The following is a 116,761-nucleotide window of genomic DNA, read 5'->3' on the forward strand; positions in this document are numbered from 1 at the left end:
GAAACTTGAGAGAGTCGAAGATACACTTGAGAGGCATAAGGGGGTAGTGGAAGGAAAAATAGATGGAGTGGTGAAAGAAGTAGAGGGTGTTGAGGGGTGAAGTGGTGAAAGAAGTTGGGGTGTTAAGGGGTGATATTAAGATGGTGACGGGTGAAAATTGAGGAGTGGTAAGGAGGTTGTGGAATTGAGGAGTGAACTTACGGGGGTGAAGGGGGTGGTTGATAAATACTTGGATGAAGGAGATCAATTGAAGGGTGAAATAAAAGAGATGAAGAGCTATGTAGAAAATACGATGAACTGAAAAAATATGAAGAAGAAAAGAGGGAGGAGGAAGAAGAAGAGATTAAAGAAATGAGGAGGAATGAAGTCATGTCATTTATACACCGGAGTGTTATAGCAGCAGATTTGGATTCGGAATGTCCTGCAGAAGAAGAAGAAGAAGATAAGTTGAATAAAAGAAAACTTAATTTGATTTTTATTATGTTGTTGTGACAAAAATGTATGCAAAATTGTAGGTTGAAAAAGTGGATATTCCAAGCGGAATTGATGACATTGAAGCTGCAATTTGTGATTATTTATGGAATAGTGAGTTAGAATTGGAGTAAGTGAATATATTGCTTTGTGAGTTATTAAATATTTCATGACAACATATTAATCCTAATGATTCATACAGATATTCTGTAATCTCAATGGGAAATCAATTCGCTAGTGTATGCGACGTTACAACGTTGAAGCCTACGGAATGGGTTGGCGATGTGGTAAGTAGAAAGTAGAAAATGTTAAAACTTATTGAATATGTTCTGATTGTGTAATTAATTTTGTTAGGTTATTGATTTGCTCACCTAGACAGTATGCTACGATTCTCAGAAGTCACTCCGGAGGATTGGCTACCTTCCATACCACTTAGCGGTGAGTTAAATTAATAAATGGAGATAAGTAGTGTTATAGACGGTAAATTAATAATGTTTGTTGCGTTATTGCAGCAGCGTTGGATGCCAACAGAAAAGAAAGTGTTGAGAGTATTGCTACCTTCTGGGTCCCATACTGATAACTATGTGAAATTCACCGACTGTGAGAAGGTAAGACACCATACCAATTGCAAATGATGTTTTGGATATAGAATGTTGAATTTTGTCAATTTGGGTGTGAAATTTGTTGCAGATCATGATCACAATAAACTACCATAATTCACATTGGTATCTGTTGGTGTTGGATATGGTAGATCGTTGCAAATATGATAGTATGTTTACAACTGAAGCAGCTAAACAGAGAGTGAAGGATGCTAAGAGATTGGTATGTATGTATGTATAAAAGGACATTATATAAATTATAATGCATAATTTTTTTGGATCATAACTTCTTCTATTTTAATGCAGATTAAAATATTAGATTTTATAATAAGAAACGCATTTGGGTTGAATCCTGTGGATCTAGGAAAGTATCCCTTGAAAAATTTCAAATTTGTGGAGCATAAGAAGAATAAGCAATGAATGGGTATGAGATGTTATCACAAATAGAAAGCTTAATTTATGCAGTATTCATCATAATTGACATGTGTGGTTTTCAAATTTTGTACAGACATTGCGGCATGTATGTGAGATGTGGATGGAATCGATCACTTCTACAGGGGCAACTGGTGATTTTGTAAGTGGAAAGAAAAATTCGTTGTGGTAAAATTGTTAAAAGTCGTAGATTGAATGTTGTAGTTTACAATACTTAACGTTCTGACAATTTGAAATATAGTTGTTGGAGAGTGGGATCGATCTCGAATATTAAACGATCTCGTAAGCCACAATCAAAATCAATGAGACAGGAGATAACAAAAGCTGCCATGATATATAAGAATAACAAAAGGATGCAATGATGTAAATGTAGGTTAATTTTGTATAAGATTTATAATTTTGTATACGATTATAATTTTGTATGTGAATATAATTATGAATGAGATGAGAAAAGTTAGCAGTATGTTGTTATACATGTTACTTATACACATTAAGGGTCATGTTGATACTTTAAAGTAAAAGGTAAATTTACAATATGGCAAACAGGGTCGACACTTTTGTAGTTTGTGTCGATATTTTTGGTCCAGAATGAATGGCAAACAGGGTGCAACCATAAAGTGTCGATCCATATATAAAAAGTGTCGATCCCATAAACATCGAAACCCAAAAGTATAATGTAATATGTAATTTTTCAATCTAATTGGTACAAGTATACCGGTTTTATGAGAGAATATGTCTAAATAATGTATCGACACTTTTGTAGTTTGTGTCGATATTTTTGGTCCAGAATGAATGGCAAACAGGGTGCAACCATAAAGTGTCGATCCATATATAAAAAGTGTCGATCCATAAACATCGAAACCCAAAAGTATAATGTAATATGTAATTTCAATCTAACCGTACAAGTATACCGGTTTTATGAGAGAATAGGTCTAAATAATGTGTCGACACTTTTGTAGTTTGTGTCGATATTTTTGGTACAGAATGAATGGAAAACAGGGTGCAACAATAAAGTGTCGATCCATATATAAAAAGTGTCAATCCCATAAACATCGAAACCCATAAGTATAATGTAATAGGTAATTTTTCAATCTAACCGGTACAAGTATACCGTTTTTATGAGAGAATATGTCTAAATAATGTGTCGACACTTTTTTTAGTTTGTGTCGATATTTTTATTCTAGAATGAATGGCAAACAGGGTGCAACAATAAAGTGTCGATCCATATATAAAAGTGTCGATCCCATAACATCGAAACCATAAGTATAATGTAATAGGTAATTTTCAATCTAACCGGTACAAGTATACCGGTTTTGAGAAAATTGGTATATATGTATCGACACTGTTTAATGTTTTGTCGATACTAATTTAAATATCAAGTGTTTTTCCACTGTTCACTATATATAGTATTCTAAATCGAAAAACCCTAAACATAAAGGCAAGCAGGGAGAATATAACTCTTCCTCTCCGAAGAATATTAGCATTATCATAACAGTGACGATCAGATATTCAGGTAAATTTATCGATATTTTATGGGTTTGATTGATTCTATATGGAGTTTTTTCCTGAATGTGTTTGTGTTCCATTGTAATAGCATCCAACCAAAATGGCTCCAAAACGTCAGCGTCAGAAGCGCGGTCTTTCTCAAAGCTCTTCTCAACCCAGTTCTTCTCAACCACAACCTCCTTCTGAAACAAACGATTCTTCTGAGGAAATCAGGTCCTTCGAAACTCTGAACTTTAGATCCGATATGGAGAAACAAATATGGCAGACGAGTTTTAAGTAAGGAAGATTCGTCCCGAACGTGTCATTGACTGGGTTTCTTGTTTGATGATAATATGCATTTAGTTTTAAATCCACATTTACATCTTGGGGTTGGCTTGAATTCCTTGGTGTAGAACCAAGATATTATCCCAACCTAGTTAGAGTCTTCTACAACAATGATTCCTTACAGCACGAGCCTAATAAGACTAATAATAGGAATTAATACACATGTCATGGGGAAGGATATATAATATCTCCGGAAACTATTGCGGAGGGTTTAGGTGTAGCAAATAAAGGGGATTCAGATGAAAATGGTGTAGATTGGTCTACAATTAAACGGGTTGCTAGAAATAGCCCAATTCACCTCGATGTAGAGTCGAGAGTGTTTCACAAAATGCTCACATGGTATATCCGGCCTAGTGGGGGAAAACATTCAACGCTTCGAGACAGCGATTATTGGTGGATAGCAAAGTATAAATCCAAATCCAAAACGGCTCCAAACATTGCAAACTCAATATTTAATACAATTGTATATATGGTCACAAAGGGAGCAACAATTTCAACTACACTACCATATGGATGTGTCATCACCCATTTGTTGAAGAAGAAGGAAGTTGATTTTTCGCATGACGCCCCTGTTCGATTAACTCTCAAGATTGACATGGTATTTATTAAAAAAGTGGGATATGATTTTGTTGAAAAACTCGGTTGGAAGCGTGTCAAGGAGGTCGGATTAGATCAAGAGAGGGAGGAAATGGACCCCATTGGCCATGAAGAAGAGCAACCAAGTGGAGACGTAATGATGGAAGAAGCTCCAGTTGCAGAGGATGTCACAATTAAGACCGTGATGGAATACATGGTCAATTTTTGGGAGCATATTGATTCCCATGTGAGTGGAATGCGATCTGATATTTCATCATTGCAACATAAAGTCTTCATGTTGCGTGACGAATTACGTCAACGACATCAAACGACTTAGGTAATCATTATTATGTTTCAAACATTTACACGTTCTGAACTGTATTTTATTTTCTTTTAACAGATGTGGACAACCAAGCGGTCAATGAAGATGAAGCTGACGATGAAGATGACGATGATGATGATGATGATGATGATGATCCAAACAAGTATATCGTGTCTGCAACGCCGCCTTCAAGAAAACTTTTAATTTTTGATCTCAATGGTGTCCTTGCCTACATCCTAAGACTGCCTGCAGGTTTTAATTCTATTCTTTTGTATCCATTATTTTAACATATAAGCATAGAACTTTAATCTCATTTTCTTCATGTTGTAGATGTTGTCCTCAGAACAGGATTATTTGAATTTATGCAATTTTCTGTGGACAATTTTGTTGTTGCCCTTTGGTCTTCAAAGATGAGGTTAGAACATGTTTGGAGCAATTGAATTACTGTAGTCAAAATCGTTAATATACATTTGAATGTTAACATTCAAACTTGATTACAATCTCAAGCATAACGTCGACCGTATACTTGAGAAACTACCTTTATTTTCTGAGCATTTCTATTCGTGTGGGTAAGATGAATGTCATTACAGTTGATGACTTTTCGTTGTCTATGATTCCTACATATTTATGTTCGATGTTTGTGAACAGGATCAAGAAAAATGCAAAACATACGATATTGTACCTACTGTAAAGATCTCAATGATGTTTGGACGCGTGTCCAGATTTTAAAGAGCTAAATACACTTTTGGTCGATGATCAGCGAAAAAATGATTATAATCCGGTAAGTTGCATTTATGCAATATGTTTTTCTGTTGAACAGGTGTTCAGACATTGATTATTTTAACAACTTATGTGTTATAGAAATACAATTACATATGTCCACATACCTTGACGCTGCTTCCCATTCGAACGACAATGCTCTAGGTATGACACAAATTTATTCATGCTTATGCGAATTTAGTTTATATTAGTAAAATTGCACCTCATTAGTTTGATAATTGAAATTATTATGTTCCTCAGAAAAAGGCGGAAACATACGAGAGTATTGGAAAATTTGTTGAATGCCTCTAATGTTCGGACTTCGTTAGAAATAACCATTTTTCATCGGATTATTCGTTTGTCGGTACATTATTTGAACATTCTTGTGTATGTATATTTTGGTGTGATTATATTGTGTGTATATTTCATTATTCCATATTTGCTTCTCTGTATACATATACATTGAGGATTGTTGAAATATCAATACTAGTATTAATGTATTTTACATCTGCTTGCAAATGTATCGAAACACATTACTATATCATTGTTTTCCATGATATCCACAACAAAGTTTTCACACTTTTAATATTGTGTCGGTACTTTATGTCCAGAATGGAAGAAAAATGTGTCGATACATTTTCAAAAAATGTCGATTGAAAAAACATCGGAACCTAGAATTATAATGTAATAGATAATTTTGTAATATAACCGGTATAAATATACCGGTTTTATGAGTAAATAGGTATACAACCTATATCAACACTTTTTAATATTGTGTCGGTACTTTATGTCCAGATTGAAAGAAAAATGTGTCGATACCTTGTCAAAAAGTATCGACATTTACACATCGGAACCCATAATTATAATGTAATAGATAATTTTATAATATAACCGGTATAAATATACCGGTTTTATGAGCGAATAGGTCTACAACTATATCGACACTTTTTAATATTGTGTCGGTACTTTATGTCCAGATTGGAAGAAAAATGTGTCGATACCTTGTCAAAAAGTGTCATTTACACATCGGAACCAGAATTATAAGTAATATATAATTTTGTAATATAACCGGTATAAATATACCGGTTTTATGAGCAAATAGGTTTACAACCTATATCGACACTTTTTAATATTGTGTCGGTATTTTATGTCCAGATTGGAAGAAAAATGTGTCGATACCTTGTCAAAAAGTGTCGACATTTACACATCGGAACCCTGAATTATAATGTAATAGATAATTTTGTAATATAACCGGTATAAATATACCGGTTTTAGCGAATAGGTCTACAACCTATATCGACACTTTTTAATATTGTGTCGGTAATTTTAAGTAACGCGGTTTTTCTTCCTTCATTCAAAATATTTATATGTACATACAATAGGAGTCATGTTGATACTTATGATATATGGAGATCGTTGTCATTCCATTCCTCTTCGAAAAAATCAGTTGATGTAGGCTGTGTGCTTGTACTCAAACTGAGCTTGACTTGAGGACATGTTAGTTTGTTATGTCCCTCACCGTTGCAGTACCCACATCGCCTAATTTTCTTCTCGACCTTGTTCTTCGACACTTCTTTTCGCTTGCGTTGTTTTCATTGAGGGTCACGAACATTGTTTACTACAATGCTCTGGTTGACCGAATCATTCAAACCAAACGAGTTTTCTAATTCTTCTATTAGTTTTTCATCTCATCTCTTGCGGTTTTGAAAGACTCGTCTGTCTTTGATGCAATGTAGCATAACCTACTTGACGTTGAACGTAGAGCAGCAATCCTTGCCATTTGCATCACTTCTGGAGACACATTCAAATCAACATAACTGGGTGCAGAACCCTTCGCATCATTAGTCCACCTACTTTGAATCAAAGTCCCGGGCAAATATGTGTAGTCCAAGTGCTTCAAAATGTGAAGTTGATGGCGACACGGAAGTCCAACGGTCTCGAATTTTTTGCAGGAGCAAATTAGAGTTTTCGTACGAGAATCAAAACTAATTTCAAATTTCCTATTTTTTTCTGCGTACTTTGACAAATATAATGTTGACATTCATCTGATAAGGACTTAATCTCTGCCTCAATCCGGTAATGTCTCCCGTATAAGTTATCTTGGAACACGAAAAGATTCGCGGGTAAAAATCGCAGCGGCATGGCTTTCAAGGTCGACCAGTTTTGTGATCTGGAAGAGCTTCGTATGGGAACTTAAGTAATCCGCTTTCAACTCGTTCATACGCATTCTACTAATTCCATCTTCAATTGCACGAACAACATCTAAATATCTTCTTGTGTTTCAGTGCAATAGCTAGTGAAGCATTCATAGACTAGCACCTTTGTGTTGAGCGAATATTGGCAAAGAAATGACGGTTAGATGCTTGTGCCCATAAGTGTCGTGTATTCCCTTTCTCAATCACCCATGATGCTTTTGGACGTTGAATTCTGAAACAACCGAACGCCATTGAATATCAAATTCCTTGGTTGTCCACCAGGAAGCCATGCATTTTGAGAATGCTGCTGTAAACTTTGGGTCACCAATGTTAGCTTGTGCATTGCGAGAAAGATGCCAAGAACATAATTTGTGCTTAGCATAAGGGATAACAGATTTGATAGCCCTTGCATTGCCCCATCCCCTCGGTGACAACTGAATAGGTTTATTCATCATGGCTTCTAAAATATTCTGTAGCACCCACTCGAAAGATTGAGACGTCTCGTCAGCGATTATGGCAGTGGCAAACACAATTGTGTTATGGTGATGATTGACACCAACAATAGGCATAATTGGTCGACCATACAAATTATCTTTGTACGTTGTGTCGAACGCAATTACATCACCGAAGCATGTGTAATCCGATCTCGATGTAGAATCCGACCAAATAAGATTATACAATGCCCCCGATTCATCTACCGAGTATGTCATAAAAAACCCGGGATCATCATGTTTCTTATAATCAAAGTAGGCAATAAGCGCATTCACATCCCCATCGACGATTTCCTTTGCTTTACCTCTTTGAAGTGCATTGTAGAGGTCTTTATGTGTAAATCCAACATTATGATAGCCCCCTGCCTGCTGCGTTAAATAGTTCATTACTTGTGACGTGCCAACACCGACCTCTTTCAATATTGTTGCCTCATCGATATCAGCCTTACTTACAGCTCTATTAGAACGCATAAATGGTGTCATAGCAGGTGTGCACAATGCATGATTATGTTTCTGATCAGACTTACTTATAACCCACTGATCGTTTGTATTTGTTGTTGTAACTACGACTCTAGCCTTACATCTTGTTCTTGTGACTAGCGTATGAGCACTTGACGATCAACATATTGACTTTTGATACTCGAAACCCTTATTGGAACAACAAAAATTCTTGTGTCTTCACATTCCCTTCCACGTCAAGTCGTGTTGTTCCCTTACGTGCACTAAACCCATGTTCCCGTGCGAATCCCTTGTAAAAGTACCAAGCTTGATCACGTGAACAGAAGAGCTGACCAACTAATCTGTCAACATTATGTACTTCATGGCATTCCTCGGTTGGCTTAACATTGTCTACATTAGTATTATCCATGGCAAAAATTTTGTTATGCAAGTTCAGTGGTCCAGGAGTTGATGGAGATGTAAGCAAAGGTTCATTTTGAACATGTTTCAGTCGTGCTACTTTCAATAGGATGTGGTATTGGTAGTGGTAGTTAAAGGGTGGGTACAACATTAAATTCGCAGTACATATTTAGGTATGTACAATAACTACAAGTATATATTATCATTAAATTTAGGTATGTACAATAACTATATATTTAGGTATGTACAATAACTACATATTTAGGTATGTACATCTTTTGAGTGAGTTTTAAGATATTAATTTAGTAATTATAGGCGTCTAATGATTTATTTTTACGTTACGGTATTTATATTAAATTAAAAACAATAACATATATATTACATATTTATTATTATCTTTGGTTAATATTGTTTAATTTAAATACTAAATAATATTTTATAAAATATCAAAACAATCAAATAATTTTTTGTGCAAATGAAATTATTAAATTAATATTGTAGGTGGAAAACATGAAATACTATTAAAAAAAATTGAAACATAATTACATAACTTTAAAAAAGTATCGATCCTTTTTATAAAAGTATGAACACTTTCATATAATAGGTAAAAAATGATGGAAACATAATTACATAACTTTAAAAAAGTATCGATCCTTTTTATAAAAGTATGAACACTTTCAATATAATAGGTAAAATATGATGTAATAGGTAGCACTTATATAATGTAATAGGTAGCGTTATAATGTAATAGGTAGTGCTTTATGTAAAGTATCTATCATTTTACAAAAGTGTCTATACTTATTTCACTGTGGAAAACATTAATTTAAGGTTATCTTTTGAGTGAGTTTTAAGATATCAATTTAGTAATTATATGTATCTAATGATTTATTTTCTATGTTACGGTATATATTATCATTAAATTAAAAACAATAAACATATATATTACATATTTATTATTATCTTTGGTTAATATTGCTAAATTTAAATTTTAAATATTATTTTATAAAATATCAAAACAATCAAATAATTTTTTGTGCAAATGAAATTATTAAATTAATTTTGTAGGTGGAAAACATGAAACACTATTAAAAAAAATTGAAACATAAATTACATAACTTTAAAAAAGTATCGATCCTTTTTAAAAAGTATGGACACTTTCAATATAATATGTAAAATGTGATGTAATAGGTAGCGCTTATAATGTAATAGGTAGCGTTTATATAATGTAATAGGTAGTGCTTATATTGTAAAGTATCTATCCTTTTTATAAAAGTATCCATACTTTTTTCACTGTAGAAAACATTAATTTAAGGTTATCTTTTGAGTGAGTTTTAAGATATTAATTTAGTAATTATAGGAGTATAATGATTTATTTTTTACGTTACGATATATAGATTATTAAACTAAAACAATAAACATATATTACATATTTATTATTATCTTTGGTTAATATTGTTAAATTTAAATTCTAAAATATTATAAAATATCAAAACAATCAAATAATTTTTGTGCAATGAAATTATTAAATTAATATTGTAGGTGGAAACATGAAACACTATTAAAAAAAACATAAATTACATAACTTTAAAAAAAATATCGATTTTATATAAAAAGTATAGACACTTTCAATATATTATAATGTAATAGGTAAATTTGCAATGCTATCGGTAAATATACCGGTTTACTTATAAAATAGGTCAATATAAGCGCTAATATTCATTTATAAAGCGCTACTAGTATGTTATTATACTTTATAATATTTCCGATTAAATAATATAACATAACCGGTCTAAATTTTAACCAATCACTTATTTAACCGGTCACGCCGTATATTAACGTTTTTTAAGCGCGCCACCGCATAACTACCCATATGTATCTTTTGAAATAAAAATTTAAAATGGATTTGTTTTGTGTCGTGTCTGCTTGTGGGCAGGAGGTAGTGATAAGTGAAGTTGATGTTGTGGTTGTGGGTGTGGAAAATGAGTCTTCTTTTTTATTATTAAAATTAAAATTATCCTTGAATATGTATTGCCTTTGTAGTAATACTTCATTCTTAATCTCAAGCCTCTACTAAATGGCAGTGGCATCAATCTGAAGCATGTTTTGAAGGATGATCCTCCGTCCCATAAAATTCAAAAGAATCGTTACTCGTATCAATCCAAACAATTGGGTAGCTCCGCAAATGCTGGTTTTGGAGGACAGGGACAGGCCTCCTCTTTAACCTTTGCTTTGCCAGTAGCACAGCTTCACTAAGACAAATCATATTGTATTAGGAAACGGTTTTTTAAAATTTTATAAAAGACAAATATAAAAAATAATATTATTAATAAAAAGTATATATATATATATATAATATTGTTATTAATTCATATTATAAAAAAACCCTTAGAGAAAACTATCTAAATGTGGAGTGTAGTAATTTTCTAAAAAAAGAAAGTAATAAAAGTAAACAAAGTTCCTAAAAGAAAGGGTCCAGAATTTCATCATTCTTCTCTTCTGAATCCAAACTGTTGAATTCGTCAAACAAACCCCACTATTTATCTAAACACAAGTTTTCAGAAATTTCAAGCCCAAATTATCAATAAAACACCATAACTTTGGTGCCAAAAACACCTTATACAATTTAAAAATAAAACCCTAAACTTTCTTTTCCTTTCCTTTTTTTATTCTTAAAATAAAAAACAAAACAAAAAAGGGGAAAAACAAAACCAAGAAAAAATTACTACTAAAAGCAAAGATTATATTACCAACAAAAGAAATTACTTCATTAAAGATTTGCATTTTGCTGTTTCAAGCCGGAATCAGGTTCCTTTTCCGTTTCTGACAACACCAGTTCCCTTGTTTTTTTTTTTTCTGTTTTAATATTATGAAACTGAAGATCTTGTCATAGACTTGATTTCGTGTCATCACGTTGTTGTGTTCTGATAATTAATGCAGGTCACCGGTTAAGGTGATGCTTATAAAAAGAACAATGGTACATGCTACATTATTTTATCTATAATTTTTCATCGTATGAGAATTGAAGGATTGGTATTTAGATTATTTTGAGTTATTAGACATAAACCAATTTATATTTAAGCAACACATTGACCCGAATCTGGTGGTTTTTTAATTTGTGTAACCCCTTTGTTTTAAATCAGCCGCTAATATGGCAGAGGAGGCAAGAGGAACGTTTACAGTGGACGATGCTCTTATGACCTTGGGGTTTGGGAAATACCAATTTTGTGTGCTTGGTTATGCGGCACTGGCATGGGTCTCAGAAGCCATGGAAATGATGCTTCTGTCGTTCATAGGCCCAGTAGTCCAAAGATTATGGCATCTTTCTGCCAAACAACAAAGCTTAATAACCAGTGTGGTTTTCATCGGTATGCTAATAGGAGCGTATTCCTGGGGTGTAGTCGCAGATAAATATGGAAGAAGGTGGGGTTCTATCCCTCTCTTCTCTTGTCATTGTGTTTTCCTTATTTACACCGCTGCACCAGTGTTTGAAAAATATTGTATCCCCCCCTCAGGAAGGGTTTCCTTATGACTGCACTAGTTACTACTTTGGCTGGCTTTGCAAGTGCCTTTTCACCAAATTATGCGTCTTTGCTGGTTTTCCGTTGCGTGGTTGGTATCGGGTTAGGGGGTGGGCCGGTCCTTTGCTCTTGGTTGCTCGAGTTCATCCCCCCGCCGAATCGAGGCACATGGATGGTTGTTTTCCAAGCATTTTGGACCGTCGGCGCGGTGTTTGAAGCCTCCATCGCTTGGATTGTGATGCCAAGATTGGGTTGGAGATGGCTGCTCGGTTTCTCTTCGATCCCTTCGTTCGGTCTCCTTGCGTTCTATTTTATTACACCCGAGTCGCCAAGGTACCTCTGCTTGAACGGTAGGACAAAGGAGGCGATGATTATTTTGGAAAGAATAGCGGAAGTCAATGGCACAAAAGTGCCTCTTGGAACACTTGTTTCTGAAGACTATCAAGCTGGCTTGGATGAAGATGAAACTCCTGCAAAGCCTGAACAAGGACCCTTCTCAACAATTTTAAAGCTTCTTTCACGAGAACTAATTAGGCCAACCCTGCTGTTGTGGGCAGTGTTCTTCGGAAATTCGTTTAATTATTACGGACTGGTACTACTCACTACCGAGTTAAACACAGGCCGCTCTAGGTGTGCCGGACACAAAACCGAATCCAAAATATCTGAAGATGTTAACTACAAAGATGTCTTCATCACTACTTTTGCAGGTTCATTGATTTTCACTGATACATAGTTTCATCTGCTTGTAATAATAAAAAAAAATACGCTCGTAAAGCTTTGATTCGGTTGCTGTAGAATTTCCGGGGCTCATCATAGTAGCGCTTACAATAGACCGAGTCGGTCGAAGGCTTTCAATGGCGATTTTGTTCTTCATCTGTTGCATTTTAATATTCCCCTTGGTATTCCATCAGACTCAAAAGGTAACAACAGGCCTTTTATTTGGATCACGAGTATGCATCACCGCAACCTTCACCACCCTGTTCATATATGCTCCGGAGGTAAACGAATCGTCAAATCCTCATCTCATTGTTGGCGATGTTTGTAAGATTTCATTTGTTTTTTATTCTCGCTTTAACTTGCAGGTGTATCCGACCGCCGTAAGAACGACGGGTTTCGGATCAGCAAGCTCGATGGGAAGAATCGGTGGTATGATTTGTCCCTATGTTGCGGTAGCTTTGGTGCAGGGATGTCATCAAACAGCTGCCATTGGGATGTTTGAGGCTATAATACTTTTATCAGGGGTATGCATATTGCTCATACCCATAGAGACCAAGGGTCGAGAATTGACCGATGATGTTAAGCAAAAGCTCACTGCACCTGTTTAGTTAACTTAACTATCAAGGCTCCATCCGTTTTGTAAATGTTCATCAATATCCTTTTATTATCAAATAAAATAAATTCAGTTTATAGGCTCTTACTTCCACCCCAATTTACTTGTGACTATGACTGCTATTTGGGTATATATTTTTAAGAGAAAATAATCTCAGTGACTAAAAATGCCTTATAATATACGATTTTAACCAACTTTTTTTGGATTTGCCAAAATGACCAACTAAATCGCAATGCGATCGATAATTCGCAACGCGATCTCCGGTATCGCAAATCAGTTTCCAGATTCACAACGCAATTCTAACTACCGCATTGCGATTTCCCAAATTCGCGTTGCGATTTTCCTAATTCGCAATGCGAATACGTAAATCGCAACGCGAATTTGGAAAATCGCAACGCGAATTTGGAAAATCGCAATGCGAATACGTAAATCGCAATGCGATTTACATAGCGCTATTCGTATTAACGCGTATTTTTTTTTCAAATTCCAAACACGAATATATTAATATATCGGAACTCTGAACCGTCCTGTATATCCGTAATCGCAACTCATAACCTAAAACCCTAAACACAACTCTCGTCTCATCTCCATCTCTCACTCTCTAAGGCGACATTCGTCCATCTCTGACGAAATCAGTCCCCACGACGATAACAATCTCCATCTCCGCAAAAATCATTCACGGTCAGAAATGGAAAATCAACCAAATCAACCACGAGGTTAGTTTTTTTAATTATTTTTATTTTGAAATTTTTGCATTATTATTAGGTTTTCATATGAAATTGATGATAAGTTTACTGGTGTTTTCAATAATAGATTAACCATTTCACTTAGATTGCTTATTATATTCATTCGATTGCTTCCAATACTGCTAAACTGTTTAGTCTTTAACCCTGTGAAGTTAGTATTTGTCTTTGTTTTGTCTTTTGGTTGAAGTAATGCAATCCATTCAAGTTTCTTTCAATTTAGTATTTGAAACCAGAATGACTATCGCAACGAGTGAATCGCAACGCGAAAATGACTATCGCAATGCGAATTGACTATCGCAACGAGAGAATCGCAATGCGATTTTCATTTCGCATTGCGATTCTTGCGTTGCGGTAGTCATTTTCGTGTTGCGATTTCATTTCGTGTTGCGATTTAAAGTTTCAGAACTATTCTTCTTCTGCAAATTGAAACTTGAATGAATTGCATTACTTCAACCAAAAACAATACTAAATTCACAGTGTTGCAAATTTAAGTTTGAAGAATAAACTACTACTCTTTATGTTTATTGTTCATATCTTCATAGTGTAGTTTTTGGTATATCTAAATTGGTATGTTTATTGTTTTTGCAGAACTTTTATTCGGCTCAATTGACCTTAAGAAATAAAGTAAGCCTGGCCAAACAATTGCGTCGAAGTTTTCACCTGCACAAAGAAAATATTTGAGGATACTTGCTTCGGGCCATGGCTGAAAGTACAACATCTGGGTGGAGATGCTATGTTGACCCACTGTTTCTTCAAACCATGACTAGCGATCTACCAGAGACTATACAACGTCGTGATGAAGATATATGGTTTGATTTTCCACCGGCGTATACGTGTTTTGGGCGGGAAGAGTTTTGCTTAATCACCGGTCTACGCTTCGGACACGATGATGTAGATCGATACACTAGACATATTACCCACCTATCATGGTTTTCCCGGGTTTTTCCTGAGCAGTCAAAGAAGAATTCAAATTTACACGTGGAAGACTTGACGAGATTATTGAATAAGAAAATGGTTTTACTCGGATGGATGACGTCGGTTGTCCGAGTATGCCTTCTAATACTTTACAAGCCGGCTTTTTTAGGCAGAGAGGCCCGACAACCTATTCCTAATGATCTAATTAAATTGGTAGAGGACCTAAAGCTGGAACCTGTTTCCGTGGGGTTCGTATCTATGAGAGCTACATGGAATAAGTTGTCGCCTGCCTTTAATGATCAGAAAAGTTTGCGTGGCGATGGTTCCAAATACACTTTGTCAGCTTTATTTGGGCCTTTAAGGTAATAATTTTTATATAATGTTTCCAAAATTATAATTAATTCTTTAACAATTACTAATGTTTGTTATTATATTGTTTGTAGATTTGGATATTTGAGGCCTTTCCCGCCATGCAGACATATGTATTAAAAACTTCTAATGATATTCCTAGGGCTATTTCTTGGAAGAGGAAACGGTCCTTGCAGCAATGGGAAGATTTACTACCGTATACTACAATATAATGTAAGTTAACACAAATACTACCATATGTTTATAAACAAGTATTACTAGTACACTTTTAACTTTGTTTGAGCTTTTATTGTTAGGAGGCCAACACTCCATTACAGAGGCTGACACCCACGGAAACTGAGCTTGCCACTGATTGGTGGCAAGCTAGTAAGCTTTTTTTTGACGGCACAGATGATGAGCAGCCACCACTTCGAAAGGTATCACCTCACCCAGAGCCATCACCTGATCGACCCGAATATACACCTCCACAACGAGAGTCATCACCTATTCTGTCATATCATCGAGCCTCTTCTCCATCATCACCTCATGATAGGCGACCGGCAAAGATGCCACGACGTTTATCTCCCTGTTCTCCACCTCCACAGGATGAGTTACGGGAGTTACGTAATGAGGTCAATGCCTTGCGTGAGGAGGTCGGTACTTTACGCGATGACAATGGTGCATGGTGTGTTGAGGTGTCTACTTTACATGGTGAGGTAGCAGCTATACGTGAGATTGTAGCATCGTTGCAGAACAAGGTTCATACTCTACGCAATGAGGTAAGTTTAATATTTTTCATATTTAACTTGATGATAAATTTACTCGTAATTTCACTTAGATTGCTTAGTAAATTCATTCGGTTGCTGCCAATACTGTTTAACTATTTATTCTTTAACCCTGTGAAGTTAGTATTTGTTTTTGGTTGTCTTTTGGTTGAAGTAATGCAATCCATTCAAGTTTCAATTTGCAGAAGAAGAATAGTTTACTATCGCAATGCGAAAATGACTATCGCAACGCGAAAATGACTATCGCAACGAGAGAATCGCAATGCGAAAATGACTATCGCAATGCGAAAATGACTATCGCAATGCGAAAATGACTATCGCAATGCGAATTTGCCTATCGCAACGAAAGAATCGCAATGCGAAATGAAAATTGCATTGCGATAGTCAAATTCGCATTGCGATAGTCATTTTCGCGTTGCGATTTTGTTGTTGCGATTTTCATTTCGCATTGCGATTCTCTCGTTGCGATAGTCATTTGCAGATTCTATTCTTCTTCTGCAAATTGAAACTTGAATGAATTGCATTACTTCAACCAAAAGACAAATACTAACTTCACAGTGCTGAAAATTTAAGTTTCAAGAATAAACTACTACTCTTTATGTTGTCATTGAACCTGCACTAAACCTATATGTTGTCTTTTTAAATGTTTATATAAGTGTTTACTTCTGGAATGTTATATGATGCATTTTGTGAACAATGATATAATAATGACTTGGGTGAATACCGTGCAAGTTTGAAATATATTTGTCTTTGTTCTCACTATTTAATATCATGTCTGTTTATTTACTGATTTATGTATTAATTTATTTTTTAGCGGCCCGCTAAGGTGGATGCTCTACGCCGGGTTTTTCTTGCAAGACGGAGTTCACGCATCAGACGGCGTACACGTGCCATTACGTCTCCATTCACCCCAATAGTGCGAAGAATCCGTAAGAAAAAGGCCGACTCACCTGTCATCGTTCAAAAGGCCTCCCTTATCGTTCAAGAGGCCCCTATCATCCCTCAAGAGTCCCCTCCCACCGTTCAAGAGGCCACTGTCATTGTTGAAGAGGTCCCTCCCAACATTCTAGAGCCCGATTCACATGGCGTAATATATCAAATTATTGAGAAGCCCCCTTACGTGCCGGACATGATGGATGACTGTTGGCTTTCGTATAAGTTACCGGCCAGTACCATTCCGGCAGATGAAGTGGAGAGGAAACAACTACCAGAAACAATTCTGGATAATACCCTTTGGGCTAAGACCGCAGTTGATTTTTATCTAAATGAGCGGAGCCAAGGGTGTTACGCTGACATATACAAACTCAACGATGATATGCATTTGTTGATTGAACGGTCTTGGTGGGGTGTATTATTAGGGGTTGAAGACAACGACTATTTCGATGGGGGTAAGTCTTATATTTCTTATATTTCAGTTTGATTAATTTTTTTTAAAATTTATGTAATTCACTAATATATGTATTTTTTTGTAAAACAACATATTGATGCATGGATGACACGTCTTCTAATTGTAAGGAAATTAAAGAAAAATATTAAACAAACGCGATATACAATTATGTCGACGTCTTTTCACGTAGTTCACTTGAAGAATCAACGACAGGAATCATATGTGTTGGCTAATGGACAAGCTAAACTTTATCCTGCATAGTGGGAGGTCGATAAGGTTAGTATATTTGTTTAAATATTTTAAAGGTGTTCATAAATAAGTGCGTAATTTGAATTATTACATTTCGATGCAGGTGTTTATCCCTGTTTTGGACCGTACTCATTGGCTTCTCGTCGAACTTCAGCTCCCATCCCTAAAGACAATAGTATATGACAACATTATAAATTACATATCATTATCTGATTTGAGAGATATGATTAAGGGATGGAGCTCTCATTTGGCTAAATTCTTAGATGCAATTGATTATTGGACTAAGTCTGGAAACAAGAAGCCAAAGAAGTTCAATGTTACAGTTATCAGAGACGAGACCGCGCCACAACAAACGAAGGAAGCCAGAGGGGATTGTGGTCCTCTCGTAGCATGTGCTTGGAGCGTTTGATGACATGAAGTACATATTTTCTACCTCCCACCGATAGAGATAGAGGTGTAGTAGGCTTGTGGTTTTGGCATTTTATGGCTAGAGCGATATATGCGAGACGCTGCCTACCTGCATCCGCGTTATGGAAGTGTCCATAAACAATTTGTAAGTCAAATACAAGTGTTGTTAAACATATTTACTCTTTTTGGTTTGAAAATGTTTGGTTAAGTAGCTAGAATTCAATAATTTGCTGTTTGTAGGTTTTAGATGTGTAGAAAGTGTTGTTGATTCAATGTTTAGTTTCTGCAGGTTAATCCTGAAGTGAGCTGCGTGAAATGGATGTATCGGTGCAAAAGTTGATTTCATTATTATTTTTTGATTGTTTAATTTATTTGTAAAAGATGATTTGTAAATGTTGATTTGTTTAATTGATGTGTACATAATATTTGTGCTTGTTTAATTGATTGAAATGTAATAGTTGATTTGTTGATTTCAATCTGCATTATGTTGAATGCAAAACAGACTATCGCAACGCGGAAATGACTATCGCAACTTTCGCGTTGCGATTTTCATTTTCGCATTGCGATTCACTCGTTGCGATTTTCATTTCGCATTGTGATTCTCTCGTTGCGATAGTCATTTCCGCGTTGCGATAGTCAATTCCGCATTGTGATAGTCATTTCTGTGTTGCGATAGTCATATTCGCGTTGTGATTTCCGCGTTGCGATAGTCAAATGAATGTCTAATAAGTGATAACAACTGAACATATCATAGCAATGTTCAAACTCAAGTTACTAATATATGCCTAACTGAAAATGTTAAAAGTTCACACATAATATACACATAATACAACGTTTGCATTTAAAAATCACCTAAGTTAACAGTCCCAAAAGGTGAAGCCGGTTGTGATTGGGATTTTGATGAGGATCCATATTTTGGTAGAGGAAAAGATGATTGTGATGGCACTGGGGATCCACATGTCAACCTGTATGACCACTTTCCTTGCACCGACTACATGTCGATCTCTTCTTCTCTTCACCCTTAGACGGTATACGATCGTGACTTTTTGGTTGGCCAGGTAGCCTTCTGTCCATGGCTGGTGGCAAAACTATTTGTAAGTCATCTGGTATGTCCCACTCAGAAGGATGTGGAATATGGTAGACAATCTCGCCATAAGTCTGTCGATATACTTCTGTAGTGTAGCAATCCGTAGCGTATGCGCTTGAATCATCTTGGTTTAGATGAAGATAAACTTTTATAACATGGCCACACGGATAACCAATGTTTGCCATTTATACACTATACGTCTTTGCATTTGATCGACAAGCCCATTTAAGTTATTATCCAATACTTCAACAAGTGTTTGAACATGGTTCAACTCTCCATGACGTTGACTTCACAACACGTTTCGTTATCTTTTTTCTGTCCATGGTGTAACACGATGTTCCAATTCCTGTAAATTTAATAAATATACTTAATAAAATATATGATAAGTTACGAATTTAAAGAAATAATACCTGTATGGTTTCTTTTATTTTAGTACACTGTTGAATAGAGGCTCGAAAAAACTCCATTAACATAGTAATGGGTAATTTCCGGGAATGACGACTTAGAGCGTTGATTGATTCTGCACTATTAGACGTCATGAAACCATATCTTGCTCCAGTTGATGTACTCTTGACCATCTTTCAAACCCGACATCTTCTAGTGTTTGAGAACACTGAGGCAAAACACGTCTTAAACAGTTTATAGCTTATAAAACCACTTCCCGATAAGCTTTTACAACCTTCCAGTATGTCCATTTGTGATTTTTTATACCACAGACCTTGATTTTAGATTTCTATACAAATGAACACAAAGTCCATGAAAAGCATCTGGGAAACACCTTCTAACAGCGTTGTCAATTGCGTTTGCCCTATCGGATATGATTGTCAGATTGCTAATAGGACCTATGCAATCCTTAGATGCCCCATAAACCATGTCCATGATCAGAGGTTTCAGATTTGCCAAACCCGCTATTGGCGTATCCCATTGTTAGCATCCATGGCTACTGCTAATAAGTTTACTCCAAGGTATCGACCTTTTAAATGTGCTCCATCAACTATAATAACTGGGTGCATGCAATTAATAAACGAACGAAACTACAAAATCATATACACAAGAAAATAATCATTTAAATGTGAAATGCATGTAACTAACAAAAATTAGTCAACAAAATTATTATTGATTTACTAACCGCAGCACCAATGGCGATAAACAGCAACTCAAAGCGTCCATCTCTATCTTTGATATGAGTTACCGACCAGGATTTTTCAGCTTTAAATTGTGACAATAAGCCGGCAGTTGGGCAAACGATGCTTCTGGCGACCCCCTCAATAATTCCAGGCATAACATTTGGCTCTCCAAGCTTGAGAATATGAGATACTAATCTTGAACCGAGCATTCATGTCAGTCATAATTTCATGTTCCCGATATACCCTACCATTCAAAACATTAACTCAGCCAGAAAACCACCCAACCTTTTTGTTTGCCTATCTATGGTGAGGAAAACTTGGGTTCTTGAACATGTATGTTTATCAATAAATTTCGTATACAAAGCTATCTTCAAGTCTTCCTTTGTATCAAACAATCATCTTTCTTGATACGAATAATTTTTGTGTAACAATCAACTGCTATCTTTACCAACTCTTCTTCCGGTATCTGAAGTAATTCTGGCATATTCTAGTTATACTCCCGTGGCATTTTCTTCGAGACTTTTCTTTGGGGATTTCTCTTCTTCTTTTTTTTATTCTTCAGTGTATATGAATTACATAATGGATGTTCAACATGTTCATTTACGTCGTAACTTCCTCCTCATTATCATCAACAACATCTCCCTCGCAACGGCTGTTTCATCATCAAAATTCGGGTATTGACCAATATCAAAATCATTACACGCAGGGTTTCTTCTTCTTCTGAAAATCATCAAAATTCGAGTATTGACCAAGATCAAATCCGGGTATTGACCAAGATCAAATTTGAATACTGACTGTACTCACAATTTTTTCTGTGGCTCATCATCGTCTAACTGTCAATACGAAAACCGAAATTTGGTGCTGAAAGTTGATTGGGATTTGGATTAGAGAAGGTTGTGGGTTTTGAGATTGTGTTTGGTATTGGAAATGTGGTGAAACAATATTTGCTTGGTGATGAAATTTGTAGAACCATTAAATTTTGAGCACCATAAACTGGGGTTGAAAAACTTAGTTTCTACCCGCTACTGACCCAACTTCACTACTTCTAGGTCAACAACATACATGTAACATCATCACTTGAACACTAATGTAAGCAATGAATCGTTCACATCTTCATTGTCGTTAACAAATAACTTACCATTTCTTTGATAAGATAGCCTAAATCCACTTAGGGGCTCTAAATTCAATTTATTTGCAACACGTAACATTAGAGTTTCATAAGTTACTTTTTTACATGTTTTAGTTGAAGATTCATGGGTGGGTAAGGCATATATTGTAAAACACCATTAACATTCTCCCATGACCCTCCAAAACACAAATCTATCCAAACATGATCAACATTAGATGATTTCATTATTGTAAATTAATTTACTAAACAAACGAGCTGCGAAACTAAAACCTGTTGCTGGATGGGGAAGGATGTCGTTGGATATAGGAACGGATGTCGCCGGAGAGAGTGATGTTGCTGGATGGGGAAGGATGTCGTTGGATATAGGAACGGATGTCGCCGGAGAGAGTGATAGATGGAGATGGAATGAGTTGCGATTTAGGGATTTAGGTTATGAGTTATTGCTGCTGCGTAGTTATATACCCAAAACATTTGTGTTGCGAAATTAAAACCTATTGCGAATTCAGAAATCGAGTTGCGAATTTGAAATTCAGTATTGCGATAGTCAGAATCTCGTTGCGATTTACAGATTCGCATTGCGATTTACGTATTCGTATTGCGATTTACGTAATCGCATTACGATTTACGTATTCGCATTGCGATTTACGTAATCGCATTACGATTTACGTATTCGCATTGCGATTTACGTAATCGCATTACGATTTACGTATTCGCATTGCGATTTACGTAATCGCATTGCGATTTACGTAATCGTATTGCGATTTTCCAAATTCGCGTTGCGATTTACGTATTCGCATTGCGAATTAGGAAAATCGCAACGCGAATTTGGGAAATCGCAATGCGATAGTCAGAATCACATTGCGAATCTGGAAACTGATTTGTGAAACCGGAGATCGCGTTGCAAATTATCGATCGCATTGCGATTTAGTTGGTCATTTTGGCAAATCCAAAAAAAGTTGGTTAAAATCGTATATTATAAGGCATTTTTGGTCACTGAGGTTATTTTCTCTATTTTTAATTAAGTCAAAACATATTATATTCTTAAGATAAATATAAGAATTCGAATTCATATCAAATGAGATAATATGAGCATTTTCGATAACTCAACTAATTATTGGATCTAGGTATTTGAGCATAGATTAATTTAATATTAAAATGTTGGATAAAGTACATAAATGGTCCCCGACTAAAATATGTTACTTTGTTGAGTCTCTTAACTATTAAAAATTACAAAATGGTCCCTTATTATAGCTCACTGCTTGAATCCCCTGCTATTAAAAGTTGCAAAATGGTCACTTGACTATTAACATATTCCAAACTCGTCTTTTTTGTCAAAAAAATTGTAGGATGTTAACCTACTGATTGAGATATAATACAATCTTATTACAAAATCTCAACTGTCTATACAACTCAAATGGTTCCATGATCAAAATTTATCATATTCTAGTTAACAAGTTAATATCCAGCTTAGACGATCGTTAAATTTTAAATAAAAGGACAAATTTATAACATATTCAAATGATCATTTTATAATTTTTAATAGTCATAATATTCCTAAAAACCGTCTAATAATTTAAAAAAATCATTTGTAACATTTAATAATTAAGAAATTATTTATTATTTATAATCTGTAGAAATGTGTAACATCCCAAACTACGGGTTAATGATCAAATTGTAAAATTTCAGAATTTGGTGATTAAAGTGGAAAAGTTAAAAAGTTCAATGATTTATTTGAAAGTATTTCCTGAAGGGTTGTTAGTAATTAGTGAAAGAGTCAAAGGCCAAATAGGTCATTGAACAAGAATAATAATTAAATAAATTTTAGTGGGTATTATAATACCCATGTGATGCATGTGTGAAGAGATAAGTTTCCAAACTTATCTTCTTCATCTTCTTCTCTTCTCCAACGTGCCCAAGCTAGAGCAAATGTGAGTTTTATATTTTGTTGATTATTTATTAATTTTAAGAGTGGGTTTTGATCAGTAGATGATAACTAAGCTTAAGGAAAGCTTAAGTTATCTTAAAATCAAAAGATGAAAAAATTACGAAAGATTAAAGAAAATGGGGTTTTAAGTGAAATTTGGAATAGGAAGGTTTAAATGAATTTGGAGGATAAATTGAACTTGTCATCTATGAGAATAAGAAGTTATAAGTGTTAGAATTAAGTTTGTATAACATGGAAAATTTGGTATGATTATTGATTTCTATATGGAGAATAGAATTTTGAGGTTTAAGATGAAATAAATAGATATAAATGAGTTTAAACATGTATATTTGGGTTAAGAATATGAAAGGGAATGAAACTTGAAGAATTGAAATTGAAAGAGTGAATTTTCGTGCAATGAACAGTGATTTCTAGGTAGGTGCATCGATGCATTAAGGGGTGCATCGATGCATTAAGGGGTGCATCGATGCATGGATATTTCAAAGCTATTTTGTGTACCGATGCACCCATAGTGCATCGATACACTCCTAAAGGAAAAGTTGAAATTTGGTTTATTAAATTAGCTTGAGTTATTAACATCAAGTTATAATGTTTAGGCTTTTGATATCTCAGAAATTATATTTATGTAGATATCGAGCCTAAACGAGTTACAGAATAATCGAAGAGTTAGGATTGAATCAAAGCAAGCAAGGCTAAGGTGAGTGCAATTTAAATTGTACTTATGTGATTGATCAAACATTAACTTGCGATGATCCAATGATATAGTTACTATGGTAAGAAGTAACTTATAAAATGTTATGTGATTACTATGTGTGTATTAGTACATAGAAATGGATGTATGTTATTATATGTTACATGATTTACATGCTTACGTGAAAATACAACATATGATATACGTTACTTGATATGACATGCAAGGTTACATGAACAAATGAGAAATGATATATGTGAATACATGCATTTGTGATACGTGTTATATGGTATTAGATATATGTTTACACATACATGTGGTATGTGACAAAAGAGAAGGAACATGTGATTATGAGATCAATGATTACACGTACATGTGATACGTGACTGAAAAGAAAATATATGTGTTTATAAGAGAAATGATATGAATAAGTAATGTGAACTGTTATAAATGATAATGCCTATGTTATGTGATATGAGAGCTAGGGGTATAGTTGGCATGCCAAGGGTCGAGGGTTTACCTATGTTCTTCGGGATATATGGACTGTTTACCTATGTTCTTCGGGACATATGGACTGTTTACCTATGTTCTTCGGAATATATGGACTGATTACCTAGGTTTTTTGGAACCTATGGACTGGTCCTTCGGGATAATTATATGAGCTGTGGTGACAGCATAATAGTATACAACCTTAATGTACTCACATACCTTAAGTTCTCACTGGTGTACATGGACTAATAAAGAGATTAAATAAATATACTGAAGGTGATATGCATATGTGATTTATTATATGGAATAAATTACAGGATTCATGTATTGGTTATATGAAAGCATATATGTTTTAGTTATATGAACTGTATTACATGAAGTATATGGTGTTAAGTGTATTTCTTTATGAAATGTTTTATGATTTTTATTATATGTTTTATATGCCTCACTAAGTCGTAGACTTAGCGTGTGATTGTTTCACGCGTAGGTTCTGAGAAGAGGAAGATTGATAAGAGTTATCTTTTCTAAAGATCAGATCAGAAAAGAAATATATAGTATGTATTTTGTAATAAGAAAAGTGGTTGACATGTAAATAAATGATTAAATCCAATATGTTCTAATCGGTTTTGAAAAGTCATACGATTGAGTTTTCTAATGTTTTAAATGTGTTTATGTAAATGACAATTGTATAGTAATGAACGGTTAAATTTTTACGAGTTTTATGAACGTTTTACGAAAGTCACTGTAGCAGTACATCGATGCACAATTTTGCTTCGAAATTTTGGTGCATCGATGCACTGTAGCAATGCATCGATGCACTGTAGCACTGTTCACGGTATTGTTCATTACTGTTCACGGTATTGTTCATTACTGTTCACAGCACTGTTAATACCGTATTTTACTGTTCATAAATATGTTTTTATCTCAAAATTTTATACCAAACACAATTGAACAATATATGATCGTATTTTCTTAATATAAGTTCAAATGTTTAGTTATTTTACAAGAATAAAAGTTTTAAAATGTCAATGTGACATCTCGGACTCGTATCGGGGTCGGGTACGGGTTGAGGTGTTACAAAATGTTTTATTACAAATCTCTACTTGATAATTTTTCATAGAAATGCATGTAAATACTATTAGATAAACGTGGAATGTCTAATATTATAGTTCAATTAAGTAATAAATTAGTTTAAAAATAAGGCAAAATGGTACCAAAGGTCCTTGTATTTTTCAGAAAAAACCAATTTGGCCCTCCACTTTTTTTCATCCAATGTGGCCCTACAAGTCAAAAAAAAAAAACTCAATGTGGTCCTTTGACCAATGTTTTTTATCGTTGACCAACGACTCCATTACTTTTTGCTACATGACACGTTAACCAGGCCAAAATCCTATTTTCCTCTCTCAATCTGGCCTTCCAACTCAAGTGAATCCATATTGAACTTGTAAAAAAATTGAAAAAAAATGGGGATGAGCTACTTCATCGGGTAATATAAAAAAATCTTTGGTTGAAAAGGAAGAACAATGAAATGAGATGATAAAGGAGGAGAGTGAAGATTTAGAAATATATAAAGCAGAGGGAATACTTTATAATTTAATTATAATTTTGGAAATATTTTTTGTTTTCAAAATAATTTTAAAATTTTAATTTAATTAATTTCATTTTAATTATATATTAATAAAATAAGAATAATAAATGCCACATCATAAATAAATATTAACAAAATAAATCATGATGATAAAAACATGAGTAATTCAAAAGTTGAATGATTAAATTGAAAACGTTTAAAGTTTAGTGATCAAAATAGAAGAGAAAAATATGAGAGCCAGATTGAGTTATTTTCTTAAGTTGGAGGGCTAGATTGAGAGAAAAAAATAGGATTTTGACTTGGTTAACGTGTCACATTATAACAAAGTAACAAAGTCGTTGGTCAACGACAGAACATTAGTCAAAAGATCATATTTAGTTTTTTTCTAACCTAGATGGCCACATTGGGTGCAAAAAAAAGTGGAGAAACGCATTGATTTTTTTTAAAGTACGAGGACCTTTGATACCATTTTGCCAAAAATTATATACACTTTTTTTTAAATAATAATAATAATTTTATCAATTAATAATGTTTTAAACATATTCCAGCATAAACTAATCGATAATTCTCCATAAAATAGAAAAATTAATAAAATTTCTTTACTACTTCATCCATTAAAAACTGTTATTTCAACATCATAGATCATTACATTAACATTATAAAAGTCAACATCCAATTCTATTGATTAAAGGACTAGTAATTTTTTTTCTTAACCATATTGAATATATAATATGTTGAGGGGCATGTAAGTTTTTTAGGAAAAGTTTAAGGATTAATATATCATTGAGTTTAGATATTTATTTACTTTAAAAAGGCAACGACGGTTGTAGAGTTTAAATATATGAATAAAGAATATGATAATATTATATGGAAACGTATATAAAATATACCGAGTTTCTGGCTCTGGAAAGCAATCCTTCTTTTCGTTGTTTCCTGTCTGTTTTAGAGAAGATTCATGGCAGCAACCCCAGATCGTATCCCTGGTACGCCAACTACCCCATAATCCTTTTCTTTCTGTTTGATGTTTGTTTTTTCTTCTCTCGGGCTTTTGATTTAATGGGTGTTTCGCTCTCTTTTTTTTATTACAATTCAATTGTAATTTGATGGCTCAATCTGATTCTTTTATTAATTTCTTTTACTGTGGTTTAATATTTGGGCGTTTGATTGATCGGCCGTGTTTGTTCAATTTTAGTTGTTTACATGTGGGGTTTGATCCTTTAGTCAAGATCTGGGATCTGGGTCGTCTTAATTGATAGAAATTATTGCAAAATTCTGTTATTTTGTTCCTTAATTTACTTGTTGTGTATGTATAATTTTTTTTAATACTTTGCTGCTAAGACCGAGAATCCTACAATTAATCCAATCGTGGCCTTTGATTGATATGTTGTGTTGGTTCAGTCTTTTATTTGTTTGTAAGTAAATGTATGGGGTTTGATCCTTTTGTTAAGATCTGGGATTTGGGTCTAATTGAAATAAATTATTGCAAAATTCTGTTCCTTTATTCCTTAATTTACCTTAATAGTACTGTATAAAAGGCTGAAGTTAATATAAATTTTGTAGTACTTTGCTATAAAGACTGAGAATCCTACAACTAATTCTATCCTTTTAAAAAAATGAGAAATGAAATAATGAAGAAGGCCAATTGGGGTTGAAAAGAAAACAAATTGTAGTCTGGTATCACAGGGAACTCCGTCAAACCATAATTATTAGCAAAATGACAAACAATTTGCAGAATATTTGGCTGGTTTACCAGAAATTTGATTTACAATTTGTGGTTTATTTCAATTGTCCTTGGTATTTATCTCCAAGTTTATAGTATGTTCGACCTTGTGGTATTTCCTAGAATAAAAATATTGTTTTTCTCTTGTTTCCTGTGTCAGACTGTGAGAAAGAGATATGAAATGTGACAACAGTTTCCATAAAAGAAGCTTCATATATATCTTGTGTGTGTACTGTTTAATGAGTGACTGACTAGTTTGATATTATTGCATATGGGGGTTTTGGGTGTGCCATGTCATTATGATGTTGTCATCATACAAATAAATGCCAACTCTAAGCCTTTTGATATGTAAAGAACTAAGTTTCTTTTTAAAATTTATTCATGTTCTTTATTTATAATGTGAATAGGTGCACGCGTGGATTATTTCCTAGAATAAAAATATTGTTTTTCTCTTGTTTCCTGTGTCAGACTGTGAGAAAGAGATATGAAATGTGACAACAGTTTCCATAAAAGAAGCTTCATCTAATATATCTTGTGTGTGGTACTGTTTAATAATGAGTGACTGACTAGTTTGATATTATTGCATATGGGGGTTTTGGGTGTGCCATGTCATTATGATGTTGTCATCATACAAATAAATGCCAACTCTAAGCCTTTTGATATGTAAAGAACTAAGTTTCTTTTTAAAATTTATTCATGTTCTTTATTTATAATGTGAATAGGTGTGCACGCGTGGATTTGCGCGCACATATTCATAGCTTCAAGTTTACCTATCCTCAAATTTTGCTTTGGTTGGTCAATAATTTGTACTGTCTGTGTTTCTAAGACTACTTAGTCACTGAGCACACTGATCATGGATGCAGAAGAGCAACAAGCTGATCCAGAAAAAGTTAAGGAGCAGGTAGTTGTGAGTTACTATCATGCTCTCTTCCTTTGTTTTCTTCGTCTGTTTCTGCCGGACAGTGTAAAGGAAATATTCTTATTATTAACCTTCATTTATTATTCTCTCAACAGCCTCTTTCAACAAAAAATAAGACGGTTTCTCCTAATTCCACCCAGGATGCGGCCCCAATAGGCCATCCCAGGGATGGTGCTAGTCAATCTGGATCATTTATTTCAGCTGAAGACCATAATGTCTACTCACCTACAATCTATGCCCCTCAGCCTCAGGCTTTCTATTACAGAGGTCAATCTTCTGTCTTCTTGGGTCTATTTTAATGCTGAGCCAGTCTGGTTGAACCTTATATATGGCTGACACTGCAGTTCTTTTCTTTTTTGATGCTCAGTTTCTGTTACTGTTGTAGTTCTTGGATATCACTCTGACACTCTCTTATCCATGTAAATGCTAATTTGAGAGAGAAGATTGTATGAAAAAGTTTATAGTGTGCAAGTAGTGTGATAAAAGAAGAAAGCAGTGAGTTGTCAATGCACCAAAATCTGAAGTCTTTTGTGTTTGTCTTATTTATTTTTTTGATAGAACGGAACTAAATTTTGTCTCTTAAGTTGGTCTTCTATGTAAAAGAGGAACCCAGATTTTGGTCCTTTCTCATCCTTTGGTTTTAATGTTAGTAAGGTATAGGTTTCTGAATTTGAATGGCACTACTTATAAAAGTTGAAGACATGAAGATGCTTAGTTTGATTTATTTTGATTATGTAGATACTATTTATGTGAATCCTTATTGAATGGTCTAGAGAAATGCTATATTTAGTTCTCTCTGAAATTTTCAAGAAAAATTCTCTGCTCATCAAAGGCAGCCTCGTTAAAGTCAAAGCAAGAATTCTCAGAGGAAGGTGCATGGAGAGGGAGTTTTTTCTGATCTTGATGGCTCTATAGTTGGAGTTTTGGATGGTCTATGTCGACATGTCGAGCTAGAAGAGGCAGTTAGGCAGAAGAGGCAGTAATGCGGTAGAAGAGTCTTGGACTCGTTGAGTGGAAGTTCAGGGCTTTTTGTTTTTGATTTTGGATTTTATGGTTTGAGTCAGCTGTGATATTCGGCTTATGCTGAAATTGTTTTGTTTTTGTGCTGGTTTTCGGGTAGTTAAGGTGTTAATTCTGGTCAGTCATTTTTGTGACTGTCGGTTTAGCTTAGTTGGAAATCGCTGTGTTAGTGTTGCTGTTTAGGGTTCTTCTGGCTGTTTTGGGTTGTTTGTTTATGTTGGGGGAGGCTTTTCTGGTTGTATCTTATGTTTCCTATGGTTAATGAAATCTTAAGGCACTCTTTTCCTCCTTCCGCTGATTAAGGAGCTTTTCTACAAGCTCTCTTAATCAAGAAGGAGGTTTTTAACGAGGCCTTCAATTCCTATAAAAAAAAAAATGGTCTAGAGTTCTTGTTACTTCTGAGTAATTTCTATATTTGGACAGCCATGCAAGGAAAAAACCATTTGTTTGTGTAGAAACCTTTTGATATCACTAATGCATTGCATTTCCTGGTATGAGATCAGTAGAGTGAAATAGAAATTAACATTGGGGATGTTTCTTAATTTGAAAGCAGGTTATGACAATACTGCTGGTGAATGGGATGAATATCCGCGGTATGTCAATGCTGATGGACTAGAATTTGGATCTCTGGTGAGAATCTCTCCTTTTAACTGTGTAGATTTTCTTTGAATTATTAAGGTTTTTTTTTGTCTTTTTGGGTGACATTTTATTTTAATTAGGGTGTCTTCAATGAGAATCCATCACTTGTCTTCCACCCTGGATATGGCTACAATCAACAAATGGCATACGGGCCATATTCACCAGTCACAACTCCTTTGCCTTCTGTAGGTGTTGATGCACAGTTGTACTCCCCGCAGCAATTTCCATTCTCTGGACCACCATATTATCAGCAGCTTGTTCCTCCAAGTATGCCCTACATTACTTCACCTTCTCCAGTTTCACGACCTGAGCTAATCACATTAGTAAATGTTGACCAACAAGGCAATAACATGCATTTTGGACTAAGGCCTAGTTATCCCTGTCCATTAGGATCTTTTGGTAGAGGCAGTTTACCTGGAAATCCTGGTAGCCTAGGACTTAATGATCTACAGCTAGGTTTTGATGGATTCAGGTCTGGAGGACTTTGGTCAGATTGGTCGAAGCCTTCTGATAGACAGAGATCTTTCACTCCCATATCACCAGCAACCTCTCCCCAGCCTATTGGACCAATTGGGCAGAATGTTCCAATGGTATGTATATTTGTTAATACTTTAGGAGATCTTATTTTATGTTATTTTATTTTTTATTCTTGTTTATGGTCTTAAGCTAGTATGGCATAGAGAAGCACCTTATTCCATTGTTTACCTTCTTCAGCTTGCCCAAGATAGCATTTGGCCAATATGAAGTTTATACATTGTGAATATATGAGAATCAAATATTCATTCCCATTTATTGCAAGTTGGATATATATGGTATATCTTCCTTGTAAATACAGTGTCAAATGGTTATGCATTCTTTTCACTGGAGGCTTGTTGCTATTGCGCTTTATTCGATTGGTATAGAGATGGAGTGAATTGACTCATTGTTTCCTTATCACTGAAGAAGCATATCAAATAAGAAATAATTTATATCCTTCTTCTATTTATCCTTTCCAGGCACCTCATCAGCAAAGGTCATTTTATCCATTAGGATCTGAACTGAACTCCTTAAACAGAGGCTACCTGCAAAGTGGTATCAATCAAGGTGCTGGGTTTGTAAATGCATCAGTTCCTAGTCGGGGCTGGCTACCTTTCGAAAGTAAAAGACGACGTGGAAGAGACAGTGACATCTCTCTATGTGGTTGTAGTGGTGCTCTTGATGTCCTTAGTGAACAAAGCCGAGGGCCTAGAGCCTCAAAACCTAAGAATCAAACCACATCCGAAAAGTATTCTTCCTTTAATGATAATAGAAACAACAAATCTTCAGCGAAAATCAATGACAATTCATTTAATGGGTCAGATTTCATACTGATTACCAGGATGCTAAGTTTTTCATAATCAAGTCATACAGTGAAGATAATGTTCACAAGAGTATCAAATATGGTGTCTGGGCTAGTACACCTAACGGGAACAAAAGGTTAGACGCTGCTTATCATGAGGCCATGGAGCACCAGGACAATTGCCCAATTTTTCTCTTCTTCTCGGTATTTACATTTTACAGAATTTTTTTATATTTACTATTTACTTTTGTCTATTCCATACCAGTTAAATATATGTTACTTGATTGCTGCAGGTGAATGCTAGCGCTCAGTTCTGTGGGGTTGCAGAAATGGTTGGACCTGTTGATTTTGACAAGTGTGTGGATTACTGGCAGCAAGATAAATGGAGTGGGCAGTTCCCTGTCAAATGGCATATTATCAAAGATGTTCCAAACAGTCAGTTTCGTCACATCATACTGGAAAATAATGATAATAAGCCCGTGACCAACAGTAGAGATACTCAGGAGGTACAGTTTCAGATGACTATTATAAATGACAGTTCATTCATTTGATGGCGCTCTTACCGTCAAATTATTGAACTGCATTTTTGTTAGATAGCTACATGAGATTCTAGGGAAAATCTTGGTTCTTCCAAATAAATTGTTGAGAAATTATTTTAAAAATATGCACAGGTCTATCCTTTTGGTCTTCTGACTAGTGACTGAGGCTATACCGATAATTCTGGTAGCAAGGTTTCTTTTTACCAAGAATACTGGCAGTATTTGAGTGTTGTGTCCGGAATCGAGAATCATCGATCTGTATATGATATGTTCCTCACCCAAGCCCGTCTCCCTCAGATGCAATTGAGGATATTATCCTATCTTTTAACTGTTTTACTGCTCTAGTACAAATCCCAAGGCCTCGTATTCCTTTTCCTTTATTAATTAGATTAAAATATATTTTATGCCATTTCTGATTTCTTCATGCATTGTACTTAGTTTTGAGGATCTAAAAGATATTATTGCTTGTAAGTATTCACTCTTAACGTTTCTTTTGCTTGTGTGGATATCAATTTTGCAGGTGAAACTGGAGCAAGGACTTGAAGTGTTGAGCATCTTCAAAAGTTATGAAACTGATATGTCAATCCTGGATGATTTTGACTTCTATGAGGACAGGCAGAAGGCCATGCAAGAGCGCAAGGCTAGACAGCAAGCTACCCTCATGTCTGTAGGGGTTGTCGGAGAAAGCGTGCATAGAAATACCATTACATTATCCAATGATTTCATAAAGAAGATGTTGAGAGCTTTGCTTATGTTGTTTGCTTGGATGATGGTAATAAAGAAGGCACTGGTAATGAAGATGTTGTCACGGCAACAGCCTCTTCTGCCCAGGGCGAATTAGGAGTGAACATTTTGGGAATTTGGGCGGCCTTTGTTTTCTGTATGTGACACGAACTCTTTCACCTTTTCTATATTATTTTACTTATGCAAAGTTGGATCTCTTGTTTGATGTAATACAGTTGGGGTGCATCCGTATATGAACAAGGTGTTACAAGTTTTATGGGGCTGGTTTGGCATCATGTAATATTTGCCTTCTGATTCAAACGGTATTCGTTAGTTTTTCTTCTACCTTTGCTTTGATTTGGTGGGCGAGATTAGTGAAGATCTTGCCTTTGTAAAATTGCTCATCAGTTTAATAAAAGAATACGGCAAATGGTGTTGATGGTGCAATCTTTTGGCTTCTTTCTCTTCCCTCTTAGCATTCACCCATTATTAATGGGAATTGTTCATTTTGTTTTGGTGCTGCAATGGCAGCCATGCTTGGTGTTGGGTGGAGAGAGAGTTTCGACTGATTCTTTTTGGAATTGTCCAGGACATGCCTTTATAAAGAAACCTACAGGTTAAAAGAGGCAGCTAAGCTATAGCTGCAAAGTAAGAAGCCAAAAATGAATGTTATCTCAAATTGCAGCCTAAGGGAGTAAGAGGAGCCCCTCCATTTTGTCTCATCTATGTATGCGTATCCTCTTATCCATATGTGATAATGACAACTAATTGGTTGAATATTCTCAACCAGTGGAAATTACTTGGCTCTAAAATATTCTCACTTTGAAATTTTTAGTAGAATCTTCTCTTTTGTTTTCATTTCTGGTTTCAATTTGGTGATAAATCCTATGCTTCTTTTCTAGTGTTATTTGAAGACATATTCTACCTATAATGCAAGTCATCACCCGTATTTACACTTATAATTATATATATCAAATTATCAGAAGTAAAAAAATGCAAATAACTTAAAATAAAGAGCAGATGGTAGAAATTATTGTCATTATAACATAGTAGTGTATTCGTATTTCTTAATTAATAGTATCTGTTTAAAAAGCAAGGTTTCCTTTTATTTGGATTTGGTTCTACCATTTTCTTAATTGAGGGCTTATTTTCCTTACAAGTAACCAACAATAGGTATCTTATAAAAAAACTATTTTTTAAATAATAGGTAATTATTATTGTTTTTTTTGTTTGGAATTCTAACGTCAGAAAATCTGACCTTTATTATTGCATTATTTCTAGAAAAATAAAAGGTAAATTATACAAACGGTCCTAGTTACAAAATAGTTATTCAATTATTTATATATTTTAAATTGGTCTTTTTTGTTAAAGAAACCGATGACAATATGGGTTAAATGTCACCTAGTTGACTGAAATATGATAGTTGTTTGAGATTTTGAGATCATATTTTATCATATCATAGTCAACAGTGTAATGTCTGTAATACCCCAAATTTTGACCAGTGACTAAAATATAAGTTTTGAAAGCTTATTGGTTAAAGTATAAACTTTGAAAAGTTTAGGAACTAAAATTGTAATTTTTAAAATTTATATATTTTATCATGTAAATGAAAAGTTTGGAAAAAAATATTTTAGTGGGAATCATATTTTCGGTACGAGATTTGTGTTAAAAGCTATAAAGTGGTAAAGTTTGGTATTGAAATCAGATAATCAGACCGAATCAGAATTTCACGAAAATGTGAAAGATGCTAGATAAATGTTGAAAATATTATTTCTATATTTTAGAAAAGTGAAATTTAACATGGATCAATAGAATTAAGGTCGATTTTCCATGTTAAGCCAAAAATTTGAAATTAGGTGACTAAATTGTAATTTTCAAAAAGTTGCAAGGAAAAACATGAAAAATCAGAATTTATGATATTTTTGTTATGGATATGATGAGGTAAGAGATGATGTCATAGAGTGGCAAAATTGTAGTTATGAAATTTCATTAAGGGTAATTTTGACTTTTGGATTAAAATGAAACTTTTTGAAAATTACCCTTTAGTCCCCTAATTCCAAATTTTTGGCTTAACATGAAAAATCGACCTTAATTTCATTGATCCATGTTAAATTTACTTTTCTAATATATAGAAATAATATTTCCAACATTTATCTAGCATCCTTCATATTTCGTGAAATTCTGATTCGATCTGATTATCTGATTTCAATATCAAACTTTATCGCTTTATAGCTTTTAACACAAATCTCGTACCAAAAATATGATTCCCACTAAAATATTTTTTCCAAACTTTTCATTTACAGGATAAAATATGTAACTTTTAAAAATTACAATTTCGTTTCCTAAACTTTTCGAAGTTTATACTTTAACTATTAAACTTTTCAAAACTTACATTTTAGTCAGTCAAATTTGGGGTTACAATGTCTAACTTATATTGTTATTAATATTTTAATAAAAAATGATGAGTTTAGAATATATGGATAGTCCGTGATCATTTTGTAACTTTTAATAGTCAGTGAACTCAACAAAGTAATGCCCTATAATTAAGAATTATTTTGTAATTTCAAAATATTAGGAGATTTAACAAAGTAATACACTATAGTTAAAGGTCTATTTGGGTACTTCACTGAAAAATAAATTGAAAAGATTAAAAAGAAGAGAAAAGAGTAGGGGAGACATATCGCAAGTACTTCGAAATAGAGCGGGGAATAAGATTGGAGAAAAGAAAGAAATGTTGAAGAGACCTAAAATTTCGTGATTAAAGTCTCCCACACAAAACTCAATCTTTGTCCTTCCCACCATAATCAGCAAAACTTAAGAGAAATTTCTGCGAGGTCGGGTGAACGTCCTCTATCAACCAATTCCTTGGAAAAATACGTTGTTAAAGGAACATTAGACTGTCAACCTCCCGTGGTTAGGATTAATGACAGTGGTATGTCTCCTTCGCAAGGTGGGAATTATAGGATGGAGAAGCTTTCTTTAGTGGAGGCAACACCCGTTCTTTCTGCTGCTGAAGTGGATCACCATGGAATCAAGAAGGGGTATTCCAACGAAAAATCTTCTGAAGTAGCGAGACGGAGAAGAAACGGATTTCAAAACAGGCAGAATGAAGGTCATATAAACGGTAGGAATGGGTATTGTAATGGATGCGTCTCGTTATTCATTGAGAACCTTCCGGAGAAGATCCATTGGAAGAGACTTGGATATTTATTTGGTACACACGGTCGAGTTATGGATGCCTTCATTCCTAAAAAAAGAAATTTGAATGGAGTTCGCTTTGGTTTTGTTCGCTATGCTACAATTGAAGAAGCAAGGAGAGCGATCTCAAATATGAATGGCTCTCGTATCGACAGCAGCAAAATTGGTGTTTCTTTCGTTAAATTCAAACCTCGACATTCCTATTGGAGGAAGTCCTCGACAAGTGTTCTTCGCAAGTCCGGGTTAGAAGATGATTCGAGGAAGAATCTTTATAAAGTTGAAGGTGTTATAGATAAAGAAAAACTTCAGGTGTTGAGCAAATGTCTAGTGGGGTGGTGCAAGGACTTTGTCAAAATTGGTCTCTCGCTAGACAAATGCAAGCGAAGGGCCTCACTGGCTTCACCTTAATGAGAACTGCTGGTAATGCGATTTAATGATTTTCGAGACAATGCTTCATTGAGAAGTGTGGAGAACGATAAATCAAAGATTCTCGCATAGTGGTTCTCCATAGTCGAAGCTTGGTTGAAAGTTTGGTAATGGGTGTCGTCGAGTATGGTTAGTTTGCGAGGGGTGTTCCTTTTCACGCGTAAAATCAGGATACTTTCAAGAACATTGCTGAGAAGTGGGGTTTATTACTAGCTATCGACGAAAGTTGTCATTTTCCATCAACCTTTGATCGGACAAAAATTCAAGTCCTCACAAAGACTGATTCGAGAATTGATGCGTTGGTGGAATTGAAGGTTGGTGACAACTTCTTCAAGGTCATGGTGCATGAGATAGAGCCTTCATTCAAACCAAACTCTTGGGCTCCTGAAGAAGAAGAGTCATTGATCTTGTCTCTTCAATTGTGGTTTATTTTAGTTTACGGTTGTAGGAGTTGCTTTTAATTTGTATCATGTTCTGTTGCGATGTTTTATTCCTACTGCTGGTGGTGTAATTAGGAGTAAGGTGATTAGACTGTGGCTTTGGATGAGGTCATTTGAAGTTAAGGTCTTTGTTGTAAAGGTGTACATCACCATGTGAGGTTACTCCGTGTTGTCTTTTGTATCGGGTAATATTATCAATAAAATTTGAGGTACTCTTTTCTTCCTTCCAATGTTCGTTAACATACTTTTAGTATGTGAACGAATACGAAGAGATTTTTTAATGAGACCTCCAACTTCTATAAATAAAAAATACATTTAGAAAAAACTGAGAAGAAAACCAATAAATACCCTCTTGTGAAAGTTCAAAAACATCGATAGTCATGATGTCATTTACAATAGAAAGGGCCAAAATATCATTTACCTGTATACGCTAAATCATTCCACTCAGTAGATTTGACTTCTCGGATATGGGTTTTCAGTTACAAGTACAGTCTGCTTACAGCTGAACCAGGCTTCTATAATTTAAGGAGAAGCAAACTGAGTTATTTTTCTCGTCATTGGTTGCAGGATAAACCACTGAAATACATGAGCACGACTGTATTTGAGAGTTGCTCTCCAGAGCTTCTGAGGGACTTCTATATGGACGTTGATTATAGAAAGCAGTGGGATAAATGGTGATTGATCATGTGCAGCTGCAGGTGAACATAACAAATGGGATTGAAATTGGCTGCACAGTAAAAAAAGTTTCCCCTTATGACACCTAGAGAAAATGTTCTGGCTTGGAGATTGTGGGAGGGAAAAGATAGAACATTCTACTGTTTTACCAAGGTGATTGTCACTGTAACTTAGTTTTTTCTTTTCACATTGAATTTGTTTCTGGCTCATATTCTTTTGAAAAGTGGAAGTTGTAAGGTTGATATTAATGTTTGAGAACATGATTGGCAGTATCTTTAATATGAAGAGATGTACATGCTTTATACTTAAAGTTAATATTGAAATTTAACCTCGTTTAACACATGATGTCATTTGTGAAAAGCCTTTGTAAGATGTTAAGATCTCCAAATGAGAATCTGGAGAATGGCTGTGATTGTTCATCCCCCCTCCTTAAAAGGGTGGAGATACCTTAAGTCTTGGTTCTAAATCTGGTTCTTGCAAGTACACAGGGTTAATCCCCTTAATCTCCCATTACAATATAAAAATTGCTTCATGCAAATGCCTATGTTTTTCTTTAGTGTTGATTCTTGTTTATGCTTACTGTCATATCATGGTAGACTTTTTTTGTAATTCTTGTTACGATTGACTAGGAATGTGAACATCCATTGGCACCGAGACAGAAGAAGTATGTCCGCCTTAGATATTATAGATCTGGTTGGCGAATCAGGAAAGGAAAGTGCATCATATACTTATCTAACTGGTACTAAGAAATATAAAGAGTTGGTTTCTCATCGAGCCATGCAAAATCTCGGGAAGTTTTCTCAAGATTGAATTATGTACTTGCACAATGTGGTCCTGCAAGTGATAGCCCCTCTCCCTCTGCATGACAAAATAAAAAAGTGAATGATGAATCCTGTTGGACTCCAGTTTGAGTCATTAATGACTATGCATTTCTTAGTTCCTCCTGCGGAAGTGTTTCTACCCAAGGCATTGAAAAGATTAAACTTTCTTGGGAGGGGAATAAAAGGGATCCTGTACCTATATACTTCTTTCTCTCTTTTCCTTTTTGTTCCCATTTTTACTGGACTATTTATGATTCTGAATTTTAATGTTAATTGTATAGTAACTGGTAGAGATGCCTCTGAGATCAGAATGTTTCACCAAGAAAATGCTGGTCTGAATGTGGAAATGGCTAAACTAGCATTTGCAAGGGGCATATGGAGTTATGTAAGTAAGACGGATAATGCATTTCGCAAGTATTCTGCCATCCCTCTGACTACTCCATCGGTTTCCTATATTTTAATATGATTGATGTATATATCCAAGTACATTGAAGCATTATTTTATGAGTGTGATGCAGAATGAAGATGGTGGTTGGGGATTGCATATAGAAGGTCACAGCACCATGTTCTGCACGTCTCTTAGCTACATTTGCATGTGTATTCTCGGGGAAGGTCCCAATGGCGGACTCGACAATGCTTGCGCCAGAGCCCGCAAGTGGATTATTGACCATGGCAGTGTCACTCATATGCCCTCTTGGGGAAAGAATTGGCTTTCGGTGTGTATGCATGAATGCATATGTTTCACAAATTTACCTTCAAAATTTACCCATATTCAGATTGAGAAAACCCAAGAAATCATACATGTTCTTTTTTTTTTTGGTAGATACTTGGTGTTTTTGACTGGTCTGGAGCAAATCCAATGCCCCCGGAGTTCTGGCTCCTCCCTTCTTTTCTTCCTAGCATCCAGGTTTGCATGAATCAATTTCATTGAACCGATATCTGTTCGTTCATGTATATATCGTTGAAGGACGTTAATTCGAAACTGTCCTTTTAAATGCACAGCTAAAATGTGGTGCTACTGTCGTATGGTGTACATTCCGATGTCATTTCTATAGGGTAAAAGGTTTGTCGGACCAATCACACCTCTTATCGAGCAATTGAGGGACCTTCAGCCTTACAACGAAATTAATTGGAAGAAGATACGCCATTCATGTGCACCTGTAAGTTTATCTTTATTGTATAAATATTACAAACTGCAAAGATATTGAACTGCACTACAATTAAGTTCGTAAGACATTGATAAACAATTTATTGTTACAGGAGGATATCTACTATCCACATCCCTTGATTCAAGATCTGATGTGGGACAGTCTATATATATGTACCGAACAGCTGCTTACTCGTTGGCCTTTTAACAAGTTGATAAGAGAAGGGCTCTCCAAGTAACAATGGAACACATCCATTATGAAGACGAAATAGTCGATACATCACCATTGGTTGTGTGGAGAAGGTAATTCTACTATCGCAGTCGAGTTTGTGAAAATTTGATCCATGTATGTATGGCTATTTGATTGTAACCATCTGGTGCCCCTGAATGGAGTAGGTGTTATGCATGCTTGCCTGTTGGGCTGAAGAACCAAATAGTGATTATTTTAAGAAACACCTTGCTCGAATCCGGATTACCTTTGGGTGGCTGAAGATGGAATGAAGATGCAGGTTTGTGCACTTCATTCTTTAAAATAAACCTATTTATTGATTGAATCGGTAACAATGAAAGATGTTGCAAGCATTAAAAAACTCCATGATTATTGGTATGCAGAGCTTCGGAAGCCGACAATGGGATACCGGTTTTGCTGTTCAAGCTTTGCTTGCAAGTAACCTCACCGATGAAATCGGACCTGTACTCAAGAGGGGACATGACTTTTCCATAGCTCATCATTGAGAATAATTGTTATCTTCCGATCACGACAAATAGGTCAAGGACAATCCTTCTGGTGACTTTAAGAAAATGTACATCCTTATTTCGAAGGGATCTTGGACTTTCTCTGATCAATATCATGGATGGCAAGTTTCTGATTGCACTGCGGAAGGCTTGAAGGCAACTGATTTCTTTAGTCGCAATCAAATGCAATACAAAAATACATATACGAGTGATGCATCTATTCTATAAATTCATGTTGCCTCAACGGATATTCATCTGTTTTGCAGTGTTGCCTGCTCATGTTCATGTTGCCAGAAGAAATTGTTGGTGAGAAAATGGAACCTCAGCAATCATATGATGCAGTCAATGTTATACTTTCTCTGCAGGTAACCATTTGCTCACTCTAAATTTCAATGATGCTTTTCACTTAGTTTAGGTTGTTCGTTTCGATAAGCTTAAAATGCTTCAGTTGTTATATACAGAGCAAAAATGGGGGAATAGCTGCCTGGAAGCCTGCTGGAGCTCAAGAATGGTTGGAAGTAAGTGCTTTAGCCATTGATCTGTACTCTGGTTACAATTGGTTTTCAATATGTTAATGATGATTCCTTTCTGTTCTTCTTTCAGATGCTTAATCCCACCGAATTTTTCGCTGATATAGTCATCGAGCATGAATACATTGAGTGCACGGCATCTTCTATCCATGCCTTGGTTTTGTTTAAGAAGTTGTACCCTGAGAAAGAAATCGAGAATTTCATTACAAATGCCGTACGCTACCTCGAAGATATACAAATGCCTGATGGTTCATGGTATGCACTTTTCGAATTAGTCATTTCATGATTGCTTTTCGAAAAGCATTAGAGTTGAAGCGTATTGAAAACTTCAACAGGTATGGAAACTGGGGAGTTTGCTACATATGGTACATGGTTCGCACTCGGAGGGCTTACAGCGGCAGGCAAGACATACGCCAATTGTGCAGCATGCGCAGAGGCGTTCAATTCCTACTTAGAACCCAGAGAGAGAATGGGGGTGGGGTGAGAGCTACAAATCATGCCCCGACAAGGTAAAATCTTAAATGTCACGAAACCCTAAGTCCGAATGTCCTGTTCTGTTCCATGTTTGGCACACCATTGGTTTAATCTGTAATAATATTGGTGGGGTTGGTGACGCAGAGATATATGCCTATGGAGGATGGAAGATCAAACTCGGTGCATACTGCATATGCCCATGATGGGGTTGATTCATGCTGGGCAGAGAGCGAGACCCGACGCCTCTGCACCGTGCCGCGAAGCTGATAATCAATTCTCTGTTGGAAGACGGGGATTTTCCGCAACAGGTGCTGGATAGTTCTTGTTGTTTAGGGATTTTCCGCAACAGGTGCTGGATAATTCTTGTTGTATAGCTTACTTGCATATTTAGAAGACTTCATTTACATAAATCATTTGATTGGATCTTATTGCTATGAACAGGAAATCACTGGAGTGTTTATGAAAAACTGCATGTTACACTATGCATTGTATAGGAACATTTACCCACTGTGGGCACTTGCGAGTACAGAAAACGTGTTCCATTGCCGTAATGCTTTGCCCAAACCTGTTGAAACTTGTACTCATCAAACACAAAAACAAGGGTTATACAGATTGTTGTTTCTGTTTACTTCTTTATTCTTTTTTTCGTGAAGTTCGTAAAATGTATTGACAATAAAAGTAATATAATTTTTTAAATGTATCAGCTGGCCACTATAACTTTGCAGCCTTTTCTACAATTGCAACAAACCGTAATTTAATATGTAATCGAGTTATACACATCGCAGAAATGATGAAATTATAGTCGATTGAAAAATGAAATAAATATTAATAAATTTGATATTTTCTTCGTGACAAGTGCGATGCTGTGGTTAGAATAGAAGCTTCAGTTTTCAAAGTTCATGTTTTGAAGTTTATTTTTTCAAAAATTAATTATTTTTAGGGTAAAGTATAGTAATGGTCACTGAACTTTTCCAAAGCTTTCATTCGGTCTCCCCACTTTTAAAACTTGCAATACAGTCTCTCAACATTTAGTCCGTTTGCATATGGTCCCCAACAGTTACATCGGAGACCATATTGCAAACGACTAATGTTGGGGGAACATATTAAAAAACAGACTAAATGTTGGGGGACTTTATTGCAAGTTTTAAAAGTTAGGGGACCTAATGAAAGATTTAGAAAAGTTCAGTGACCATTATTACTATACTTTACCCTAAATTTTATTATGTTTAAAATCATATTATCTTTAATGTAATTTATCTTAAATTTTGAATAATAAATATGATTCAGATTATAATCAATAGAAACAACGATAAAATTTGGTTACAAAAAATAATTTACTCGTAAAATACTAATGATTTTAATCAAATAATATTAATATTTATTCGAATTTATATAATTCACTGATGAAACTCAAACCTAAAAACAAATGTTTAATTTATTCCTTCACTTCTATGATTCCATTGGTTAAAGCAACTAGAGTTTTTAATTGGGTTAAAGCAATTCATGAATGTTAATGATCTAATCGAGTATTAAAAGATAAAAATCAATGATATTTTAGCTTTACCATGAACTAGTAATTGAAAATACATATAATAATTAACCTGACAAAACAGACACCTTAATTAAGCATATACTAATATCATAGAAGTACCAAAAACATTTTCTAAATCAAAATTGATCACTACAGAGCACTACCACACCATAACCGAGTAATTACATGGAGAATATATCCCCCAAGGACGTGTAAAACAGAAGGGTTTCAGTTTCACAAACACTAGAGATTAATTAATTATAAGCTCCAATGCCTCACGTGGGTTAATTTTCATGTGTTTTGCCTCATGGTTTTTTTAGCACCTTTACGGTTAGTTTGGTGAGTTTGGCGGGTTATACAATTTAAAGTGGTTAGGCTGTTGGGTAGTGCAGTTAGCTGGGCGCTCACTGCTATAAAAGCTGATTCCATGAATATTAAATGATTAAATCATAAACCTTTCTTTCTTTTATACGTAAGAGTCAAAACTCACCCTAATGGTGTACAAGTAATCGTCATCTTCTTCCCTGTAAAGAGTGACCATAGCATTAATACTGGATGTAGCAAAACCCCTCCACCCACAACCACTGATGATGAAGTAGCCGCCACCTTCACTCTTGCATCTAAACTTCCACGATCCTCCCTTTCCATCTCTTACCCTCAGAACACTCAAACCGCCGGAGAGTTCGCCGCCGTTATGATGGAATCTCAATTTTGATTCATTGTTTCTACCAAGAACAACTTTGAATATCTCTGTCATTTCTGATTTGCCCCACCTTGCCTCTGGCTTTTAGGGTTTATATAGACTATGGAGAGCAGAACCAGCTTTTCTTACTCGATCAAATGAAGAAAAAGAAAGAAAAAACCATGAAATCTGATGCGCGAGCATAGGCTTAAAAGTTAAATATGTCGACAATCTTCAAAGTTGAATGTTTTTACATAACCTTTTGGTGTTTTCTTAATCGCCTTTTTTAGGTATCGAAAGATAGTTAACTTGAGTGCAACCTCAACCTCAACGTCTTCATGCATATTTACAAGTGCATGCATGAAAACTAGGTCAAACTTGGCGAGTCATCAGATATGGTTTAAGAGAACATTTTTTATAAGACTATAAGACAAAACATTTTGACTAGGTTTTGCACTTCAATTTTATTGTTTCAGAAGATTATAATACAATCATAAACACTTAATTAGCCTATTCAACTAGATTGCTTAGGACCGTAAGCTTCATTCTGTAAACGAGATGTCGATCGATTTTCTTTCGAAACATGATGGTTGGATAGCATGTAATCGAGCTTGTTTTGTTTTCCAGACAATTAATATCGATCTGCTTAGCTCGCAAGATTTCATGTTACCACTTGTTGTCATTTCGATATAGTTTATAGTTATTAATCGGACTGTCATGTTTCGTTTAGATTACGCGAGGTTGTTTTGTTTTATAAAGTTGGAAAATGATTAGTGGATAAGAAAATAAATTAGTTGTTCCAAGACTTCTTTAATCACTTTCTTTATTACCCTATTCGCTGAGTAGACTCAAATGAAAACTATTTATCCAAAAAATATTTTTTCATAATATTTCACAATTTATATTTAAAGTTTATTGATGAATTTAGAGAAACAGAAAAATGATATTAATTATGGAGCAGGACATGAGGGAATTGTCAAACGTTGTTTTGGCTTGAGTGAGTTCGGATTTCTAAAACGAAATCTTGCTATGTTACAAAACTAAAAAAATAGATCGACAGCCAACACTCATCTTTTGACTTCAAACATTCTAACGTATTGAAAATATGTGTAATAACTCGAAAATAAAAAAATTACAAAAATAGTAAACTATTAAAAAGAAACCTTTCCTAAAAGAACATATGCATAAATATACCAGCACACCATAGACAACACAATTAATTATCTAGAGATTTTAATTTTGCAACTAATGAATTTTAGCGCACACTAATGGTGTAGACGTCGTCACCGGTTTCGTCGGAAAGGGTGACAATATTACCGATATTGTATGAATTAAAGAAATTTCTCCAGCCAGAGCCGCTGATGGTGAACCAGCCTCCACCTTCGCTCTTGTAGTTGAAATTCCAAGACCGGCCATATCCATTTCTAACCCTCAGCACACCGGGGAGAGCGCCGCCACCGTAGTGAAACCTGAACCTTGATCCATAGTCACTTCTATGAGTGATGGAGAAGATCTCTGCCATTTTATATTCTACTAGGTGTAGCCCTTACGAAGATATTTGTAATACGCTTGATGTTATGAAGCTCTTTGTTGCGTACGAAGGGTTTATATAGAGTGAAAAAGCAGCAGCTCTTCTTGCTCGATCAAACAATGAAAGATTAATATTATATATCGCGAGCAAAAGGCTTTAGATCTTACAACATTGCTCCGAGTCGACTGCTTTCCGGAGCTTTGCATATATTTTCTTAATTGTGTTCGTTAGCTATATATCGCATGCAAACTTGATGTGCAGAGCCTCGATGTTTGACAATATCAGCTTGATTAGTTGGAAACATGTCGGCTACTTTTCTGCTGTTATTTGTTATCGCACGAGGTTGTTTTTCGACGTAGAAAATATTAGTGGATAAGATAAAGAGAATTTTGTTTGATAAGAGATTTTGTGTGTGTTAAATCAACCTCGTTTCAAATTGAAATCAAGATGATTCTAGTTGTTCATGAGTTATTATTTTTCTTATTAAAGTAATGTGTTTCCATGTTACTAGTAAGTTTATAAATAAACTATCGTATTTAAAAATATTACATTTGAATCATTTAATTAGTTGATTGTAAGAATAGATTATTGAGTTTCAAACAGTGTTAAAGGTGTCCTTAGTAAACATTTTCAATTATTTTTGTCGGATATTCTATAACATATGCCACTCTATTATTAGTAAATTTACAAATAAGTCATTATATTTTAAAATATTATAATCAAGCCACTCAATTAATTTTAGGGTAAAGTACAGTAATGGTCACTGAACTTTTCTAAATCTTTCATTTAGGTCCCTTGACTTTTAAAACTTGCAATAAAGTCCCCTAACACTCATCCCGTTTTCAATAGGTACCCCAACATTTAGTCTGTTCGCAATATGGTCCCTGATGTAACTATTGGGGGACCATATTGCAAACGGACTAAAAGTTAGGGGACCATATTGCAAATGGACTAAAAGTTGAGGGACTGTATTGTAAGTTTTAAAATGGGGAACTTAAATGAAATGTTTGGAAAAGTTCAGTGACCATTACTATACTTTACCCTTATTTTTAAAAATTCATAATATGAAAAACTAATTTTTTCAAGAAAACATTTTTTGTAACTTTTAATTTTTTAAATATTTTTTTGTATTTATGATTTTATCTTTTTTTTAAAAAAAATATTTTTGTAATTTATCCATGCAATAAAAAAAAGGGATATAAAAAAATAATACAAGAATCAAAATAGAAAGGGAAAAAAAATAACAATATAACTGTAAATCAAATTCATGCATATTATAGTTAGGCCGGTGGCCGCCACTAATAGCTCTGAGAGGCCTCTTGAATACAGAGACCCATGCTTTGGCACATTAAAGACAATTTGTGGTCTAAAATGAAATTAGAGTAATCAGTTGGATTTAAAAAAATGAAAATTGATTTCATTATCATTAAAGACAATATGATCGACATATCAACTTAGTTGTTTTCAATTATCATTAAAATATTAATTAATCAATTTTCGATTTTTTGAAAAGTCAGAAATCATGAATCTTATAAATTAACTAATTTAATTTCACTACTATAATATCTTTGTTTATTAGTTTACTTCACATCTTCTAGCGTATGCTTTAGCCTGGTAAACTGTTCGGCCTCAAGGTCGGTAATTGCCAAATAGCATTTATTGTGATTTAAGGGATAATTAAGTTTTAGGTCAAAATTCACACAATTGAACGAACTCTTTTTATTTAACAATCTCGTTTAGTATATACGAATTCCTTTGGTAATAAATATTCTTACCTCAACTAAAAACATAACTTTTAGTTGACTAATCGCTAATCTAAGTATCTATAGCTTTAAACACAAAATTTGACTGTCCCAAAAACAATACCATTGGTCAAATTCCTACCTCAGAGTAATTTGAGGTAAATAAATAACGAGTACCTAAGTGCGTGTATACATAGCCCGACACGAAACTACATATAGTTTTATCGTTAAAAATATATAGAGGTAAATTTTATTTAAATTTTTAAGTTTTGATTTACTTTTAATTTATATTTTTATTTTTTATTATCAATTATATTTTATCCCCTTTAACTAAATTGACCCCCTCATATACATAGTTATCAGGCCTGTTAAAATTTATCTACAATCTATATGCTAAATGTAGCAATTAAATTTACCATACTAATTATAGGCAATGGAGAGAGGTGATTTCTTTTTTGTATTTTCGGGGTTCGAGATACGCAAGGCTGATTATATGATAAAATTTTTGGAACGGGTCGAGATTGGATTTAAGGTGAAAAATCACCGACCCAAACCGACTCAGTTAATATGTGTGTATATATATATATATTAAAAAAATTATTTTTATATTATTTATTTATTAAATATAAAAATTATTGTAAAATATCAATTTAATCATTTAAATATAATAAATTTATAATATATTGTTTTAAAATATTAATATATTAGGAACATGTTGGGTTGAAATCGGAGTTTTAGTTTAAAAATTGAGGCATGTTCAGGGCAAGAAAAACTTAAAATTTTTTGGGCGGGACATGATCGGGTTTTAGACCTATATTTTCGGGTCGAGTTGGGTGTCCGAAAAATCGGCCTATCCCGCCCCGTGCCCATCCCTAACCCTTGCTGGTTGTGGAACTAGCAGCCTCTCTCTTTATTATCGTTGTCTCGTAAAACTGTTATATAAGATCAAATAGAAGCATTTTCATTTGTTGACAGCTTTTATTTTTACTACAAAGATGGGCTCGGTTTTTGGAGGAGATGATGGGTCGATGAGCAGCGGTCGGAGTCGGGGGTCGGCGAGGTTCCGGGATATTTGGCAGGCACCGCCCGAATGTTCGAGCGGAGCCAACGCCATGATACGGAGGAAGACCTCATGTGGGCGCCATTGAACGGCTTCCCATGTATGACAGGCTCAAGACAAGTATGATAAGGAATGTTGGTGATGACGGGAAAGTTGCTCTTCACCAGGTTGATGTAACCAAGCTTGACACTCACCACAAGAAGCAACTCATGGGCAGTATTTTGAAGTTTGTCGATGAAGATAATGAAAAGTTCCTCAGGAAATTAAGGGACCGGACTGATAGGTATATTTGCTTTTGCCTATCCCTTTTTTTCCATCAATTTAGTAAAATAAATAAATAAATGGATGAAGTACAACAACATTAGTTACCTAATTATTATCAGTTTTTTCCTTTCATAATCAATTTATATTTTGATAAATTTATTCATTGATATTATTTTTAAATAAAATCTTTTTATTAGTCTGAATCTCTAAAATGATTATAAAATAATATATATATATATATATATATATATTCGAATCATTTAACAATGAACACTCAAACATTTATGTATACATATGTTTGAACTAGTAACCTCTAAAAATACAGTCATCCCTTTAACTATTAACATTAATTCGTGCTTTAATCCCTAAAATTTATATATTTTATTATCATTTAAAATAATTTAATTTTATCGTCTAGAAATTATATCAATTAACTAGATCATCTAACGAAAATTTACACATTTTTTTATTGAAGTATGAAATTCTCAAGTTTTTTTTTTGTTCACTGGTAGAAATTTTTTGCTCCCTCACAATCTCATTGCACTCCCTCACAATCTCATATGTTCTCTTTGTTTAATGTGCAAAGTTGCATTCCCCCCCCCCCCCCGCGACAACATCATTCTCACCCTCTTCACCACCTCGTACAATCAGCCACCTCGTCCGGGATTCTTCTGTTTCGGTCATTGAAGACAAAGTTACTTCCGTTCCTCTCAAAAATATTTTTCGTTTTTTCTTTTATAAAACAGTTCATCTCTGTTAACTCTTTTTTTGGGTAAATTACGCATTTAGTATTTAAACTATTAGTTTTGGTATGTTTTAGTACCTAAACTTTTAATTTTTTCAAAACCATTTATAACAATTAGTTTTATTTCATTTTAGTATCCCATCATTATAAACATAACACTTTTACTACCTAAACTTTAAATTTTTTCAAAACATAACATTAAATTTTGAATGAGGGTACTACAATGAAAAAAATTAAAACTTTTAACCGTACGGTACTAAAATGAAACAAAAACTAACTTTAGGTACAATTTTGAAAAAAATCAAAAGTTTAAGTACTAAAACGGATCAAAACTGACTGTTTAAATACTAAACACATAATTTACCTATTTTTTTGAAATGATCTATGTTAACATTAATTGTTGTTTTTGTTATTATACAATTTAATTTGGTTAAATTAAAGAAGAAATTAAGCTAAGATTCTTCTGGAGACATGGAAAACTTTCGTAAAGAATGAAATTGACATATTTTTATCTCTTTGTTTGGTTAAGCAAAGGGAACAAAAATGGAAAAAGACAAGTTTTAAATTTGAGTTTAACACAAATATTTGATGAATTATTTTAAAACTAAAATTAAATTGATAGAACGTTTTCAATTAACGGAATAAAATTGTTATTGGATCATGCTATGCCAAATTTTTTAACATTAATGACTAAAATAGAAAAAAGTTAAGTTGGTAATTAAAATTAAAAAATATTTGGTGACTAATACTTAATGAGTAAAATAAAAAAATGATAATAGTTGGTGATTAATATTGTAGTTTACCGTAAACAATAGACTCATAACTTTTTACAAGTAGGTGTTGGTAAAAAAAACCCTTCAATTATAAAGTTTAAGACATTTAGTGTAGAATATGAAGAAAATTGATGTGTTTGTGGATTGATGAAGAGTTGGGATTGAAATTCCAAAAATTGAAGTTAGATTTGAGCATTTATCAGTTGAAGGAGACGTTCATGTAGGAAGCAGAGCTCTTCCTACGCTGCTTATGCTACTTTGAACATTATAGAGGTATCCTTTCTCTGCTTTTCTCTATTATTCTATTTTTGGTAATGGGTGACGTGTGTTTTCATGTTTGTTTCTTGAACCGCAGAGTATTCTGGGATCGGTCCGGCTTCTACCATCCAAGAAGAAAGATTGAGATACTCAAAGATGTTAGTGGAATTATCAAACCAACAAGGTAAAATTGCATGCAAACTCCTCAATATTTTTATACCAGTGGAGTGTAATCATTGCGACAAACTGCAACATTCAAAATGAAATTCTATTCCATGATAATTATTCGTCAATTTTCCATGCAAAATTGTTAATTTGAAGGATGAAACAATTAACCTGTTATTTAATTGTGTGGAAATGTATAGGATGGCCCTAGTCTTGGGTCCTCCAGGGTCAGGGAAAACAACATTGTTACAAGCACTTGCAGGAAAGCTTGATGGTGATCTAAGAGTGAGTTCCATAACAATTCTTTTACTTTCCCTTCAAGTAACGATAGCACTAACAATGTTTATTTGAAATATTTTGCCTTGGCATTGGGAGCAGTCTAGTGGGAGAATCACATATTGTGGCTATGAAATGAGTGAGTTCATTCCTCAAAGAACATGTGCTTACATCAGTCACATGACGTTCACCATGGTGAAATGACAGTGAGGGAAACACTGGATTTCTCCGGATGGTGTCTTGGCGTTGCACTAGATACGAGATATTGAAGGAGCTCTTGAAGCAAGAAAAAGAGGCTCAGATCAAGCCGGATCCTGAAATTGATGCATTCATGAAAGCAACAGCTATGGCAGGGCAACAAACTAGCCTGGTTACGGATTATGTTCTTAAGGTTTGGTTTTCACATATTTCTTTATTCGTCCATTAAACGCCAATCCAAGCACATTTTTATGTATGAATCTTTCAAACAGATACTTGGATTAGAAACGTGTTCGGATACTCTGGTCGGAGACGAAATGCGTAGAGGTATTTCTGGTGGTGAAAAGAAGCGTTTGACTACAGGTATGCTTTACCACAAGCGAACTTCCTCATACATTAACAAAACAAAAAAATTCCATTCAAAATTTCCATTCGCTCTACCAGCTTGCCAAAATGTACTCAATATCAAGTATTCTTGTAATGTTAGATTCCTACATGGGTATTCTCCAATTAGATATTGTCAGTCTAATAGTTTCTGTTTGCCTGAACTGCAGGAGAGATGTTGGTTGGTCTGGCAAAGGCCTTCTTTATGGATGGAATCGACGGGGCTGGACAGTTCTACAACATATCAGATTTGCAAGTTCATGAGGCAAATGGTTTCATATCATGGATGTAACCATGGTCATTTCACTTCTACAACCACCAGAGACATGATCTATTCGATCACATTATCCTACTTTCAGAGGGTCAAGTAGTCTACCAAGGTCCCACTGAATGTGTCCTTGAGTTCTTGAATACATGGGTTTCAAATGCCCTGAAAGAAAAGGAGTTGCAGACTTTTTGCAAGAAGTAACTTCCAAGAAGGGCCAAGAGCAATACTGGTTCAGAAAAGACAATCCTTATAGTTATGTTACGGTTTCCGACCTTGTGCAGGGATTCAAATCATTCCACATTGGCCAACAGCTCGAATCGGATCTTAGGGTTCCTTATGACAGATCAATAGCACACCATCCTGCATTAGTTACAGAAAAGTATGGCATTTCAAACTTGGAATTGTTCAGGGCATGCTTTGCAAGAGAGTGGTTGCTAATTAAACGTAACTCATTCGTGTACATATTCAAGACCATCCAAATTACGATCATGTCAATGATTGCCATGACCGTGTTTTTTAGAACAGAAATGCATCCAGGCAATTTGCAAGGTGGATCGAAATTTTTAGGAGCTTTGTTTTACAGTTAATCAATGTGATGTTTAATGGTATGCAAGAACTTGCAATAACAATTTTCAGGCTTCCTGTTTTCTACAAACAAGGGACTTCTTGTTCTACCCTCCATGGGCTTTTAGCCTTCCAATTTGGATCACCAAGATCCCATTTTCATTTCTGGAATCTGGATATGGATTTGCATCACATACTACACCATTGGATTTGCTCCAGCTGGAAGGTGTCCACATTTTTAACAATCATCATTCTCACATTCTTCAAAATTAGTAGTTTTCTTTTATCTAATAATCTTTTCCTCCATATATACAGGTTCTTCAGACAGTTCCTGGCATTCGTAAGCATTAATCAGATGGCTCTATCCCTCTTTAGGTTCATAGCTGCCATAGGAAGAACACTAGTCATTGCCAACACATTGGGTACCTTCACCATGCTAATAGTTTTCGTGCTTGGAGGTTTCATTGTTGCCAAAGGTAAGTAATTCATCTCTATTTGCCTTAAAAATTTTGCAGTCAACCAAGCATTAAGCAAAGCATAGCAATATGATATTACAATTGTCAAAAAGTTAATTTCTATCATACGTATATAATTGTTTCAATATATCCTTTGATGTATATATTTAATATTAACTTGTTTTTATATATAAGTTATTCTTATGTTCAGCATTGGTAACCCTTTTTCTAACTGCAGATGACATTGATCCATGGATGACGTGGGGATACTATTTGTCTCCAATGATGTATGGACAAAATGCCATCGCCGTGAATGAATTTCTTGATGAGCGATGGAATACAGTATGATCTCTTCATTCCAGTTATATTATACATCCATGTATAAACCTGGTTAGGCACCTACATTTTCTTGACCTTATTGTATTCTAAATGTGGTATATGCAGAAAATAAATGACAACAAATTTCATGCAACTACAGTCGGAGAACTTCTTCTAAAGAGTAGAGGCTTCTTTACAGAAGATCATTGGTTCTGGATTTGTGTTGCTGCACTGTTCGGATTTTCTGTTCTCTTCAACGTTTTATTCATTGTGCATTGACTTACTTGAACCGTAAGTTATTAGTATTTTCATTTTAATGAATCTCAGTACTTTAAAAGTTGTATGAATTGAAAGCCGAATCTCTGGTGCTTTCTTACGGGCTCAGAATTTGTTCATCTACATTTTTCGATTTTGACAAGTGGTTGCTCTTTGAATCAATTTTCAGCTCTGCACGATTCAAAAGCAATCGTTGTTGATGAAGATAAAAATGAGAACAAGAAAGAGTCATCCTCTAGAAAAAACACAGAAGGTTACTTCAAATCTCAAAGTAGAAAACAATGCTTCCTAGATGATGCTTTGCCTAAACTTTTGTGAGTGGTTGTAGGTATTGATCTGCCAGTGAGAAATTCATTGGATACCACAGACATTGCAGACCGGTCAAGTAGAAGAGGAATGGTTCTACCTTTCAAACCCCTTTCACTTGCATTCATCCACGTCAGCTACTCTGTAGATAGCCTTCTGTAAGTTACTGTTTCCTCAACACTTCACATGTTATTGCATGATATCGATTCATGAGGCGACGATAAGGTGAAATGTTGTTTTCTTTTCTAGGAAATGAAGAGTCAAGGTGTTCAGGAGGATCGTCTTCTGTTGCTACGAGTGTTAGTGGCAATTGTAGAACGGGATATTGACGCATTGGTGGGTGTCACTGGTGCTGGAAAGACAACCCTGATGGATGTATTAGAAGAGTCTGGTGTGCTAGGAGGATCGAGATGTCTGTTGCTACGAGATGTTAGTGGCAATTGTAGAACTGGGATATTGACAGCATTGGTGGGTGTCACTGGTGCTGGAAAACAACCCTGATGGATGTATTAGCAGGAAGAAAACAGGGGATACGTTGAGGGAAGCATAAGCATCTCCGGATATCCAAAGAATCAAGCTACATTTACTGTGTCAGTGGCTACTGTGAACAAAACGATATCCACTCGCCTCATGTCACGGTCTACGAATCTCTTCTGTACTCAGCCTGGCTTCGTCTTTCTACGGAAGTTGACACCAAGACAAGAAAGGTTGCATTCTTTCTTATAAAATGACCTGTCTTTCTGTTGTAATTACCTAAAAGGTTTAAATTTGTTTCTGTGGACTATGAACAGATGTTCGTTGAAGAGGTTATGGAGTTGGTTGAACTCACGGCATTAAGGGATGCTTTAGTTGGCCTTCCAGGAGTAGATGGTCTTTCGACAGAACAAAGGAAGAGGTTGACAATCGCGGTTGAATTGGTTGCTAATCCTTCTATCATCTTTATGGATGAACCAACTTCCGGACTTGATGCCAGGGCTGCTGCAATTGTCATGAGGACTGTGAGAAACACGGTTGATACAGGGAGAACGGTTGTGTGTACGATTCACCAACCTAGCATAGACATTTTTGAGTCTTTTGATGAGGTATACAGGCTTTCAATTTGCTAGATTGCTGTCTCAGAATTTGCTGCCTATGTTTTGCTCTTCATTATTACGTTTTGTATTACTCATTTTCAACTTACTATTTTATTTGTTCAGTTACTGCTGATGAAAAGAGGAGGGCAAATCATCTTTGCCGGACCTCTTGGTCGCAATTCTCACCATCTTGTAGAGTATTTTGAGGTGAGAATTCTTTTTCTAAACCAACAATGCGAGAAAATTCTTTAAACTGTTAAAACGTGTGATCTAATTGCATTTTAGGCTATACCTGGTGTTCCAAAGATCAAGGAAGGATATAATCCAGCAACATGGATGCTTGAAATCAGCTCTCCAACAGTTGAAAGTCAGCTGAATGTGGACTTTGCAGAAATTTATGCTAAATCCTCACTTTATCAGTATGTTCCAATACAAAATTTTGGTTTTATCTGAAGTGGTTTAAGGAGTACTAATGGTTTGATTTTAACTTCCTCTTTATGTTCAAAAAACTCGCAGGAGGAATCAAGAAATTATTAAAGAGATAAGTAGTCCAGATCCAGGCTCCCAGGATCTCCAATTCCCAACCAAATATTCCCTCCCATTCCTTTCTCAGTGCAAGGTTTGTTTCCTGAAACAACACTGGTCTTACATGAGGAACCCTTCGTATAACGGCATCAGATTCTTCCTAACAATTGTTGTCGGCATCTTGCTCGGCCTTATCTTCTGGAACAAAGGACAACAAATGTAAGTGATGTGTTTCTTTTTAATTTATCAACTAAACAAAGACTATTTCCATTCATTATATTAACCATCGACAGAGCAAATCAACAAGATGTGTCGAACTTTTTCGGGGCCATGTTTTGCGCTGTCCTTTTCGTTGGAACTGTGAATTCTGCATCGGTGCAAGGTGTTGTTGCTATTGAGAGAACAGTCTTTTATCGCGAAAGAGCTGCCGGAATGTATTCTGAACTTCCTTATGCGTTTGCTCAGGTGAAAACCTCACGACTATGTCCACCGGAGTAACTTTATGAAATTACAATGGAACTTAACATTAGCAACCTAACTCGACTATCTCGACTATCATTAACCATGGGCTTAGAATCATTTACATCCTCTGTTTTATTTTTTCAGGTGGCAATAGAGATAATATATACTGCAATCCAGGCATTAATCTACTCTATACTCCTATACTCAATGATTGGGTGTGAATGGAAGGCCAGCAAGTTTCTATGGTTCTACTACTACATAACAGCAAGTTTTGTCTACTTCACACTGTATGGGATGATGGTTATTGCTCTCACTCCGGACGCCAACATTGCTGTAATTGTCATGTATTTCTTCGTAAGTTTCTGGAACATCTTCTCGGGGTTTTTCATCCCGAGACTGCAACTCCCCGTATGGTGGAGGTGGTACTATTGGGCGACTCCGGTGGCTTGGACACTCTATGGCCTTATCACATCTCAATTAGGGGACAAAGACTCAGATCTTGAGGTGCCTGGATTTCCCAATGTTCCGGTCAATACATACATGAAGGAAAATTTGGGGTTCGAGTATGAGTTCCTGCCCGTAGTTGCGGTTGCACACATCGGTTGGTCTACTCTTTTTCTTCGTCTTTGCCTATGGCATCAAGTTCCTTAATTTCAAAGGAGATAAATAAGTAGCTCCTTTCAGCCCCTATATGTTTGTTGTACGATAGAATAATGTCACAACTCAGTAACCAACCGACTGACAGAGATGGACTGAGCCATCACTATTCTCTCTGAAAATTTTAAGATTTTATATATTTTAGATATTATTTTATAATTTTTATTAATAATTTATTTTTATTTTCAAAATTTTATAAAGTTCTTTTAAAATATTATAAATTCATCGCTACTATAAAAACTGTCCGTACCGCATTATGAGAATACTGGAGATTATCAACATAATACAATATTACATGATACAAGCTATTGTTATCTTAAAAGTTCTAATCATGATGTTATGTATAAGAATAATTTGCAGTTTATTTCACTGAAATTTGTTTACTTTAATGTAAATCATAATACTTTAATTTAATCCAAATTAAACTTAATATTAAGTATAGTTTAAAAATTTAAATTTAAATATAACAAAAATAAAAAAAAATTTAAACACTAAACGTATAGTTTATATTGAAGGGTAAAATTTCGTGGATTTTGCACCGTATCCGTACTTATTGGGGTGAAGATAGTATAAATTTAGTGGGTAGTGGGCGTGTGAAGATGTAAAAAGTCATACCCGTCGTGAGTAGTGGGTAGGTGATGGGTTTAAGACCTTACCCACCCTGCATCCGCCCATCCACTAACTATCCACTATATAAAATTTAGACTATTATGAATTTAAATATAATTTCAAATATTATTTTATAAAAATTATGATTTTATAGGACATAACATGTAATTTAAGTAAATATTATGGTATAAACATTTTTAAAATTAAAGTATGTCGTTTATCCTATCTCAAATCGGTGGGTATAGATAACTAGATAAGTTTCAAGGATACCATGTTTATTGTGATATCGGTACCGTTTAATTAATAAAAAAAGTAAAATTATTTTCCTTCATTTTTAAATCTCGTCCAACTGTAATATTTATCCACGTATTTTTTTAGGTACTATGTTCATTGTGATATCGGAACATCTTTTTGGGTTTTCTCATCCTGGACTGCTATTATACCGGCCAACTTTATACGTATATTTTGTTACCATAAATATGAAATTAAAATTCTGGTCCAACTTGCCAAACACAATAATTCATAATGAATGAAATTAAAACTCTGGTCCAGCTTGCCAAACACAAGAATCCAGAATGAATTAGTTTCAATTTAGCATACTTGTTATATGAAACTTAGTACGTACCAATATGTGAATCAAAGTTATTAATATCGTATTAATAAATGTATTATTTTTATTTTAATACATATAAGTATTTTTTAATAACTATCACTATTTGACATATTAATCGACTAATCCAGATCGAATATTGTAGAGGCAAGAGCGATATTCCCAAACCTGTTTGCAAATCTGCAGTAATACCACACAACAGAATTTGGAAACTATCTGGCTGTAATTACAAATCTGTAGGACTGCAAGTCCAGCTTCAAACACATTTTCTGATACGAACTTGGGGCAATTTTGTTACGAGCAATCGAAACGTTAAACCACTTGAAGATAATCAAAAGTGAGGGGCCTCAACGCATTGCCAGCTTCGGCTTCTATCAGCTCCAATTGCCTTTTGAAAAGGTGCATGTAAACCACCCAATCTCCTTCTCTGGCAGGACTTGGCATCGGCATTACATATCCAGAATCCCCTCCCTCCCCATGGGAAATGGTATGACCCGAAAACAGGACGATCCCATCCGAAATCCACTTTCGAAACCGGGAAACGTTGCCCCGATGATACTACAAAAGCCGGCCCCTCTTGGCTGCCGTTTATGTATATCTTAGCCAATGCTGGCTCTGGACGGTGAGCTTCAACCCAGTCAATCATGCCCAGGAAGTGGTCCTTTCTCACTGCTTGGTCCAGGAAATCATGAACCTGATTAGCCACCCACCACAATGGTTTTTCAATCAGTTTATTTACTCCTTGACTCCCAAAAGGAATGCAAAGAACATTTCCGAAATAAGAACCCATTAGACTCGCTTTGTGTTCGTCTCCTTCACCTAATCTAACCCTTCCATCTACAACAATCCCCATCTTGGTAAACTTGAACCCATCTTTGGCAGCACGCAGTGCTACCATTTTCCATTGAGACGCACTGAATGACTCAAGCTTGGTCCTATTATATCCATTAGAGAAGGCCAGTGATCGAAGTTCATTGAGTTTCTCAGAAGGAATATAATAGATACGACTAATGAGATGATCAGTGGGTTGATGAAGGCGATGTTTAGGGGTTGGTAATGAGGATATAGGAACATACATTTGATCCAGAGAGGAGTCGATGCACCCTGGACGCCTTGGGTTCATCAGAGACCGGCGAAAGGACGTTACCAAAGAGATGGACTTGGATCGAGACAATTAGCCCATGATACAAGGAACATGTTGGCTGAGTAGGCATCAGCTATACGTTGGTCCAATGTGCAGGCCACCACTACTCCACCGCATCTAAGCTCTGTTGCCTGTAATATATTTCAGTTTAACAGTTAGAGGCTACACCCCTTTTGTTCATCGCACTATGTATGGCATGAGGACATGTACGTTTGCATGTATGTAGTGTGAAGACACTAGTTTTTTTCTCATTTGCTTATATTATTATTATTATTATTATTATTATTAAATAATAAATAATTTTATTTACATTTCAGGCCCAAACCTGAGGCCCGTTTTACAAATCCTGGAGCCCAAACATGGAGGCCCGATCAGGACAAACCCAACCCAAATGACCCAACAATAACCCTAAACCCATCTAGGGTTTATATCATCACCAACAACCGCCAACTCCTCATCACCGTTGGATCTAACTTTGATCCAACGGTCCCAGAAGGTCCAGCTTGAAACCCTAGGGTTTCATAACCTTAGGTTATCATCTCGCGCCGCCGCCTCAGCCAGAAGCTGCTGCCACGCCTCCACTGCCAAGTGACCTAACCAGCAGCTGCCAATGCCACTGCCGACGCTCCACCAGTACCACGCCCTCGTTAGAAGACTCCAGAAGAGCCTCATCACTGCCCCACGTCGAAGCCCTATAGTGAGTCACCACCATAGTCCAGTGACTCACCTAGGGTCACCATTTGGGACCGGCCCGAAGAAGACATCAGTGAAGGCTATAAAGCCATCACCAAACCTGCGAGAAAAAAAGGGAGGACGAACAAAGACACAAGAGATAATGAAAAACAAATAGACGAAGCAAGACAGAAAGCAAAAGACGAACACAAACAGACAGCAACCACCCACAGTAGCCAAATATCGAAAGAAAAGAGAGGAAATAAACTTACCGAGGAAACTGCAGTCATCATAGTCTCCTTGCGACGTCGAAAAACCGAAAGTCGAAGGTAAAAACCTTCGATTTATTTTTTAGATCTAGAACGATCTAAAGTGTTTTAGGACAAACGGATGCCATATTCGACCTTAGGAGGTCGAGATCTACAATCTAGGGTAATTTGGGAATTTCAGCCACCGTTGATGGTGGCTGGCAGTGGTGATCGGCGTCGTTGATGGTGGCCGGCCAGTTACTTTTGGAGAAAAGTGAGAGATGATATCTCTCTCTTTTTTAGAGAAAGATGAAGAAGAGAGAAAATGAGATAATGGCCCGAAGGGCCGGTCATTTCAGGGTATTTATAACCCTTCCCAAACGACGCCGTTTTGGGAAGGGGTATGCCCTTAATTTCACCACTGGACAAACCCTTTCCGCGGCCCTTCAGGTTTTGTAACAAATCATTTTAGTCATTGAAATTGAATTTTATTCCTTTTAATTCGTTATTTCAATTTTGTGTTCATTATAATTTAGTCACTACAATAAACTTCCATATATTTTAATTCAGTCTTCGAATTTTATTTTATTATGTTTTAGTCCATACCAGTATATAAATATATATTAGGGTAAATACCCATTTTATTCCTTCATAATTTAATTAATATTTATTTTAATCACCTATTAATTAATTAGGTCAAACTACACTATTAATACATATATTTTTAATAATTCGAATTAGGTCTGCGAATTTTAATATTTTAAATTTAATAACTGATGTTTTATATAATTTTATTTTACTCCCTAAATTAATAATTGATAAAATATATCCCTGTAGTTTTAAATAATTAATTATAAATTAGGTATTTAATTTTATTAGATTATAATTTAGTCCCTAAGATTAATATTTTCATTTTTTTACAAGCTTTTTTACTTTTTACATTTTAATACTATGTTTTAATTTTATTAATCATATTTTACTTTCATATATTTATGATTATATATATATTTATCATTAGTATTACTATTATTATTTTATTTATGTCAATAGATATATATAAATATTTATCTAAGTCTTATAAATATATATAAATAATATTTATTTTTTATGAAAATCATATTTAAAATATAATATATTATTTCAATCATATTTTAATATATATTTATCAATATTAAGAAAGGACAGTCTTAAAGCAACTGGATGTCCATTTTCTGATATTTTTAAATAAAAAATAAATATTTTCAATATATAAATATGTTTTTATATTATTTTCTATTAAAATTTATTTATTTTTTAATATTAAGAAAGAGTTCTTAAAGAACCTAGAAACCATTTTCTGATATTTCTAAATAAATAAATATTGTTTAATAAAATATATATATTATATTATCTTAAAATTATATTAATAAACTTAACATAATTATGAATTAAATATATTTTTGAACTTTTAAATTTCCAAGAATAGAGAAAATTTATAATTAATAAGTACCAATTTTGGGCGTTGTAGGGGTGCTAATCCTTCCCTAAACGTAACCGACCACGAATCCTTTTTTATTTCTAAAAAGAACGAATTTTTGGTTAAACGCATACCAGTTTATCTTTTAACATGTTTTCTAAAAACTCTTTTAAAAGATAATTTTTAGGTATTCGACCTACTTGATCCAAAAGGCCGATGGCGACTTCCAAAACATTTTTAAAAACCATTTATTCACATCACTTTTCCCGCCAAGTAAAAATTCGTGTCTGGACGAAAACCAGTTACGACAGCTTGACGACTCCACTGGGGACCGTCAAACTTTAAAACCAATTATTAATTGTCTCTATCAATTAGAAAATTAAAAATTCATATATTAATTTTTAATTCTTTCTTTTCAAAATTTTTATATATACTTATTATTTCATAATATTTATATGTTATTTTAATTAATGCTTTATTTTCAAATATTAAATTTTATTATTTATTTGTTAGAGGTTTGAACATTTCTCACATACAACACTTGCATTGCATAAACATAATCTCTATACTTGAGATTTGTCCCTTTTAAGTGGGAGTGAAAGCGACGTCTTCGTGAGAATTTATTCTCCGTGTCAGACCTAGCAAGTAGCTTTCGGGATTCATATGCTCTATGTCTTCGTGAGAATTTATTCTCCGTGTCAGGCATAGAGAAGTGTATCCCCTCGAATTAAAACTCAATCCACTTTAGTCTTTGATGGACTAGGATAGAGGGTTAGCAGCCCAAGGGGGCACTAACAAGAACAATTCAGGTACCTTTACTCTTAGAACTGAAGCCCTGCATATAATAAACCTTAGAAATTTTCCTGATCTAAGACTGTACTGAATCTCTGTCCGTAGGTATACACAAAGGAGAAATAAGCTTTAGCTTTTAATTTATTTTATTTTCTTTTTCCTAAATAAATGCATGCAAACTAGAAATCATGCAGTTAGGTTAATTTTTCCAAACAAAGCATGGAACTAGAAAGCATGAGGTTAGAATTTATACCTTAATAGATAGAATTTTTTTTCTTTCCATTAATTGGTACTAACCAATTTATTTTATTCATTCCTTATTTTTATTTTTCATACATTTTGCTCAAACTTGTTTATATTGATTTCTTTTGTTTGCATTGCATAATCATGGCATAACCAAAAGGTGTTGACTTGAAAGACTGTTCATCAAATTGGAAAGAAATCGTAAATGGACAAAAAGTTTTATGATCAAACAAAATATGATGCGGCCAATGAAAGACATCCTGAAGAAACTCTGAGGATCAAGGGAAGTTCTGTACATAGAGAACCGGTTATATTAATACCAAAAGTATTACACAAAGATCCTACCAGATTGATACCAAAAGCAGTCTATGGTAAGAGCATCAATCAGGGCATTCAAAGTAGTGGAGGTTTTTATGAAGCTCAAGAATGTTATTTGAAGGACTTGAACGACCAAAACAAGAAATTGAGCACAAAAATAAAAACCATGCATGAAGATTTTCAGAAGATCAGTCAAGCCTTTCAAAATTGCTGGCCTAGGAAGTACCCCAGAAGAGTGGATAACAGGGGTCACCAAGCTGAAAAAGAACTGCAACTTATATGAAGATCTTGGTCAAGAACTTATTGGACAGAAAGGTTCTCTTACAAGAGAAAATAAGCATCTCCAAGAACTGATACAGAAGATGAAAGAGAATGTCATGGAAGAAGCTGCAGTCCAGACAAGCAATATGACCCATAAGCTGATAGACCAACCTGAATTTATGAGGAGTTTAAGCAGACTGATAATTCAACTGTTGAGCATGAATGGAAACTAACTTGGCTTTAGAGAAGTTATGAGGGAAAGTTATCCCATATATGTAAAGTTTTGTTGAAGTTATGACTGAAAGTTTGTCCCCTGCATGTAAAAGTTTTGTTTGATGCACGGAAACTTTTGTGTTCAATGAAATCTGTTCTAAGATGATCACTGTTGAGTAAAACCTTTTCATACATGCATTTGCATTTTGCATCTGTACATTTTTACGTTTGTATTTATATTTACATTTTTAAACTTACATCATGAATTAAAACATATTTAATTAAATAATAATGTTGATTTATTATCAAAGAAAAAGACAATCTTAATATAACTGGATGTCCTATTCTGGTATTTGCAATAATTTACATTTACATTTTTACATTTGCATTTGCATTTGGCATCTTTGCATTTTTTCTGTCATAATACATTAAAACATTCATTCATTAAAATAAAGATTTCAACCGAAGTGATCTTGGTTTTTCCTTGTAGCAAGAACGCTTAGCACGACACAAGAAAAATGTCTGAAGAAACTGAGGATAGGCTATCCAAATTAGAGATAGAGCAAAAAGAGATACGGGAAGAATTGAGGAGCAAGTTGGCACAAATCGAAGTTAATTCTCAGATTGATCTACTGAATAATATGAAAGAAATGATTGAGAAGCATTTGACTGCTGGAAAGAGTCTTGTTGAAAACTCCACAAATCCTCTGGGTATTACACAATGTTCACATTCCTGAGCACACCTCTGTACGTCAGGAAATCCAATCACCAGTTCACTTCACTGTTAAGAACCAACAATATCAGGCTAGAGTTTCGTTCCCCACTGACTGTCTTACTGCTTCTGGACTAAAGCCAAATGAATTTTGTACTACTTCTAGAGAGACGGTTGAGTCATTTTATGAGTTTGATGCCAAAGAACTGAACTTGGTCCCCGACTTAGTTCTCCCACCAAATTTTAAAATTCCAGATTTTGAGAAGTATAATGGGGCCACATGCCCTGAATATCATATCACTATGTACTGTCATCGTATGACTGGCTATGTAGAGAATGAAAATTGTTGATCCATTGTTTCCAAGACAGTTTATCTGGGTCTGCATCCAAATGGTATAATCAGCTAAAACGTACTCAAATACGTTATTGGAGAGACTTAGTTCAAGCCTTTTTGGGTCAATACAAGCATGTGGCTGATATGGCCCCTGATCGAACAATGTTACAAAACATGAATATGAAGTGCAATGAAAGTTTTCGACAGTATTCACAATGATGGAGTGGCGTCGCTTTTCAAGTGCATCCATCATTGACTGAAAGGGAGTTCACTATTTTATTCATCAGTACATTAAAATTTCCCTATATTAATCACATGATAGGGGTAAGATAAGCGGCTCTGACGATACTGACGTCGAGAAAGAAGCCGATGTTAATATAATGAGGTCTTATTCAGTTAAACATAGTGCCAAACCTTATAAAGTGGTTAAGAAGAAAAAGAATGTGCATGGTTTTCAATTTCCTCCATGCTATTATTCGAGTGAAAAACTACATTCAAAAATGCTCTCAGCCAGATTAACTACTCCACGACTTGTTCCACCACAGTGGCCTCCAAATAAGAATTGGACCTATAAGGAGGTTCCTTGGATAAATCAGACTAGAATTTCAAATTGTTTAGCTAAGGTTCCTGGTAACCTTAAAGGAAATTTCCAAGATCCTTTAGAGCAAGCAATTCAAGAATGCAAGATAAAAGAAGGGGTTAAGATTCAATACTCAGAAATCGTTGCTTCAATAGAGACTAATGTGACCAAATCCTGCGAAGAATATCGGGCGTAAAAAAATGGAAAAAGAAATCAAAAGGCTCCCATAGATGTAATTTGAGATTGGCCCATAGGTCTAAGAAAGAATGAGGCAGATGTAACCCAGAAGACACCTCAGATACTTATATCATATTTTTCGAAAACTAATAAGGCAAGGGGAAACTTAAGGAGTCTGGTTAATACTACCCCAGTTGCAGCTGAAATGAGCGTCCAGAACCCCCTCGATCATAGGAAAGAATTTATTCGTTCAGAACGATCAAAGAAAGTGATAATCTCTCAAGCGAGAAAAACTCTGAAGGTGTTTCAAGAATCTATCTCAGATCTGTACCCTCATTTAGTTAATGGTCAATACATTACACCAAGATTGGTGAAAGTATCACCAAAGCCTTATGCCCATTGCTATGATCAAAATAGCTTCTGTAATTTTCACTTGGGAGTATCTGGGCATTCAACAGGGAATTGCTGGCCATTGTTAAAAGAAATAGAGATGCTCATTGATAAGGGGGTCTTGACACAAGAAATGATCAAGAAATGGGGGACAAATAAGGATGAGAATCCTGAGCAAAGTACACACCCAACATTCAAGGAGTAATTATGCATAATAAATAAACAAGTGGAAGTTCTTATCTTCCACTGTAGTACTTTTCTATTTTCAGCATCATGTTTAAACTTGTTTTTTGTTCCTTTCTCCGCCTTTTGTGCAATAAATAAATTTGTGTTGCTTATTAAGGTTATGAGCATTGAGTTAATTTTGTAATCTTGCAGTTCTTTGAATATCAACTGGATTAAAAAGCTCTTCATGATTAGAGTTATAATCTTTGACAGAATATCAGAATTGAAAACCAGAAAAACAAGGACCATTGACCTTACCTCAGAAGAAATAAACCCAAACACTATCCTATTACAAATATGAGATAGCCTACTCCTATTGAAAGAAATTACAAAAAGGTTTGGTATTTATATATAGGAGCGTACAACATGGGGGCATCATTGGTGTATTACATTACAAAACCGACTAGAGTATTTTTCTATTGATGACGTTTGATGATGAACGTAATCTTCACAAATAGGTAAATCTAGTTTAAGTCAGTTGCTTGAGAATTGAACTCTAACATAGAGATTTTTTGAATTCCACCAAAACACCTAGACTATAACAGGTTCTTCTTAACAAGCTTAAGAAATTGGATTTGAACACCCATGTTATATTATTATATACAATAAAGCTTGAGTTATCCCTCTAGAGCAATTGGTTAATCGCCCTGGCTTTATGGATAATATTCAGCTAGCCTATTATACTATTATATACAATAAAACTGTCCCTCTAGAGCAATTGGTTAATCGCCCCGGCTTTATAGATAAGTTTCAATTAACCTGATAAAGGTGATTATATTATTATACAATAAAGTGAATTCAGCTAGCCAAAATGGCAAATGTGTTAACAAATAGACTAAGGGAGTTGCGAAACACCTGTTATAGTCAACTTCACACAAGCACTTAGAAATTTCATTTTTAGACCGATATTTTCGCACTACTTCTATTAGATGAGTCTAAATGAAAGATTCCAGAGAATTGAAATGGAAGAACTCTAGAAGGTCTAGTGATTGGCAATCCTAGTTGCGTCATTTTGTACGTATCCGGTTAAAATACCAAGTCCTCAAAGTGAGGCATGTGACAAAGTTCACAAAGAGCGAGAGATGAGTGACATCTTAAATAGATGTAACCATAGAAAATAGGAAAGCCATCCTGAAACCAAACCAAATCTTGATACTTGTCAAAGAACTATAATTCTCAAACATTAAAGAATTGTTGATTCTTTTGATATTCTTTGAATTCATGCTTATGATTTGATTTTATTGTGAATCTGGGATAGGCAACATTTTACAAAATTCTTTTATTCTTCAATAAAGAAAGGAGAAAAAAACATTTTCAAACAGGACAGTCTCAAATGAGGAAGGTCATTGAAGCAAGTTGTTGCCTATTCTACCTCTATTTAAGAGAAATAATAAGTCAGGCCAAAATAATGAAGAACTCTTGAAATCAAGTGGTCTGAGAAGCCATAAAGTTTGGAGAATTGAACTTATGATGCCCTCATGTGACATTATCAGCAACTTATCAAGAATGATTACCTTGTTCTAAAGGGAGATACTGAAAGCCCATTTCAACTAAACATTTCCATGGTTTAGGAAAAGTGGGATATGTAAGTGTGTATCTTGAAGCAACAGAGGAGGCAGTCACTGTAGCAGTCATTGCAAGAAAAGACACCAACAAAAATCTTTTAGTTCATCCTGATGATGTTTATGTCTTCCGGTAAGGTTGTTACACAGAACGTCACCAACAAAGAATTCGAATTCGATAAATCTGCTCATCAATTGCTCCAATTGATCACCATTCAGTTCTTGCACCTTTGCTTTCAAAAGTATGCCAAGACAGTAGAAGGAAACCCCTGCATCACTGATTCCAAAGAAAAGTGACAGGACATTGATACCACTGGGGAACATGTCTCTAGTAGATTATCTTCCTCATGTATGGTTTTTAGGGAAACCTAGAAGCATTTTCATTTCATCAGGTTCAAGTGGAGCAACTTTATTCCTTCCAACCCATATCATATTCCATTTTCGGCACTCATCAAGAACATACTTCTGGATAATCGAATGTGGCTCATCGTCATAAGCTTCAAGAGCCTTACAAATCATTTCTGTCATTTTGGCACTTCATGTACATGTTTATAAACAGTTCAACTTTGTTTTTGGATCCCAGGAAGGTCACCAGTTTGTTGCCAATGGAAAAGCATCATGTATGGTGCATGGAGGAAGCAGAATAAGAGGAAATCTATTCTCAATTGGCAAATTATGAATGTAGCCCTTTTCCCGTGTAGCAATACAAAAATACTTTGAATCTACAAAGTCTGGCTCTACATCGTATGAGTACCGTGACATTTTGGTCCAAACACCAACTGGAGCAAGTGCCACGTTCTCATAGTAGAAATAAGGAGGCCTAATAACATTTTCTGGAAGTGTTCTTTGAGTTATCTGATCTGGTAGGGTAGGAAACCCAAAACCAATCATTAGATTTGGAAGATGAACTACATGATCTTCTTCATTAATAAGCTTCTTTTCAAGCTTTCTCTGTTTCTTCCTTTTCCAAAAAAATCATAGCTCGGGTTTCGCCTTTTCTTGTAATTAGTGTCACTGCATAATGACTTCCTATCTTCTACCGGAAGAAGTGCGTCAGAAGCTTTAGCCATTTGAGCAGCACATATAAAATATGTCAACTCTACAATTGATGAATCTAGACCATATCTCTCCATGACTATTGAGTGTTCAGCCTCTGAGTACCCCATTTTTGTCAAGTATAACAGTTTATTCTCCTCATCAGAATTAGAATTCAGGATTTCCTCGGTATCAGAAGAACTATCAATATCTGTGAAATCATCCTGAAAGATCGCTTCATAATCAGATGAGTAGTTATCAGAATCAACATGTTGCATGGGTGCAGACTTTTCAAGAGCCTTCACTGAAAACAAGGTTCACCGTGTCAACCTGAAATGAATTACCAAGCGATTTACACCATTCTGTCCAATTAGATCCCTCCAGATCCAAAGAATGGGAACCTCATTCAGAAGAGGCACATATCTCAGACATTTCTGTCAGAATGATTGATTACTTCTTAAGTTTATGACAACATAAAGAGAATTCCTCAAATTACTTGATAACAATGATGTTTTGTAATACAAGAATGAGAGCATTCAAGATTAACAGATTTCGGGCACGGATAGAGCCACGAGTACCCGCAATGGGGCATTAGCAAAATTGGACCTCATGAGGATCATGATATTGAAATCAAACAAACATTGAGAGTAGACCTTACAGTTTAGAAGGTTAGGGCATTGTGAAGGCCCAATTCAGACAGATCCATACGGGACATCTTGAAAGCCCATTTCAATCAGAAATAGAATGGTGTGGCATTTTGAAGGCTCATAGTAATATGAATATTTGGGCATTCTTGGAGGCTCATCTCAGCAAGAAGTAAGGTTGAGCTCACTTTTAACATCTGTATCAGCAAATGTTGGGGCACTTTAAAGGTTACTTCAGACAGATACATGTGTGGCATTTTGAAAGCTCACGTCAACAATCAGCAAATGTTGGGGCATGCTGAAAGTCCCTTTCAATCAGAATGAAGAATGTTGACGCATTTTGAACGTTTGTATCAGCAAATGTGGGGGCATGTTGAAAGCCCATATCATCTTATGAAAAAAAATCATTGATTTGAGTAAAGATTTCCAATGAGACAGAAAAGATATGAAGAATGAAAGGGTAAAACAGTGACAGTCGAGCTGACTATACGTAATTGCTTCGTTCATCAGGCAGTTATATCAGGGTCTTGTTGTTGAACAAATATTTACTCAGCAAGTATGGTTTCAAATACCCAATCTTCTTAACCATGTGTCACATGACAGCGTGTTCTTTGTTAAGCTACATCATGGTTGCATGAATAAAGATGGTCCTCAAGCAGACTATTCGATCTAGGGTTCAGTACTTCAAAATCTCAGTTTTGAATTTTGCTTTCTCTGAATCGGTGATAATTGAAAATATTTATTTGAGATTCCTGGCAGTTAGTTTCAACCATACTGTTGGGGTTACGAAGCTGTTTTTCACATCAATTTTTGATGACATTGAATAAAGAGGCTCGACTTACGTATATTGCTCTTTCCCATTGTTACTGGGTTATCATTGTCATTTAGGTTGAATTGAGTTTTCATCCATTTGGTTTTATCATGTGCGTTTCATCCCCAGCGGTAAGAATTCCATGGATATCATTTTGTACATGGCTCCTATAGTTGATATGGTTTTACTTCATACAACGCTCATCATAGAAGAAATCATGATCAATATCACACTTTTCCCTTGTCTGAGATAATATCAAGATCATTTAGTATCTCTTATTCAATTCGACACTAGCACATCTTGTGAATTTGATCAACTTTTTGGTCATGAAACACGCCAGCATCTCATTTGTATTCCCACTGAGTTTTGTTCTCAAGTGGCCTTGTGACATCATACAAAAGCTTTGAACACTGTGCAAAAAGATTCATTGACTAGAAATCTGGGCAGAAGCCACAGGAAAATATGAATGTGTTGTCAAATATTTTACGAACATCTGAGCAGAAACCACAACAGGATGAATGTGTTGTCAAACATTTTACGAACCAGTGATTATGGTGCAGAACCAATGTTGCAACCATATGGTATTTCCATTTATAGACTCAATATGAAGTTTTCTTTAACACCAAGCTTTGAAGTGAGATATGATGAAGATTTCTTTCCACAGAGGGAAGCTGAAATTTTAACAACAAGAAACTAGTGGAGCCAACTAATATTGAATGATAGGTTGTTGTTAAACATCTCGACATGATATGATCCAAGTTTTCTTATTCGAGATCTGATTAGATGTGAAGACATGAAAGGAATTAGGATAAATCCTCCTTGTGATGTGTTTCAAGAGTCAAATCAGAACAGACTCTACTCTCCTAATTAATCTCTGCAGAGTTTGACATATCTACATCTATACTCTTCAAAGATGATAGATTATCTTTTCAAAGATGAAAGCTTTATTGAATTTCTGCACAAGTCCAAGCAGAGAAAGTTGGTTTTATCCAAGACAAAATGGGGCATCAAGGTGATAATTCTGATTACGGCAAGAGTTCCATAAATGAAACATTTTCTTCTAAGACTTTAATGCAAATGAAGCAAAGAAGACACAAAGATTGCTCTTCCAAATCAGAAATGCCAGCTTAAAATGACATTATGACCAAGTGAAGGAAGACCGAGTTCACCACTTTGAAATCAAATAAAGATGAACTTAACATTCATGCATCATATTTAGGCATTTTCAAAAATAGGTGCATTTTCATCCATTTTATCCATGTTGAATTTGACAGGAATTTCAACCTTTTGCCTGAATTCATCACTTGATGGATTAACTTTTCCAGAGGAAGTTCATAATGAGAAGAACTCATCTGAAGAAGGAAGAAGAAGTTCATAATGAGAAGAACTTGTTTAACCTTTTGCTCGAATTCATCACTTGATGGATCCACATTTCCAGAGAAAGTTCATAATGAGAAGAACTTATCTGAAGAGGAAGAAGAAATTCATAATGAGAAGAATTTGTTCAACCTTTTGCCTGAATTCATTACTTGATGGATTAACTTTTCCAGAGGAAGTTCATAATGAGAAGAACTCATTTGAAGAAGGAGAAGAAGTTCATAATGAGAAGAATTTGTTTAACTTTTTGTTTGAATTCATCATTCGATGGATCAACTTTTCCAGATAAGCTCATAATGAGAAGAACTCATCTGAAGAAGGAAGAAGAAATTCATAATGAGAAGAATTTGTCCAAACCTTTTGTTTGAACTCATCATTCGATGGATCAACTTTTCCAGAGAGGTTCATAATGAGAAGAACTCATCTGAAGAAGGAGAAGAATTTGTTCAACCTTTATTTGATTCTATCACAGAAGAAGATCGATCAATATCAGCATTTCCAGAAAAAGTTCATAATGAGAAGAACTCATCTGAAGAAGGAGATAAATTATCATCCCCAGTGGAAAAATTCATAATGAGAAGAACTAATCCCAAAGAAAAACTTGTTCAACATTTCCGAGTAAAGTCAAATAAAAAAATTATTATCTTTTCGTATTTGCTCTATTCTCGTTAACACAAGAATAAGCAAAGAGGGGCAGCTGAAGACACTAGTTTTTCTCATTTGCTTATATTATTATTATTATTATTATTATGTTATATTATTATTATTATTATTAAATAATAAATAATTTTATTTACATTTCAGGCCCAAACCTGAGGCCCGTTTTACGAATCTTGGAGCCCAAACATGGAGGCTCGATCAGGACAAACCCAACCTAGATGGCCCAATAATAACCCTAAACCCTCTAGGGTTTGTATCATCACCAGCAGCTGCCAACTCCTCATCACCGTTGGATCTGACTTTGATCCAACGATCCCCAGAAGGTCCAGCTTGAAACCCTAGGGTTTCATAACCTTAGGTTATCATCTCGCATCGTCGGCTCAGCCAGGAGCTGCTGCCACGCCTCCACTGCCAAGTCAGAAGACTCCAGCCTCATCACGCCCTTCCCCACGTCGAAGCCCTATGGTGAGTCACCACCATAGTCCGGTGACTCACCTAGGGTCACCATTTGGGACCGGTCCAAAGAAGACATCAGTGAAGGCTATAAAGCCATCACCAAACCTGCGAGAAAAAAGGGGAGGACGAACAGAGACACAAGAGATAACGGAAAACAAATAGACGAAGCAAGACAGAAAGCAAAAGACGAACACGAATAGACATCAACCACCCACAGCAGCCAAATATCGAAAGAAAAGAGAGGAAAGAAACTTACCGAGGAAACTGCAATCATCAGAGTCTCCTTGCGATGTCGGAAAATCGAAAGTCGAAGGTAAAAACCTTCGATTTATTTTTTAGATCTAGAACGATCTAAAGTGTTTTAGGACAAACGGAGGCCATATTCGACCTTAGGAGGTCCATATCTACAATCTAGGGTAATTTGGGAATTCTGGCCACCGTTGATGGTGGCCGGTAGTGGTGATCGGCGTCGTTGATGGTGGCCGGCCAGTTACTTTTGGAGAAAAGTGAGAGAGATGATATCTCTCTCTTTTTTAGAGAAAGATGAAGAAGAGAGAAAATGAGATAATGGCCCGAAGGGCTGGCCATTTCAGGGTATTTATAACCATTCCCAAACGACGCCATTTTGGGGAGGGGTATGTCTGTAATTTCACCACTAGACAAACCCTTTCCGCGGCCCTTCAGGTTTTGTAACAATTCATTTTAGTCACTGAAATTGACTTTTATGCCTTTTAATTCGTTATTTCAATTTTGTGTTTATTATAATTTAGTCACTACAATAAACTTCCATATATTTTAATTCAGTCTTCAAATTTTATTTTATTATGTTTTAGTCCATACCAGTATATAAATATATATTAGGGTAAATACCCATTTTAGTCCTTCATAATTTAATTAATATTTATTTTAATCACCTATTAATTAATTAGGTCAAACTACACTATTAATACATATATTTTTAATAATTCGAATTAGGTCTGTGAATTTTAATATTTTACATTTAATAACTGATGTTTTATATAATTTTATTTTAGTCCCTAAATATTAATAAATTGATAAAATAGCATATCTAATCCCTGTAGTTTTAAATAATTAATTATAAATTAGGTATTTAATTTTATTAGATTATAATTTAGTCCCTAAGATTAATATTTTCATTTATTTTACAAACTTTATTACTTTTTACATTTTAATACTATGTTTTAATTTTATTAATCATATTTTACTTTCATATATTTATGATTATATATATATATTTATCATTAGTATTACTGTTATTATTTATGTCAATAGATATATATAAATAATATTTATTTATTTTATGAAAATCCTATTTATAAATATAATATATTATTTCAATCATATTTTAATATATATTTATCAATATTAAGAAAGGACAGTCTTAAAGCAACTGGATGTCCATTTTCTGATATTTTTAAATAAAAAATAAATATTTTTAATATATAAATATGTTTTTATATTATTTTCTATTAAAATTTATTTATTTTTAATATTAAGAAATAAGCTGTCTTAAAGCACCTAGAAGCCATTTTTTGATATTTCTAAATAAATAAATATCTTGTTTAATAAAATATATATATTAATATATTATCTTAAAATTATATTAATAAACTTAACATAATTATGAATTAAATATATTTTTGAACTTTTAAATTTTCAATAATAGAGACAATTTATAATTAATAAGTACTAATTTTGGGCGTTGTAGGGGTGCTAATCCTTCCCTAAACGTAACCGACCACGAATCCTTTTTTATTTCTAAAAAGAACGAATTTTTGGTTAAATGCAGATCAGTTTATCTTTTAACTGATGTTTTTCTAAAAACTCTTTTAAAAGATAATTTTTAGGTATTCGACCTACCTAATCCAAAAGGTCGATTTTAACTGATGTTTTTCTAAAAACTCTTTTAAAAGATAATTTTTAGGTATTCTACCTACATGATCCAAAAGGTCGATGGCGACTCCCAAAACATTTTTAAAAACCATTTATTCACGTCACTTTTCCCTCCAAGTAAAAAATTCGTGCCCGAACGAAAACCGGTTACGACATAGTGTTAATAGAATTGTTTTCTTGGTTTAAAATTATTCACTTCGTGTTGTTTATATATTAATTTTTTTAAATATTTAAATATAATTTTTAAACGCTCACCTATTAAATAATTGAAGATAAAATCTATAAGTTGTTGTTTGGATTGTGCTCATGCAAACACGTCTTGAACATGAATCTTTTTTTTTCTTTTGGAAAAATTAATATATTTTCCCTTTTCCCCTTATTTTCATTTTGGCTTATCAATGCAATTTTTGAAAATTTTGATCGATTTCCTGTCACATAAATAAATTTGTTTCCCGTTAAAAGTATTTTCTAAAAAATAAATATAATGTGACGTATCTTTATCTTACATAACACAAAATGATGTTAATTTGAAAAATATTCCAAGAAGGTATTATTCTAAAATAATATTTTTTTGAATAACATTTAAGTAAAAATTCTTCAGTATGATCTCTCAAAGTCGTCATCTCAAATTGGAACCAAATAAAAAACATTTATAGCTTTCATCCACTCTAATAATATTATGACAACTATCTATAAATTTAACCTATTTAAAAAAATCATTGTAATTATCTAAAGACTACTTTGATAATTATTATAAAAAAATCATCATATTTCTATAAACAAATTATAAATTATTTCACTTCTTTAATTTTATTTATCTATTTATTTTTCAATGAATATGAATTGATTTGTTATTATTCACGATTTTAGTATACCTGGGCAGAGAGCACTCCATGTTTCTTGTTAGGCAGGAGTTTGCCTTGGATGCATTGATCAGGGTTATGCAAATCCAGGTGTGAAAGCTCAACATCAGCATAAGCTTCAACGAAATCCACCCCGCGATTGTTGCAAAGGAGCTCTGGTTCAGCAGCAGCGTTGGCCACCACCTCACCCGCAAATGCGTAGAAGGAGACAAGAGCCTGAACCAAGGCAGTTTTGAGGACACTGACCATGCAAGTGAAGCTCCTGACGCACCCTTCTGGTTTCTTGTAACAAAACAAGACTCCCACATCGATGTCAGGGAGAAGCAAGTCAAGATTAGAGAGTGGTAGCCAGTGCTCTTGCAATGGTTACATCGCCGCCACAGTTTCCTCCTTGCTCACCGTCACCTTGAAATCTGCTTTCGCATCCATGTCTACCTTCCTCTTCTCTATGGGGTTTTTTTGTTTCTTGGTGAGAGAGATTGTGGTGAAATGAATATGCTTAGATTTTAAATAATTAAAATTTTAAATATAAAATCAAGGCGTTTTTGACGTCGGCGTCAATTGTAAAGTTGTCCGTACAACCTTAAATTTCGACCTTTAAAGAATATGCTTAGAAACTATGCTTCTAACTCGGATTTTTTTAATATTATATAATTTGTAATGTATATATATTACGTAATATTTAAGGCGAATATTTATTTATTTATTTACCTATCTTTTTATGGAGTTGGGCCACTAGGTTTCATGACTCAAAAATAAAGAAAATAGCTTACTAACTAATTTTAGTATGTATTCAATTTTTTGTTTATCTTTTATATTATCATTTTATCTATACTTTTATAATTACGCTTTCCATCCGAAAATCATGTAATTCATTTCGTTTATATTAAATATAAAAAATTCTTAGAAACTGTAATTTTCAGAGTTTATATTTTTCAACATTATAATTATAATTGATTTTTTAAAATTTAAATTTATAAAAATTAAAATCAAAATGTTAAAACTAAAAATTAATTAAAATAATTTTATTTTTCTTACATATTATTATTAGGCCGGTGGCTGCCCACTTATTATTTTTCTCGGGAGGCCACTTTAAGACTCAGCCCAGTGCTTCGACACATCTAGTAAAATTTGTGGGTTAAACCTAAATTAGAGTAATAAGTTAAGATTTGGTTCGCTGGTTTCTACAAGTACATTGAGATTTCTTATTTCTCCACGCAGAACTCTAGGACATTCTTGTTGGTCCCAACATTGCTTGAGATCTTCGCTTTTGAACGTGTTGGATGCCGATTCGATTGTGTCGAAGCTCACAAGCTCATCTCTTCTAATAATTCTACGCTAGCCTAATTGCCATGGTGTGAGTAATCTCCAGCATGACCTCTAAGTCATTGTTAATGACTAAGAAATATGATGCAATATGAATAGATATTATCTCATAATCACCTTAGATTATTTCTAAAAATAAAAAATAATTTATTAATAACGAACCGACTTTTAATGATAATTAAAAGTATCGAAATCAATGAGTGTTGGTGTAGAAAAGTTGTTGCAAAGTTGTTACGTGTTAGAACTAAATCATAATAAATATGAAATTAATCAGGATCTAATCATGCCAAATCATCTAGAATAAAATAAATACTAGATGCAGAAGAGTACCTAAATTAATTGATAGGTTGAAACCCTTAAATCTTTCTTTGGTTGTGATATTCCAAGAAAATATAATTCTCTTAAATATAAACTCACTTATAGGATAAGAGTAAATACATGATTGTCTATTTCTTGGGGACCATAACCCTTTATATAACTGATTTAAGAATCAATTATTATATATTTTATGAAGTCATGTGCTTTTCTTAAAGTTGAACCATATTCGTCAGCAATACTAGTAGAAATAATAGCTTGAACAGCAAATGCAGTGTCACATAACTGGCTTCCATTATAACCCTGAAATAAATTTATAAGAAATTGAGGTATATTAGCATCATAATACAATTTCTTCCACAGAAAAATGTTCTTTTACCTTGCCACAGTTCAATAAGATAATAAATTAAAACAGGCTAGTGTTATATTTGGCTTGCAAGTTGTTAAATTTGGCAAGTTGGAAAATTCATCTTGGTTGGTGGCCAACTTATTGGAAAATTCATCTTGGTTGGTGGCCAACTTATTGGAAGTTTCATCTCGGTTGGTGACCAACTTATTGGAAAATTCATCTTTGGTAGGTGGCCAACTTTGCACATGGGAATTTCATCTTAGGTCCCTAAAATATTAGGTTATTTGTAAGTTTAGTCCTTAAAACTCAACTATAAATAGGCCAAAGTATTTCTATTAGAAATCATCCCAAAAACAAATTTTCTCTTCCTCTTGTTTTCTTCATTCTCTCATTAGGGGTGTAAACGAGCCGAGTCGAGCTCGAGTATTGCCGAGCTCGACTCAAACTCAAAAACTTTATATGTAAGATTGACTCGACTCGAAAACTCGCGAGCCTAAAATTTTTAAGCTTGACTCGAACTCGAAAGATAATATTAAAACTCGTCTCGAACTCGAAAAGGCTCGAATTCAAAAAAAATTCAAGAGCTCAACCAAAACTCAAGACTCAAGCTCGATTTTGAGCTCGATTCAAGCTCGACTTTGAGCTCAATTTAAGCTCATTTGAAGCTCGAAACGGGTTAGTTTTCAATTGCTGAAACCCATCCCCTTTTATAAACTCTCTTTACCCCTTATTCCCAAGAACCACCAATGTGGGATATGAACTACTTTCAAATAGCTCAGTAACTCTTTTGTAAGCACCATCTTCACCTTCATGCTGCCTTTTCCTCCATTTTCCTTCTCAGCAGCTTCACGAATCTCTTCTATTTATTCTTTCTTCCACCTGCTGCTTTGATCTGAATGTCTTCTCCATAGAATTCCCCATGTGTTCTTTTTTCAACCGCATCACTCTAAATCACAGATCCTGCTATTCCCTCCAAGTTAAGCATCTTTTTCTTCCCTCCAACAGGAGATCCTTCCATTGTCAATCCTCCTGGACTCTCCTGTAAAGTAAGGTAGCTTTCGGTAGAACCATCAACCCTCTGAGAAAGCAGACCAGTTGACATTTCTTCTTCTTGGCCACATGCATTCACGACCTCAACATATTGGGCAGAGTAAAATCCAAGTGGATCCACTGAATAATTTATCAGCATCTTATTACCAACGTCCAGGTTATCTGTTTTGATAACTTCAACACTTCCGAATAAAATGACCAGCAAGCATCCTGGAAAATCTGCAAGTGTTTTTCAGCCTATATAGGACACATAATAACATTAGCCAGCTTGATGATGGTCTTCACACTCTGATCTGGAGGGTTCTATCAAACATATTGAGTAGGGTTTTCCTACAATCAATCAATTATTTAAGCCTCATAACAAGTTTCTCCAGATCAGAGAAACTATGGAATTGCACAAGACCCCAGAAACATTCAATATGCACTGCAAAACTTTTAGTTACTTCATAGCTACATTCATAACAAGGAAATAACTACAAAAGGAAGAAAAATATTACCTCAACTTGCAAATATAATTTACTCTGTACTTCCATCTGTGCCCTTAATGCCTCCCTCACCTCATAACCCCTTCACGTAAAACTCATTTACATCAAGTAGCTTAAGATTTGAAATCCTAGCAACGAAACCATAGTTTGAAACAAGAGAGGAAAATTCTCACTCGTTCATGTCAGAAGTTGTCAAGTTAATGGGTATAGTTATTGGTTCCAGGGCTTTTTAAAAGATATGAAGCTGACATCCCTTCATGAAAATAAAGAAAAGATAATTCAGTCTGTATTTCAATTACATTTGTTTAAATTTTCTTATTTGTTTTAAATGTTCAGGTGTCATTTATGTTAATTTCCATATTATTTTAGTTTAAACCGAATAGGATCAATTGCATATAAGACCCTATAGTTTATGCGCATTTTGTATTTAAGTCATTGGTTTAATTCCAATTTTGTAAGTTTAATTTTACATTTACGTGAATTTAATCATCATTCCAAAGTTAGTATATTTAGCTTAAATTAGTCCTCACACTTAGATTTCTCTTGATTTGGTCCCTGTTTAGGATTGTTTTCTTTAATTAGTTGTGTATATTTATTTTGCATGTTGATATGTTTATGTATAAGTATGCGATTGATTTATTTATGAGTCACATAACATCATTTTGCATATTTTTTTTATTACCTTCATGTGCATAACTTAACCTCTATCACATAATTAGATTTAGATTTAGGGTTTAGGGTATATAGTTTATAGTTTAGGGTTTATTACAAATACATTAATTAAAATTTGAGGGTAGTTGTATTATATAAATTTTAATATATTTTTAAATTTTTATAATTATCAATAGTGTATTTTTAATATATTTTTAATAATGTAATTTTAAAAAATCTAAAATTATAATATAACATTTTTTCGAGCTGCTCACGAGCTTTTCGAGTCGAATATCGAGTAGCTCGTTTAGGCTCGTTAAGAACTCGAGTCGAGCTCGAGTCGAGTCGATTTGATTCGAGTATTTATCGAGCCTTGACCGAGTCGATCTCGAGTAGCTCGCGATATGTCTCGTCTCATTTACAACCCTAGTTGTAATATTTGTTGATCGTGAAGTTATCATCCGGTGTGGTGCCCGAGGAGTAGACGATATTCTCGTTGAACCTCGTAAATTTGGTGTGTTCTCTCCTTTATTGTTCTTTATTCAATTTTTTCATTTTGTTTCAATATTCAATAGTTTGACGGGTTTATCCGTTGTGCAAACTTTGGTGGTTTTGATCTTGACATTTTAGGTCAATTTTGAAACTACGTTCGTGTGGGAAATAACCCGGTTTCCCCAATAATAGGTTTCTAGAGCTTCGGTTGAGGTTATTCTGGTGGTCCCGTTGCTGAAAAGATACAATTCGTGCTATTGAATATTGTTCATTAGAATTAAAATGCTAAAATGATCAGTTGAGACATCAAGCTCTTCATATGGACCGGTGAGGAGGATGATGTCAAATGCAAATTTCTTGGTGGAGTTGTTCGATGTATCCAATCATTTTGGCATGTGGCAAGGTGAGGTGTTAGACGCTTTATTCCAACATGGTCTAGACATCGCCATTGAGGAAGAAAAACCCGAATATATGGAGAAAGAATGGGGAACAATCATCATTTGGTGTGTAGCACGATTCAATCTTGTCTTTCCAGGGAGCAGAAGTATGACTACAAGAACGAGACTTCTGCAAGTAAGATGTGGAAAGCATTGGAGGAAAAATTCCTAAAGAAAAGCTCTCAGAATCGTCTCCACATGAAGAAAATATTGTTTAGATTTGATTATCAACCAGACACCAGTATGAATGAATACATCACTGCGTTCAATGAGCTAGTGGCAGACTTATTAGGCATGGATGAAACCTTCAAAGATGAAGATTTGGCTTTGATGTTGTTGTCATCTCTTCCAGATGAATTTGAGCACCTTGAGACAACATTACTTCATGGTAAGGATAATGTTACCCTTAAAGATGTAACTGCTGCTTTGTATAGTTATGAGCTCAGAAAGAAAACCAAGAAGGAGAGCAAATACGAAGCAGCGGAGGCCATGGTGGCAAGAGGTCGTTCGAAAAGTTAAAAGCCAAAGTGGAGAGGGAGATCAAAGTCAAAGTCCAGACTGGAAAAAGATGAATGTGCCTTTTGTCATGAGAAAGACCATTAGAAGAAAGATTGTCCGAAGTTGAAAAAGAATGGAAAAGCTACTCCAGATGCATGTGTTGCAGAGCATGATGCAAATGACTCTAACATATCATTGGTTGGTTCATCAACAACATTCCATTCATATGAGTGGATATTAGATTCGGGTTATACCTATCATATGTCCCCTAATCTGGAGTGGTTCTCCGATTTAGTAGAACTAAATGCATTTATTTATATGGGCAATGACAATGCCTGTAAAACTGTTGGGATATGTTCAATTCGATTGAAGAATCAATATAGATCAACCAGAGTTCTAACTGATGTCCAGTACGTGCCCAATTTAAAGAAAAATCTCATCTCGTTGGGAGCCTTGGAATCCAAAAGCTCAATAGTCACTATGAGAGATGGAGTTTTAAAAGTCACATCTGGCGCACTTGTGATGATGAAGGGCATTAGGAAAAATAATTTGTATTACTACCAAGATAGTACAATTATTAGAGCAGTTGCAGTAACTTCCAGAGGCGGTGATTTGGACACAACCCAGTTGTGGCATATGCGATTGGGACATGCTGGAGAGAAATCCTTGCAAATTGAAATTTTACGAGCATTGTGTTCTAGGAAAGCATAAGAGAGTGAAGTTTGGCACCACTATACATAATACAAAAGGTATTGTGGATTATATTCACTCAGATGTATGGGGTCCTTCAAAGACATCGTCTTTGGAAGGAAACTATTATTTTGTAACTTTTGTAGATGACTTTTCTAGAGGATTTTAGGTATATCCAATGAACTCTAAAGATGAAGTGCTTCAAATTTTCCTTAAATAGAAAAATCTGATCGAGAACCAGACTAGTAGAAAGATCAAACATCTTAGGACGGACAATGGAGGGGAATATAAAAGTGACCCATTCTTTGACGTTTTCCATGAGTATGGTATTGTTCGACACTTTAGTGTTAGAAATACACCACAAAAGAATGGGGAGACAAAGCGTATGAATCGAACATTATTGGAGAAAGTTCAATGTATGTTATCTAATGTTGGGTTAAGTAAGGCATTTTGGGCTGAAGCTGTGACATATTCTAGTCATCTCATCAATCGTCTACCATCATCAACGATAGGAGGAAAAACACCATTGGAGGTATGGTCTGGAAAACCTGCTACTGATTATGATTCCTTACATATATTTGGATCCACTGCTTATTATTATGTGAAGGAATCCAAGCTTTATCTGAGAGCAAATAAGACTCTCTTTATGGGAATCACCCATGGAGTGAAGGGATTCTGCCTTTGGTGTTTAGACACAAAGAAGATAATTTGTAGCAGATATGTTACCTTTGATAAATCTGCCCTAGTAAAAAAGGTAACAAATGAAGTTGTCCAGACAAGTAGTATTCCGTAGCAGGTGGAGCATACTCCAAAACAGCTGGAGTTTCAGTAGACGATGATCCCAGAAATTGATGCAGCTGATTCTTCAACTCCAATAGAAGAATCAGAAGATGAAGAGGTTCAAACCCAAGAACCATTTGAGACACCAGAACCACTTGTAGTTATAAGGCTAAGAAGAGAAATTCGTGGACCAGCTCGATTTGTTGATATGTTGGCCTATGCTCTTCCAGTTGTTGATGATGATATCCCTATCACTTACCAAAAATAAATACAAAGCTTGAAAAGTGATAAGTGGAAAAGTGTCATGGATGAAGAAATGCAATATCTTCAAAAGAACAACTCTTGGAAACTGGCACAATTACCAAAAGGTAAAAGAGCAATTGGATGCAAGTGGGTATTTGCAAAGAAAGATGGATCTCATTGCAAGAAAGATGTTCGCTACAAGGCAAGGTTGGTAGTTAAAGGCTATGCTCAAAAAGAGGGAATCGACTACAATGAAGTATTTTCCCCTATAAAGACGACTTTCTTGCATGGTGATTTAGAAGAGGATATCTATATGACTCAGCCAGAAGGATACAAAGATGGTGGTTGTGAGAGATGGGTTTGTAAGTTGAACAAATCGCTATATGGATTGAAGCAATCTCTGAGGTAGTGATACAAGCGATTTGATAGCTTTATAAGGAGGCAAAAGTACACTAGAAGCAAATATGATCATTGTGTGTATTTGTAAAAACTCAAAGATGGATCTTTCATTTATCTTCTCTTGTACGTTAACTATATGTTGATCGCTTCGAATATTCAAAAGGAGATAGACAAATTAAAGGCTCAGTTGAATCATGAGTTTGAGATGAAAGATCTAGGTGAGGCCAAGAAGATTCTTGGTATGGAGATAAGTAGAGATAGACAAATAGGGAAGCTTTGTTTAACTCAGAAACAATATCTGAGAAATGTATTACAATATTATGGCATGAATGAAAATACCAAACATGTAAGTATCCCACTAGCTTCTCATTTGAAACTTAGTTCTCAGTTATCTCCTAAAACTAACGAAGAACGAGAATATATGGAAAAAGTTCCATATGATAATGCAGTTGGGAGCTTGATGTATGCAATGGTGTGTACGCATCCTTAAATTTCACAAGCAGTTGGAGTTGTGAGCATGTACATGCATGATCCTAGAAAAAAACATTGGCAAGTTGTGAAATGGATTCTACGGCATCTCAAACAAACCGTGGATGTTGGTTTAGTTTTTGAACATGATGAAGCACTTAGTCAGTGTGTGGTTGGATATGTTGATTCTGACTATGCTATTGATTTGGATAAGCGTCAATCAACTACTGGTATTTGTTTACTCTTGCTAAAACCCCAGTAAGTTGGAAGTCAACTTTGCAATCTACGGTGGCTTTGTCTACTACAGAGGCAGAATACATGACAGTTTCAGAGGCTGTGAAGGAAGCAATTTGGCTTGACGGGTTGATGGAAGACTTGAGAGTTGTTCAAAGTCACATTAGTCTCTATTGTGACAATCAAAGCGATATTCACTTAGCGAAAAATCAAGTATACCATTCAAGGACTAAGCATATCGACGGGAGGTATCACTTTGTGAGGGAGATCTTTGAGGAATGAAAGATTCTACTTCAGAAAATTGCTACAGCAGAAAATCCTACAGATATGATGACTAAGGTGGTAACATTGATCAAGTTCAATCATTGTTTGAACTTGATTAACATCCTGAAAGTATGAACACCTTCGAGTATATAGCGCTTGTGAGCGCAATTAGAGGCACAACATCAAATTTGGGGAGTTGAAGAAGTTGAGTAGGCTTGGTAATTTCAAGCCAAGGTGGAAATTTGTTATATTTGGCTTGCAAATTGTCAAATTTGGCAAGTTGGAAAATTCATCTTGGTTGATGGCCAACTTATTGGAAATTTCATCTTGGTTGGTGGCCAACTTATTGGAAAATTCATCTTTGGTAGGTAGCCAATTTGCACATGAGAATTTCATCTTTGGTCCCTAAAATATTAGGTTATTTATAAGTTTAGTCCTTAAAACTCAACTATAAATAAGCCGAAGTATTTTCATTAGAAATCATCCCAAAAACAAGTTCTATCTTTCTCTTGTTTTCTTCATTCTCTCACTTTGGGAATTCTAAAGAATTCCATTTGTTGATAGTGAAGTTATCATCCGGTGTGGTAACTGAGGAGTAGACGATATTCTCGTCGAACCTCATAAATTTGGTGTGTTCTCTCTTTTATTATTCTTTATTCGGTTTTTTCATTGTGTTTCAATATTCAATAGTTTGACGGGTTTATCCACTGTACAAACTTTGGTGGTTTTGATCTTGACATTTTAGGTCAATTTTGAAACTACGTTCGTGTGGAAAATAACCCGGTTTCCCCAACAGATATTGCCATTATTATAACTGCAACAAGACAAGATAGGAACTAGATGAGTAAAATGGTGTAGATTTAAGAATCAGAAAACCCAGTATTGTTCAGAACCTGCATCTTCAGCTATCCACAAGTAATCTAAGATTCTAGGAAGGTACAGTTTGAATGACTCTGAATATGGATCTTCCGCCCAACAACAAAGCATATTCAAGACCTGCAGAATACAAGTCATACTCATAGGAAATCAGAAACCCCTTGGAGTGAGGTGTAAGATTTGTGTCCTAAGCATCACTTAAGTTCTTTGCCATACTAAAGAAGAAACTTAATCGTAGTAAAGTGATATGAATGTCAACAGATTCCCTCTCTTTCATTGATAGATATTAAGAAAAATGAAAACAATGTGCTTTCTTCTAGATAAAAATATAAAAATCACGTGCAATCGTTCTCCAGGCTTACCTTGTTAACGGTCCCTATACATATATACCGGGTATTCTCATCTTCATAGTGTATATGCTGCATGACGGTCTGCAATTAAAAGTCATATTTAGAGATAGAGATTACAAAGATGCCTAAGACTTTTTCTTTCTTATCATAAAAGACTCTGAATAACGAACATGCTTTCACAAAAGTGAAAATGGAAAACCGTACAATTAAAGTCTACTTACGTACATATTCACATACAGTTTTCAAGAGATCATCTAATTACCAAAGATAAATAATTTTTTCTAAGTCATGAGAAAGCAGGAGATTCTTTATGAGTTTATTCATAAAAGTCACTCTTATGAAAAATGCTCAGCGTGTATTTTTGTCATGATAATATCAGAAGCTGGTTCTAATATTTCACAAAAATGCCTTCTCTACTTACAGACTAACCACGTCAAATAACAAGAGCAGCTAAAGGAAACAAGTAAGCAGTATCATTGGCTAATTCTAAAACTTGCTATATATATGAAGAAACATTGTTTTTCACAAGAGGAAAATGGTTAACCAACCTTGGCACATGTGTTGCGAGCTTTATTCCAATCTACTTCATGGTAAGGAACACTGTAGAGCTCTTTTCTCAAAGAAAGAGTTGTGGGTGTGATAGGACCCACAAACCTCTTCCCATATAAATATGACACTAGCAAATAAGCTATTTAACAATTACACCACATTCTTCCTACAGAAATAAAAAAAAAATTCACCAAGAGTAGAAGTATGTAGTGTTAGATTTGACTTGAAATTAAGTTGGCAAGTTAGAAATTTCATCTTGGTTGATGGCCAAACTTTGAACATGGGAATTTCATATTTGGTGGCTAACTTGTACACATTGGAAAATTGTTTGGTAGGTGGTCAACTTATTTTTCATGTTTGATCCCTAAAATATTAGGTTATTTATAAGTTTAGTCCTTAAAACTCAACTATAAATAGGCCTAAGTATTTCATTAGAAATCATCCTAAAAACAAGTTCTCTCTTCCTCTTGTATTCTTCATTCTCCCACTTTGGGAATTCTAAAGAATTCCATTTGTTGTAATATTGGCGATATAGTGAAGTTATCATCCGGTGTGGTGTCCGAGGAGTAGACGATATTCTCGTCGAACCTCGTAAATTTGGTGTGTTCTCTCCTTTATTGTTTTTATTCGGTTTTTCCATTGTGTTTCAATATTCAATAGTTTGACAGGTTTATCCGTTGTGCAACCTTTGGTGGTTTTGATCTTGACATTTTAGGTCAATTTTGAAACTACGTTCGTGTGGAAAATAACCCGATTTCCCCAACATGTAGAACCTTAGAGATGCAAGACATGTAAAAGGGGCCTATTTACTAACTAGTTTTTGAAAGGAACCAGGTTGATGAAGTTAAGAGGGGAAAAGTGAAACAGAAGCAATTGCAAACCATCAAAAATGAATGAGAAATGCTTTCAAGACTGAAGAAGACTCTGTTGGAAAGTGCTCACAAATCGTCGTTGACATTTGACATAACATAATCTAAAGTCTCAATGATAGGATTAACAGCTGTAAAAAATTTGTGGGATTCATTAGGCATGACTTATGCTATACTTGAAAACGTGAATAAAAGCTCAAATCTCGTCATTATGCTCATTTAAATTATGGGTTTTGTTTCTATATTTCATTATTATAAAAATAAAACAAAAGAATTATTTTAAGTTAGATTATGCATAAATGGCCTATAGATTTGGAAGTGATTATTAACTGCCGTCTAACGCAACAGGAAAGAATTAAAGATGGGTAATGAAAGGGTCAAAGCAGGCGGCGACTTATGTTTGCTTCATCCTTTCTCTATCGCTCTTACTTGTCTTTTAACTCGCCCAACCACTCCAATAATAACTTCACCAACTAATCACCATCTAAATAGATTTAATTTCGCCCACTAATCACCAACTAACAAATACATAATATACAAGTGACTGCATTGAGTGGTTGTATTGATTTATGATTATTTATTTATTTTTGTTTATTCAAAATTTTAATAATAATGCACGAATTAAGTTACTTTAATGAATACATGCGTAATCATGCATAATTGATTATTGAACTGAATTTAGAGTTTAATCTGTTTGATTTTTTTGAATACATGCGGAGTCATGCATAAAACCTCAAGTTAGGTTAGGAGAAAATAAAAACTTTTAAATGGGAAGAAAAACCAAAGCTTTGAACTTGATGGCATTATAGGTATACCCGAGCCGAGGCAAAGTAAAAATAGAAAAATGGATTAAACCATCCAAATAAAAACTGTAGACATCATTTTTTCATTTAAATTTTATTATTATTATTATTAAATTTATTATTACTAAATATTATTATTATTATTATTATTATTATTATATATATATATATATATACAAAAGCCCAAGATCAGGGCCTGATTACAACTCTGGCCCAACTCCCAGAAGCCCTAGGGTTTCACAACCCTAGGTTTATATCCCGGCCGCCACCTCCAAGCTTCAAGAACATCCACGCGGCGCCACCACTGCCTCCAGCTGCCTTGCCGACGCTTCAGTTCCAGATGGTCCAACCAGTTGCTGCCGACGCTGCTGCTTCCACGACGCCGGCCTCGTCGAGCTTTCCAGAAGCCAGCTGCTGCACCAAATCAGAGCTCTATGGTGAGTCACCGCCATAGCTTGGTGACTCACCAAAGATGCTACCCATGGGACCGGTCCGAGGAGCACACTGTGGTGGCTATAAAAGCCACCACTGAACCTGAAAAAAAAAAAAAAAAAGAGGAGGAATCGAAGAAAAACGGAAAGACAGAAACAAATAGAGGCCCAGCAAACCAGCAACCACCAAACAAGCAAAAACAACAACCAAATAAAAGAAAAGAAAAATAGACTTACTGAGGAAATCTCCGTCGTGAGAACCTCCACGAGTGATCGGAGAACCGAAACGTCGAAGGAAACTATCTCAGATCTACGACGTTTGGTAAGCTTTTAGGTTAAAACAACCTTAGATTGGGCTTTAAGGTAAATAGAGCATCGATTTGGGGGTGTTTTGTAATTTTCCGGCCACCGTTGATGGTGGCCGGTGGTGGTACCGGTGGCAAAATTCGGCGACCGGTTGTTGTCTGGTTTCCTCCGGCGAAGGAAACCAGAGAGAGGCGAGAGAGAGTTTTATAAAACTCTCTCTGTTTGAAAGAGAAGAGAAAGGAAAAATGGGGAAGCTGGCCCTTCGGGCCAGCTGTTTGGGACTTTTATCCTCCCCTGAACGACGTCGTTTTGAGGGGAGGGGTGTGCGTGTAATTTCCATCATGGGTAAACCATTTCCGCAGTCACTATAGTTTGTAATCCTTACGATTTAGTCACTGAAATTAATTTCTGAGCATTTTAATTCAGTCTTTGAATTTTATTTTATTATGTTTTAGTCCATACCAGTATTAAATGATATATTTAGGTAAATATCAAATTTAGTCCCTCATAGTTTAGTATTTTTTATTTAATCCCGTATTAATTAATTAGGTTAAATTACACTATTAACCATTATCTTTCTTAATATTTCAAATTATTATCTTTATTTTTGATACTTTATATTTAGTTTTATAATTTTAATTTCTTTTATTTGATCATTATTTAATTACAATATTATTTTGTTATTACTTTTATATTTTAATTATTGCTTTAATTATTATTATTATCTTAGTCATATAAATATATATATTTTTAAATAATAATGTTTATTTATTTTCGATATCAAAGAAAGGGCAGTCTTAATACAACTGGATGTCTCATTCTGATATTTTAAAATTAAAAAGTAAACAATATTATTTAAATTAATATTATCAATATCAAAGAAAAGAGCTGTCTTAAGGCACCTAGAAGTTCTTTTCTGATATTTTAAATAAATAAATATTTTTTATAATTTTGAATAATAGAATTATAAATTAAATATATTTTTGAATTTTTAAAATTTTAATAATAGAGACAATTTATAATTAAAAAGTACCAATTTTGGGCGTTGTAGGGGTGCTAATCCTTCCCTAAACGTAACCGACCACGAATCCCTTTTTATTATTAAAAAGAACGAATTTTGGTTATAAACGCAGATCAGTTCATCTTTTAACTGATGTTTTCTTAAAACTCTTTTAAAAGATAATTTTTAGGTTTTCGACCTACTGATCCAAAAGGCCGATGGCGACTCCCAAATTATTTTCAAAACCATTTATTCACATCAATTTTCTCGCCAAATAAATATTTCGTGCCCGGACGAAAAACCGGTTACGACAGCTTGGCGACTCCGCTGGGGACCCAGGTCAAACTTTTAAAAAAAAAAAAATCAATTAAATTGTCTCTATTAATTAGAAATTAAAAATTCATTTATTTAATTTTTAATTCTTTCTTTCAAATTTTTATTATTTATTATTTTATTAATATTGTTTTTTTTATTCAGTTATTAATTATTTTATTTATCTGTTAGAGGTTTGAATATTTCTCCTCCACACACACTTGCATTGCATAACATAAAACTCTATAATTGAGTTTGTCCTTTTAAGTGAGAGTGAAAGTGACGTCTTCGTGAGAATTTATTCTCCGTGTCAGACCTAGCAAGTAACTTTCGGGGTTATATGCTCTATGTCTTCGTGAGAATTTATTCTCCGTGTCAGATATAGAGAATGTGTCCCCTCGAATTGAACTCGGTCTGCTTAAGTCTGTAATGGACTAGGATTGAGGTTTGACAGCTCAAGGGGGCATCAACAAGGACAATTCGAGTACCTTTACTCCTAGAACTGAAACTCTGCATGTAATAAAACTTAGAACTCCTGATCTAAGACAGTACTGAACCTCTGTTCTTAGGTGTACACAAAGGAGAAATAAAGCTTTAGCTTTTATTTTTATTTTATGAATAAATGCCTGCGAATTAAAAATCATGCGGTTAGGTTAATTTTTCCAAACAAAGCATGGAACTAGAAAGCATGAGGTTAGGATTTATTATATACCATGATAAATAAATTTTTCTTTCAATTATTTGGTATTAACCATTTTATTTTTTCTTATTTTCCCATGTATGTTATTTTTTCTCTAATTTGTTTAAATTATTTTCTGTTGTTTGCATTGCATGATCATGACCAAAAGGTGTTTACTTGAAAAGACTGTTCATCAAATTAGAAAGAAATCATAAATGGACAAAAAGTTCTATGATCAAACAAAATATGATGCGGCCAAGAAAAGACATCCTGAGAGAACTTTGAAGATAGATTCACCCAAAGATTGTATGCCCATTGAAGAGCAAAAGGAAATACGAGAAATAAGAGAGCAGATGACCAAGATGATGGATAGAATATCTGTTTTGGCCAAAGGAAAAGAGATTCCTGCACAGAAGAGAGAGAGCTCAATGAACTAACCCTGCAGTTTCAGATACACAAGGGACTTCGATTCTTAACCAATTGAGAAATTAAAGACAGTCATCATTCGTATTCACAAATCGTTTGGAGATACCAAAGAAATGGTAACTACTGTACAAGTTTCCAGAAAAGAGAAAAAATCATGTAATCAGAAATCATCAAAGTTTGGTCTGCTCCCGACATCTAAAACTCAGGTTCAATCCAAGACAAAAGGCGGTTCTCATCTTGATACTATTCCCATATCATATAAAGAGTTGTATGAGAAGCTACTTGAAGCACGAGAAGTGGATCCATATTATATAAAACCGTTCCAACCTCCATATCCAAATTGGTATGACATCAATTCATTGTGAATATCATGCCGGAGCTCAAGGACATACCATCGAGAATTGTCTTGCCTTCAAACGCCTAATCCAAAGTCGTTTGGATCATGGAACCTTACAATTTATGGTAAATGATCGACCTAGTTTGGTAACCAAGAGTCCTGATAGATTAATACCAAAAGTCTTCAAAGGTAAGAATATCAGTAGGGGCGCTCAGAGAGAAGAAGATTTGCTGAGGTTTGAAGCTCAAATACATCATTTGAAGATTGAAAACGATAAATTGAGCACTAAAATGGAAACCATACATGAAGATTTCCAGAAGGTCAGTCAAGCTTTTCAAAATGTTGGTATAGGAAACACCCCAGAAGAGTGGATATCAGGGTCACCAAACTGAAAAAGAGTTGCAACATACATGAAGATTTGTCCAAAAAACCTTTTGAACACAAATGTTCTCTCGCAAAGGAAAATGATCAACTCCAAGAATTAACATAGGAGATGAAAGAACCCCAGAATGTCATGAAAGAAGCTGCAGTCCAGACAAGCAATATGGCCCATAAGCTGATAATCTAACTTGGTTTTAGAGAAGAAAATGGGAAAGTTATTCCCTATATGTAAAGTTTTGTTGAAGTTAGGATTAAAAGTTGTCCCCTACATGTAAAAGTTTTGTTTGATATACTGAAGCTTTTGTGTTCAATGAAATCTGTTCTAAGATGATCACTCTTAAGTAACACCTTTTCATACATGCATTTACATTTTGTATCTGTGCATTTTCATTTTGTATTTTTACTTTTATATCTTTGAATTGCACATTTTTCATTCTTATTTTTCCATTTATGCATTTTTCACATTTTTATTTAAGTACTGTCATGTACTTTAATTATAAAAACATGTTAATAATTAATGGAAGGTTTTTGTAACAGTAAAACCAAGGTCATTCATTCATTCATTTTACTTTACCATCATCATTGAAAACAATGGAGCAATCTTATGAGGGACTACAAGACCAGTGGCCAAAACAATTAACAGGGTTACCTCGGGATACAAGGAAAGAAGCGTCAGATTCAGTACCAGATGAATCAGATCAAATTATTCAGGGAATGGAATCTGATAAAGAAAAGATAACTGCTAAAGAGAAATCGTGTTACCAGATTGAAGAGTCGAGACAGATAATATACCCTAGGGCATTCCACTTGAACCCAAAGAATAGCCTCATTAATTATTCACAATATAAGGAGAAAGTCAAGAGGACAGAGAAAGCAATCAGAAACATGAAAGATGTTAATGCCTCTCACAAAGAATTAGAAGCAAGAGAGCTCAGCTTGGTTCCAGATTTAGTTATTCCCCATGAATTCATGATGCCAGATTTTGAGAAATATGATGGCAACAGTTGTCCCTTAATCCATTTGAGAATGTTTTGCAGAAAAATGGAAGGATATTTAAGTTCTGATGATCTGTTAATTCACTCTTTCCATGATAGCCTTGCTGGCCCAACAGTAGTCTGGTACAATCAGTTGACACAAGAACAGATCAAGAAATGGGTTGATTTAGCTGATGCATTTCTGGGACAATATCGGTATGTTAAAGGCTTAGCTCCAACACGTATGGATCTTCGAAGAGTAAAGAAGAGAGCCAATGAAAGACTTCAAGAATATGCCTTAAGGTGGAGAGGAGTGGCAGCACAAGTTCAACCTCCCATGTTAGAAGAAGAGATATCACATATGTTTCGGGATTCCATTCCCACTCCTTTCTTCGAGTTAATGCAGGCAAATCTGACGAAGGAATTTGAGAATCTTGTGATAAGTGGAGAATTAATTGAGAATGTAATCAGCGAAGAAAACTCAAAAGTCACATCCAGAGCCCGATTGATCATCTAAAGTTGATTGATCAGAGAGCTAAAGTTGGTAATGTGAATGAGTGTTGTATCCAGTTCTCGCAATTACAAAAGAAAAGAGTAAGTAACTGTTCGGATCGACCAAAGAAAGTCATGCGATCAAGAAAAACTTTAGAAGTGTTTCAAACTTCTATTTCAGACTTATACCCTCATTTGGTTAAAGGTCAGTACATCACACCAAGACCAACTAAAGTGCATCAATCCTTTGCTCATAGCTATGATCAAAATAGTGTTTGTAATTTCCACTTGAGGGTAAAAGGGCATTCTACAGGCAATTGTAGGCCACTGTAAAAGAAATTGAGATGCTTGTTGACAAGGGGTTTTGACACAAGAAATGATCAAAAAATGGGAGGGCGAATGAAGAAAAGAACCCTGATCCTATTACATACCATTATAGTAGTAATGAGGCATAATAAAATAAATAAGTGGAATTGTTATCTACCACTGTAGTACTTTCTATTTTCAGCATCTTGTTTGAACTTGTTTTTGTTCCTTTCTCCGCTTTTTGTGCATAAATAAATGTGTGTTGCTTATTAAGGTTATGAGCAAGGAATCAAATTTTAATCTTGAAATTATTGAGTATCAAGTAGATTAAATATTCTTTAATTTTTCAAGAGTTATGATCTATTGGCAAGTGGTAAAATTATATCTTCAGTATCCCATCCAATGCCAATTACTCAAACTAAATCTTGATACTACAAAGATTCCGAAGAAATGTCTCCACCTATTTTTGAGACACCTACTCCAGATGTTTACCTTCTCGGGTAGAGTCGATTGATTGATATACCTTCCACCATATACATGACTTTTAAAAGTCACACATTTGTCCTTCCAAACACAAAACCATCATAAACCAAAAGACTTCAAAAGAACCAAACTTTCAATTATCCGTGAATCTACTGCAAGAAGAGACGAGATGAGGCATCATGGACCAACTCATTGATGATAATTTCGAGTGATTAGGGCATACTCAAAGAAGAAGGGGAAAGTGATTGATTGAAATAAATATATCATGCATTAAGTACATTTTTCATGTAAAATAAAATTAATCTTGAATATTCATCCCCTGTGGATACCTCTTTTACAAAGGTTTCTGTGTATGAGATGATGAACGACATTGTTTCATTTATCCTTTATATATATAAATATATCATTGTTGTCCCCACTTGAGCCTGAATAATTTTTCTTCTGATTCAACCCTAACCAAGGATCACCCTCCACATTAGGGGGCAAGGTGAAGGATATTTCTACAAGAATGAAGATTGTCAATACAGTTTTTATTACGAAGACAAGTTTCCATGAAGTCATGAAAGTTTTGAACTACAAGTATGTCAAATACAGAGTGCTTGAAGATCAATCCAATCAAGAATAATGGAAAACCTCCAAAATGCAAAAGGAAAAGGAGGTGATCAAAGCAATTGAAGTATTATACTCATCCAGCAAGAAAAAAGAGGAAAAAAGAAAAAAAAAAAGGAAAGAAATAGAAAAAAAAAAATTAAATCAAGATGGGTGAATTATTGAGCCTCAAGTTAGTTGATCAAGTACAAAACAGAAGAGCAAGAAATGCTTAAGATATGAGAAAATGAAATGAATCCAAAAATTTGGCAGTCTAGAGGGATCCAGATGATGGAAAATCCCCAACAAAGCAGATCCAAGTTAAGCAAGGCAAGATTGATGGCATCAGAATGAATTGATCTTGGTTTGATTACCCTTAAACACTTATTTGGGCCTTTTTATCCCTTTCGTAACCATAAGCCATGGCCTAAGTTACGTACCTGAAAAGTCCATTCTAATCATACATAGATTTCTAAGTAAAAGATGATATCTTTAGAATCATTCCGCCTTCCAAGATTGATTTTTATTTGCAAAAAAAATTGTTTTTTTTTAATCTTTAATGCATGTTATGAAACAATGATAAAGGGGGGGTTCAAGATGTAAATTTTTAAATAACATCTTGAAACCAAGGTGGATTCAAGTTGAAAACCTGAAAAGGCGGCTCGAATATTGAATGGTGCAACAAACGACATAAGAGATGATCTTAAATGAAGCACCGCACATCCCAAAAGACGTTCATGAGATTTTGGAAACGAGAAGCATCTCTACAAGATGAGATACAACCTTTCTTCAAGTTAGTAGAAGCCCGAAGCGACATACTGAACAAACTTGAAGAACCTACTTTACCAGAATCCACCTACACCTTAAATCAGTCAATAGTTTTGACACTTGCCATAGGACTATGATTTTTGAATGATTTAAAAGTGTAGTTGATTTATTGATATTCATTAAATTCATTGTTTATAATTTGATTATTTGTGAACCTGAAAGGGGTAATACTTTGCAAAATTCTTTCATTCTTCAATAAAGAAAGGAGAAAAACATTTTCAAACAGGACAGTCTCAAATGAGGAAAGTCCTTGAAGTAATTGTTGCTTATTTACCTCTGTAGTAGAAAAAGAATGAACGAGGCCAGAATAATGAAGCACTTCACATTTCTGAAGGCAAATGGTCCAAGAAGCCAGAAAGTCTGAATAATTGAACTTGTGACACTTCCCTATGACATTATTATCAACTCATCAAGAAAGATTATCTCATGCTGAGGGCGATAAGCATCACCAGACAGATTATTTTGCCAAACCATCAATTTATGTTCTTTAAAAGATCACATTATAACCATGAACAAGTCACTACCTGCACTCTGGTTATACTGTGACGCTGGCTCAAGTCTTGATACATCATTGATACTTCTTCTATGCCAATCACTTTCTTTGTCAATGATACCCATTATGTCCTTCAAAAGATTGCTGAATTTGAATTGAGGACTTATGGCACAGAATAAGACATTGGAACAAATTCTACATTTGTATGCCGTACAGGATTCCAAAAGTTGAGATAACCAGTTTACCATCAAATAAACCTTTCCATGGTTAGGGAAGAGTGGGATAAGACAGTGTGTATTTTGGAGCAGCAGAAGAGACATTGTGGTATCATGGCAAGAAAATGCATCAGCAAAAATCTTCTATTTTATCGTGATGATGTTTATTTCTTCCAGTAAGGTTGTTACACTGGATGTCACCAACAACAAGGTCGAATTCGACAAATCTACTCATCAATTGCTCCAACCGATCATCATTCAGTTCTTGCACATCTGTTTTCCAAAATATGCCAAGACAATAGAAGGCAACTTCTGTATCATTGATCCCAGAGAAAAGAGATAGGACATTGATACCACTATGGAACATGTCTCTATACAGATCATTGTGTATGGTTTTTAGGGAAACCTAGAAGCATTTCCACCTCATCAGATCCAAGTGGAGCAACTTTATTCCTTCCAACCCATACTAGATTCCATTTTCAGCACTCATCAAGAACATATTGTTGGACATTTGAATATGATTCATTGTCATAAGCTTCAAGAGCCTTACAGATCTTTTCTATCAATTTGGCACTTCCTGTACATGGTTATAAACAGTTCAACTTTGTTCTTGGATCCCATGAAGGCCATCATTTCTTTGTCAATGGAAAAGCATCAGCACATGGAGGAAGCAGAATAAGAAAAAATCTGTTCTTAATTGGCAAAATTATGAATATAGCCCTTTTTCAGTGTAGTAGCATGAAAATACTTCGAATCTACAAATTCTGGCTTTACATCGAACAAGTACTGTGATATCCCAGTCCAAACATTAACTGGAGCAAGTGCCACGTTCTCATAGTAGAAATAAGGAGACCCAATAGCATCTTCTCGAAGTGTTCTTTGAGTTATCTGATCTGATTCGGTAGGAACCCCAGAACCAATCATTTGAATTGAAAGAGGAACTGCATGATCATCTTCATTAAGAAGTTTCTTTTCAAACTTCCTCTGCTTCTTCCTTTTCAAAAATCATAGCCCAAGTTTCGCCTTTGCTTGTAATTGGGATCATTGCATAATGACTTCCTATCTTTTACTAGAAGAAGTACATCAGCAGCCTTAGCCATTTGAGCAGCACATATAAAATCTGTCAACTCTATAAGTGATGAATCTGGACCACATATCTCCATGGCTATTGAAGCTTCAGCCTTTGAGAATCCCATTTTTGTCAAGTATAACAATTTACTCTCCTCATCAGAATCAGAATTCATGATTTCCTCGATATCAGAAGAACTATCAATATATGTGAAATCATCCTGAAAGATCACTTCATAATCAGATGAGTTGTTATCAGAATCAACATGTTGCATGGGTGCAGATTTTTGATGAGCTTGTACCATTGTATATGTAGTCTTGCCATTGCATCAGATTATTGTTTGCATAAATTGGTTTCTCTCCCACAGAAAAGTATATTTCAGATATGGCCTTCACTTAAAGATGATAAGCCACTGTGTCAGCCTGGAACGGATTACCAAGCTATTTTTACTTCACTGTCTGACTATATCCCTCCAGATACAAAAAAATGGTCACCTCATTCAGAAGACACATATCTCAGACGTCTGTTAGAATGATTGAATACTTCTTAAGTTTGTGATAACATGAAGAGAATTTCAGTTACTTGATAACACTACTGTTTAGTGACACCAGAATGAGAGTATTCAAGATAAATAGATTTGGGGCACGAATAAAGCTACAAGTACCTACAACAGTGTATTGTCAAAATTAAACCTTGTAGGGATCATGATATTCAAGTCAAACAGACGTCGAGAGTAAACCAGAAATAGAAAATTGAGGCATCTAGAAAGCCCAATTTAGACAGATCTAGAGGGACATATTGAATGCTAATTTCAACCAGAAATAGAATATTGGGGCATTTTGAAGGCTCACAGCAATATGAATATTTGAGTATTTTTGGGGGCTCATCTCAACAAGAAGTAATGTTATATTTGAGTATTTTTGGAGGCTCATCTCAACAAGAAGTAATGTTGAACACACTTTTAACATCTGTATCAGCCAATATTGGGGCATTTTAGAGCTCACTTCAGACAGATCCATGTGGTGTATTTTGAAGACTCATATTAACAAGAAGCAATATTGGGTCATTTTAGAGCTCACTTCAGACAGATCCATGTGGTGTATTTTGAAGACTCATATTAACAAGAAGCAATTTGGGTCATTTTAGAGCTCACTTCAGACAGATCCATGTGGTGTATTTTGAAGACTCATATTAACAAGAAGCAATATTGGGGCATTTTAGAGCTCACTTCAGATAGATCCATGTGGTGTATTTTGAAGACTCATATTAACAAGAAGCAATATTGGGTCATTTTAGAGCTCACTTCAGACAGATCCATGTGGTGTATTTTGAAGACTCATATTAACAAGAAGCAATATTGGGTCATTTTAGAGCTCACTTCAGACAGATCCATGTGGTGTATTTTGAAGACTCATATTAACAAGAAGCAATATTGGGGCATTTTAGAGCTCACTTCAGATAGATCCATGTGGTGTATTTTGAAGACTCATATTAACAAGAAGCAATATTGGGGCATTTTAGAGCTCACTTCAGATAGATCCATGTGGTGTATTTTGAAGACTCATATTAACAAGAAGCAAATATTGGGGCATGCTGAAAACCCTTTTCAAACAGAATCAGAAATGTTGAAATATTCTGAATATTTATCAGCAAAATGCTGGGGCATGCTGAAAACCCATTTCAATCAGAATCAGAACTGTTGATGCATTTTGAACACTTGTATTAGCCAATGTGGGGGCATGCTGAAGGCCTATATCATCCTGTGTCAAGATCATTGACTTGAAAAAATATTTCCAATGAGACAGAAAGGTGTGAAGAATGAAAATGGTGCAACAGTGACAGTCGAACTGACTATACATAATTGCTTCGTTCATCAGGCAGTTACATTATGATCATGTTGTTGAACAAATGTTACTCAGCAAGTATGTTTTCAAAAACCTAATATTCTTAACCGTATGACAATGTGTTCTTTGATAAACTACATTACGGTTGCATGAATAAAGATGATCCTCAGGTAGACTACTCGATCCAGGGTTCAGTTCCTCAAGGTCTTAGCTTTGAATTTTGCATTCTCTGTATCAGTGATAATTGAAAATATTTCTTTGAGATTTCTGGCAGTTGTTTCAACTATTACTGCTGGGATTATGAAGTTGTTTTTCACATCAGTTTTTGCTTAATTGATGACATTGAAGAGAGAAGCTCGACTTAATTATATTACCCTTTCCTTTTATTACTGGGGTCATCATTACCAACCAAGATAAATTAATTTTCCATTTTGGGTTTATCATGAGCGTCTCATCCCCAGCAGCAAAAATTACACGGATATCTTTCTGTACATAGATCCTACAGTTGATTTGTTTCTACTTCCTACAAAGATCATTATAGAAGAAAATGTGATCAGTATCACATTTGTCTTTGCCTGAGATGATATCAAGATCAGTTAGTGTCTCCTATTCAATTCAACACTAGCATATCTTAAGAAATTGACCAACTTTTTGGTCATACCAACATCACACTTGAATCCCCATGGAGTTTTGTTCTCAAATGGTCTTGTGACATTATACAAAAGTTTTAACACTATGCAAAGAAGTTTCTTGACCGGCAATCCAAGCAGAAGCCACATGAGATGATGAATGTGTTGTCAAATGTTTTATGAACCAGTGATTATGGTGTTGAACCAGTGTTGCAATCATATGGTTTCCATTTATTGACCCAAGATGAATTTTGTCTTCTTCAACTTCAAGATTAAAAGTGAGATATAATGAAGACTTCTTTCCACAGAAAGAGAGCTGAAAATTTTGACAACAAGAAACTAGTGGAGCCAACTAAGGTTGAACGACAAGTTGTTGTTAAGCATCTCGACATGATATGGTCCAAGTTGCCTAATTCGAGATCTGATTATATGTGGAGACATGAAAGGAATTGGAAAAAATCTTCCTTGTGATATGTTTCAAGAGTTAAATTAGAACAGGCTCTATTCTCCTAATTAATCCCTGCTGAGTCAGGCATATCTACATCTACACTCTTCAAAGATGATAGATTCTCTTTTTAAAGATGATAGATTCTCTTTTCAAAGATGAAAGCTTTATGGGATTTCTACACAAGTCCAAGCAAATAAAGTTGGTTTTATCCAAGACAAAATGGGGCATCAGGGTCATAATTTTGACTACGACAAGAGTTCCACAAGTGAAACATTTCTTCTAAGACTTAAATGAGGCAAAGAAGGCACCACGATACAAGTTGATCAGATGATTCTGTAGAAATGCAAGCTTGATAGCATAAGTTGCTACACTGATATCCAGAGGTAACCCTGGCAATAAATGATGAAGTGAAGGCAGACCAAGTTTACCACTTTGAAGTCAAATGAAGATTGCATCAACATTCATGCATTCATAAGAACATCATTTGCACAATAGACAATGCATTACATTGATACATCTGAGTGCATTCAAACATGAAGTTTTACAGATCTTCGGAAGAACGAAGAAAGAAAAAATACCTTACAAGAAGAAGGTATTCAAAACCAAAAATACAGGAATCACGCAAACATCTGAAGAAGAGATGGACGCAATCCACAAGAATGAGTATTATCTTGAGATTGGGGCATGTTACCCAATCAACATGTTATTTTGAAAAATAATGAGAAAACGATTTCCATAGTTTCTCATTCAATCTTTTATGAAAATGAAATTGTTGAATAGTAAGAAAACAATTTCCATATTTTCTTACTTAGTAAACTATTTCTCACATCTGTAAGCCCTTCAGTTTATGATGTTTCCAAAAAGCCTTCGGGATCTTTTTGATGTTTTCAAAGCCTTCGGGTCATCTGTAAGTCCTTCAGTGCATGATGTTTCCAAAAAGCCTTCGGGATCTTTTTGATGTTTTCAAAGCCTTCGGTCATCTGTAAGTCCTTCAGTGCATGATGTTTCCAAAAAGCCTTCGGGAGCTTTTTGATGTTTTTAAAGCCTTCGGGTCATCTGTAAGTCCTTCAGTGCATGATGTTTCCAAAAAGCCTTCGGGAGCTTTTTGATGTTTTTAAAGCCTTCGGGTCATCTGTAAGCCCTTCAGTGCATGATGTTTCCAAAAAGCCTTCGGGAGCTTTTTGATGTTTCCAAAAAGCCTTCGGGATCTTTTTGATGTTTTCAAAGCCTTCGGGTCATCTGTAAGTCCTTCAGTGCATGATGTTTCCAAAAGCCTTCGGGATCTTTTTGATGTTTTCAAAGCCTTCGGGTCATCTGTAAGTCCTTCAGTGCATGATGTTTCCAAAAAGCCTTCGGGATCTTTTTGATGTTTTCAAAGCCTTCGGGTCATCTGTAAGTCCTTCAGTGCATGATGTTTCCAAAAAGCCTTCGGGATCTTTTTGATGTTTTCAAAGCCTTCGGGTCATCTGTAAGTCCTTCAGTGCATGATGTTTCCAAAAAGCCTTCGGGATCTTTTTGATGTTTTCAAAGCCTTCGGGTCATCTGTAAGTCCTTCAGTGCATGATGTTTCCAAAAAGCCTTCGGGAGCTTTTTGATGTTTTCAAAGCCTTCGGGTCATCTGTAAGTCCTTCAGTGCATGAGTTTCCAAAAGCCTTCGGGAGCTTTTTGATGTTTTCAAAGCCTTCGGGTCATCTATAAGCCCTTTCGTGCATGATGTTTTCAAACATTTCCATCCTGCTCAAAAGAAGTCAAATGAAAAAATTATCGTCTTTTCGTCTTTGCTCTATTCTTGTTAATACAAGGATGAGCAAAGAGGGGCAGCTGTAGACATCATTTTTTCATTTAAATTTTATTATTATTATTATTAAATTTATTATTACTAAATATTATTATTATTATTATTATTATTATTATTATATATATATATATATACAAAAGCCCAAGATCAGGGCCTGATTACAACTCTGGCCCAACTCCCAGAAGCCCTAGGGTTTCACAACCCTAGGTTTATATCCCGGCCGCCACCTCCAAGCTTCAAGAACATCCACGCGGCGCCACCACTGCCTCCAGCTGCCTTGCCGATGCTTCAGTTCCAGATGGTCCACCAGTTGCTGCCGACGCTGCTGCTTCCACGACGCCGGCCTCGTCGAGCTTTCCAGAAGCCAGCTGCTGCACCAAATCAGAGCTCTATGGTGAGTCACCGCCATAGCTTGGTGACTCACCAAATGCTACCCATGGGACCGGTCCGAGGAGCACACTGTGGTGGCTATAAAAGCCACCACTGAACCTGAAAAAAAAAAAAAAAAAAAGAGGAGGAATCGAAGAAAAACGGAAAGACAGAACAAATAGAGGCCCAGCAAACCAGCAACCACCAAACAAGCAAAAACAACAACCAAATAAAAGAAAAGAAAAATAGACTTACTGAGGAAATCTCCGTCGTGAGAACCTCCACGAGTGATCGGAGAACCGAAACGTCGAAGGAAACTATCTCAGATCTACGACGTTTGGTAAGCTTTTAGGTTAAAACAACCTTAGATTGGGCTTTAAGGTAAATAGAGCATCGATTTGGGGGTGTTTTGTAATTTTCCGGCCACCGTTGATGGTGGCCGGTGGTGGTACCGGTGGCAAAATTCGGCGACCGGTTGTTGTCTGGTTTCCTCCGGCGAAGGAAACCAGAGAGAGGCGAGAGAGAGTTTTATAAAACTCTCTCTGTTTGAAAGAGAAGAGAAAGGAAAAATGGGAAGCTGGCCCTTCGGGCCAGCTGTTTGGGACTTTTATCCTCCCCTGAACGACGTCGTTTTGAGGGAGGGTGTGCGTGTAATTTCCATCATGGGTAAACCATTTCCGCAGTCACTATAGTTTGTAATCCTTACGATTTAGTCACTGAAATTAATTTCTGAGCATTTTAATTCAGTCTTTGAATTTTATTTTATTATGTTTTAGTCCATACCAGTATTAAATGATATATTTAGGTAAATATCAAATTTAGTCCCTCATAGTTTAGTATTTTTATTTTAATCCCGTATTAATTAATTAGGTTAAATTACACTATTAACCATTATCTTTCTTAATATTTCAAATTATTATCTTTATTTTGATACTTTATATTTAGTTTTATAATTTTAATTTCTTTATTTTGATCATTATTTAATTACAATATTATTTTGTTATTACTTTTATATTTTAATTATTGCTTTAATTATTATTATTATCTTAGTCATATAAATATATATATTTTTTAAATAATAATGTTTATTATTTTCGATATCAAAGAAAAGGGCAGTCTTAATACAACTGGATGTCTCATTCTGATATTTTAAAATTAAAAGTAAACAATATTATTTAAATTAATATTTATCAATATCAAAGAAAAGAGCTGTCTTAAGGCACCTAGAAGTTCTTTTCTGATATTTTTAAATAAATAAATATTTTTTTATATAATTTTGAAATAATAGAATTATAAATTAAATATATTTTTGAATTTTTAAAATTTTAATAAGAGACAATTTATAATTAAAAGTACCAATTTTGGGCGTTGTAGGGGTGCTAATCCTTCCCTAAACGTAACCGACCACGAATCCCTTTTTATTATTAAAAAGAACGAATTTTTGGTTATAAACGCAGATCAGTTCATCTTTTAACTGATGTTTTCTTAAAACTCTTTTAAAAGATAATTTTTAGGTTTTCGACCTACCTGATCCAAAAGGCCGATGGCGACTCCCAAATTATTTTCAAAACCATTTATTCACATCAATTTTCTCGCCAAATAAATATTTCGTGCCCGGACGAAAACCGGTTACGACAAAAACGAGTGGGAAAATGCTTAAAATTGGAAGGCGGGCCTTGCATTTCTCCGACGCACAGTTGAGCTTCTAAACCACAAAATCATGCCCCATGGCTAAGAATATAGCAATGTTTACTCAAATTCACCAACTTTGGACCCTCTTCCTTCCGTCCTTTTATTACAGAAATCTTCACCAACTCTCATATTCTTGGGATTTTACGCCAAACGTATCGTGCTGTGGCGTTTGTCCCCTGGTTTTCTTCTTCAACTCTCTTTCATCCCTCACGCTTTCCCTTGTCCCAAAAAAACAAAAACACCACAACAACAATCGACAAAAAAACATAGCAAGGAAAAGAAAGAAACGAGATAGGAATTAGTTAGGCTCATGCAATCAAAATCAAAACCCCTTTCCAATATCGTCGCCTCTGTTAATTGCTTAGATAAGAAAGCTTCCACGTTGTAGCAAGCAATGGTAATGAGCATGCACATAGCTAGGCTTGTGCGCATGCCAAATCCATCGTTATTCCTTGCACTTGCTGTTTTTTTATCATCATCGTTAATGGTGGTCCACTCGGCCGGTGAGCCGGAGGAGATTGAGCCCCTCTTGACGTTTCGGGACTCATTTACGGACCCATCGGCTCTTTCCAATTGGAATGCTTCGATTAATCCATGTACAGGAGAGGCGGCAAATTGGGTTGGCGTTCTTTGCAGCGTGAACGGTAAAGTTCTGGGTTTGCAACTTGAGAACATGGGTCTATCAGGGGTGGTGAATATTGAAAGTCTTGATCCATTGGAGAACTTGCGCACCTTAAGTCTTATGAACAATAATTTTGAAGGCAAAATACCTGAGATGAAGAAGCTGAACAGATTGCAGGCTTTGTTTTTATCGAATAATCATTTTTCTGGGGAGATTCCTGATGATACATTTGAAGGGATGAAATCGTTGAGGAAAGTGTTTTTGGCAAATAATCTTTTTAGTGGTAAAATCCCTTCATCGCTAACAAAAATGCCTAAGCTGGCAATTTTGAAATTGGAGGGGAACGAATTTAGTGGCCCGGTGCCTGAATTTACCGGTAATGAATTGAAGATGGTGAACTTGGCTAACAATCAACTTGAGGGTCCTATCCCTAAAAGCTTAAGCAAAATGGCTGACCACTTTTCACAGGTACCCCCACTGAACGCATTTTGTACTATAAGACCGTAAAAATCTTTATGTATTGGTTCATCTCTTGTGCTGTGGTGCAGGGAACAAAAATCTATGCGGGGCACCTCTCAAAGAATGCGCCAGTCTCAGCCCTCCGCCGCCCGGTTCGCCGCCTACCATCCCACCAACCCCTCTGCCACCCATAATTAAAAAGTCATCAACTGGTCTAAAAATTGCCCTCATTGTGGTATCTGCAGCTCTAGTACTGGTTATTTTATTACTCATTTTCTTTCTCCTACGACGGAGAAGAGAATATAAAACATCGGACGAGGAAGTATTCGTTGTCGAATCATATAAGCCGCCGCCATCACCTTCCGTCCAAATGGAAAAGAAAGCTCCACATCCAACTCCAGCTTCCAATGTGAGAAGGACTGAATTGATATTCTTGAAAGATGATGTCCAAAGGTTCGACTTGCAAGATCTATTGAAAGCCTCGGCCGAGATTCTGGGTAGTGGGAATTTCGGAGCTTCGTACAAGGCCATGATAGGGAAAGGTGAAGTGGTGGTGGTGAAGAACTATAAGCAAATGAATAGCGTGGGGAAGGAAGAATTTAACGAGCATATGAGACGATTAGGAAGGTTGAACCATCAGAACTTACACCCTTTATTGGCTTATTACTATAGGAAAGAGGAAAAGCTATTGGTTACCAGCTTCATGGTTGATGGTAGCATGGCTAGTCACCTTCATGGTGAGATTCCCATCCCCTAATTCTCTTTTTTCTTACTGGGGGTATTTGAATATTTTATAGTTTTGGAGGTAATCTTTGAAAATTATCAACTCTATGTCCGTATAGATTTTTGGACTAACCCTTCTACTTACCCTAAGTAGAAACACTGGCTACCATAAGTTACTAAACTCATTTTTTTTGGGGTACAGCCAACCGTTCCCGTGATAATCCGGGTCTTGATTGGCCGACTCGGTTGAATATCATAAAAGGAGTTATCAAGGGTTTGAATTATCTCTACAACCAGCTGCCTACCATAGTTGTTCCCCATGGGCATTTGAAATCTTCCAACGTGCTTTTGGACAAGAACTTTGAGCCTCTCTTGTGCGACTATGCATTAAGGTCATTGATAAACCAGGACCAAGCTCACAAGATGATGACGGCTTACAAATCACCCGAGTACGCCAAGACTGGCCGCATAAGTAGGAAAACCGACGTGTGGTGCCTAGGCATACATCCTGGAGATCTTAACAGGTAGGTTTCCAGAGAACTACCTAACAACCAGTTACGATAATAACATGAATTTAGCCACTTGGGTGAATAAGATGGTTAAGGATAAGAATCAGTGACGTGTTCGACAAGGAAATGAAAGGAGCCAAGAACTGTAAAGATGAAATGATAAACGTATTGAATATCGGATTAAGTTGTTGCAATGAGGATTCGGAGGCAAGACCCGAGTTGAAGGAAGTAATGAAAGAGATTGAAGGGTTAAAAGGGGGAGACGACGACGACGATTCTTCTTCAACCATAGGTGAAGTGAACATGAGTATATCCCGGGGTCATGAACATAGTAAAATGAAGGGTGATCCTTCGTCCTTTGATCGTTGAGCTATACAGATTCAAGGGGGGTGAAAGAGATGCGAATGTAAGGAAACCAAATGTCCCGGCTATGTCTTTTCATGAAACACAACAAGCTTCTCTCCGCATGTAAATGAAAAGCATGGTTGGGCCGTAATTCGGAGCTGGCTTATACATTTTATAAGTTGGTGAAGGAAATGCAGAACACAAAAGTTAATATTTCATACATTTTTCTTTGAAATTAAAAGGAAACAAATGCAAATATTTGTTGCTAGTTTTTTGCTTTTTGAATTTTTTTCATTTGCTATATTAGTGATTCTAATTTGTTTAACATAAATTAAAACAGGCCTACGTGGCCTACACATGTATTTATTTGATTTTTGTACTTGGATTACATCAAATCTTATCTTAATCGGGAAAACTAAATATGTCTCCCATGGCATGCGTGTTATAGAAATGTGATAGTTTTTGCCATATCTTCAAGAAAATCTACAAATTTTCCCTAGGATTCGCAAATTGTGCATGTTGAGGCTATGAATAGATTTTATATATTCATTGAGAACTGTGGCAATTGATTTAGAAATTATATCAGATTTCTCTATTGTTACAAGAAAATGGACTTTTTTATATATATAAATTATTCCTTTTATTATCCAAGAAACAGCCCAACCTACTGCTACAAAGAACATATTACAACAAATTTCTCAGGCTAAGAGGAAGGAATTCCCCAAGCTATACACAGGCTCTGATTAACATCATCATGGCCCACATTTTTCTTATACATCTTTTATCTTATCAACAATATTATCAACAGTATTGCTATTTTCTACGCAAGCTTTAACTAATTATAGTCTTCATGTATAACTGAGCCATCAACTGGACCACAACCCAAGCTTGGCTTTGATCCTCTCTACCAAGCAGACACAATCCTACTTGTAATTGTGTGGACTTTTCTACGCATAATTGCACGGTAAAAAATTATAAAAAAAATATCATAACCATAATTGTATTCCTTAATGTCCTGATAATCGTAATTGACCATTAAGTGTGAATAATCTTTATAAAAAAATTAGGGTCGTTTTAGTTTTAGAAAATATAAACTATTTTCATTTTTATTTTCTTAGAAAATAGAAAATATTGAAGAAAACGTGTTTGGTTGTAAAATTAGAAAACAACTTTTAGAAAATGAAAAAAAAGTGAAAATATGAAAACACAAAAAAATTATTTTTAGTATTTTTATTAAAATTGTATTGTATATTTCAAAAATTGGAAAATACAAAATCTAAATTTTAGCCTTAACTTGCATGGATTTAAATTCTTTTAACAATAATTTTTTTACTTAATGGTATCTAAAACTCTAAAACTTTTTTTAAAAAATTCAATAGGGTCCTTAAAACTTTTTTATAATCAGTTTGGTCCTTAAACTAATTTCTTAATTATTTAATTGCTTAATATTTTTATACTTAATTTATTAAATATCGTAATAATTGTTTATATTTTAATTTAATTTAAATAATTTTTAAAGTTTTCTAAAAATTTAATTAAGTCCTTAAACTTTCCAAAAGAATCAATTAGGCCCTCAAACTTAACTAAAAAAATCAATTAAGCTCATCTACCTCACCATCATCCATCATGTACCCGACAACAATATTGTGAAGTACCACATCAATAATTTATATTACCATGTAAGTTTTGTGAACTATCATATAAGTATTGTGATAGTTAATGTTTGATTAGTTAGTCAAATGGTTAGAGTTTTTTTCCTCTCAATTTAAGGGGCACATTGAATGTGAAAAGGTTCACGGGTTACACTATTTTCCCCCAAAAGTTTGAGGGCCTTAATAACACTATACATATTTTTATTTTAACGACACTTTTTTATGCTATTGTTTACAACAATATTTTATTTTAATTGATGTTTATATTCTTATTATCGTGTTATAATTTTTTTTATCAACTTTATTGTTTTATATTTAACTCACCTGTTAAGTTTATGTAATAAATTTTTAATGACTATATTTTAATATAATTATTTAATAATTATTTTTTCATCTCTATTTTAAAAGAAAATAGATATCAAAAAGATAAAAATAAAAACTATTTTCCAAAAATAAAAAAAAAAGCAAAAAAATATTTTCTAACATAAAACGGACCCTCATTTTTACCCATAGTTTTTGAGATTACAAACTAGAGGTAGAGATAGGACTAGATTCACACTCGACATATTTTGGCCCGATTCTATAAAATTACAAGTATTGAGAAAATGGAGTTTTCTATTCAGGGTTTACCACAATATTGTCGTGGACCCAAAAGAAAAGGGGTATGTGGAATTTTCAACTCTGACTTATTGATTCTCCGTAAGATTACATGAAGATGGCGAACCCCCTCAATGTTCCTCTAATCCATCTGGATTATTGGATGGTGATCCATGAAATGCCATTGTGATGTTACCCTTCGGGATCCTCCTCGTAGGGCAGCTCTACCGTTGAGTGGTGTGACTAAGGAAGGAAGGCAGAATAGGTTCTCAAGGATTTCGGGGATTCTTCAGCGAGGACAGAAGGGATAGGGATGGATTTTCCAAAGCCTTGTTTGATAATTCAAACCAAAGTTAACATAGAGGAAAAAGATGTAGTTGATTCAAAATGTACATCTTCTAAGTCATCCTCGGATAGGAATGACAAGGAAGCAGTCAAAGACCAGGCTTATACTGGGCCTAATTGTGGTTTCAAAACTAAAATGTGCTTTGTTGAGGAAGATAACCCAATTGTAGATTTATAGTGTTAAGTGTCACAGACATAACATCTCGATCTATCGTTACGCAGTGTGACATTTGAATGGGGTATTTTTCAGAAAAGTTAGTCTTTCTATCAATGATTTGTGTCTCAGATTAATCCCTCATAAATAAGAACGGAGCCAGAATTTTAATTCAAGGATAATATATAACTAACAATAGAAAATAGGAATGGAAAATAAAAATAAATCAATAAAATTTGAAGGTCTAAATATATGTTTATCCTTGTATATTTTTAGTAATAAAAAATTAGAGGAATTGTGACCCCAACCTTACACATAACTTCGTCCATGCTCATAAAATTATGCCATATTTGACAAGAGATATTCTCTCGATCCATTAACTAATCTCATATCAACCTACTAGATAGACATGTCACATATTAGTCCTCAAACCAAAAATACTCTTGGAAGAGAGATTCTACGAGGCATAGTGAATACAAAGTGTAACCTCACTCTTCAACCAAGAGAGCAATATTGGACCCACAAGCCTCAAATCGTCCCTAGGTATTTATCTTAAAAAGACATTATACCATCCACTTGATCCCAATGTTTGCAAACCTAGACCCTAGGAGAAGATCACTTACACCATGGTAGTTCCATATGTTAGTTTAGGGTGAGGGGACGGTGGAGATGCAACACCGAATTACTTACTCTTAAAGAGCTAAAGAAACTTACTAATTATGACATCAATACACCTTAGAATGTCCCTAACGAGGCCACCTCCTTTATACACCTTTCATTTCCATTCTTCAAGCTTCTTCGTAACTCATGATCGCCTCTACTTGAACCACCATCGAATTATTATCAAAGTAATCTCATGTCTGTGAGTTGTCACTAACATTAAGCGCACCTAAATCTAGTCTGAGTTGTCCCTAAAATTAAGCGCACCTAAATCCAGTCTTCCACACCACGAGTTTTTACATAAAATGATTCGAATGATGTCAATAATGTTACATCAATCAGTCTTGCTCAACTCAACTGACTAGTCAAACCTAATGAAGCCAGTAAGTTAGAACATTTGAAATTTAAAGGTGTTCTCAGATAATTCGGTGTCTTTTGTACATGCTGAAAGATATTAATCTTTCTATAATTTTTCTGATTGAAATAAAGCTATAAGATTCGAAAACAACAAAAGTTAGGAAATCATATGATTTCAGTAGCAATATTGATATGAGTTCTGATGGGTGAAAGGATAAAGTAATTATATCTCTTCATTTCATATGGTCCTCGATCGAACAGTGTTCGAAAGTGATTCAAAAACACCCATGGTTAAGATTCAATCAAGGGATTGCAAACCATGAATCACTTACATGAGATAGGAAAGCTTTGATTTACTGTTTTGGATTAGATCAAGTACTGTGTAGAAGCGAGGGCGACCCTTACAACTTAATTTGTTCTATTCACAATGTCAAAATTTGTACCCTTGACATTGCTTAAGCAGTGTTTTGAAAACCGAATCGGCCGGTTCAACCGGAAACCGGTTCAATCTACACCGGTTGAACCACTATTTGTGAACCGGCCGAAATCGTTGAACCGTTCGAACCGGACCGGCTGAAAACCGAAAAAAACCGCCAATTTTTTTTTTAAAAAAAATTAAACCAAACGACGTCGTTTGTTAAACGAGTCAAGTCGAACTCGAGTATTGTTGAACTCGACTCGAACTTGAAAACTTTAAAAGTAAGCTCAACTCGACTCAAACTCACGAGGTAAAATTTATCAAGTTCAACTTGAACTCGAAATATAATATTGAAACTTGAACTCGAAAAGGCTTGAACTAAAAAAAAAATTAGAAGCTCGATTGAAGCCTAAAATTCGAGCTTGATTGAAGTGAAAGAATTACTCAATGCTCACCAAAAGGCTTCATGATTTTGAATGTCAAATTGACTCTATTATTTATAGAAGTTAGTTAGGATGTTCTTTTATGTTTCTTAGCCATGTCGGATTGTTTTGTTCTCATATTTTTACTCTTTAGACTTTTGGGATGCTCTTCTATGTTTCTTAGCCATGTGAGATTGTTTTTTTTTAAATTAAACCAAATAATATTATTTTGTTATGATTTTTTTAGCCCTAATTTTATTTTTTTTAATTATAGTTATATAATTATATTTATTATTTAATATGTTTTACCTTAAATATTATATTGTAGTTAATTTGAATCATTTTGTTTCACTTGATTTTATGGTTTTTAACTTATATATGTTATGACTTGTTTTGAATATGACTTGTGATATAAAAAAATATTTTTTATTAAATATTTTTAGTATTTTTATTTAATTTTTTAAATAATTATGATGTCGTCCGGTTCAACCGGTTGAATGCGGTTCTTCCGACCGATCGGACCGGCTCGACCGGTTGAACCAATGAACCGATAGCATGGCCGACTAGCTAACCGGTCCGGTTCTGAAAACCATGTGCTTAAGTGATATAGCTGTCGAAACGATTTTTGATTAGTGGGGGAGATTTGGAAAACCGCATCATTTTTAATTATCCATTTTACGATTTATTTTTAATTAAAAACAATATAATTTTAGAAAACCTCTCGTTTCGAAAATTTGAGAATTCATTCACGATAAAAACACAGGTTCAAAGAGTCGCCACCAATATTTGATTAGGGTGTGATTGGACACCCAAAAATATTTTGTCATTTTAAATAAAAATTAATTTTAATTAAAACAACAAATTTAGGTTTGCGTTACTAGAAAATGAGTTCAGGAGTCGGCTACGCGTGGGAAATGATTAGCACCCCCCACAACGCCATAAATCGGTACCTCGTCGATTAATTAATGTCTTTGCAAATGATATTTAAAAATTCGAGTTTAATTTGGTTTATGATCCCCGACAAAACAACACATGAATTTTACAACATTCAAAAACGCCAAAATAAATTAAAATTACCAAGCCTTTAGAAAGATAAAAAATATTCGATTATTTACAAATATCGAGATCAGATCTTAGATAAGTTCTAACTCTCTTTTCTCGATAAATTTAAATAGTTGAACATTTATTTTTCTTCCATTCCCAAATTTTAAAGCAATGAATCCATTTCTTAGGTGTCACTAATGGGATACACTTTTAATTTAAAATCGTTAAAAGCGGATATCTAATAAGTTAAGACAACCCGCTTAAAATAATTTTAAATTAAAAGATATTACCCTTAATCAAATTATGTAATAATATCAAGTTATGCACGTGAGGCTAACATGCATTTCATATAAAAATGATGTCATGTGATTTGTTATTGAATTATTTGCATACTCATACATATGTAAACACATCACCATGCGAGATAAATATAAACAATTAATTTAAGCAAACCACCCTAATAACTGATTAGATTTAACTAATTTTAAACTTAAAGAATTACTCTAAAAAGCTCTAAATTATGACAAAAGTATTTACAATCTAAATCTATGGATTAAAATAAATTAACATAATTACTAATACGGAAATTAAGCAAAATCTCTAAACATGCATTGGATTGCAATAGAAAATTTTCAAAATAACAAACCAAATGTTAGAAATACAAAAAAGATTAACTTGACTAAAAAACAGGGACTAAAATAAAACACGGGTAAAATATAAATCAAATATATAAACAAGCAGAAACTAAATACATTACCAATTTAGGACTAAGCTTGAATTCGGGTAAAACATGGAGAACAAATTAAAAATACGACAAACTCTATTTTAGAACGAGAATGAATTAAAACGAAACCTTGTGTGCCCCAAACAATGAAATATCCATGCGTGAAACGGATGCCCTAAACAGATACTAAACGACGCTGTTTTGACAAGTTAATATATATATAACATTTTAGGATTAAAAACAACCCTAAATCCATTTGCAACATCTCCCAGCCGTAATACTCTCTTCTCTCCCTATCTCTTCCATCTCGACAGCTCCGCTCGAGAGCTCCAAAGCTCGCCCTACGCCGACCATCGCACACCGATGGCTAAAACCCACCTTATGGTAAGACCAAGACCTAAAACAACCTAGACCATCTTCTTTAACTCCTCTCTACTTCCTCTCGATTAAAACCCAAGCAACATAAACCCCTAGCCAACAACAGCACCGCTTCTCTCCTTGAGTCATCATCTCTTCTATGGTAACCCTAAACCCTGAAGAAAAATGAACCAAACAGCCCTAAATTCAAACCTCCATAAGACCCAACTCCAAGACAACCTTAAGCCTATTTTTTTAAACCCCAAATCACAAAAAATAAAAGAGGACTTAGGGACTACCTTCGACGACGAGAGGCTCCGCTTTTGCTCCGGTGACAGTGGCGATGGTTCATCCAAACGGGGTAAGGTTTCTCTATTTTTATTCTTTCTTTCGTTTTCTGCCTGGGTTATTTAATATTGATTTTCTGGTTGTTAATTTTGGCTTGAACTCCCCCTTCGAATAATAATAGGAGAACAATGTAAAAAAAAAAAGATTTTTCGAATGCTTCGTTTCTACCGCTTTGTATTCATTGCATTTTCTTCATATCCAGGAAGGATTTGTTACATTGCTTGTCCATACAGAAAAAAGAATAGGAATCTTCCCCTGTTACAATTTGTTTGAACCCTCTCCTGTTAGTGAACCCCCTATTCATGTTGCTTTTCCCTTCTTCTTTTTTTATGGCCGATGAAAACTTGTTAGTTGATTTTTTCCCCGTTGTAATTGTTGCCTCCTCTTTTCGTTAATGAACTCTCTCCTGTTACAATTGTTTTTTTTGTCCTCCCTCCGTTCGTGTTTCTTTCTACTTTTTGTTGATATTCACTGATCCCCCATTTTAATTTGTTTTTCCTTGTATTCTCTGCTAATGGTTGGTGTTTTTCATGACCAGAGTATGGTCCAATGTTGATGGTCGAGCTGCACGTGGGAGGAAGAGCATGGACTGCTGCTCGGTTTGGGCGTGTCTGCTGGATATGGGAACTGGTATGGGCGCGGTTATGGGGAGCCGAGCCTTGTCTGCTCGGGTGCAGTGCTCCACATGGCTGCACGAGCATGTGGGAGGCGGTAGTGGGTGTTGTGAATGGAGTAAGGCGTGGTGTTTCACGTCGAGGTTGGATGATGCCGTAGTGGAGAATAAGCAGGAGTTGGGAAGTCGAACCTTGTCTCCACGCATGAGCAGCATGGGCTACTGGGGTTTACTGTTGGGTGTGCTGCTCGGTTGGAATGATCCACGTGGGAGCCATGGATGCTGATCAATTATGGTGCATCACGTGGGAGATATTTGCACAGCTAGTGACTGGGTGTTGTGGAGCAGAACAAGGCCTTCACGTGGGGTGCTCGGGTCTTGGGCTTGTCTTGAGTTGCTGTTGGGCTCTAGATTGGGTTGTAATTATTTTTACTCTAATTTGGGCTTGTAAATGGACTCTAGACACTTAATTTTGGATTTTGGATTTCAATTTGTGTCCTGATTTCCATATACAATTCCAATTCCAATTGAGCACCTAAAGCTTCCAAACGCAAAATTTCTTGTTTCATCATTTGAATTAATTCTTCATCGAGCACCAACACCTTCAAATTAATTATCGGTCATCTTCAAATGGATTCAAATGGCCCAGAGAAAATTAGGGTATTACAACTGCCCCTCTTTGCTCGTTGTTGTGAACACAAGAACGTAGCAAAGATAAAAAATGACCTAATTTTGTCTGATCGCAACGTCTTTTCCTTTCTTCAATCTTCTTCTTGACTTTCGCCTCCATCTCATGTGTATAAACCCTTTTAATCGATTGTTTCGCTTCTTCGTACCCGAGAATCTTTAGTTTCCATCCACATCTGATGATCTGATGGTTTGCTCCAACACTCTTCTGAAAAGGCTAAAAATGACTCAGATGACTTATTATCTTAGTGAAAAACATCCTGCCCGAAGGTCTTATGGATGACCCGAAGGATTTATTCATCACGCTTGAAAGACTTACTGATGAATTTGCTTCACTACTCTTTTGTGAAGGCTTAAAACTTACCCGAATGATTTAATCATCACGCTCGGAAGACTTACAAATGACCCGAATGATTTAAGCATCATGCTCAAAAGACTTACTGAATGCCCGAAGGACTTATAAATTGTGAAATTTTAAAAATCGTATTCTTCGTTTTCAAAAATTTCATCTTCTTAAAACATCATTTTCATTTTCAAATTCATTTGAACACATCCTACCCAAAGGTCTTACAGATGGCCCGAAGGATTTATCATCTTGCTCTAAAGGCTTACAGATGACCCGAAGGATTTAATCATCATGCTCGAAAGACTTATTGATGGCCCGAAGGACTTATAAATTGTGAAATTTTGAAACTCGCATTCTTCATTTTCAAAAATTTCATCATCTTAAAACATCATTTTCTTATTTTCAAATTCAATGAAAACATCCTACCCGAAGGTCTTATGGATGGCCTGAAGGACTTATCATCTTGCTCTAAAGGCTTACAGATGACCCGAATGATTTAAGCATCATGCTCAAAAGACTTACTGATGGCCCGAAGGACTTATAAATTATGAAATTTTGAAAATCGCATTCTTCGTTTTCAAAAATTTCATCTTCTTAAAACATCATTTTTTTCATTTTCAAATTCATGTGAAAACATCCTACCCGAAGGTTTTATGGATTGCCCAAAGGACTTATCATCTTGCTCTAAAGGCTTATAGATGACCCGAAGGATTTAAGCATCATGCTCGAAAGACTTATTGATGGAGTTGCTTCACTACTCTTTGGTGAAGGCTTAAGATGGAATTGCTTCACTCATCTCCGGTGAAGGCTTAAGATTGCCCTGAGGACTTAATCATCATGCTCAGAAGGCTTGCTGATGGATTTGCTTCACTACTCTTCGGTGAAGGCTTAAGATTGAGTTGCTTCACTATTCTCCGGTGGAGGCTTAAGATGGTGCTTCACTACTCCTCTGTGAAGGCTTAAGATAGTGCTTCACTACTCTTCTGTGAAGGCTTAAGATTGAGTTGCTTTACTATTCTCCGGTAAAGGCTTAAGATGGTTTGCTTCACTACTCTCCAGTGAAGGCTTCAGATGATTTGCTTCACTATTCTCCGGTGAAGGCTTAAGATGGTTTGCTTTACTACTCTTCGGTGAAGGCTTAAGATTGACTTTCCCCAATCTCATGTGTACAAGTCCTTCCAATCGATCGATTCATTTCTTCATACACAAAAATCTTTGTTTTTCTTCTACATCTGGTGGTCTTCACTTCAAAGCAGTGCTTCTTCTGTGGATTAGACCTCTCTGTTCTTCAAGGTATGCCTCTTTAAATATAACTCTTTGCATTTGAGGTTCGAAATCTTCCTTTCAATCATCGAGATTCTAACATTCTGCATATTCTCTTTTCGCTGGAAGATCTGTCAAAATCATGTATTTATGCATGAAACACAAATGTAATTCAATGTATCAGTGTAATGCTTTTTCTTTTATGCAAAAGATGTTTTCATGAATGCATAAATGTTGAATCAATCTTCACTTGGCTCCAGAGTGGTGAGCTCGATCTTCTTCCATTTGATCATTCTTTCAAAGGTCTGCTTCATATACCCGTATAGCAACTCATGGTTTCCAACTTGCATTTTTGAAGAGCCATTTGATTTTCTTCTTTCTTCTTGTCGTCTTTGTTTTCTGTCTTTATTTCAGAGAAAGTGTTTTCTCTCTCAACTTCTTGCTATGCCAAACTCCACAAAGATCAATGGGATAACAATATTTATTCTGATTTGACTCTTGCAACATATCACAAGGAGTATCTATCCCGATTTTTTCATGTCACCACATCTAATCAGATATCAAACAATACTCATTTATACCACATCAGGTCGAGAAGTTTAACAACAACCCATCATTAAACTCTAGTTGGTTCCACTAGTGTCTTGTTGTTAACAGTTTATCGTCTCTTCCATGGAAATAAATTTTCACCATTTTCTCATTTTCAACCTTGGCATTGTAGAAGACAATATTCATCTTAGGTAATGGAAACAATCTGTAACTGCAACATTGATTCATCACCATATTCATTGTAAAACAATCGACTATACATTCATCTCTTTATGTGGCTTTTGCTTATATCTTTCAACCAGAGAAACTCTTTGCATAGTCTTCAGAGTTTGTATGGTATTACAAGGTACCACAACACAATGGAAATCACAAGAGTCATTCAACTAATGATTTGAAAAAATGATCATATACAGTAAACCCCACTATGATTGCTTCTCCATTTTCACTCTTCATACATTCAGTCCCAACGGAACTACTTGTTCAATTCAATAATCATTCCACAGGTCTTCATAGGCTTCGAAAGATACCACACATTAATACCTCTAGCTGAAACAGGTCTTCATTAGTGCCCCAATATTATCGCATACTAGTACGGGACTTCAAAATACCCCAACATCTCAGATTGTAAGGCTCACTTTCAATGCCTTCTTGGTCTGAATCTTGTCAACTTGTCATCTCAACATGATGTGGGTTCAGTTCTGCCCCAATGTGTATTCATGGATTTCTTCACGCCCAAAATATTCTGAACTGGGATGTTCTCATTCTGGTGCCACTAAATAGTAGTGTTGTCAAATAGTTTGAGGGCTTCTCTTCATACTACTTTTGAAGCGATGAATTCTTCTAACAAAATGTCTTGTATTTTTATACGAAATGGTATATGTGCCCCTTCTAAATAATGAGATTATCTTTTTCTTGATGGGT

General features: G+C 34.9%; 1 protein-coding gene and 6 pseudogenes across 1 annotated transcript; 5 read left to right on the top strand and 2 right to left on the bottom strand.

The window, feature by feature from the left end:
* Positions 1 to 11,681: 11,681 nt before the first annotated feature.
* On the top strand, positions 11,682 to 13,393 carry LOC120148954 (organic cation/carnitine transporter 7-like). Its single transcript, XM_039161912.1, has 4 exons — positions 11,682 to 11,953; positions 12,046 to 12,758; positions 12,847 to 13,049; positions 13,134 to 13,393. Exons 1-4 carry the CDS (start codon positions 11,682 to 11,684, stop codon positions 13,374 to 13,376), a joined length of 1,431 nt encoding a protein of 476 aa, XP_039017843.1. The 3' UTR covers positions 13,377 to 13,393.
* Positions 13,394 to 27,162: 13,769 nt separating this feature from the next.
* Positions 27,163 to 33,568, top strand: LOC120149024 (annotated as a pseudogene).
* Positions 33,569 to 39,662: 6,094 nt separating this feature from the next.
* Positions 39,663 to 42,236, top strand: LOC120149043 (annotated as a pseudogene).
* A 5,844-nt stretch (positions 42,237 to 48,080) lies between these two features.
* On the top strand, positions 48,081 to 56,426 carry LOC120149025 (annotated as a pseudogene).
* A 1,142-nt stretch (positions 56,427 to 57,568) lies between these two features.
* LOC120148977 lies at positions 57,569 to 74,847 on the bottom strand (annotated as a pseudogene).
* Positions 74,848 to 77,354: 2,507 nt separating this feature from the next.
* LOC120149031 lies at positions 77,355 to 78,194 on the bottom strand (annotated as a pseudogene).
* A 24,605-nt stretch (positions 78,195 to 102,799) lies between these two features.
* Positions 102,800 to 105,492, top strand: LOC120148985 (annotated as a pseudogene).
* The last annotated feature ends 11,269 nt before the right edge of the window (positions 105,493 to 116,761 follow it).

This window comes from Hibiscus syriacus, unplaced genomic scaffold, assembly GCF_006381635.1.
Source record: "Hibiscus syriacus cultivar Baekdansim isolate YM2019G1 unplaced genomic scaffold, ASM638163v2 tig00110988_pilon, whole genome shotgun sequence".
In the NCBI taxonomy this organism is placed as follows: domain Eukaryota; kingdom Viridiplantae; phylum Streptophyta; class Magnoliopsida; order Malvales; family Malvaceae; genus Hibiscus; species Hibiscus syriacus.

Coding starts and splice junctions, on each gene's coding strand:
- LOC120148954 (XM_039161912.1), top strand. CDS start 11,682: ATGGCAGAGGAGGCAAGAGGAACGTTTACAGTGGACGATGCTCTTATG. Junction 11,954..12,045: donor GCAGATAAATATGGAAGAAG/GTGGGGTTCTAT, acceptor TCCCCCCCTCAG/GAAGGGTTTCCTTATGACTG. Junction 12,759..12,846: donor CTTCATCACTACTTTTGCAG/GTTCATTGATTT, acceptor CGGTTGCTGTAG/AATTTCCGGGGCTCATCATA.